Source organism: Sinohyriopsis cumingii, chromosome 16 (assembly GCF_028554795.1).
Source record: "Sinohyriopsis cumingii isolate HCF-2022 chromosome 16, ASM2855479v2, whole genome shotgun sequence".
NCBI lineage: Eukaryota > Metazoa > Mollusca > Bivalvia > Unionida > Unionidae > Sinohyriopsis > Sinohyriopsis cumingii.
The window spans coordinates 13,191,318-13,308,732 of record NC_142976.1 but is presented as its reverse complement, the minus strand read 5'-3'; the positions used below and the strand labels follow the sequence as shown (position 1 = coordinate 13,308,732).

The 117,415-nt window shown below is 35.0% G+C and overlaps 2 protein-coding genes across 3 annotated transcripts in view; both read left to right on the top strand.

Moving 5' to 3' along the window:
* Nucleotides 1-6,450: 6,450 nt before the first annotated feature.
* Nucleotides 6,451-96,600, top strand: LOC149779963 (lipid scramblase CLPTM1L-like). 2 transcript variants are annotated; one of them, XM_089936681.1, is made up of 19 exons: nucleotides 6,451-6,583; nucleotides 17,180-17,262; nucleotides 17,682-17,864; nucleotides 20,678-20,778; nucleotides 30,079-30,265; nucleotides 34,039-34,163; nucleotides 40,192-40,264; nucleotides 43,322-43,439; nucleotides 43,748-43,842; nucleotides 57,508-57,592; nucleotides 63,076-63,179; nucleotides 69,784-69,849; nucleotides 70,028-70,078; nucleotides 72,352-72,434; nucleotides 75,397-75,431; nucleotides 82,357-82,412; nucleotides 84,540-84,584; nucleotides 84,960-85,075; nucleotides 88,067-96,600. In XM_089936681.1, exons 3-19 carry the CDS (start codon nucleotides 17,709-17,711, stop codon nucleotides 88,143-88,145), a joined length of 1,575 nt encoding a protein of 524 aa, XP_089792807.1. In that variant the 5' UTR covers nucleotides 6,451-6,583; nucleotides 17,180-17,262; nucleotides 17,682-17,708; the 3' UTR covers nucleotides 88,146-96,600. The 2 variants fall into 2 exon arrangements, with proteins under 2 accessions (XP_089792807.1, XP_089792806.1); XM_089936680.1 differs by lacking the exon at nucleotides 17,180-17,262.
* A 10,446-nt stretch (nucleotides 96,601-107,046) lies between these two features.
* LOC149779962 (uncharacterized) overlaps nucleotides 107,047-117,415 on the top strand; it is a 170,316-nt gene continuing 159,947 nt past the window's right edge. Inside the window, exons 1-2 of the mRNA XM_089936673.1 lie at nucleotides 107,047-107,156; nucleotides 109,868-110,176. Coding sequence (XP_089792799.1) covers nucleotides 109,935-110,176 — 242 coding nt within the window. The 5' untranslated portion in view covers nucleotides 107,047-107,156; nucleotides 109,868-109,934. The remainder of the gene's footprint in view (nucleotides 107,157-109,867; nucleotides 110,177-117,415) is intronic.

Here is a 117,415-nt window from a genome sequence, read left to right as displayed (position 1 = left end):
AAGACTTATCATGTCTAGTTTGTACTAAATGAAATCGGTACTGTGTATACATCCAAAATGGCTGCCATAGTGGCCATTCTTGAAAATCTTGCTATTTCTGCTTTTCCTTATTGGCTGGTCATATAAACTTGTTTTTTTATGCTGAATGACTACTTGTTTGTCCTAAATGAAAACGGTCCTGCTCAGACATTTAATAGGGTCCCCATCATGGGGTTTTCATGGAAAAGCATCTTGTGACGTCAAATTGGTCAGAAAAGAAAATGTTGTTAATCTCACTTTCAATATGGCAATCACCAATATGGCAGCCATCTTGAAAATCTTGTTATCAGTACTTCTACTTGATGGCCGATCATATTGATATTGTTCTTACACCAAATGACTTCATGTGTTGTCTAGATATTCATAAATGGAAATGGAAATGATTACAATCTGATATTCAATATGGCCACCATGGCAGCCATTTGAAAAATCTTGTTATCATTACTTCTCCAAAACAAAAAGTTAGATTAACATGGGATTTCCATAAGAAGACTTTTTGTGATGTCTTGTTGGTCCTAAATGAAAATGATGTAAATCTGATCTCCCAAGTGTCCACCAAAACAGTTGATTTTAAAATATTGCTATTGCTAAAGAATATCAGAGAATGTTTCAAAACTCAGCACTTAAAAGGAAGAAATGGTCATATATTGAATTCCTAAAAAAAAAACATTTTAGCCAGTAGAAGGGGCACCTGTTAAATGTACTAGTGTTTGGACGTACACATTAAAACAACAATCCAGATTTTGTTGTCTGCCTGCAATGAATTGGACAATGACATGGACCCTAAACCAAAAGTCAGATGTAGAACACTTTCACAATTTATATTGAAGCTCTTTCTATGGCTTGGACATTGATATAACATGGTCTTTTCTTCTTGTTTGATGGAGGAAACTGGACAAAAAGGAAAAATTTGCTGATCTTGGATTGGCTGCAATATCCAAATGCAGGGAACAAACTCTATATATGTACATACTTGTGTGTGTGTGTTTGTGTGTACCTTAATGTGTCATAACCTATGGGTCTCCTTGTCAAAGAGAAAAAAACAAAAAGCACAAAAACTAGAAATGACTTTTAACATGGACACAAAAATTTAAAATGCCAAACATAATTCCCAACAATTTAGCCAATATAATTTAAGTGGTCATGACATCTGACCTGTGACTTTGAAATCTATGATGTTCCACATACCTGGATATACCATAATTCATAATTTGAAATTAAACAAGCTTGGGAAAAGTTGCAGGTTATGACAGGTTGTTTTAGTCTAATTTCAGTTTCTGTGATTAATTAATTAATTTGGATGAATTCAGGAGCCTTATTTATTTACTTATCCAGTTAATTTTAAAACTGAAAATAAACTAATGGAGTTGGATTTATGATTTACTTCAAATATCATTGAGTCAGTTTTGTACACTGATTGTACAGAATGAAATTATCAAGTGCCTATGAGAAATAAACAGTATCGATATGATTCAGGCTGGCTCAATAACAAACACCTTTATTTCCATTTTAAAAAATCAAGACCCTTCCTGCTGCCATATAAATGAGACAAAATTAATTTGCCAAAAGAAACACCAAACTTTCCACAATATTATTCTTTTTAGATAAAGGTACTATGAATCACAAAGTACCTTTAATTTTTCAAAAATAAACAACCCACCCCTGGCTCCAATGTCTTTCTCTCTAAAATTTAATCCCTTAAGCTTTCATGCATCACTAATCAAGTGAGCAAGTCAGTGTCAAGCCCAGAGTCCACTGCCTTTCTAGACACATTGTGTAAGGCCACTGAAAGATGACTGGATGAAAATGTGAAACAGACATATTAACAGAGACTTCAAATTCTGAAAGATGATCAGTTGAATTTGGGTACATCCCTGTCTTGTAATACTGCCAAATGATGATCGGTAGAATTTGGGTACATCCCTGTCTTGTAATAACACCAAATGATGATCAGTAGAATTTGGGTACATCCCTGTCTTGTAATAACGCCAAAAGATGATAAGTAGAATTTGGGTACATCCCTGTCTTGTAATAACGCCAAATGATGATCAGTATAATTTGGGTACATCCCTGTCTTGTAATAATGCCAAAAGATGATCAGTAGAATTTGGGTACATCCCTGTCTTGTAATAACGCCAAATGATGTACACTAAAATCTAAAAGATGACTCTAAGCCATAAATATTAAGCATTAAAAAGTAAGCCATAAATATTAAACATTAAAAAGTAAAACATATATATTAAACATTAAAAAGTAAAGCGTAAATATTAAACAATAAAACGTAAACCATAAATATTAAACATTTAAAGTAAACCATAAATATTAAACATTAAAAAGTAAACCATAAATATTCAACATTAAAAAGTGAAACATAAATATTAAACATTAAAAAGTAAACCATAAATATTAAACAATAAAACGTAAAACATAAATATTAAAAATTTAAAGTAAACCGTAAATATTAAACATTAAAAAGTAAAACATAAACATTAAAAAGTAAAACATAAACATTAAAAAGTAAAACATAAATATTAAACAATAAAACAAACCATAAATATTAAACATTAAAAGTAAAACATAAATATTAAACATTAAAAGTAAAACAAAAATATTAAACATTTAAAGTAAACCATAAATATTAAACATTAAAAGTAAACCATAAATATTAAACATTAAAAAGTAAAACAAATATTAAACATTAAAAAGTAAAACATAAATATTAAACATTAAAAAGTAAAACAAATATTAAACATTAAAAAGGAAACCATAAATATTAAACATTAAAAAGTAAAACATAAATATTAAACATTAAGAAGTAAAACATAAATGTTAAACATTAAAAAGTAAAACATAAATATTAAATATTAAAAGTAAAACATAAATATTAAATATTAAAAGTAAAACATAAATATTAAACATTAAGAAGTAAAACATAAATATTAAACATTAAAAAGTAAAACATAAACATTAAAAAGTAAAACATAAATATTAAACAATAAAACATAAACCATAAATATTAAACATTAAAAGTAAACCATAAATATTAAACATTAAAAAGTAAAACATAAATATTAAACATTAAAAAGTAAAACAAATATTAAACATTAAAAAGGAAACCATAAATATTAAACATTAAAAAGTAAAACATAAATATTAAACGTTAAAAAATACATCATAAATATTAATATTAAGAAGTAAACCATAAATATTCAACATTAAAAAGAGAAACGTAAATATTAAACATTAAAAAGTAAAACATAAATATTAAATATTAAAAGTAAAACATAAATATTAAACATTAAGAAGTAAAACATAAATATTAAACATTAAAAAGGAAAACATAAATATCAAACATTAAAAAGTAAACCATAAATAATAAACATTAAAAGTAAACCATAAATATTAAATATTAAAAAGTAAAACATAAATATTAAACATTAAAAAGTAAAACATAAATATTAAAAAGTAAATTATAAATATTAAACATTAAAAGTAAAACTTAAATATTAAACATTAAAAAGTAAAACATAAATATTAAACATTAAAAACTAAAACATAAATATTAAACATTAAACAGTAAAACATAAATATTAAACAGTAAAACATAAATATTAAACATTAAAAAGTAAAACATAAATATTAAACATTAGACAGTAAAACATAAATATTAAACATTAAAAAGTAAAACAAATATTAAACATCAATATTTTTCCTGACCAATGTGTGCTTTCCTTCAGACCCTCGTTAGGGTTTGACCCATATGCTGTAGCATTGACAAATTATATAGGTATTATTTTATATTTTTAAATTATAGGCACTGCACTTTACCCTTATCCATCAACTCAATTTAATGCCTAGTTAATAAAGAAATTGCAAATATGTATAAAGACATATATAAAAGTATAACACACAGAATACATTTATTTTATATATAAGCCACTGAGCATTTTAGACAAATACACATAAAAATTTGGCAAGGATGATGTGAACAGAAATAGAGGCCAGTGTGATATTAAACTCTGGCAAAATCAATTGAACTGTGCAATATAGACGACAAAATCAGGATGTAGTATATCTTTACTGGCATCTAGCTGATACTAGCATACCAGAATTAGACAATCAAAATATAGGTTATATCAACTTAGGATATAAAAACTTCTCCAAATGCAAAATACCATCACTTGGATAATTATTGTTGTAATCCAATTAACAATAATATAGGTCTAAAATAGCATAATCTGGAATAAGTTTTATATTCCTCTTCCTCATGATTGGAGATAAATTAATGGAAATTTTAAAATATGTTTGATGGTCCTCGAGGATATGATATTCTCCATGTATGTCAGGGTTTTGGAATACCATCACCATAACATAAAGGATACTTACAAATGTAAATGTAACTACAGAGCTGGAACCATGAAATACTGGAAATAATGTTTGCTGTAGAAATAAATTTGATGTTCACAAGTGATGAAAAAATGGAATGGACTTATTACGAGTTAGCAATCAACTATGTGAAGAAGGAATATCTCCTATCAAATATATCAAAGCAATAGGTCATCATAATTACTTAGATGTGCAGGTACATAATAAAACATATATTATGCTGTCAGTGTTGGTTGTGCAAGTCAATTAAATAAAGGATGAAAACATTGCAATAACATGTCAGCAATATGTTTCAGATTAAAAAATGAGACAAAACAAGGGGTCTTCCCAGGAATATTTTTATAGCTTTAGGATAAGCATGCAGAAAAATAACACTATTCATTATCATTATAAAAGTGAGCAAGTCAATAAAATATAAAGTACATCTAGTTTCATAGTGTACATCTTTTCTCTAATTTATTTAATGTTTTCATGCTATCCCATTAATATTTTGATTCAAATAATATCTTTCTTTTTTCACTACTCATAACTCAATACTGTCACATTAAAGTCAAAAGTCCGTGAGGAAATGTCTTAGTGGTTTTTTGGGCCTGTTTCTGGGCTGAAATTTAGTCCAATTCTCTATCAGAATACAAAAAAGAATAAATCAGCATCCTTTATTATACTGAATTTAGGAAGGAAACTTTTCTTATTTAGCCTCACCCCAGTTGTTGTATAACATCCAACAGCAACCTACAACACAGGTTAGGGGCTGACCAATCAATTTTCAGTGGCAGGTGATAAATTTTCCTTAGGGCTAGGATGTTTATATTTTTAACCTCTCATAATAATTATTTTCAAGTAATATAATGGATATAACAGGTTATATTTTAAAATTCAAAGCAAAAATGCTTGTTGATCAGACCTTTTTCATCAAAATAGCCCTGGAAACCTCTTTCCACTACTCCTCAACCCAATTCAGTCATCAATCAACAAATTTCCAAAGTATACTACCTTTTTTCAAGAATGCATGAAATATGCATACAATGAATATTTGTACTGTTACCTGATCTGGATACATCCACAGACTGATTGGGCTATATACATTTATTATTTCACTCATTTTCAAGTATCCTGGGTGAATTTTTATTGGATGGTAAGGTCATTTCTGGCAATTAGATCATGCCAGGTACAAAAGTAAATGGCTAAACGAGTCAGCAATTAATAAAACTACAGACCCAAGATGAGGTAAGCAAATGTATCATTCAGGTAATAGGACTTGAAATTAGGCAACACACTGTTCATTTAATATACTAATTTTAAGGATAGCTGGATACATACAATCATATCAGCACTGGTGCATGGCATATTGACGGGTTGCAGGATGAAATAATCGTGTATCAGAACTGTGACAGTAAATAACCATGAAGAGAACACAGAAATTTATGCTATAGTAATGGTCTATTTGTGTGAAAATATGTGGTATAATAGGTTGAAATTACAATTTACAAAGTCACTAGATTAATTTAATCATGCAATAAATACTGATATAAATACTGAATCGAATTCCAGCAGCTGATAAAGAAATTTTGATCCAAAAAAACAGATTATGAAGTGACCGATAGAAAACAAGACAAGGTAAGAATTATTTAGCCAAGAAGGATAATACTGATAATACATTTGGAAACTGCATGATTTAATAGAAATGAAACAAATAAGAAATATTTTATAATTGTGAAATGGTTGTAGGTGCTTGCTGTAAAAAAAAAAAATTAAGTAGACTACTTTTCTAACTTTTTTTATCAAATCTGAAAATAACAAACCTACAGTCTAATGCTACAATAAGCAAATTAATGTGGTAAGCCAATATGGAATACATTTGTTCAGCTAATTTTAAAAGTCAGCTTGTTGCACTGCTAAATATAGCAGGCAATGATGCTGCAGCACTTATTTAGCTAACTAAAACTACTATATGGCAATCTTGAAAACAGCGGAAAAGGAAAGGAAGAGACATGTGATACGAGCCGCTGACGTGGACATTCCGTGTATAATGTAAGGATTACAATTTAAGACCGCATTCGAATCGGTCTGATACACATTAATACACTTCTGACCGGAAGTTAGACTGACAACCCATTCCTGAGGACTACCTCCGTGTCAAGGCAGCATCATTGGCTTTGTAAATCATCTTCCTAATACGCCTCTTTGAAAAAAAAAATGTAGGGGAACGTTGTATAAACAATTCCCTTGATTCAAGTTGGACTGCAGAGATTTTGAGTACTTGGGCAAAATGTATAACGTGATTTCGAGGCCTCGTAAACAGCCAGTGTTTGAGTAGATGTATTCTTTAAATGCACTTAATAATAATAATAATAATAATAATGAGGAGAAGAATATTTTAGTGATATATAATTGCAACTATAATTATTAAGTAATATCATCTTGGTCATCATCATCATTATCATATCTCGGCAAATATTATGTAATATTCCGTGTATAATGTAAGGACGTGGAACATTTTATTTGAGAATTTGAATTTATTACAGAAAAGACATCAGGGTAAGTAAAGTCTGTCTGAAACATTATGACTTTACGTTGTAGAAAAGCGTTGTTATTGGTTGCCAGTTGTGTGAGATATTCCTGAAAATTCGACTTTAATAAAAACACGCCACACGGCGTCGTCAGTTACACAGTAAGACCCTGATGCCCAAAACGTAAATATCATTGTTGAGGTCTTACATGTAGGACTAGGGTATATAACTGCTATCACTTCAGTATGCTATGGCATGGGACTGCTGTGTAATAGATAAAATATAGCAGCAATTATTCTTGTGTCAAACGTAGGTATATGAGAAAACGTGTTATTAGCTTAAAATTCTATGGGTTGATGGTTCTTTCTAGGTTGTTCATACACCGATAAATAAGCTTATATATTTTGATTAAAATTTGATGCAGATTGTGCAAACATGGATTTCATTGATGATGCATTTGTTGTCACCCCAGTTTAATTTCCCAGCCCAAGCTCACTAATGTTTAGAAAATTACTTCCTGTTTTGAAACTTCAGCAATCCTTTAATTGAGATCTTGAATTGGTTGCAATATTATAAAGTTCTGGTAGTAGATAGAAAGTTGTATGATAACAGATGAAATCCTTGTAGAAATAATGGCTTCTTATTCTAACTATTTATATGTGATGAAATTATTTATCTAAGTATATGAACAACATAAAATCTGAATGAGAAAAATAGAGGATTTATTTTAGTCTTCAATAAAATAAATCAATATTACAGAATTTACGTATTCTCTTCCTAGTCAATAAATAAATTAATATAACAGAAAAATTATAACCAACAATCTCAACAATTTGTATTAAATAATAATATTGATCCAATAGAATTTACTATAATGATTTCAGAATGTTCATAGGGATAACATTAAAATCCCAATAACAAATGGATTCAAAAGAATAGAATTAAGAAGCAAAATGGATGACCATTTCAGTTATGATAAAAATACATAGTCATACAAATGGACTGAAATAGTGTTATGGACTCAGAGGCCTCGCTAGGAAGTAGGATTTTAAAACTAGGAGTCCTGGACTCCCATTTTGATAAAAATAGGAGTCCCACCAGCAAAATTTGCAGTTCCCTCCCCCCAAAATAACGTGAATTAGAAGAACTATTGGTTGCCATTGAGTTTAATTTCTGCATTCTTTATAAAATGACATAGCTCTTGTTTGTCCGTCAGAGTGAGAATGAATTTTTTCAATCCAAGGAAGGTCTTATTCCAAGCACTAAGCTAGGCATCACACACATTTTTACACTTACCTACTGTCCATTACGAACTGTCATTTCTAGCAACTTTAGCACTCATCTGAATGGCCAAGTGGTCTAAAACGCTCACTGTTATGGATCACTGCTATCTCGCCTCTGTCTGCCTGGGTTCGAGTCTTGGATTCGGCCAATGTGGGTATGTGAGAAAACTTGCCAGTAGCTTCTCCTGGGTCGGTGGTTCTTTCCACGGTTCCTGCTCCACCATTTATACTGGCCACCATGTATAACCTATCGTGTGCTGAAAAATGGCATTAAACCTTACAACAACAACAAAAAAATCATTACAGTCTTCATCAGTTTGCCATTTAACCCCAAAATACTTATCCAAATTTGTGAATGGCATTTTGTCTAAGTCTCAACATGTCTTGATTCCAAGGTCACGTGCACTGCTTATTCCGCTACACTTAGAAATGAACAGATTAATGAAAGTTAATGTTGTTTATTTGACGTACTCTGACTTATAAATGACCACATGTACATCCCTGGGTCTTTCTGCCTCTGAATTAAATCGCTGTAAATATCAGTACATTTTCCCACACAGCCGCCAGTCAAAGCCTTTGAACTTGCTGCCCAGCTATTGCATCATGTTCTTTTGACGTACTCTTATAATGGCAACATTTACATTAAAGGGTCTTTCAGCCACTGAGTTCTGTCATTGTAAATATCAGCACAGCTAATTGATCAACATATTTTCCCATTAAGCAGGTGACTGAAGCAGGTCTGGCAAGTCTTTGAATTTTGCCGTCCACTTATTACATGCGTACAGAGGAATCCTGCCTAAGTTATTTTCTGCATATGATATAAAAAACTGGTGTCCAAATATGCATGATTAAGCGTTTCCAAGACCTCTTGTACTTATCTTTATCTGTGGCTTTGATTTTCCTTAGTACTAAAATTTGCTAAATTTTCATATTGCCGAAATGAAAGTATATTTTCTAATATAATTATTTTCAGTTAATTTCAATTTAGAGACTGATAACATTCCCTATCACTTTTGGAAACCGATTATAAATTATGTATTGCATTTGCATATGAACCTGATGCCAGTTGAAGGACACCCATATTTATAACCTTTGGTTGCACTACACAGTGTAACACTCCACCAGAATAATATATATATCTAACAAGTATTTAAGACTCAATAAATATTAAATATCATTAAAATATTGAGATTCAAAACAAATTTTGAATGCTAATTATATTATTATGCTCTTAATTACAAACGTATGATCAGACGCTAAAATCATTGTGTCATACGTATAAACAGTAAACATTGACCTCCAAACAAGTTGGTGTTGCGGGAAAATTAGAACATGCACTAACTGGATACGTTATCACTGCAGGAGTGCATTATTTTATTGTTGAGCATAACTTATTCAACATAAAAACTAGTTATATCAATGGTTTGTTAATAATGCTTGTATACACCACATAGTTGAAATCTGAGGTGCCTCCAATACATAAATTGCCTCCAAAACAAAGATGGCAGACATCATAAAATACATTGAACGTTGTATATAATATCATTCATACAGAACATTTGAAATACATTGAACTTAACATAGTCTCAGAATATCCATCTGTACTATTATATGTGTGATTTACAGCATTGAAACAATGTAAACAAGTGATGTGACACACTGGAGGTGCCTCCAGTACATAAATTGTCTTCAAAACAAGGATGGTGGACATCATTAAACACATTGATCGTTGTACATAATATAAAATCATACAGAACATCTTTGGCAAAACATCTTATTTAACATAGTCTCAAAATACCAATCTGGACGTGAAACTAGTATATTTTTATTCATGTAAAATTTGTAACAATACTGCAGGACACATAATATCATTCTTTTTACCATTGCAGATGTTAAAATCAATTTTACACGTAGGGCAGAACGCTTCATCATTTATTTTGAATTTGATTCCAACCACTGAGATTACAATTTCTATGCCATTTCCATCCATTGAATTTCATGTGATATTTCATTTACTTGGATTTTAATGTTTTAGCATAGGAAGCTGCAGTGCTCAAAGAAATTTTTTTAGACACAGGGCCCCTGGCTGGTGACTTAAATAAACTCACAATGGCTGACTGAAATTCCATAAGCCTGGACTTCAATTTCCACATGCCCAAATTTTCTCTGTTTTTAATATTGTCACACAGTGTTGCAATAGCTACAATTCAAATATAAATTCAGTATGGTTAAAATGTGTTTGAAGCATCAGTAGAGTTCAATGCTACACTAAAATCAGACAATAAACCACAACAAACAATAAACCACAACAATAAAACTGTCAGCAATTAGTTTCAATCCCAAGAATGATCTTTGTGATAATGTAGCTTCTCTGTTCGCACTGAAGAAGCTTGCATGAGTGAACAACTGGTGTTGCTGTACCGTATATGCAAAAGTTAATTACCATCATTAAAGTAAAAGAGGGAATTGAGAAACATACCAAGCAGCTTATGTGCTGTCAAAAAATTATTCAGAATAAATATGTTATTTAGTAAACAGTGTTACATCCGTTTCAAGTTGAGAATAAAAAGAGGGATATAAAACGTGGGGAAGTAAGTTGCCACATGTATAGTACATGTAGCTAGAGACTGTATTTAAGTACTGCTGGTTACAACAAAATAGGGCATTATTTATTTGCCAATCAGTTACTGGTGCTTACATAACAGGCACTGTGGAACATGGTTTCTTCTAATTATGTCAGAAGGCCAGCCCTTTTCACAATATAATTACAGTTATAATGATTAACTGTTAATTATTAATGCTGGCTATCTTGTTTACCTAAGACTAACCTTTAACTATTGTCCGATTTGGCTACAGTTGACCAAAATATGAAAAAAGGGCATGTACTGGGAGAAAATAAGGCACATCCCAGGGTGAAACGGTGCATCCTTCGAGAATTTCACACATGTTGGACCCAGATGATGGGTCAATATTTAGTGAAAACGAGGCTTAAAAAACTGCTGTGAAAATCTCCTGATTTTAGGTCCCAATCTCTCTATATTTTTCATTTAGTCTCCCTGCTTGGCTTTTGAAAAGCTGACAGATATGCATGCTTTGCATTAAATACTTATAGTAAAATCTGACTTAAAGAAACATTGCCACTGTTCACAAACTTGTCAAAAATATAATACGTGTGGCTTTAACATTCTCATTCAAGGCAATAATATGTAATAACATCTCTATGATTTACTATAATGGATTATTCCACTTCCTGATCCTGCCTATGCAAATTAGCACAATGGGCTCACCCACTGCTGCCTTCAAATACATCTCACAAGCTATTGTCAGCCAATTAAGTAATATGTGAAATAGTGGTTTATACCTGTCCTCTTTGCCTTTAATTGGCGCTATATAAACTGCCCAAGGTATAGTTTTATATCAGGTCCATTCAAGACTTTAATGTTTATTCATGCACAAAGTCGTGTTTTTCTTTATCTTTTTTTCATTGAAGATTACTGAAAATTTTATTTTGTCAAAACACGACTGTGCCAGGGGGTTTTGGAGTACAAAATCATAATTTTAGCATGACATGCTATGCTTTAATATGATTAAAGTCAGATCTCATTTTCATGTAGACAGTGGTTATCTGATTTAGATTGCACCGTGTTATGGCAGGTATGTCAATATCTTGAAAATATATTTACACAATTCATCAGCGTGATCAAAGATTCCTCAGGCAAATTAATTTTTTTTTACAACAAGCCCGATGGACACCTCACATAGAATACAGGACAGGCCTTATCTAAAATTAGAGGTGCCCTGGGCATCAGGCTATCTGATTTTTTAGCACTGGAAAGACGATGCACACTTAGACTTTTTCCTTTGAATATGTTTTCTGATCTGATTAATATTAGGAATATAAGCCCCACTAACTTGCAAATCCTGCCATCCCAAAAGATGAAAGTTCTTCGTTTATATTCTTATTATTCTTGCCCATTACCTCTCCTTGCCCCAATGGCTAGTTTTAAACTTTCACAGCCATCTATTCTAACATCCATACACATTACACCCATTCTGACTGGTTTTAATTTCAACAAGCTGTCTGTACCAAATCAGGGGCCACATCCTATGGATATGGCTTACTATTTACTCATGGCTTGACCTCTTGGACTGTACTATGACAGTCTTAGAGATGATGATTTTGTCTGTATTGTTATATTTTATCGAGATATCAGTCTTAATCCTGACCAAGTGGACCCTCACACTGAGAGTGGGGATAAGCCTGATGATGCTTCATTCACAGATTCCACTATGGAGGGGACTGATGATCACTTTAAGGCTGCAATAGAGGTAATACATTTGGTGCTACCAAACTCAACATGTCCACCCCCTCTCTTCTCCATCAGCCTACAGGGTCAAAGCCCCAGTCAGTACTGATGATGAGGAAGTCAGTATTCTTCTCTTTCAGTCTGGGAAAATAGGGAAAATGAAGCAAGGCTATCTGCCAAAATCAGTTACCCAGGCATTTCAAAGTCTTTTTTTCTGAGAGTCAGCTACTAGCATCCTTTGCATCTTGGTGGTATAACACCCATTAGAACACCTTCTCAACAGATTTAGTCAAGAACTAAGTTGCAATCAATCTGTCATTCTGAATTTGTCTGTGTAATATTAAGTGGACAACGGCATTATGCTCACCACTTCAGAGCTCATTCACAATATAATAACCATGTCTTCATCGTTGAATATTGTATCTCAGTGTCAAGATACAGGACATGTGGAGGCACGCAGCCCAAAAACTGTTTTGGCACCTAGATATGTAGCCACTATCACTTTATAAAATCATCTTCAAATCATGACACGATTACCAGAGACAAAGGGATACAGGATCATTTACTACACAATTCCAAAACCAGCCTTGATCCTATCTCAGTATATGGAGACAATCTGCTAAACCGTGTCCGAGGTAGACATGTCAGGTGTTGTGAATGTTTAATTTGTCTTGTTTGTTGGCTTTTCTTAATGATTGTATGTTTTGTATATTAGTATTTTGTACTTCACTTAGACTCAAATTAAGTTAATGGTTTACCTGACCAGTAAACAACAGAATATGCAGCTACAATTTTCTCTATGATTGTAGGTTAAATATTCAGATCATTATTAGTGGTGAACATGTTTATAGTATTGATTCTGACATTATCTACTTATGGAATGGAAAATTCCATCAAGTTGTCAGAGTATTTCCATAAAATGGTAATTGGTAATTGTGACCTAGATCAAGTAGAGGGGTATATAATCTTGTTTTCCTATAAATTACTCATTCTTGCCTTAATATCTGAAGAAGAAAAATTCTTATTGTTGTATTTCATTTTTTTATTTGTGTGGATTATTTTATTCAAATTATTATTCACTGAAATTATGAAGTCTCAATAATATTTTTAGACTGGAACAATAATTTGGAATTATAGTGAATTCAGACAAGAACATTTTGGATTATGTAATTGTGATACATCAAAAGACAGTACATCATCACACTCCAGGCTTTTGGCACATTAGCACGTTTGAGGCTACAGTCACATCAGCATAATCAGTATTGGAATTTATTTGAAATACCACAATTGGAACCTTTGTACTTTTAAACTTTCGATAGAACATTTAGAACTACTTGGGATTTAAATCACAATACTATAAGTTATTTTTAAGTTTTCACTTTGTATTCTAGAAAAATAAATTATTTGTTGAATTTTACAAAACTTAGGGGTTTTTTTGTTCTTTTCTGTTACTAAGTTTACGACCATAGACTCATAATATAAGGGGTAACTAAACAAAGCTTCTCAACCCCCAAGCCTTCACCCTCTTACCATTAACTTGTATCCCAAACCACCTGCAGTAGCCATTAGACTCTTGTATTTGAAAAACTGTTGGAACAGTCTCTTTCCACAATGTGGGCTATCCAGATAGTCTTAGAGGGTCTTATTTCATAAACCCACTTCACTTTCTTCCTCTCAGGTCCTGATGGAATTATTGTCAGACTTGATAACAGCAGGAGATCAGTATGCTCGTCATCAAGTATTCAGTGGAGATTGTTTGGAATCCATTGTCTCCAAGGTTTTAATCTGGCTTTTTCTGGTCAGGAAGGCCAATGACAAACTCATGATGATCATTGACATGAATCATCTAAATCAATTCATGCTCCCACCAATATTCAGAATGGAAACGGCAAGATCTGTCTACCTCTCTGTCCATCTAAGTGAAATTTGCTATCAGTCTCAATCTGATACAGACATATTTTCCCATCCCTCCGTCCTCATTGAAATTCCTATGGTTTGCATACAGAGGAAATTTTTCTCAATTTGCACTTTTCTTTTTAGCTTGGGCCTAATCAGCTATGCCAGCTCTCTGTTTCATACAGATAATCTACTTGCATGGTGACATGCTTGGTTATCATCCTGCAGAAACAAGGCAAATTCAGTTTTGGTCAAAGGAAAGAATGATTTCATATCCCTTTTAAAATATTTCTTCCATCATTGTATGGAATTTCTCACCTTGAACATCTTTCACCTTCATGTAGTCTGAAAAGTTGAGCTTGTAGAGTCCATTTCTTGTCCATCACACCCAGGGAGTTTCTGTAACTCCCCTTATTGTTCAGTACTGCAGTAGGTTGCCTCCACCTTTTGCAGATAGCTTTGCTGTCTCAGTTTTGCCTCTTTTCAATGCCACTTGAATAAGGGGTCAGCTTACCAGTAAAAACAGTGTAATTCCTGAATCAGTGGCACAACTAAGGTTGGCTTATGGCATGAAATAATTCTTGGGCCATTGATGTCCGTTCTATAAGTTGGGAGGGTCTGTGGGCACTTACCTATTCCCCAACAGTTTTGGTCGTAAAAATTCTTCAGAAATTGAGGGGACCGAACTTCAAAGTGATCGTGGTTGCCCCTCTCTGCACCTGGATCAGCAATTTACTCGGTCTAGTGATATATCTAACCAGGAAGATTGCAGTCAGGCCAAACCTTCTCAGACAGCCTGAGACCCATCCTTGCCCAGATTACCTTAACCTTCATGCTTGTCAGGAGAACCATGCAGCAAAATCAATTTAACCCTTTGATGATGAAAAAAATTTCACAAGCAATGCACTCTAAAGGCTTATGACGAAAAGTGGAACATCCCCAGAGACTGGTGCAAAGTCAACATCATCCATTTGAGTGCCCTAGGCTCACAAGTAGCTGACTTTTTTTGGTGACTCTTCAAAGAGAACAAGTTGGCCCCAGTTACTTTGAAGGGCTACCACTGTATGGAATCGAACATTTTCCATCCTCATGGCAGAGGGATCTTGGTCATAACAAAGATGTTTCAGACTTGTTGACTAACTTTTACTTGTATAGGCCTAAATCGCACACACTTTTTCTCCAAGTGAAAGCTTTCCTGGGTTTTGACTTGGCTGAATGCAGACAAATTCAGGTCTTTAGCCAGGACCTTGCTGGACGGCTTTCATAAAAAACCTGTTTCCTTAAAGCATCAGCTTCATGTAGAGCCTTGAATTACATGCCCTCTCTGTTGACCCAGAATATCTTCCATTTTGATTAGATGGCTCCACAGTGGCACACTCTGGTTCTAGTAGGTCCATTCTCAGTCACACAGGCAGCTTCCACACCTAACTGACATCAGTACAACCACCAGACTGGCACCCTCCACAGCTTTGGTTTCAAATGGAAATTCTATTTTGGTAAAAAGATTTCATTTATATCTCTTTCCCAAATGTAAACCATGTCACCTTTGGTTGTTTTGCTCGTAAGGAGAGTGAGTTATCCTTCATAATGGGGAATCCAATCTTCTTCCCTTGTAGGTTACCCAACGTATAGGTAGTGTGCTCAACATTTCTTCCTAGTACCTATTTTCTTAATGTTAATGTGATTGGAGAATATATTCAAAGGAGAAAGCCAGTTTTCAGTAAATAATACCATCTTCAAACTATTGCTGCCTGTTGGTGGCAAGTGGAGATAATGGGTTAGACTTATTGCCCTTTGTCTACATAATATAGACAAAACAGACATTTGTTTGTGCTTTTGAAAGATAATGGGGCATATATTCCTAACGTCAATATGATAGGTCAGTATTCTAAGATAAACTTAATTTACTGAAAAATTTGACAAACTTTAAACACTGAAGCCAAAATGACCCCATTTTATGCTGATGAGCTGTTTAGTAATCCTCCCATAATCCGTTAATTTCTTTAATCCTTCTGAAATTACTTTGGTCATACATAGTATAATCCATGTTGATGAAACTTCAAACACTGAAGCCAACCAACCCTGCAGACAGAATCAGTGGGTGTACACATATACTAGACCTATATCAAATGGCATACAAACATCAAACACTGAAGCCTTCCAACATTGCCAACAGAATTAATAGGACATACACATACTACACCTATATCAAATGGCATACAAACTTGGACAGTAAGAGATAATTAGTTTGCTTTAATCAGAACATTTGATATTTATTGAAATTAATGTATATCCTTTGAAAAGAAATAATCATAACTTAATGGAACACGTGTTATTCTGTACTGTCTACATGAACATAAGTTATGTACTTATTTAAAAGAATGTACTGTCTTGAATTTTATTATATTTTATATAATACACGTTGCATATCTTTAATTACATGTGTCTTTGGATGATGCTTTTGAATATTTGATTTCCGACAAAGAATCTGAATTTTAAATAAAGGGATAGTATCAAGTTTTAAATTATAATTCTGTTGTTATAATGTTTGGGGTGTAACAATGATGTTATTGACTCATTAGCCCAACAAGAGTGACAATGGGAGAAGGATGTCATACATTTAAATATGTGGCACTTTTATCAGTATAAATATTGGGTTATTTTTGTTGTTGTTATCCATGTAACTGTAGCTGGGCATTGAATTGTGATTATCAGCCTGAAAGAGTAGTAGTACTGGAATAGTTTTTCTGATTTACAGATCACTGACATCTCAGCATGGGTTCGAGTTTTGAGCTTGGCCAGTGTAGGTATATAAGAAAGCTTGCCAGTAGCTTCTCATGGGTCAGTGGTTCTTCTTGGAGTTTTCTGTGTTTCTTCCTCCACCAAATATACTGGCCACCATGTATAGCCTATTAAGTGATCAAAAATGGCATCAAACCCATAACCAACCAACCAACCAACCAACCAACCTGATTATTTCCTATGTTAATGCTTTAAAAGCATGTTTAAACATATTCGGATTAGGTACAAAATTGTAATATTGTTTGCTATTACTAATAAACTAGAAAAAAAGGTATTCTCAAACTGCATATGGAAAATAGTATGAGAAAGAGCGAATAGAAACTTTATGTTTACGTGGACACTATCCATATTTGGCCTTAAAGTAAGTATGAATGAAAAGTGTACATGTTCATCAATAAAATTCTCACACTTTGCCTTTGCTTTGAATAACATAATGGATTGATTTATATTTTTTTCAGTGATTGTGTGATACGTAACACATCGGCATGAAGCCCTCATTGACAGCCATCGTATCGGCGCTGTTTCTGGCCTATATAGCCTATTCTATCTGGATCATCTATGGAGTTTTCTTTCCTAAGTCATGTAAAGGAAGTGGCAAGAGATGCATCAAGCCATACATAGCCAGAAACCCAAAGCTTGAGGTATTCATGATTATAAGGCCTGCACCAGTTGCCACATAGAACCAGTTACTGCACACTTATTGTTACTTATTTTTGACTCTGTACAATATTTGTCAGTGAGCACAATACAAAGTCTACACTAATGACAAGGAGCATTTTTTGTATCTGCAACCTACAGAAACTGCATGAAGCTAAGAATAACTTATGGTTGTGTGGTTGCTGGGTCCACGCAGCAACTGGTGCAGGCCCTCCATTTAAAAGACTTTGAGTCTAATCAGAGCTGTCTGTAGTGATATTTCATGCTTCCAGGATCTCAAGTTTCTGACTTTGGACTCTTAGATTTCCAAATTGGTTGGATGGTTTTCAGTATGCTGGACTCCTGGCTTTTGGAGAAATGTGGTCCTGGACATTCATTTTGAAAATCTTTCAAAGAGCTTTGGTTTCATTCTATAATAGAGATGGTATAATATCTTGTGCAAAAGTATAAAGACAATTTTACCTAGCTACCTAGCAAAAGTATAAAGACAATTTTACCTAGCTACCTAGCTTCCTAGAAAAAGTACAAAGACAATTTTACCTAGCTACCTAGCAAAAGTATAAAGACAATTTTACCTAGCTACCTAGCAAAAGTATAAAGACAATTTTACCTAGCTACCACCTGGTGTCAGTGAGGTATTGTTTATTCATCATTTCTATGGACTACTGCCTACTCTTAAGTCAGGCTGTCAATTTATTATGTAATAAAGTTGGGGGCTCTAAGCACCCTAAAGTTGCCTGCATAACTGATGGCATCCCCCCTCCCCGTCAATTTTCTATCAACCTACTATCATGTACAGATCTAAACTGTAACTAATTTTTGTACAGTTTTCAATACGAAACAGCTAGCTCTCTAATAAAGTGGTAAAAATATTCAAAAGATAATTTTTAATATAAGAGAAAATACTGTGCCTGCAAGGTATAGTCTCTGATTTGGAGATTCATCATTTGAAAAGGATTTTGTTCCTACTCATATCCTTTCACAGCTAAAGCTGTATTTTTCTAAATAAAATGCATTTTGCTGAGTGATTTTAAAATGTCAGGAAATAATTTAGTGTCTTTCTTACTGAAGATTTACTGACCACCATAAATCTATTTCTTGCATTTGTTTTGCAAAAGTAGCCTCTTCATATAACATTACTTGGAGAAGCATCCATTGCTCAAATAAAAGTCTATTGCAGCAGAACAGATACAACTGGTAAAATATTTTGTTAATAGGAAGCAATGGTCACTTTTCTGATAAGAGAGTCAGTGTTGACATTTAAGGTTTTGATGAAAGTTTTTGATTTATATACATTTCCTGAATGCCTTGATAGATTTTCATAACACTTGGCATTAATCGTTATAATGTTAAGACAAAACACTCACTGACCCCTATGTATTATGGGATAATGTCACTTTTAAATATGAGCAAAAATGAACTCAATGTTTATTTCATATTTTGTAAATTTAAAAATGAAATATCTTTCACTTTCACCATGTTTCAGTTGTCCATGACTGTTGTATAGCTGGTATTGTTCCAAAGATATATATTTCAGAGTGGTTGTATAGTCTACATTATTGGTTAATCAACCTGATACATTGTGTAACGCACAGTACATCTGCTTCTTGTCAGCTGTGGCTTTTTCCTAGTGATGCCACATTTCAGTTTGAAAATAATCAGTACTTAAAGAAAAGAATTAACAAGCAAAGAAAACACTAAAAGGCCATATTATAATTTAGATTTGGATAATTTGTTTTACATTTTTCACACCTTTTCACTGGCTAGAAAATTTTAAGATTGGAGAGCACTTATATAAAGTGAAATATTAAGTAGTTCAAACAGAAAGACCCAATTTTTGTAGCAAGGTCAAAATTAGGATTACTATGGACCATGAAAATTGTCTGGTCAGAATAGCTTTAGAGGAGCCGTAGATGCGGAAGGATCATAATCCCTTGTATCCTGGATACATGTATACAAAAGACTGTCGTTAATTACCAAGTATTACTGTGTTGAAACACTGAATATACTCACTTATAGATTGAGTCCAGCTGCAAAAAGCACAGACCCAAATCTGCCATTGCATAATTATCTGGCAGATCTGGATCTGTAGTTTTTGTGGAGTGATCAGTAGAACAAATAACACAGATCCTTGTTTGTTTGCCCATTTTGTGAGGGCAGATCAGGGTCTGTGTTGGCAGTTGTTCTCAACTTTATGCAAGTATATTTGGTGCAGTATATTGAAAATTGAAGGTGGTTTACTTTGAGACTTTACAATCCATGGCTATATTTATGCTCGAATTACCCAAGTAGTTGGCAAATTTAACCAATAAAACATACTTTTTCTGTTTGGTTTGCCTTTAAAGGGATGAACGATGGAATTTTCTTTTACAGAGTTTGCTCTGATTCACTTAGTCATCGTTATATGCCCGAGTTTAAATGACTATTCCTGTTTTTCTTTTTTCTTTTTCTTTTTGTGTTTATTGATTTAATGTAAAATAAGTATTTCTGCATGCTTCTTTCCTCAGAAGTGGAGTCTCTATTGTCATTAATTCAGCCTCAGAAGTACATTACAATAGTGCCCAGCAGTTACTTTGCACAGAACACGGCAGCCAGCTGAACAAAGCTCAGATAATTCAATACCAAATTTGTTGTCTTAATTGAAATTAAAGGCCATGTAAACATTTTTGACCTTTGTGGCAATAGCTTAGAGGACCATGTCCAAAACCCAACTGATGATGCTAGCCTTTGATTCTTTTTGCAAAACAAAGCCTTTCAGAATTTAGGATAACTTATTAAACTCTTCTTTCATTTACAGATGCAGATATTTACATCAACAAAAGAAGTAGGCGTGGGCCCCAAAGATTTGGATTTAGTTTGGAAATACAATAACTTTTCTCTCTCAGAAACAGCTGTAAGGTGAGTTCTTATAAAAATATCAGATGTGTATAGAGAAGCATTTTAGTCATTTTCAAACTTATTGCCCATCAAAGAGATGCAAAGAAAAATATTAATTTTTTTTAAAACATATTTACTCGCTTGTAAATCAGGTCAAATGCAAACAATAATGCACTGGTAGATCAGGATCATTGTTGTTTGTTCTATGGATTACTCCAAACAAATTGCACAGACCAGATCTGCTGGTACGTTATGATCTGGTTCTGTGCAGTTTGTAGTTGCACTCCTCTTATGAGTGAGTATATATATCATAAATTAGTATTCGGTTTAAATGCCAACTCCTGTATCTCATTCATTTTATATTTGTTATTCTTTTCCATGTATTGTCACCATCCTGTCCACAGTTGTTATTGTTGTCATTGGAAGTAATTCCCTTTTTAGAAGAACATTAGGTGAAGTAGTAAATTTTATATTTAAAATGTCCAGTGCCCACCAAAATTAGATGGCAAATACTTGTTTGGAATCTGACACTTGGGGAATTTCAAGTTTTTTATATTTTAAACTTGGGAACAGCACTGAGAAATTTGTGAAACTGTGTAACCTTACATGTATGTTTTGATTTAGTTGGGTTAATTTCTTAGTAATACACCACTCCCTCGATAACTCGCACACATCGGGGTCCAGAAACATCGACCGCACTATAAGTGAGGCGCGAGTTATCGAGGGACATATAAAATAAGCCCAAAACCAATAAAGTGATCGATGACATAAAGGAAAAATAAGGGGGGGAGGCAGATTATAGTGTTGAATACTCACTTTATAATTGTGCTGAGATTAACTGTGAATAAATATCTCTTGATAACGGTGTACTTTGTTTATTATTTCCTCATAGGGCAACATTAATTTCAGGATAAATTACAGTATATTGAGGCAATCATCGAAAACATTATTCCACATGGTTTCCGTTCGCTTAACATGTGTACCACTTCACACATTGTGTACTACGCCACTGATTTTTATGTTAAATTGGATACATTCTAGTTTTATTGTTTGATCCAAATTAGACGTTTTTTTATATACAAAAGATCGACTCTTTTCGAGAAACAGTGTTGATCGAACGATAGATAGATAGATTTGAATGCGATAGAAGTAAAATAGAAAACAAAAAAACAAGGGTTAATCAGTACTAACATATTTAATTGGTCTACAAATTTAAAACAACGTAAATTAGAACAAGTTTATACTTGCCATTTGTGCCACGCTTGACAAATATCAATTCACTTTTTGAAAACATCAGTTAATTTTTTTTGTGTGTGTTACTCCTTGGTTTCTCTGCCACCGAGCAAAATCCCTCAGATTTCTCAAGTGCATGAGCTTTACGTAGTCAACATTTTGGGTCTCCAGCCACCTTATGGCAATATCAAAATATTTGATTGCTTCCTGTGCAGAGGGGGGAGGTGGTGCAACATCTGCGTCTGCATCACTTTCAACACTTGTGGTACTCCAGTTAGAATCATCTTCTGCTGAAAATTTGTTCATAATAGAATTAATTATTGTTTCATCTGACATGTATTCAGCTGTGGGGCAATCATTGTCAGCACAAATCCACTCCTCCATATCATCAAGAGAAACGCCCATCTCAGGACCATGAGTCTGTACGAATTTCTCCCAAACAGCCTCGGCATTAATGACATCAGTTTCACTGAAACCTTTGAAGTCACTATCATTATCGCTGCCTCTGTTACTATTTTGCTTTACGTCAAAGGCAGCTCCAAGACCCTTAATCCAGCACCCCAGGTCTCTTGTAATCGATTTTTTAATGCAACAGACACTTCCCCAAGTTGTTGATCAAAAGAAAGCCTTCACGTAATTAGGTTCTCACAGAAGTACTCACGGGTTTCGATGTGATGGTCGATTGACTCTTTTCATGTTTTCAATGAACAGAATATGTTATGATTATAATGTTTACACTGAAACGGAATTAAAGGATTATAACGTGACTTTCACACAGGAAGACGTTTAACTGGTGTTTATTTCATTCTCTGTTGCCACCTGTTAGCATTTACCAGAAGTTTTCATTGATTGCTATTTCACCAGACTGTTTATTTACAGTATACTGACAACTATTTATCATAAAAACGTACATAATATATGATATCTTTAAACAGAGGTCTCACTAGGATTTTAAAACTGGGTCTTTCTGCCTCTGAATTCAATCACTAAATATCAGTACATTTTCTCACCCGGCCGCCAGTCAAAGCTTTTGAACTAGCCGCTTAGCTATTGCATCATGTTCTTTTTTATGTACTCTTATAAAATTACAACATATATGTACATCAAAGAGTCTTTCAGTCACTGAATTCTGTCGTTGTAAATATCAGCACAGTTAACTGATCAACGCATTTTCCCACAAAGCAGGTAGCTGAAACAGGACCGGCAAATCTTTGAATTTTCCAGCGCACCTATTATATGCATACGGAGGAATCCCGCCTCAGTGATTTTCTGCATCCCAGATCAAAAATTGGCATCCAAATACGCGTAATTAAGCATTTTCGAGATCTCTGAAATTAATTCTTATTTAGAACTTGCAAATTTCAAAATATGGATTATATTTTTACGGGCATTAATCACCATTTTCAATGATAAAACAAGCAATTTATCGAGGTTTAATTTATCAGTTCTTATCGTAATTTTTTCATGTTCAGCATATTTTTTAAATATTTTAGATACATTTTCTCTGGAAAAAAATAGGGAGCCAAGACGGCCCCCGCGTTATAAGCGGGATCGCGAGTTATCGAGGGAGTGGTGTACCTGTGGAATTTAGTAATGAGATTTTTCATTATGAACACACACACACACACACACAAACACACACACACACACACACACACACATACACACACACATAATATCCTTCTAAATGGGTGCTAGAATTGGATGGAATGTTTGAAGAAATTCTAGCTGTAAAATTTGCACAATTTTTATTCATGCTTATCAAGACAAGCAAATTACGCTATGAAGTTGTGCATTCATCTGTTAACAATTGCTTGTCTGATCCATAACTTTGTAACAGTTGTAGAATTTGTTTTAAAAACTTTGGCCAAGTATACATTTTGACTGGACAGCATGTTCCATACCATGTTCAGTAGTCAAGTCCTTGGCTCAAAGATTCCATACCATATTCAGTAGTCAAGTCTTTGGCTCAAAGATTCCATACCATATTCAGTAGTCAAGTCCTTGGCTCAAAAATTCCATACCATATTCAGTAGTCACGTCCTTGGCACAAAGATTCCATACCATATTCAGTAGTCAAGTCCTTGGCTCAAAGATTCCATACCATATTCACTAGTCAAGTCCTTGGCTCAAAGATTCCATACCATATTCAGTAGTCAAGTCCTTGGCTCAAAGATTCCATACCATATTCAGTAGTCAAGTCCTTGGCTCAAAGATTCCATACCATATTCAGTAGTCAAGTCCTTGGCTCAAAGATTCCATGCCATGTGCAGTAGTCCAGTCCTTGGCTCAAAGATTCCATACCATGTTCACTAGTCAAGTCCTTGGCTCAAAGATTCCATACCATGTTCACTAGTCAAGTCCTTGGCTCAAAGATTCCATACCATGTTCACTAGTCAAGTCCTTGGCTCAAAGATCAAGGTCATTATTAGGAAATGGTCATGAGATAGGTGTATTACTAAATATGCTCACTTATAAGTCAGGTTCAATTGCAAACTGCTCAGACCCAGATCTGCTGTCACATAATGTACCTGCAGATCTAGGTATGTGCAGTTTGTTAGGAGTAATCAGTAGAACAAACATCGTAGATCCTGATCTTCAGGTGCATTATGCTATAGCAGACCAGAATCTTTGTACTTTGCAGTTTAACTTATAAGCGAGTACATATGGTATGTACTGTACACTGTATACTTCCCAACGTTCCATGAGGTTTCAATCCTATTTCATTACTTACAGTGTTTTGCAAATTAATCTGACAAATTTACAGTGACCCTGCAAACATTAGTTTTGTGATTATTTCATGCAACTATGCCACACCTTTTATCGAATTGTATAATATGTAATAAAAATTAGAAATAACTCACAGCTTCATTGTTACATATGATACCTAATGTGATTCTTGTTACAACAATTGCACCTTAAGTTAGAAAAACTAAAAAAGTATGCAATGAAAGGAAATTTTCCCAAAAATCCAAGGAAAACTTGTTTCTTCTTCAACTTAATGAATAAACTTCAGTAATACAAATTGTTTACTGAAAATTTCAAAAAAATTGCAACTTGCCAACTTCATTATAGTGTGTGACATACTCTGAGTTGAAAATAATACTGAAACAAGCATTTCTGCTATACACCCTGAAATTCAGAATGATCGGTAAATTTTTACATCTAGTGGCCTGTGCTTTGTTTTGTTTTTTGTCATGGTTAAGAACTCTGTTTTTGAGATATTGTGAAAAATGTTTCATCACCCTGTATGAAGTCAGACATAACATGCTGCTTTGCTATTATCAAGATGTCTTCTTCATTGGCATTCTTGAAACATGTCTGGAATGTAACTTGTATTTTATTAAATATTTGACATAAATTTGCAAGGAAGCCATAATTATAAAAAAAATATCACAAAGATGATTTGAAACATATAATAAGGTCAATATAATGATTATACCCTTCATACTAAATTATGGAAAGTGTTTGAAGGTTAAGGTGGTTTGAATTTTTATCACGAAATATTAAATACTGCATAAAATACCATATCTTTTATCCAGCAGAATTTGAGAAATAGAGCAGAAATGTTTAGAAAAGCATAATGCTACCTGAAAGAGATCAACGTGCTCTTGAAATCTTGTTGTAAGAGTTTGAGTTCAGTGTGACCACGCTATAACATGGTATTTGGGAGCCATAGAACCTGACCATGTTATAGACCAAACCATGTTATAGGCAACCAGGTCAGTTAGCTGAAGAAAATAATGCATGTACCCCCAAAAAATTAGGAGGGTAGGTAATAAATGCATGTATTAAAACACTTGCTTCATTGGCACAGTTACCATCTTAAATCGATGCATATTAAATGGGAAATACACCTGTAGTGAAAACAGGGAAGGCATATATAATATTTTACTTTATTTAGAGAACCATGGATTGGTACATATACGTTTATACTGTTTATATATACATGTCTCATGCATAGCATGAATAGAGTATCAACACTGTGTACTGACCCGCGAATCTCATCATATACATTGAATCCACAATACAAGTGATTCCATCGAAAATATTCACACTCAATGGTTTAAAATATTCAATAATTTTGTCACAGGTCATATAGGTCTGAATTCAGTGGATAAACATAGCACAATAATGTAACGAATGATGAAGCACATTTACTTTTCAGTACGTCCCAAGTCAGTAAAAGTTAGTTTGTGTTTTTAGCCGTCTTTGGTAGCCTTTGTGAGCACACACTTTTTCCCTGCAAAAAGGAAACTTTCATGGCACAGTAAATGTTTTCCAGTCATATTGGAAAATGAAAAAATCCATCAGATTTGATTGCTGACATCTTAAAAGAAAAGTTCTTTGTTTTTTTTAAGATTGTAGTCGGCTTTCTTTGATGAAAAGTGCATGCGTTGTGGAAGTCACCACTAATGGCCAGCTTTGGAGAACCAAACAAATACTCATTTCTTATTGTGGCAGCAGCATTGAGTAATTGTATTGCATGATTGAGACTGATTTTTTTCTATCTGCTATGTACATTTTCATAACAGTCGGTGCTTCAAAGGGAATGTTTTCTTTGAAATTTCAGCAAATTATTTTATCAGGGTACATTTTTAAAAAAGGAATTGGTCGTTGTTTGGTTAATTGTAGTTACAGTTCCTCCCTGCCTATACAATAGACCAACAAGTAAGATGGTTGGGGGGTTTTGTGGGTTTTTTTGTGTTTTTTTTACATTTGTGGAAGTGGAGTGATGCTGCCTTACACTCATGCGCATGAAATTTAACAAAGGGTCAACGGGCGATAGAGATGCAGCTATTCTGGTATGATGACAAGGATTAGTACAGAAAATGTGGGTGTTCTGAAGGATTTAATTCTGAGTGGAAAGAAGAGGAATTCTACTTACCGTCCACATACAAATGTCAGTCTATGTAAATATATGAATTACTAGCGAGTGGCCAAAAATCCTATGAAGGGCAGATTACGAGATAATGCCTCAATAGGTTGATCTCCCCTACCAGAAATGTCAAAACAAAAGCAGATAACTCACAACATACAGTACTAATGCTCGATGTCATCATAAGTGGATTATGATATAACAATGCACTTTTAAGAGGGTTGTCAATATGGACAAAAATTGTTTATGTAACAATAGATAAATTTCAGTGCATTTTATATCAAGTTTGCAGCTTCCTTTCATGGGGCCCCTGAATTTCTCCACTCAAAACCATTGGTTGTATATACAAGTTTAAACAGCCAACAATGTCGCCAATTAAAAAATCGCCAGATGGTATATTTTGCCACCAATAAGGAAAAAAAACCCACAGTTTGTGATATTGCCAAAGCCCTACATGGTCCTAGAATGATCTTTTTACACTTTATTTTTTGTACTTGAGAAGAAAAAATATTTTTTCGTGTAAAATTGCAGGAGCCATGCCACGATCGTCTTGTACTATTCATGCGTGATCTCTTCCCCAAAATGATAATAAACTTTTTACGGTTTTTTTTCATACTTTTAAGAAAGATTTTTTTTTTTCGAGTGCGAGAAAAATACATGTATATAAAGTTTCGGGAGCCATGCCATAGCTGTTTTATATCAGAATTCTTGTGATAACGGAGCATGCTATAGCAGGGTCACACTGTACATTTATTCTATAATTCCTTTGTCTAAGTTCCCTAATTCTTTTTAGTTCATATCACTTTGTCCAGTTTGTCCATCTGTCTGCATGTCTGTCTGATAGTCACATCATTTTTTTTTATATTAGAATACAAAGCTGAAACTTCTCCCCCATGTTCATTGTGTAAACCCCATTATGTCACTGATATATTCTGATAATGTGTATAACTGATGGCCAAAAATGAGGGAAAATGTAAGGTCCATTAAAAAGATCACCCATCCACATAAAATTGCAAGCACAATGGTTTAAATACATGTAGATCATCAGAAATTGTCTGTCTCAGATGTTACAGTGTGCAGACAAGGTTAATGATTGTTATTCTAATTATTCTATGACCCAGGGCAGCAGAGTGATCTGAGTTGCTCACCTTTACAGATCTCTGACATCTCACCTCTGTTCACATGGGTTCTAGTCTCGGGCTCATCTAGCATGAATATGTGAGGAAGCTTGCCAACAGCTTCCTGTGGATCGCTTGTTCTTCCTCGGATTTTCTTGGGTTCTTTTTCCACAAGATATCCTGGTTGCTGTTCATAACCTATCATGTGCTGCAAAAATGTTGTTAAACGCACAAGAAGTTTGTATTCCTTACATGATATCATGTATCCATTATTCAGTAACTATCTCTCTCTCTTTAAAGTATTGTACATACTTGCTTATAAGATGGTACCAAATACAAACTGCATAGACCCAGATCTGCCATCACATAATCTACCAGCAGATGATGATCATTGGAGTTTGTTAAGTGTAATTGATAGGACAAAACAAAATAGATCTTGATCTGCCTGCACATTACACAATGGCAGATCAGGGTCTGTGTTGTTTACTGTTTAAGCTGACTTATAAATGAGTACACTGGTACTTAAAATTAAATGAATCATATTTTTTGTTATTTTTTGGAGTGGGTGAACTTTTTTGAGAAAAATTCAGAAACAGATCTCTTTCATATTTTTGTTACTTCTCAAATACGTATAATAACATTCTGATAAACACACACAAATGAAAATGGGGGAGTCATTAATGGTTCTCTGATTTACACAATATGTATGGCATAATATGAAATCTTGAATGAAAAAACTTTGTTTTGTATGACCTTATGAAAACAATTCATGTCCTTTCTGTTCTCACAGTTCTTGTTTACTATTTGTACATTAACTGAACATTAGCTGCTCCTAATTTAGATTTCAAGAGATTTTATTAAAAATTTACTCATCAGAAACTGACAATATAGTTTTTCAGATTTGATTAAAATATAAACATAAAATATCTTGATCAGTGTGTTTATAAATTTTCAGTTATTTTTCCCCAGTTGATACAGAGAAAGTACCATATAGTACTTGAAGTGATAGTGATTCTTGCTTCAGTTCATCTTGGATGACATCTGTTTCCCAGCATTCATTTAAGTCAATGTAGAGTGTCGACTGATACTTGCCATTTAATTTTCCAAAATAATTGTTTATTTTTATTGCAGAAATCAATATTACCTAAATGAAAAAATAAGTGAAAATTATTATATAGATAGATAACTTGTAGGCTAGAAAATGTAGAGTATACCTAGCCACAAAGAAAGTAAATTAAATGACGTAAATAAATTTAGGTAAATAGGTAAATTGAGGTAAATAAAGTTTTCTAAAATTAAGACATGAATTTTTAGACAGCAGTTGCAGATCAAATTTCATTTTGTTCAAAAGATTTAAGCTCAAAACTTTTTTATAATGATTTTTAAATTAGAATTTGAACTGAGATTGTTTGATTCAAGAGATAAACATATTAGCATTGTGAATTTAACTGGTATGAAAGTTTCAGTTCTTTTCTCATCTGGTCTGCATCTCAGGTAAGCTGTTGAGGAGTTTGCTATACTTTGTCAAAGCAAGCTACACAAGTTACATACTCTCCATTGTGTTGTTTTTTTTAATATTTAATGGGAGTTGCACTTTTTAAACATCAAGAGTACACTGTTGTTTAAAAGAATAAGACTGTAAGCAAGGAGGGTCTGTGCTTTTGAATAAAGGGGTAATTGTAGTTGTTGGGTGAATTACTGATATTCTGTGCTTTTGAATAAAGGGGTAATTGTAGTTGTAGGGTGAATTACTGATATATATATATATATATATATATATATATATATATATATATATATATATATATATATATATTTATATATATATAGATAGATAGATAGATAAATAAAATTAGGAACAACATTTGAATTGAACTGAATTGATAAAAAAATTAAATGTATTTTTGAGAAAATTATTAAATATTGCAAAAATTCAAAAGTTTTTATGTGCAGCAAGGTTTACATTGTAGCTGTGGAATGGCAAAGTATGCTCCATCTTTATAATTATATTATCACAGTACAAGATCATAGGACTAGTGATACATTTCTTATGGTATGTCTTAATTATAGGTATATGTATTTGTTTTTCAGGACCTTCAATGTGTCCATACCCATGAAGACTCGAAAAAATGGAACTCTTTTTCTCCATGTTTTTGTGCATCCAAGAGGGGAAGATCCATTTGTCACAAAATATTCATCATTTGAATCATCACCAATAACATCATACGCATTACCACAGTCAGAAACATTTAATCTGCTGGGAGAAAAGAAAGATTCTGTAAGTGTTATTTATATTTCACAGTTTGATAGCTGATGTGTAGCATGCAGTTTCTTTGAACAGAAAAGTACATTCTATAAACTTTTAGATGCTTAACTCGAGTTCAACTTAAAAAGCGCAGAATACAATATGATACTTAGAGTAAATCTGTCTCATTAAAAATTTGCATGCCATTGAGTTAAAGGTCCTGAATGTTGTGAGTCTGACTGGATATTTCCAGAATTTTGGAATAAGAAAGTCTGGTAAATGCTTTAAAATTGCCAATGGAAATACTGTATGAGTTACTTCCCTTTGGAATATATTCATGACATAACCCAAATCAGTGTTCTTAAATAAAGAAGTGTAAATCAGAGGTGGGATTTTTTCTTCCCTCCTATGATCAAATTCAAGTTATTGAATGTCCAAACAATGTGCTTGTAACCGAATTTCTTGCACAGAGAGAGGCAGATTTTTCATTGCCAACAGAAATCAAAAGACACTGATAATTTGACATATTTAATGGGGAAGGTCTTTTTCTTTATTGGAGATTATATTTTGTTTTCTTTCTCATTTTTTGATGAAAAAAAAGTTTGGTTCAGTTGCATTATGATATGGCAATGTGTGTTGTAAGTTATAGATATGTATAGAATTTGTTTTTTTAATGTCATGGTATGTTTTAGCTGTGGTATTATTTCTTTTCAGTTTTAAATTTCAAACCAAAATCATTAAAATATATCCAATGAAGATTAATTTTCTAATGTAACTGTAGCCAAAGTATTTTATTATTTTGTGAAACTTATGAAATCCACTGCTTTATTCTTGACCTGTAGCCTCAGCATACTAAATGTCATAGACAGCATATGAAGCCTGGAGTCTGGTTTTCATCCTTCCTGGGGGTACCCATACATGCCAACACTTCTGCTTTTGGCGTAATCATTACGCTTTTTCCACTGAATTATGCCTTACTTTTAAATGTGTTCAGATTATGTGTTTTCAATATGTCCCCCTCCCCAAAATATTTATAATTTGTTTTCTTATTTTTATTAACATACCATTGATCTTTCAGACTGTATTCTAGAAAAGATGGCTTCTACATAACTACGACATAAGAGTACACTTGTCTGTCCTTGCATGCACTTTCCTAACAGTATTATGTTCTATTTATAGCATCTGCCCTCTTTCCAAGAATCATGCTGGTTTTACTTTCAAACTTTTGACCTAGGTTTCTTTTTATAGCAGCTGTATGGCTTAGTTAGGAGAGAATAAACTGGTTTTCTAGTTTTCACTCTTTCCTTGAAGATGTTTAGTTCTAATTCATATCTGATACAGAACCAGTCTGTAGGTATTTGGCACTAAAAGTCAAATCAGATTTATTCTAGTAGATGCATGTGTTAGAGCAAAAATGTTTTTCAGATAATTTCACAAATGGATTAGAAAAAGATGAAAAGGCAATTCAAAGGTGAATACATGAATTACATAATACAGCGTTCCATTCTAGGGCATCTTCATGCCCACTGCAGGCTGTGTGGAAAGGATTTTAATATTGGTCATGACGGTAAAACAAAGAAACCTTGAATTAGCTCATTTTACAAACTCCAATACTAAGGTAACTTGTAACTTCTTTTTTAAAGCAGAACTAATAAATGTAGAGGCATTATTTACTGAGTTCTTAGTAGAACACGGACTACCCCAGCAGTAAACGACTATGTTGGTTCTTTGTTAAAATGGCTGTTTTCTGATTCCAAAATTGCAGAAAATATGTATCTGCAAGAACAAATTTATCTAATATTGTTACGTGTTTAGCAGAAGATAATTCGCTTAAAATTGCAAAGCTATGAAAATTGGGCCGTTTAGTATTGTAACAGACAGGATCATGATTATGATGACAAAAAGTTGTACCCAGTCTGTCTAAGAGACTTTGACAACAAAAAAAGACAAAGTCAGAGTGCTCTCCTTTCATCACCAGAATTAACAGAATATTCCACTGGAGAAAACATTTTTTATTTGCTTGATAATGCTTTGAATAAACATAAGTTGGCAGAACTGTATGGGGTTTTCAGTTGATAATGCATCAGTGATGACTGGAATTCATAATGGAGTTGCATACTATATTGTGAAAAATGTCTCCATCAGTGTACATATCAGGTTGTCACCATCATATTATGCACTTTGCAGTAGGAAAGGTTGCTGATAAATTAGGAGAACCCCCTGAAGTATCAAGTTGGCATTCTACCTGACAATGTACTTCATCCGGACAGAGTTGATGTGCAATGGCACTTTATTTCCCATCTAAACAATCCAATAACTGGAAGATATACATTTCCTCTTTTTTGTAAGGTTATGAAAGGAATATTGGTTCTTTACCATTCTAATGCTGACTGTGAGAGATTATTCAGTATTGTTAACAAAAATAAAACTGAATTCAGATCCAGACTTTGTAACTCAGAACTTGGTTTTCTACTGGTGTACAAAACATTAATAATCTCAGCTGTTACTAAGTGTTTTGAAATGCAATATGAGAGACTGTTGCTTTTTAAAGCTCAAAGTGCTATATATGAAAATTTGAAGCAGTAATTGATGTTAATAGACTAGAAAGGGTAAATAAATCATTTTGTAACATATGCTCATTGAAGTTTATTATGTTCTATGTGGATTACTCTTTTTTTTGCTTGGATTACTCTTTTTGTCGACCCGGATTGCACTTTTTCCTTGCCAGGGGTTGGCATGTTTGGATACCATGTGTTTTAAACTTGTACATAAATTAATGGCATCATGATAATTTAGTACATTTCATTATCCAGTTTCTTCATCAAATATGATACCCAATCATAATACCATATGAAACTGCTGCTGCCTTACAATCCAGCCCTCTCAGGCTAAAACCTTTTAACTTCAAAACTAAAAGTTATCTGCCTTCCTATGTGACATAGTGATCTCCCCTTCATACCAGGATTGACACCAAGTCCTGTGAATTCTTCAGTTCTTCTGCTTGTGCAGAGTAGCATGCTTTCTACAGACTTTCTGCAAAATCCCAACAAAATTTTGGAATTTTATTTTACCATAAAGGATGTTGGAGGAGTTGCATTTTCTTAGTGAAGTATACTCTCTGTATAAATTTCCAACTCTTCTGTTTTTCCTTTCATCAATGACAAAGTATCTGACTCTTCAGCATCATCACTTTGCCAGCTTCACATAATTAGGAGCCCTTGGTACATACCTTCATGTCACAATGGGATTTGGTGCCAATCCTGGTATCAAAGGGAGATCACTGTAACTGCCACCAGGAGGATCAGATGTCTTTTAGTTTTGAGGCTAAAATATTTTAGCCTTTGAGGGCTGGATTTGTGAGGTAGTACTAACAAGCCAATGCCTCATGACAAGTTTATCCATAATATATGCAAATTTATATCTAAGAAAGCCTTATTAAATGATAAATCCCTTCCGCCACCATACAATTCCTCTGGCTTATCTTTAGAGAGATACCATACTTGTTTTTAGTTGATACTGTAAATAAAGGGTATGAGGGTCTGTTGGAGAAAACAAAACATAAGAACTAATACTGAATGATGCAAGTTACTTCCTATCTGTTTTTTTGGTAGCAAATACAAATACAGTTTTGGGTGCTAATTATGCAGTTTTTGTGAGGGCTAGAAATCAGGACTGGTGTATTACTAAACTGAACTTTATTTCTGTAGTGGCACATAAAATGCAGTTGCTTTCTTGAGAGAAACTTTCTAACTTTATTTTATACTCAAAGCGCTAATCATAATGTTTTTTCTTTCATCTCCTTACAGGCAAATGTTGTAAGCAAAGGGGTGCCAATATCACACTGGAGATCCAAGGTAGTGGTCAATGTCCTTGAAGATAACATAGCATTTGATAGAAATGCCCTGATGGGAGAAATATACAAACTTCTAAGGTATAATCACCTGACAGTAATTGTATTTCTTTCTAGTAGTACCTTGCTATGATTACTCCCAGTATATACCATGTATACTAATATATAAGTCAAGTCCTGACAGTAACTTTATTTCTTTCTAGTAGTACCTTGCTATAATTAGTCCCAGTATATACCATATATACTAGTATATAAGTCAAATCATGACAGTAACTATATTTCTTTCAAGTAGTACCTTGCTAGAATTACTCCCAGTATATACCATATATACTTGTATATAAGTCAAATCCTGCCGCAAACAACATAGGCCCTTATCTGTTACTGCATTATGCACCAGTAGATTTAGTGTCATTCTACAAATTACTCCTTGCAAATTACAGAGACCCAGATATACTGGCACATTATGTGATGGCAGATTTGGGTCTCTGCAGTTTAAAGTTAAGCTCAACTTGTGAGTGAGCATATGGTACTTCTGTTATGTTGGCATGATCATGAATCCTGTGTAACTGGTGTAATTGTTTCCCGCCTCTTCCTGAAAAGTGGGACACAGTATCCTTCATCTCTGTGCATTAATCTGTGTCACTATTTCCATTCCACACTGTACTTTAAAGCTGTTTTTAGATAAACAGATGAAACTTGGTATCGTCACTTAACATGTGTACTGTACCACTAAGATGGTCCAGTCTTTAAGGTTAAGGGTCAGAGTTTCAAGTTTTTTATCATATTACCTTTATGGTCTATAACTTAAAAATCTTTTTGAAATGGATGAGTCTTGCTTTCCTTATATATCATCATTAAAAGGTTTATGATTTACCACATTGAGGATGTATGCTTCAGTAGCACATTGGGAATATATCCTCCTTGTCAATATCACAGTGGGATGTATGCTCCATGTCAAGACTGAATTGGGAATATATGCTCCAGGTCAGTAGCACATTGAGGATGTATGCTCCAGGTCAGTTGCGTGTTAGGATATATGTTCCATGTCAAGAGCACATTGGGAATATATGCTCCAGGTCAGTAGCACATTGGAAATGTATACTCCAGGTCAGTAGCACATTGGAAATGTATACTCCAGGTCAGTAGCACATTGGAAATGTATACTCCAAGTCAGTTGCGTGTTAGGATATATGTTCCATGTCAAGAGCACATTGGGAATATATGCTCCAGGTCAGTAGCACATTAGAAATGTATACTCCAGGTCAGTAGCACATTGGAAATGTATACTCCAGGTCAGTAGCACATTGGAAATGTATACTTCAGGTCAGTAGCACATTGGAAATGTATACTCCAGGTCAGTAGCACTTTGGAAATGTATACTCCAGGTCAGTTGCGTGTTAGGATATATGTTCCATGTCAAGAGCACATTGGGAATATATGCTTCGGGTCAGTAGCACATTGGAAATGTATACTCCAGGTCAGGAGCACATTGGAAATGTATACTCCAGGTCAGTAGCACATTGGAAATGTATACTCCAGGTCAGTAGCACATTGGAAATGTATACTCCAGGTCAGTAGCACATTGGAAATGTATACTCCAGGTCAGTTGCGTGTTAGGATATATGTTCCATGTCAAGAGCACATTGGGAATATATGCTCCAGGTCAGTAGCACATTGGAAATGTATACTCCAGGTCAGTAGCAGATTGGAAATGTATACTCCAGGTCATGAGCACGTTGGAAATGTATACTCCAGGTCATGAGCACATTCAGGATGTATACTCCAGATCGAGAGCAACATGCAATATTTTAAGTTTTCTGCTACACTTCTGTTTTACTCTGTAACTTTAGAACCAATGGAGAAAAAGTAAATGCATGAAACTTGGTGTACTTGTATATGATTGATAGAAGGTATATTACATACCATTTTTGTTATCCTGTCTTGAAGGTCCAGGTCACTGGTCAAGAGTTTAGGATGTCTGTCACACTTCTGCACTTGAACTTGAGAGTTGCTTGAGATAAAAGATAAAACTTGACATACTTGTACATTATTTGCAAGGTCAATGTCACAGGTCAATATTTAAAGTTTTGACACTCATGGTGATACAATGTTTCACACTTCACTTGTGAAGTCTTTCCTTTTTTATGGACAAAAGACATGTCATCCATATAATACCAGAATTTTGGACGAGTTCAATAGTAAGTGAGATCCATGCAAATTTTTAGTGTGTATATTCATTAATGCACTTGATCTATGTCTGTTACTTTTAATAAATCTTGCATGTCAGATCAGATGAGCATGTTACCACTCTTAAAACCATATTGGTGATCTGGTTTTGATCACACTTGGAATACATGCTTATAGCATAACGATCTTGGATAGTCTTAATAATGAGTGCGGTCCAGTCATTAATGGGGTGATATTGCATTGAACTGGCTGACCACTGACTATGTCATAATTTTGATCCAGTGGTGATCAAACTTGGATTATTGGCTTATAACTTATAAATCTTGAATGAGTTTGAAAATGGGCAGGAGTCCTACATATTAAGGTCATCTTGCATGTGGTTGGCTAAACCTGTTCAACTGTTTCTGATCCTGTTTTGGTCAAACTTGGTAAGTAGGCTTAAATCAGGAAGATCTTTGATGACTATGGTTATGAATAAGATCCATGCATAATAAAGGGGGTGATTTTGCATTTGAATGATTGAACTTATCAACACTTCTCTGTAACTAGTTAAATGGTTTTAATATCTTCGAGATATATAATATGCTTATTATGAGTAAGATTATGCTTATTTCGAAGGCGATCTTGCATTGATTGATCAAGGTTTTTTTTACCACTCTTGAGACTATTTTTCATTGGAGTTCAAAAAACTTGGTAAATAGGCTTATGTCAGACATGCAAACTACAGCCTGCAAGCAGATCATACCCACAGTAAGGCTTTTCTCTACTTATTTGCATCATAGGGTGTGGCTTTATCATACCCACAGTAAGGCTTTCTCTACTTATTTGCATCATAGAGTGTGGCTTTATCATACCCACAGTAAGGCTTTCTCTACTTATTTGCATCATAGAGTGTGGCTTTATCATACCCACAGTAAGGCTTTCTCTACTTATTTGCATCATAGAGTGTGGCTTTATCATACCCACAGTAAGGCTTTCTCTACTTATTTGCATCATAGGGTGTGGCTTTATCATACCCACAGTAAGGCTTTCTCTACTTATTTGAATCATAGGGTGTGGCTTTATCATACCCACAGTAAAGCCTTCTCTACTTATTTGCATCATAGGGTGTGGCTTTATCATACCCACAGTAAGGCTTTCTCTACTTATTTGCATCATAGGGTGTGGCTTTATCATATCCACAGTAAGGCTTTCTCTACTTATTTGCATCATAGGGCGTGGCTTTATCATACCCTCAGTAAGGCTTTCTCTACTTATTTGCATCATAGAGTGTGGCTTTATCATACCCACAGTAAGGCTTTCTCTATTTATTTGCATCATAGAGTGTGGCTTTATCATACCCACAGAAAGGCTTTCTCTACTTATTTGCATCATAGGGTGTGGCTTTATCATACCCTCAGTAAGGCTTTCTCTACTTACTTGCATCATAGGGTGTGGCTTTATCATACCCACAGTAAGGCTTTCTCTACTTATTTGCATCATAGGGTGTGGCTTTATCATACCCACAGTAAGGCTTTCTCTACTTATTTGCATCATAGGGTGTGGCTTTATCATACCCTCAGTAAGGCTTTCTCTACTTATTTGCATCATAGGGTGTGGCTTTATCATACCCACAGTAAGGCTTTCTCTACTTATTTGCATCATAGGGTGTGGCTTTATCATACCTAGAGTAAGGCTTTCTCTACTTTTTTGCATCATAGGGTGTGGCTTTAAAAGTCACCTATCTGGCCCATGCCCAGGAGGAAGTTGCACATGCCTGGCTTATGTCATCAAGATTTTAGTCTAGCATGATTTTGAGTGAAGCTCTAGCATATTAATGATGTGACCTTGCATCTACAGTACAGCTCACTTGAATTTTCAAAACCCCATGTGTCACAGTGGTTGACTGAATCTCCTCCACTTTTGCTCTGCTACAGAGCCATAAATACTTACAAGTCACCACTTTGCCTCTTTTGGCATGCTGATAGAAACTCCAACATGGAGGGGTTGGTCAGCATTACTGATTGACATTTGAACAGCCAAGAAATGAAGACCATCTATTGAAAGACTGAGACTTCATGAGGGATTTCCGCATACCATCATAAGACTCATGTGATCTTTATTTTGATCATATATTTGGACAATACAAAAATAATTTCAAAAGTCTTGCATAGTCTGTATATTAAGGTTGATCATCTTCTTTTACAGTATGTTTAATCTTTTACTTCATTCAAAAAAATCTGATCAGACTTAAAAAGTAATCATCTGGGATATGAACAATTAAATTCCAGAAAACAACTTCCTTTATTTCCAAAATACAAAATAAAACTGAACTGATGCTTAAATGCAAACCATGTTACAACCCAGCCATGAGGCTGAATATACTTGTACACAACTCTGAATGCATGTGTATTGTAAGGTACTGGCCAATTAATTTATGGGGCTAGATTGTTCTTTCTCACTGGGATATTTTTTTGTTGATTCATTTATCCCAAGAAAAATTTTGTTTAAGTAGGAAAATGAATGGTATAGTGTCCTTTTTTTATAACACACACACACACACACACACCAGCCTTAAGGAACAATAAAGCTCTATAAATTAACTGTACACATGGAGTCCGAATTGAACTAGTTCATAGCAGTGTACATGTATATTTAGCCTTGTGACTGGGTCATTACTGCTTAAGGACTAAACACATGGTTTGCATATAAATTCAGTGTTTTCTGTTTTTTATTATTTTAAATAGAAGCAACTGTGATCTGGAATTTAATTGTTCATATTTCAGAGGATTACTTTTCATGTTTAAACAGCAAGATAAATTTACCCTGTTCAAGATGCACCTCTCATCAAGTCAATGAAGAAGTTTGTTTAGATTTCTTTGAATAAAGTATAAGCATACACTTACTGCAAAAGAAGTAGATCAAACTTTTCTAAATGAAAAAATGTTTTTGAGGCATACCATTATTTAATATTATCTAAAATTTGATGTGGTACTATGTCTATTACATTATCTGTATTAGAACTTCAGTAGGAAATGTTTATCATCAGCTGATAATGATGTAGATAATTCTATGTCTCTGTCTGTCTGTCTTTCTCTCAACCTCTAACAAGCATACTTGCTTGGGTCATAGTAAACCACTCTCATTTGATAGAGACCATGTCCCCATGACCACTCTATGTAGGTCATCCATGATGATTCCAGTCAGGACCAATGGATAGATGGTGAAGGTTTTCTTTCTTAATCCTCTCCACTCTCTCCCACCCCCCATTGACACCTAATTCTGAAAAATCTCTTGAACTGTACTGTAACTGACTGAGCTAATCAATAATCTAGCAACTGTATATTTTAACATATTTTGATCTGACTTGTCAAATAGTCTTATACACATATTATTGATGTAATCTTGTATCTGATTGACCAAGCTAGCTGCCCTCAAGAGACCAAATTCCAGTCAGACTTTGCTCTACCTAAAGTTTACATTATCATTGTTGTAGATGGATCTTTAATAAGAGTGATCTGTGCATATTAATGAGATACGTTGCAATGATTGACCGAGTTGTTCCCCTTCTATGTCTAGAGACTTTCTTGTCCGTTATCTACCAAATTTGTTTTATGTGTTCAGTTTTAATTATCTTGGATGTCTTTAGTTATGAGCAAGAGACTGCATGATCATTAGGCTTTTTATCTTTAAAAAGAATATTTGTCAGGATAAAGCAGGTAAAATCAACATGATACAAAGTTTGGAAGATAGTTTTTCTAAACTTAGTTGCTAACAATACAGTTACAGTATGTAGGCCTGCTTAATGAAATGGTCCACTGTTAAGTTATTTTACTAGGTGAGCAATTTTAGGCCCACTTGGGTCACTTGTTTGAATTTACAAAAGAACAATCATTTTAAGTTCAACATTTCTTTTGATGACAGTTTTTTTTTTCTTTCCTAGGAATTCTCCAGATGGCGATTATCTGCCTATTGTGTACATTGATCAACTCAGCTTCAGAGTCAAGGATCTCCAAGTAAGCAAACATATAAGGTCATCAAACAATAATGCTGGAAAAAATTTCCAAGACAAAAATTTGGAGACACTCTCTATAACTGTTATAATTGCAATCTTTTTTTACTAACTTAGATGCAACAAGAACAAAAGAAGTTTTATCTTCTAATCTTAAATTTTGAATGTTTTTCATTTTAAATCTATCCATTTGTAAACTCCCATCCTGTATGTGGCAGGGGGCATATATTGTAACCCATATCTACCTGTTCTATATATTCATGTCACATCACATCACATCTCTCATGGACATCATTTCATTTTGACATTAAGAATATGTTGGTCAGTTTTGGTTGTTACCATTTTCTGACAAAAAAGTTATTGCCCCATGTTTCTAGTTATTCCAGAACTTAACAGGAATTATTGAGGCATATTAAATATTTTTGATAATTACATTTTTGCTACAGCTTGGTTGTATCTCATGCAGGTGGTCTCAAATGTGGATTAAAAAGATGCCAGCAAATTTTTATGATGAAGCTGTTCTTAGGGAAATGTGTGTGATTTGGATTTTTAACGTAGCTTTAACAATTTTTCAGTCATATCGCTATGATGTCTGCAATGTGGCAGTTTATAGTGATGTCTAGCACTGGGGCATCATGATGCAGACAGGTAGCATGATATCCCACCCAGTCACATTATTCTGACACCAGGCTGACCAGTCCTAACAGTAACCTTTTAGTGCAGCACACCTAGCAAGGCAGCTGCAAGTACCATTTTTATAAGTCTTTGGTATGACTTGGCCACAGTTCAAACCTGGGAACTCCCGCATCCAAGGCGGATGCTCTAACCACTGGGCCACTGGAGCAGTTCATAGGGAAATGAAAGTTTGAACAAATTAAAACATTTAACAAACATCTTTGCAAGATACCCCATCTTCAGTTAACCTGATTGCCAGATATCTGTTGTTTGAAAATATTGGAAATGTAATTTGCATTTATGCTACCATTGGTAACAGTCATAAGCTTAAACTTTTTTCATACAAAATGGAAACTTTTATGGCACAATAAACATGTTCCAGTCAGTTTGGAAAATGCAGCAAATAGATTTCCATTGCTTTTATTTAAGTTTGGTGCTGAATTCCTTTATTTAGTCATTTGCTCTCGCATTTAGGTTTTAAGAAGATGTCACCAGGACAGCAATCTCTGCATCAGTTAACCTTTTAGTCCCGAATTATGCCACCATTTTGGTTGAGCTTTTTAGTAGATGTTAGCCAGATCATTGATCACAGGCGTAAGTGGCCTTACAGTCCAAAGTCATATCCCCTTTTTGGTGTTAACCATATATACAGTATATGATAATTATTATATGCTCATTTATTTTCTCCATTAACTTTACATTGTCAGAATCATGCAGTATTTTTCTATATTGCATCTAAAAATAGTATTGTTTATTAGAAACTACTTTGATTGTAAATTAACAATGTACTCTCATGTAGCTGATGCTTTAGCTTTCAACTTATTTTATTTGTTTGAATAAACCAAATATACAGTTTTGAAATTAGAGATGATAAAGTTAAGGATGTAGATGAATTCACTGAGTCAAAAATGAAACATTCAAACAAACCAATGAATAAATGTGATATTCACAATGTCCACAACAAACGTGAGAGAAGGAATGTAAAAAATATCATTCTGATCATTTAAACAGTTATTTAGGAGAAATATTTGTAACTTTTCACAAATATAATGGTTCAGAATATAACCAGTGCTCTCTAGGGACTATACAAATAACATAGAAAAGCATACTGAGGCCAAGGGCTATTGCATATTTATCAGATAAGTACCATTTTACAAGTCAGTCAAACCACTAAATTCGAGAAAAAATGGAACTGATGGTTTTGGTAGAAATCTAAGAGTCTCAGAGCCAATAAGCCAAGACGATGAAGTCTTATTTCTGCTGGCTAAATGGACTGTCACACAGCAATTACATTGCAATTTTTTTCCTGTTTAACTTTTTTGATACAGTGTTTGGTTAGCAATAGAAGCTAGGTCATGTACATAGGTGGGGTGGCTGGGTCCTTCCAACAGTGAGCATGCAAGTGACAGGACAGAAACATCATGTCTTTAGCTAGTAATAAGAATGGCAATAAATAAACGTTCATGTTTGCATCTTGAATTTCCTCAAAATGTGCTAACTTCTGCAAATCCAAATTACATGACACATGTCACAGGTTCCAAAACTTGTGTCTGGTTGGTCCTAAATGAAAAGGACTAATCATCTGTATGGCACCATATTGGGTGTCATGAAAATATTATTGCTATTCCTCCCAAGTGGATGGCTATATCAACATGGGGTTTTCACCAATAGACTTCTTATGATATCTAATTGATTCTAAATGAAAATGATAAAAATCAGAGGTCAAATATGGCTGCCATAATGACTGTAATAAAAATATTTTCACTACTCATCATACATGCAATATGGCTTCTAGGAATCCTTTTTAAAAATCTTGATGTCACTTCTCCCTAAATGGATGATCATTATGAAATGGGGATTTCTCCAAAAGAATTATAATGATGTCTGCTTCTTCCTGAATGAAAATAGTGCAGATCTTGCATCCACTATGTCCACCAGTGCAGCTGATCTGAGAATTGTTATTGCTAAAGAATTTGAGATGGTTTCAGCACTCAACAGCTAAAAGGAAGAAATAGTCATATATTGAAGTTTTGGACATTCTTCTTGCCGGTAGAGTATGAATCCCTGCAAGACAACACTCTTGTTTGAATTAAACCTTGGATTTTGTGCATTTATTTTGAAGTTATCATGGTTAGTCTTTTGAATACATCTCCATGTAGTATTACCCTTCTCCTTGTAGAATTTTCTGATAAGCTGTTCTGTTCTTACAATTACATATCTAATTTGATTGTAGCTTTTAGTTTTTTTTAAAAAAATATGTAACTGTGAACACTGCCTTCTTCATATTTCTTTTGGAAATATTAATTTACTTTTTTCTTAATTTTATATGTAATGTGCACTTGCAGAAAAATCTGATTTTAAAAATAATTCATTGTCATGTTTTCAGCCAATTACAGAGAAAACCAAGGAACTTCCATTGACAATAACCTATTCACCTATCACCATAGGGAAACTAAGGATGTGGCTCAACACGATGGAGTCATTTGGAAAGCTTCATGACCTAGGTAAGATGTTTTTGTCCAAGATATTTGTCTGTCTGTGTGTAGTACTTTTTAGCAGTAATAATCATATAGCATTTTATGTGTTTTAGTAATCATGGTTCTTAAAAACAAAACCCAAAGGTACATTGATCTTAAGGACTGTTTTAGTAATCATGGTTCTTAAAAACAAAACCCAAGGGTACATTGATCTTAAGGACTGTTTTAGTAATCATGGTTCTTAAAAACAAAACCCAAGGGTACATTGATCTTAAGGACCTTAAACTGTTATTTAGTATTAAGGACTTATAACACTGTTCCAAAATCTTTTGTAGGTTTTACTGAAAAAGATACGGATGAAATCAAAGGAATATTTGCCGATACTAATTTTTACTTCTTGATGCTGACATTTATGGTTGCTGCTTTTCATGTAAGTAACATCATTATTGCATTATTGTTATTGCTGTGGCTTAGTGGTTAGCATGCTGGACTTATGACTGAAATAGTGGGGGTCCGAATCCTACCATCTGACCAGTTGCCTTGGCACAAAATAACTTTCTTGTGTTTCTGTGTGGTAAAGCACCGAACGTAAACACTAATGTTACGTGCCTAATTGTAATACATTATAGGGAATGTTACATTAATGTTACATGCCTAATTATAATACATTATAGGGAATGTTACACTAATGTTACATGCCCAATTTTAATACATTAAAGGGAATGTTACACTAATGTTATATGCCTAATTGTAATACATTAAAGGGAATGTAACACTAATGTTACATGCCTAATTGTAATACATTAAAGGGAATGTTACACTAATGTTACATGCCTGATTGTAATACATTATAGGGAATGTTACATACCTAATTGTAATGCATTATAGGGAATGTTACATGCCTAATTGTAATGCATTATAGGGAATGTTACATGCCTAATTGTAATGCATTATAGGGAATGTTACAAGCCTAATTGTAATGCATTATAGGGAATGTTACATGCCTAATTGTAATGCATTATAGGGAATGTTAGATTGTCAATTTCTTCATATTATTTCTTATTAGTAAGGGTTTGTCAGTATGTATCAATAGCATCACATAGTTCTAATTCAGTCTTGTCTTCCTATGTCTTGACCATGCATAATACTTAACACCTTTGTCTTTACATGTCAGTCCACTGTAACTGTCAGTGTTTGAAAACATCAGAGCTACTCAGACAGGAACAACAGCTGAGGTGTATAGCTGTTGCTTAAGAGTCTTTGGTACACTACATGTCTGTAAGTGTGTGCGTGATTTGGATTTTTGACTATGCTTTAACAATTTTTCAGTCGTATCACTATGATGTCTGCAGTGTAACAGTTTACAGTGATGTCTACCACCGGGCATCATTCTGCAGACATGTAGCATGATGTCCCACCCAGTCACATTATCCTGACACACTCAAACCAATAGACCACCAGAGCACTGGTACACTAAATCATTTTAGCAAATCGGTATTTATATAAAAATTATGAGCAAAAACTTCTTCAGATTGTATGCATTTATTCAAAAACAAGTCCAATATGAGATATATTTTTTTGTCAGAGTTTCTTGTGTGCAATGTTTTCAGAAAGTTATTGTAGTGCACTAACAAAACTTAAGTAATAGCTGTTTATTTGAACTGATTTTCTTGCCGAAGTGGCTTTGATTTTTTTCAGATACTTTGACCAGTTAGTTTATAATTGCTGTGTCCATTGATTGAAAAGGAGAAGTTTACAGTTGCCCTGTCCTTAAATTGGATAGAATAGTTTACATTTCCCCTTTCCTTAGAATGGACAGAAGAACAGTTTACAGTTGCATTGTCTTTTGATTGGACAGGAGAACAGTTAAGTTGCCTTGACTTTAGATTGCAGAATAACATTTTACAGTTGCCCAGGCCATTGGTTCAAGAATAGAACAGTTTGCAATTATTTTGTTTTTTGATTGGACAGGAGAACAGATAGAAGAATAGTTTCAAATCGCCCCATCTCTAGACTTGAGTGGAGAACACTTTACGTTTGCTCTGTTCTAAGAATAGGTAGAAAATCATTTTACAACTGCATTGTTCACTACCCCTAGATTGGACAGGATAACAGTTTACAGTCACCTTGTCTTTAGATTGAACAGAAGAACAGTTCACAATTTCACTATCCCTTGATCGGACATGATAACAGTGTCACAGAATAGAAACTGAGTGGGTTTTTGGACTAAATGAATAAGACAAACACAATGTGTGAAAGATGGAAATTTATGAAATGAATTAATAAAGAAAAATATATGGTGTAAAAATACAATGATTCTCTCACGCTCTCAACATACGATTGACCCACTCACTCTACACAAACATTCACACATTGAAAGTAAACCAAGAATATGAACTCAATATGAAATACAGATCCAAGAACCTCATGGACTGCAGATACGTTTCAAACAGTATTATACACTACAAGAGAGATTCACACAATCTCAAGTATGGACTCCGATTAAGATTCAAAATAATCTTATGATATTCAAATGTGTTTCAAAATAATGTCATAAACTGTAAGAGAGATTCGCATAATCTCTTGGAACACAACTGAGATTCAAAATAATCTTATGAACATAAAAATGCACCCAATTGGAACAATTGAACCAAACGTTTGCTTCTAGACCCATTGTACAGTCGCACGATTCCTTGGGTTGGCCCACACTCTTATCGGCCGCTCGCACCCTTCATGGATCCACCACATGTACAGTCATACGTATAAACACGTACAGACAGCGTACAGCCCCCTTTTGAATTAGCTACATCTACGTCCGTGGCTCAGACATACGTACATACGTATCGACAGCACGCAGCCTTAAATACTCTGGAAACTCCAGACAGCTCTAAACAGCTTCAGATAGCTCTAGACATCTCTAGTCAACTCTAGTCAGCTCTAGTCATATTCACAGTCAGCTACAATAAAACCAAACTGGTCATAATAATAGTTTCTGTAAAATTTCTAGATATATGCTAATACATTAACCTCTAATAGTGACTTGTAATTCAAAGTACAACCTTGTCATTAGGTTGAACAGATGAACAGTTTACAATTTCACTATCCCTAGATTAGACAGGATAACAGTTTACAGTCACCTTGTCTTTAGGTTGAACAGAAGAACAGTTTACAATTTCACTATCCCTAGATCAGACATGATAACAGTTCACAGTCACCTTGTCTTTAGATTGAACAGAAGAACAGTTTACAATTTCACTATCCCTAGATTGGACAGGATAACAGTTTACAATCACCTTGTCTTTAGATTGAACAGAAGAACAGTTTACAATTTCACTATCCCTAGATATAACAAGATAACAGTTTACAGTCACCTTGTCCTTAGGTTGAGCAGAAGAACAGTTTACAATTTCACTATCCCTAGATCGGACATGATAACAGTTTACAGTCACCTTGTCTTTAGATTGAACAGAAAAACAGTTTACAATTTTACTATCCCTAGATTGGACAGGATAACAGTTTACAATCACCTTGTCTTTAGATTGAATAGAAGAAGAGTTTACAATTTCACTATACCTAGATTGGACAGGATAAGTTTACAGTCACCTTGTCTTTAGATTGAATAGAAGAAGAGTTTACAATTGTATTGTCTTTAGAGTTAAATAAGGCACTTAAAAAGTTTTAAGTTATTCTGAAATGAAAAAGAAGAAATAACAATAAGACCAACATTTCCCAGCAGAGTAAACCCTCTCAGTTAAAGTCACCTGTGGACTGAGTCTGAGAGAAAGTACATGGTCTGAGTTGGGAGTTATTCAAATTTTAAGAATCAGAAGAATGTATCATATATATTGCTGTTATACCTGCTGGAACACGTGTCACTAAGATACACAATTTTTTTACTCCCAGCCCATCCACATGGTTGTATTTATAAAAACATGATTTTCAGTAATCTTCTGATGAGAGCAACTGTTACTGACACCATGATTTATGCCCGTAACCAGAAACTTGTATAAACAATAAACAGTTGCGCTTAATGGCAGTATACAGTTGATTGACATTGAGGTGATTAAAAGGTAATTTTTGAGTGGTCAGAGAAAAAACCACCATTATACAGATATCTTAATTGACTGACAACAGCAAGATTGTTTTCGTGCTGAAGAGTCCTTTGCAGATATACTAAGGTAGAAAATAATAGGCTAATTTGCATAGGTAAAATACCTTAAATGGAATCATTTTAAGTTTGGTAAATTAGAGAGATGTGTGTTGATGAAACAAAAGTTATTACACTTAATTACCATGATTGAGCATTTTAAAGCCATCATAATTAAAGATTATTGGCTAATTCATGATCAGCAGAAATATTTTTTTGAAGTTGGATTTTACTCCATAATAAAATACAAAACATGATTTCAGTATTTGAAATAGTGTATAAATGACATTCTCTTTTAAAGGGTTCTGTAAACGCAGTGTGATTCAGGGAAGAATAAACTGCCTTTAGAATGAGCAAAGCCCTTGGAAACTAAATTCAGAACTCCTGGTTGATGGAGTTTTGACTTTTTGGAGCACAGCAGAAAAGGGGGCATTCTGCAAACACCATATTATCATTTGTGATCCTGAAGTGTACAGCATCTGTTAAAATGTTCACACTACCCAGTCATCATGCATCAAAGCAATTGTATAATCAGCCTCTTATGAGTGCATCTATTTAGGGACTGACCATTTAGTTTTGTGGGAGGAAGAGGGCAACTGTTTTTCTTTATTCTGGCCTAATAGCTTTGAAAATACTTTTAATCTGATTTACAATAGAAAAATATAATTCTGTCTGTTACATTATTTGAATGTTGTTCTAGGGTTTAACGCCATTTTTTCAGCACAAGATAGGCTATACATGGCGGCCAGTATAACTGGTGGAGGAAGAACCCTGGAAAACCCAGGGAAGAACCACCGACCCACGAGAAGCTACTGGCCACATTATTTGAAAAGAATATCTTCAGATAAAAGGAACAAAATTTCCTGGCTGCCAAGAAATTCTTAACCCATTTCCCAAATTAAACAGTCAGCCCCCCAAAACTGTATTCCACTATCCCGTGGATTTTAAAGCCTGTGTCCTGTGATTATGTGTGTGCACATTTTTGTGTATGCCAAATTGACCAGCTAATTTTTATCTAGAGTATTCAGTGGATAAAATAAAGATGCCAATGGGTACTTGGGTAACGCCTGTTAATAATAACCTGGGTAATAAAATGAACAACCGGGTACCCATTAAAAAAAGTATTCCAAGTTCAGATTGAGACATAAAATAATGATTACAGTTCGAGGCTCGTGTTGTTTGTGCATTTATTCATCATCACAGGGGTTAGTATGGTTGCTTACAATTTACTTGTCGTACATGTACTATATAATAATACAAGGGAGACACTTCTCTCCTTTCTCATGCAACCTATTTAAGAATCAACTCTGATATTTAAAGCTAGACCATCCTAACTTCATGCCTGTCCATAGTTTGTGCACCATTTTTCTCACAACTTGAAGACTCTTGTCTTGATATCCTGATGACATTTCCTAGGTCAGTACCTTTCGTCAAAAGCAACAGTAAGTACTGATTAAGAAATATTTGACAAAATAACATTTAAATATGTACTACAATTCAAATAAAAGAAAGCACACTATAACTGTCCTGTTTAACTTATGCCACTTTTGCCTCAAGTTTGTGGCCCAGGATCTAGTATTGGCTGTTCAAGTCAGAGCTGCTGTTCACATGTTTGTTTACTGGACTCTTTTTTTTTTTTTATCGTCAGCGGAAACCCAAGACAGATATATTTGCCATGGCAAAGGCATCACAAAAACTTGGTTAGTTTAACATGCAAAAAATGAATGAACAAAATGTTTCACTGAAATCTTTAAATATAAAGGAAATCTTTGTTATTTAATAACACTGAAAACAAATCTAATAAAAATGGATTGTGTGTGTAAATATGGTAATTTTTGCACTAATTTTACCTGAAACAATTTCAAGAAAACAGATGGGATTCTTGAATGGGAAACCACTTTACTGTAGACATGTAGACCAGTTAAAGTGAGTGTTATGCATAAATAATGTATTCATTTCTTTTGTGTATATACTCTTGTATTAACTACTAATCCATAAGGATTTAGCCAGTTTGTGACTGCAGATCCAGGTAAGTTGCAATAATAAATGTACATTAAATAAAGTAAATAGGTATGTTTTTTCATACTGTTTTCTATTATTATGGCATGTAATATTTATATTGCTCTTTCAGGCTCAGATTATGCTTTTTGCCACTTATATTAGTTATAAATTATGCTTAAACCTCTCTTGGGGGTTGGCATGTGTGAATCTACAATTTCCCTTTGTTTGGGTACCTGAGTAATGGGTACCCAGTAGAAATTTCTGATTTTTACAATCATCAAAGAAAACATTTCAATTTTTCTTCAAATACATTACTCAGTCATAATACCTTAGGAGAACTACCACTATGTCGCAAATCCAGCCCTCCCTGATGCTACTTTTACCTAAAGGGAGCTAAAAGTTGTCTGCCTACCTATTTTGCAGTTGGGCAGAGTGATATCCCCTTACATATAAGACTTGGCGGCATAGTGTAAAAATATCCCAGTTATTACTTCCTCTTGTGACAAGAAGTACGCTCTCATCATAAGAAGGGCCCCAAGTGGCCGAGTGGTCTAAAGTGCTCTCCATTACGGATCACTGCCATCTCAACTCTGTCTGCGTGGGTTCGAGTCTAGGATTTGGCCAATGTGGGTATGTGAGAAAGCTTGCCAGTAGCTTCTCGTGGGTCAGTGGTTCTTCCCGGAGTTTTCCCGGGTTCTTCCTCCACCATTAATACTGGCCGCCATGCATAGCCTATAGTGCTGAAAAATGGCGTTCAACCCCACAACAACAACAACTCATCATAAGAGACCTCACAAAAGCCAGAATCTGCATGGAAGATATGCCACTTCAAGTTGGAGGACTTTTTCACTTCTAAGGAAAGTATACTTCATCTATTTAAAAAATGAATAGGGAGAATGATCAGGGCAAGAATATGCCACCTTGATTGAGTTGCCAAAATAAAGCACCACTCGGGTGGCCTAGTGGTTAGGGCATCTGCCTCAGATGCGGGATGTCTTGGGTTCAATCCCCGGCCAAGTCATACCAAAGACTCATAAAAATGGTGCTAATAGCTGCCTCGCTTGGCGCTTAGTATTAAGAGGTTAGTGTTAGGACTGGTTGGCCTGGTGTCAGAATAATGTGACTTGGTGGGACATCATGCTACACATTGGCAAGTTCCTATTCAAGGCTTTTGTAGCGTCCAGGTGTCAGCTATAATGTATTTACTTGTACGGGCAGTCTCTCTGCCTTTTTCCTTACAAGTATTGCCTCAATAGATTTTTGTTGCACATCCTGTTTACGTCTCTATAATGGTGTCTCACTTTCTTTTGCGTGAAGGTTTTTTGTGTGCATTGTAGACACTCTGGTACATTTCTGTATTTCTTCCATTCTGGACAGACAAGTACAGGTCAGTCAGACAAGTACAGGTCAGTCAGACAAGTACAGATAAGTACAGGTCAGTCAGACAAGTACGGGTCAGTCAGACAGGTACAGGTCAGTGTTCTGTACATGGTGGTTTATTCAATCACCTCCTGTGCATGCATGTTTCTATAGGCGACCCTTTAGACATGTTTATCTGCATAAATGTTAAATCATATTTAGTGAGCATGTGTATCCTATGCAACTTCATAAGTTAGGTTTGGGTTATATTATTTAAATGAGTGCATGTCTTTATGCTTAGAAGAACTCCTTATATATGTATAATCCTTTCTTGTGTATAAGGGTGAGTTCTTTTACCATAGTATTTTTAGACTTGGAATACCATACTTCAATGATTCTATCTGTACAGGCCTTTCTTGTGTGCAAGGGTGAGTTCTTTTACCATAGTATTTTTAGACTTGGAATACGATACTTCAATGATTCTATCTGTACAGGCCTTTCTTGTGTACAAGGGTGAGTTCTTTTACCATAGTATTTTTAGACTTGGAATACCATGCTTCAATGATTCTATCTGTACAGGCCTTTCTTGTGTACAAGGGTGAGTTCTTTTACCATAGTATTTTTAGACTTGGAATACCATGCTTCAATGATTCTATCTGTACAGGCCTTTCTTGTGTACAAGGGTGAGTTCTTTTACCATAGTATTTTTAGACTTGGAATACCATGCTTCAATGATTCTATTTGTACAGGCCTTTCTTGACCTTACCTACAGGTAAGCATTGTAATTGAAATCATCTGCTATCCATGATGGTATAGCATGCACCCACACAAATCACGTGTAGGTACACGGGTTTATAAACAGGTGGTATTGTCATTAGATTTTACGTGTATGCTTCCTTGCTTTATTAGACTTATCAAAATTTGGGTCACCCGTTTAATGATTTAGCTCTGCATGGACATTGTGTTTTAAGACACGTGCAGGTCTATAGCTTTATCCATATTGCTCTATTTTATCTTATAGATTAGAACTATGTGCAAAACACAAACAACATACAATTCAGACGGAAGATGTCGCCTGCTTTTATGCTGTGTTTTTTTCCTTCAGTGTGAATCTTTGTGGGAACAAGGGAGATAATTCATCTTACCCATTGACATGATTGGAAACGGCTCCGGCACAAAAGTCACCACCACAGGACTTGTCATTTTTGGAACTCCCCTACCATGCCAGTTCTTTGTCCAACTTGTCTCCTTCAACAGAATGGGACAGAGCTAACAAAGAGCCAAGTTCCCTCTCTTTCAGCAGACATACAGACATGGATCAAATATACCATAATCCATCCCAACTGATGACCATAATGATATGCTGCTCACACTGATGGCCTATTTCCATTGTGACCAGCCTAGGCCATATACTAGGGCTCATGAAGAGCCAAAATTCAATATTACGGGCTCTATCAATAACAGCCCAGGCTTCCAGTACGTTGAACCCGACTTTTGCAGACATGTGCAGGGATCAGTCTAACTCCTACCACCTCATTTTACTCATTTGGCATGATAGCATGAGTATTTCCTCATGCCTCAACAGATGTTGCTTCGCAGTTTCTCTAAACTCTGTCACAAGAAGAGCCTCTTTACTCAGCAACTGTCTTGAAGTCACGGTTGTTAATTCAGGGCGGTCTATGAGCTTAGTGAGCGACAGACCTTGTCCCTCTTTGCAAATCTCATGTGTTACAGGCAACCATAGTCTCACTCCACAAAACCAAGATGATGTTACTTGTTCTACCCTACACAAGGGAATGGGAAGATTCTGCCTTCCGAACCTCTATTAAGAACATTTTTCCACCCCAAGAGCTTTGTCCTCCGACTCCAACTACAGTATGCACCAGCGCTCCAGCATCTGTTGATCCTACGTTGAACAGAAGGTTCTGACAATAGTTACGTTTGCATTCTGTGAGAGTTATGTACTTTCTGGCCTACCTTCATCATAAATTTGTCAGTAGTCTTAACATTTGCACTCCCACCAGCTTTTCATTTCTTTGGATGACCATTGTTGACACTGCGCAGTTAGTGAGCAATATCATTACAGTGACTTCATTGTTGGACTTTTGTTCTCTTGGGTTATCTTTCAACTGACAGAATATAGCTCATCTTCTCTCATTCAGAATACCTCAGGGCATGCATGGGAGTCAGTTTCAAGCTAAGAGCACAGCCTTTATTCTCTACCTTATGTTTAACATCCTGATGGACGAAGTACACTAATAAGCCATCAAGGAGTCACATTTACCTCCCTTATGCAATCGCATCATTGATACAGGGATAGTACAAAGAATCAACAAAAGAACGAAAGGGCCACTCATAGGACATGAACCTCAGAAAGCTGTCCTATCAAAGCTCCAACAATTTCATACCTTATGGATATAGCACCGAGAGGGTTCTATCATTTGTTCCACATCTTTTTCTTGGTCCCAGGGGCGAAAAAATCTCTGTCTGGTCATCGGCCTAAGTACCCTCAATCCATTTACAAATGCTCCTTGGTTCCCACTGGATATACCACAGTGCATAAGGAATGATATCTATGAAGGAGACTTTACCATCCCTGTGGGTTTAGACAGCACATAAATTCATGTCTCTATTCATAAGGCTCCCAGGATGTTCCTGCAGTAAGCCTACAACATTGTTTTTCAATTCGGGGCACTCCAATTGAGGCTGAAAATCAGCCCTGGGGTCTTCCCTCATCTAAGGAATCAAGTAATGGCATATGTCTGAACCATTTCTATGGCAACAACATCAAGTTACCTGAACAACATCCTGTAGCAGCATCAGCGAGTTAGCTCTAACCAGTCATGATAGCATTTATTACCAATCTGGACTTCTCATCAATAAGGAAAAATCCAACCTAGTAGCATCTCAATGATTCATTCACCTAGGTATGGACTTCAATACAAAGGCACCATATTTTGTCTTCCTCAGGATTGGGCATTGAAACGACCCATGGTAGTACCTTATGTTCGAGGAATTCTATACACATATGATAGCTCCATGTGACAGCATACATTGTGGTCCAAGGTTGCCTTGTACTGCATTTCTACTGTTTTTTTCTGCATGAATGTTTGCCCTCTGGGCCATCCTGTCAAAATCTGCACCAAACTGAGACTCTGTCTGTGGAATTGGGAGCAATCTCACTTGAGTCATGGCGGCTATGCATCTACGCATCCATTCGCTTGAGATTAAAGTCTGTACTGATGCAAGTGCAAAAGGCTGGGGAGCCTGCCCACTACCATCATTTCGGGATGCTAGCGGTGCATGCTTTCCCCCAAAACATCATCTTCATTCCAATATTTCTGGAGAGGATGGCCACTGTGAAGTCTTTTAGTGGGGGCAAGAATATTTAGATGGCAAGGGAGTTTTCATTCTGCCTGACACATCTACAGTGGTGACTTATCTCAACGACAAGGAGGATCCCAGTCCCCAGACCTTTGCATCATGGTGTGGATCTTGTCTCAGACAGTAAGGAGGAACTCAGTCCTACAGTGGTGATTTATCTTCAACAAGGAGGACCCAGTACCCAGTCCTTTGTATCATGGTGTGGAACTTTTTGAAGTGCTGTTGTTATCAATAAACCATACAGGTTCACCTTACCCCAGGGCTCCTCAACACACTGACTGACCCATTGTCACAGAACATCGACTAGTACAGAAGGAATGGTCTCTCCATCCCTTGGCTCTCACTCAGATCTGTACCTGATGGGACTACCATTGGTGGGCCTGTTTGCAGCAGTTGGGAATACCAAAACCCCATCCTTTGTCTCTCCCATCTCAGACCCAACAGCTTGGGCAGTGGATGCCATGTCACTGAATTGGACCAACCTGAACTCATACACCAACCCCCCAACACCTCTGATTCCAAAGTGATACAAAAAGCAAGGTAATCAGCCTGTAGACTCATCTTCATTGTAGCACTCCATCAGGAGGAGTTGTGGATTAACTGCCACATCATTTTAGCATCAGAAACCCCTGCAGGATTCAGAATTTTTCCTTCATCCTTGTCTGGAGCCCCAAACCTGCACATTTGGATCATCTTAAACAGGACCTCAGAATTAAACATTTCACAACCACTGATGGAGAAAATCGCTCAGGCATGATGGCCCTCCACCTCAAGACAAGGGCACAGTTTCACCCAGTGGTGCACAAACGAACATATCTTACCTCACAAGGCATCAATACTACAAATAACTTCCTCCTTTAGCTCTTCAAAGAGAGCAAGTTAACACCAAGTATGGTCTAAGGTTAATAATCCATGGTCGCCAACACCTTTGGTCATCACTGGAGTGAGGATATCGGACAAACCAAGGACTTATCTGACCTTCTCACCAACTTTGTGTATACATGGCCGGAAATGGTAACCTTAGGCCCAAAGTGGAACCTGTCTTGACTATTGACCTGGCTGGATAAGAAACCTTCTGAACCATTTTCAATGGCATCTCTGGTGCTCCTTTTCATGCAAGACCTGCTTCCTCATGGCATTAGCAACTGCAGGCGAAATTCTCTAAATACATGCCTTCTCAGCAGACCCAATTTTCATGCAAGTTCCGATAAGACAGGTCAGTCTTATTCATGACGGCATCCTCTTTCATCGCCAAGAACAGTCTCTCTTCCACTGGTAGCTAAAGTTTTGTCATGACCACTCTCTCATCTGGACACTAAATGCCACCTTCTAAAACACAGTCTGGGCTTTCAGGTGATTGGCTAATACAAACAGAGCTGTTGTGCTGAGGGAGATCACGCTTCCTTTTACTTCTCATAAAAGGACAGGTGTATTGATTAGTCAGAATATCATGTCCTGGAGTAAGGGGGTTATTCATTCAGAACATGGGGAAATAACCCCAGCTCAATGAACTTGAATGCATTTCGGCTCAAGAGGTTCAAGCAGTTGCCATCAACCTAGCATCAGACCAGAACTGTTCGCTAACTGACACCAGTCGGGCTGTGGAATGGAGATTGGACTCCACATTCTCTAGCTTTTACCTCTGAGATCTGTCATCCCAGAGAGGCCAATTTGATCTAGTAGGACTTATATCTGCAGCTTAACTGGTCTCCCTTCTAGATTGACAGTTTCCAAAGACTCGGCTTCACAACTTCCACTGGATTTGCAGGGGGGGGGTCCCTTTTGAAGCCATGCCCCGACCTAGAAGCTGTGTCAATACCTTAGGGGACCGGAGATGGTATCTCTGTGGTAAGGAGATATACCACCCTCCACCTCTTACCTATTCTCCTAAGGTATTATGATTGGGTAATGTATTCAAAGAAGAAACCAATTTTTCCTAGTAAAATATGTTTCTTCGAAAATGCTTACCCAATCATAATACACATTCACCCTCCCAGCCTCCCTGCAGTTACATCCATATGGAGCATGCCCTCTGCTCCATCAATAACTGGAATATTCTTACACTCTGCTGCCAAGTCTTATATGTAAGGGAGATCACTCTGCCCAACTGCCAAATAGGTTGGCAGACACCTTTTAGCTCTCTTTAGCTAAAAGTAGCATCTGAGATGGCTGGATTTGCGACATAGTGGTAGTTCTTCTAAGGTGTTATTATTGGGTAAGTATTTTTGAAGAAACATTTTTTTACTAGGAAAATTTGGTTTCAAGTTAAAACTTCCAGTCATATTCTAATGGTTTACATGAATTGTGCAATGTTGTTTTTTGGAGTCACACCCACATTCTCCCACTTGGGAGTACAAAGCACACTTTTTGAGTCTCAAAAACCATATAACACAGTCTGAAAAGTTGGCAGATATATGATGTGGGATTGGGAAATCCCACACAAAGGGTCATAACTTGTGTGTGGGAATGAGGCTTTACCTAGTTCCTGCCTATAAATCCTGGGCCAAGTTTATGGTTTTTCTAATCCCACATTAATGAACCTTATCAAAAACTCACAAATCCTCACGGATAAAATAAATTGGGAGACAAATTGACATCAGCTTTGTTAGCATGTACTAGATGGGCAGGTGTGATCGGTGATATAAACTTGCAGCAGTTTGTTGGATATTTTTTAAAATTAAAAATGCATTATCAGATTAAAAAAAAAATGTACAAGAAACATATGACAATTTGTTTACCAATGAATCATAATACTCAAATTGCAAGTTTCTCAAACTTCACAAAATAAAAATGATAATGAATTCAGTTTAATCCAGAAGTTTTTAATGTTTCTGTAAGAGTTAGCAGTTGATTTAATTCCTCATGTGAGGTAGGATAAGAGTCACATGTGAGATAGGTGAAGAGTCACATGTGTGATAGAAGAGTCACATGTGAGATAGGACCAGAGTCACACATGATGTGGGGTAATGATTTCCACATGGAAAAGTCTGTATTAAGAGGGAATGTAAGGAAATTACAAACTAAACATGATCAAACACGGTTGTATTTGAGGAATGGCCTTACCTTAAGTTTATTCAGAGAGACGGGTTGTAATGTAATTTAATAATAAATTAGATGAAATCGTGAAATCATGTTGCACCTATGAAATGCATGTAATAGGAAAACAAACTAAGAATTACCAGAAAATAAATATGTCTTTTTCAGCTTCTTTTTGACTTTTTGGCCTTTAAAAATGACATCACATACTGGAAGAATCGTGATACCATGGTTGGACTTTCAACACGAGCAGGTGAGTATCAACTGACAATCTGCTGTATTTGCCTGCCTATAAGTCGATGCCAGAGTCTAAGTCGAATGAGCAAATTTGGCAAATTTTTCATCCTTTATCCATATATAATTTTATGCTGAGTATCAGATGAAGCCACTTCATTCCACACAGCATCACGAATTTTATCCTATCTGTAACTCAGTAACCTTTCAGTCAGGATCATTAAATATAGCGAAAAGGACCTAGTTTGTTTCACACAAAGTATTTTAAATGTATTATTTACTTTTAGCTACATATAATGACACAGATCTGAAAATGTATTGACTTACAGAGAGCATAATATTTGTGATACTTTGTGGAATTAAACTATGTAACTTCCCATTTCATAAATATTAAAAACATCACTGTATGCTATTTCAGATTACCAGCAATAGCAATAGCTATTTCAGATTACCAGCAAAATTGCTTTATTAATGCTACAATGTTTTTTCCAGGTTTTTTTTTAAAGAGAGATGCAGAAAGAGAGGGATATGTATTCAATCACATTTTTCTTCTTGCACATCGTTATCAAAATAAAATAGTATCACCCAATATGAGAGAGAATGAGTGAGAGAGATTTCAGCTCTTCATGTTTTTTGCACCGTACTGCACCTGTTTAGCTGAAGCTTTTGTCAAGGAGAGAAAACATTAATAAATTAAATAGTAGAAGTATGAAAATACATACCATACTCCCTCAAAGTATAAATGTTCACATTATTTATATCCATGTAGACTCCATTTAGTTTAAGTCCCAAGAACGACCATTTCACCTGCTGTCTAATTTTCTAGCAAGCACAACCTCTCCATTCCCAACAAATAAGATTTTTTTAAAGTGCAGCTACTCTTCCGTTACATAGGCAGCAATTGTTTTTTTTAGCTTTGCTCATGCTTTAAATTGCTGACAGTTCTATTGGCAAGTTCAAAAGATGTCACTGGTTGAGAAATTTACATGAGTAACCAGCATTTCCTCTCATTATGTGGTACCATATTCATAATACCCTGTGGGTAGCCTCATTTCCCTTTTGTATTTAATTTGCATGTAAATACCACTACAATTCCATATGCTTCTTGGACAGTGGAAGTGGTAACTAAAACTAAAAGGAATTTCTTAACCAGTGGTATTAACTGATATTGGAATATTATGCTGCATTAAGATCAGTCATCAGGTAAGTGAAAGACAAGACATGTCTCTCTCTCTCTCACATAATGGGGTATAAAGTTTATTTGATTATGAGGTGCAAGAAGAAAAATGTGATGCAATGTCTGTCTTTTTCATGGTTTTTCATCTTCTAGTTTGTCAATTCTAATGCACATATATGTAATCATATTTCAACATATATTACTAGTGCATGCTGCTTTAGCACAATTCATCTGATGTACCTTAATTTTTAATACTGACGATCATGAAATTGTTAAAAATCCTTCCTAATGTGGGGTCCGATATTTTTTCACATTCGAGCTCTTCCCCAAAATGTAATATTTTTTACACAATTTTTTTCGTACTTACTGGAGAATTTTTTCCATATACAAAAAATTACATGACGTACAATAAAACAATTTGGATGACATGATCAGTATATAAGCCGATTTGAAGTATAAGGCAAAGCTAAGATTTTCTGGTCAAAAGTATCATCTTATAGGCCAGCAAATACGGTAATATCCTAAAGATAGATATACAGTCTTGTGTCATGAATCACAACTTCTTCTACTAATACCTTATCTGATCATAATAACTTAGGAATATCTCCACTACCTCACAAATCTAGCCATTCCACGCTTTCGTTACAACAAAAGTGCAGGAGCCCTGAGTGGCCAAGTGGTCTAAAGCGCTCTCCGTCACAGATCATTGCCATCTTACCTCTGTCTGCGTGGGTTCGAGTCTCGGGCTCAGCCAGTGTGGATATGTGAGAAAGCTTGCCGGTATCTATCAAGCCCAGTACACTTGGATTAGTAGTCAAGTGCTCAGTAAAATGTGCTGCTGCAGCTCCCAAGATTTTATGAGAAGTGCTTTTTAGCTCTTCGTTTCTGAGCAGAAGAGCTTTTTGGATGGTCTGTTGTTTTGGTCTCACTGGACAGTTTATCTGTTGAATTTTCATCCAACAATGACCAATTACAGAAAAATGAGAATAATTTCACACTGAAGATACAAATAAAAACAAACTAATGATTTTTATAGAAAGCATACATGTGAGATTTGACTGCATTAATCAGGTTAATTCCTGATTCAACTGGTGGTTTTTATACTGAACCAACACTGCCACCAACCCCTAAATTTTACATTAATTTTTGACAAGAAATAGCTATTTTGAATATTTTCCTGTGATAAAGCAGCTAAAAGAATCAGTATGTGCCTTATGCATGAATAAAGTTCACTAGTACTATAACAAATTAGCATACTTTTCATCACCCCTCAACCATCTAGATTTTTCAATATTTACCTCTGTAGCAGACACACGTAAATACGTAAGCCAAGTCGGCTGCTCATTTGCAACCCAAGTTACGCATTTGATCTCCAATGCTCATAAAACTGTGACAGGCAGTCACCAACAAGCCAACCCATTTCCAAGCCTAACTCAAAGTAAATCTAAACAACGTTCTAGATTTAGCTTATGTGTGAATTTATAAATACTAGGCTTGTGATAATTAGGTTCATGCCTTCTACCTTAAAAATTGAGGGGGGTGTGTCAAAATACAAAACTATCCAGTGAGACCTTAAGTGTCCATTATATGTGCATCCATTGACACAAGCTTATTGGATGGTCTGTTGTTTGCTGTCCATTATCTGTCCATCCATTGACACAAGCTTATTGGATGGTCTGTTGTTTGCTGTCCATTATCTGTCCATCCATTGACACAAGCTTATTGGATGGTCTGTTGTTTACTGTCCATTATCTGTCCATCCATTGACACAAGCTTATTGGATGGTCTGTTGTTTACTGTCCATTATCTGTCCATCCATTGACACAAGCTTATTGGATGGTCTGTTGTTTACTGTCCATTATCTGTCCATCCATTGACACAAGCTTATTGGATGGTCTGTTGTTTACTGTCCATTATCTGTCCTTCCATTGACACAAGCTTATTGGATGGTCTGTTGTTTGCTCTCCATTACCTGTCCATCCATTGACACAAGCTTATTGGATGGTCTGTTGTTTACTGTCCGTTATCTGTTCATCCATTGACACAAGCTTATTGGATGGTCTGTTGTTTGCTGTCCATTACCTGTCCATCCATTGACACAAGTTTATTGAATGGTCTATTGTTTACTGTCCATTATCTGTCCATTGACACAAGCTTATTGGATGGTCCGTTGTTTTCTGTCCATTATCTGTCCATCCATTGATACAAGCTTATTGGATGTCTGTTGTTTACTGTCCATTATCTGTCCATTGACAAAGCTTATTGGATGGTCTGTTGTTTACTGTCCGTTATCTGTCCATCCATTGACACAAGCTTATTGGATGGTCTATTGTTTACTGTCCATTATCTGTCCATTGACACAAGCTTATTGGATGGTCTGTAGTTTACTGTCTGTTCCATCCATTGACACAAGCTTATTGGATGGTCCGTTGTTTTCTGTCCATTATCTGTCCATCCATTGATACAAGCTTATTGGATGTCTGTTGTTTACTGTCCATTATCTGTCCATTGACAAAGCTTATTGGATGGTCTGTTGTTTACTGTCTGTTATCTGTCCATCCATTGACACAAGCTTATTGGATGGTCTATTGTTTACTGTCCATTATCTGTCCATTGACACAAGCTTATTGGATGGTCTGTTGTTTACTGTCTATTATCTGTCTACCCATTAACACAAGTTTGTTATCACTAGTCCACCTAAATTACTTCTAGGATTGCCTTGAAATTTATATACACACATTCATTCCATGGTCTAATTGATCCTAAATGAAAATGGTGCTTCTTGGACATCCAGTTGGCCACTACTACACCCATCTTGATTATAATCTTGTTATTATTACTCCTGAAGAATGGATGGTCCTGTCAGCATGTTGTCTTATGATGACTGCTTGGTACAAAATGAAAATGGTGCTGATCTTATTATGGCTACTCTAGATGGACGGTCATATCAACAAAGGGTTTTCAGCAAAGACTTTTTGTGATGTCTAAGCAGTCCTAAATGAAAATGGTGTGAATCTGCTGTCCAGTATGGTCACCACTGGAGCTATCTTAAAAATCTTTTTATCGCAACTCTACTTGAACAGAAGGTCATATTAATATTAGGTTTTCACCAGAAGGCTTCTTATGATGTTCAGTTGGTCTTTATTAAAAATAGTGCTGATATGACATCCAATACGACCACTACAACAGCCATCTTAAAAATATTGTTATTGCTACTCCACTAGAAAGCGAAATCATGTCTTAAAGATATTGTTATATCTACTCCACTCCAAATGGACATCTATGTAAACATGGGATTTTCACCAGTAGACTTTTTATGACTTCTTATGGTACCTAGTTGGTCCTAAATGAAAATGTACCAATCATACATTCAGTATGTTTGCCACAATGACTGCCTTAAAAATCTTGTTGTCACTACTCCCCCAGCATGAATGATCATTATGACATTGGGTTTAATTAGAAGACTTTTGACAATGTCTACTTGACCCAAATTAAAATGGTGCCAGCTAACATCCAATATGCAAATCACAGCAAGTAATCTGAAAATCTTGTTATCCCTGAAGAATACCAGAGACGGTTTAAATGCTTCATAGTTGAAAGGAATGGGGTAGGTTGTTTGGATGGTTGGTTGGTTGGTTTAGCCCTATATGTAGATACATTGGGTATGTTGGTTGGTTGGTTTAGCCCTGTATGTAGATATATCAGGTAGGTTGGTTGGTTGGTTTAGCCAAGTAGAAATATTGGGTTGATTGGTTGGTTTAGCCCTATATGTAGATTTATAGGGTAGGTTGGTTGGTTGGTTTAGCCCTCTTAGTAGATATTTCAGGTTGGTTGGTTGGTTGGTTGGTTTAGCCCAATATGTATATATATTGGGATGGCTGGTTGGTTGGTTTAGCCCTCTAAGTACATATATTGGTTTGGTTGGTTGGTTTAGCAGTATACCAATACAGTGCTACTGGTAAGTAGTGACAATTAGAAGTTAACATTTGAATTTTTTTTCAAACTTCAGTTAGAAAAGCTTCCAAAGTTTTGTTGGTTTTTTTTGGTCAAAACTACTTTAGTTTAAACATTTTCTGCATAATAATTAATGTTTACAGTGGATACTAACATAGAGGTGAACTATTTAATCATCGATTAAATTATGATTTAATGTTGAGGTAGGCTATATTCTTTTATTGTCAAATATTGTTATTGTGATTGACATTTTTTAAATGTTTCGGAGGAAATATTTCATAGGAAGGACATAGAGTTTATAATATTTTGTTTTAAATAGTGTTTTATTTTAGGAAAGCAGCTCTAACATTTCTGTATTTTTCACTTTGTAGTGGTTTGGAGATGTATTTCCACCATTATCATATTCCTGTACCTTCTGGATGAGGAGACAAGTTTACTGGTGTTGATACCTGCTGGTATTGGGACTATCATAGAGGTAAGGTAATAGTTTGACATGACTGGATATTGACAGTTGTACTATTGTTAGTGCTATATATGTTTAATTTGTATTGTTTGTTAGTTTTTTCTCCGTGAATATGCCATATATATTTGTATTTTGCTTTTGACCTTGTCCAAAATTAAGTTCATTGAGTAGCTGACCAGTAAGTTTTATTTTGTAAACAAATAGTCAGTGTTTAATATTTCTCTTTGAGCATGGGTTAAATATTAAGATCATTATCATTGGAAGTTAACATGTTTATCCTAATCTAAGTCAAGGGCATTGGTATTTCCCATTTTTTTAAAAACCCTGGTCTACATGATGTTGACTGCTTTCTGTGTTATAATTTTAGCAACATTTTATGTTGTTGATAACTTAGAATTTTCTAGAAATGAACTTGTGACCCAGATTCTGATTTTACTTTTGTGTCTTAGTATTTTGTATATTGTATTCTTGGGGATTGCTCGTTCTTGGCATTTAACATCTGAGACAGGATCAGTCTTATTGTCATGTTCAGTTTTTCATTTGGGTGGAATTATTTATTCAAATTGTCATTCATTGGAAATACAAAGTGCTCATCTTTAATATTTTTGGACTGGCAATATTAACTTGGAATTATAATGAATTCAGATAATGACATCTTAGATTATATTGTTGTGCTTCATCAAAAGACTGCTGGTACATCTCCATATTACAGGCCACTAGAGACACATCTACACATTCAGAGTTGATTTTTTTTTAACACCACTGGAATTTAATTAGAACTTTATTCATTAGGATTGGAAATTGAACTTTTAGGACTATTTGTGATTTAATTCATAATACTGCAAGTGCTTTTAAATTTTAATTTTGTATTCCAGGAAAATAAATTATTTATTGAATTTTACAAAACTTGTTGATTTTTTCTCTTTTCTGTTATTTAGTTTTAGACCATTGAGTTGTAACACTAGGGATAACTTAAAATTGAATCCAGGCAAGTAATATTTGCATCATACTTGTACATTTGGGCATGTAATTTGAAGGACTTGGTTATCTAATCAATTATTCAGTTGTTAAACTCATTTAAGTAAAATAGTAAACTGTCATTAGAAATAGCACCAACTTCTGCAAAGTATTTCAGTGGCCATGTCATTTCAGATTGGATACAAGATTTTAGGAAAGTTTCATGAGAAAAGTAACCATTGCTTTAGGGCAAGTGAATTTCACCACCAACTTGCAACCCAAAACAAGAAGTGTTTTGTTTAACCCTCTAGTTCTCATTACCCTTTCTGATAATTCTAATCACCATCGTATTCATTCCTCGTAAATTTGTGTTTGCCTTATTTTGAATCAGCTCTATATTAATATGTTTGGAAAATATTGTAGAAAATATGTCTGAGATTGTGAAACATGCTGTTAAAAATGATGCCACGTTTTTAGGGTTGGACAAATACCCAACAAGACCACCAAGACCTGACTGGATTTTAATAAATGTTGTTTTATGGTTGACAAAAATGGGGTGAGAGAGGCAGTGAGCAAACCAAACAAAATGGGAGTGGAGAAACTCAACCCAGCTGGGTACCTGGCAAAATTTCCCTTCACATCCGTCTCTAAATGTTTTCAGGATACTGTAGCTTCAGGATAGTATCTGAGAACTAAAATGTTGTAAAAACATTCCATAATTGTTAATAGGTCATTTTAGCCTTTGAAGACTATTCAGTTCTACATGCAGTTAACTTTGAAGACTATTCAGTTCTACATAAAGCTGACTTTAAAGACTATTCAGTTCTGCATACAGTTGACTTTGAAGACTATTCAGTTCTGCATAAAGCTGACTTTGAAGACTATTCAGTTCTGCATACAGTTGACTTGGAAGACTATTCATTTCTGCATAAAGCTGACTTTGAAGACTATTCATTTCTGCATAAAGCTGACTTTAAAGACTATTCAGTTCTGCATACAGTTGACTTTAAAGACTATTCAGTTCTGCATACAGTTGACTTTGAAGACTATTCAGTTCTGCATACAGTTGCCTTTGAAGTCTATTCCATTCTGCATACAGCTGACTCTGAAGACTATTCAGTTCTGCATACAGTTGACTTCTGCTTTACATGTACATTTAAAATGGAGGAGTGAACCAAAACAGAGCTGACAACCATAATGTGGGAGATAAATGTGAAGTCTTATGACCTCACATAAAAACATTCAGACTTGGTAGTCTAGTTATGGTTATTTGTTGTAACTGAAGAATCAGACAGGGAGAAATCCTATACAAATATTTTATTACATGTGATAAAATTTGCAAAAAGACAAAATCCTATACAATTATTTTATTACATGTGATAAAATTTGCAAAAAGACAAAATCCTATACAAATATTTTATTACATGTGATAAAATTTGCAAAAAGACAAAATCCTATACAAATATTTTATTACATGTGATAAAATTTGCAAAAAGACAAAATCCTATACAAATATTTTATTACATGCGATAAAATTTGCAAAAAGACAAAATGTCCATATGTTCATCTGTTCAACCATCTTACATCAATTATGGCTGATTCAATACTTTTGTTTTCTTTTCTTTCTATTATTTTCTTTTCTTGCAAAGCTAGCTTTTATCCAGATTTGAACAGTGCCTTGTAATAAAACTTTATCAAGTGGCTGAAGAGATACTGGTTGATGGACAAAAGGTCAGCGGATAGGGTCACTAAATTTTCCTAGGAAAGGCATTAAATAGAAACATTTTTGTGACTATAAAATTCCCTTTTCATGAATCTGAAAAGCTTGGAAATATCTATGTTTGAAGTTTTAAGAAAATACAGGTCTTCCTTTCTTAATGAAACCAATTAAAGTAAACCTGTATTTTTGTTGGCAGAAGTGATGGTCTCTCACCAGCAGAGTGGTTTCTCTTTTGGTGTAAACACATTACATAAAACATTTATCTCTGCTTCACATAAGTGTTTATCATGATAGGTGGTCTTGAGAACTGTGGTCTTCTTAAACAGTGACCTTTCGTCATAGGGGTTCTTCCAAAACTTGGTTTTTAAGACAAGTTGTCTTCCAGACTGATATTTCAATACAGGTAGTCTTCCAAAATGGTGATCTTTCAACACAGTTGGTATTCCGAAAACTGTGGTCTTTGAAGAAAGTTTTGGCTACAATTTATGGATTGTCTCCACTACATGAAAATTATTGTGCAAAACATCACCAGTTATCACTTACTTTTCGAAGACTAGCCTGTACAAAACTGGTAGTTATAACTTACTTTTCAAAGACTAGCCTGTACAAAACTGGTAGTTATCACTTACTTTTCAAAGACTAGCCTGTACAAAACTGGTAGTTATCACTTACTTTTCAAAGACTAGCCTGTACAAAACTGGTAGTTATCACTTACTTTTCAAAGACTAGCCCGTACAAAACTGGTAGTTACAATTCTGAATAAATTAATGTTAATTAGCTACAATTATTGACTCTGACAGTCATTGTGCCCATCAGAAAATGCAAGTCTACGTATCATATGAAAATTCTTTAAGGAATTTTCATGAAATGGTTACCTTGACTACCACATCTTATATACATTATCTTCTGACAGATCAAGTAGTATTTAGGAATTTATTATAAGTAGTATTTAGGAATTTATTATAAGTAGTATTTAGGAATTAATTATAAGTAGTATTTAGGAATTTATTATAAGTAGTATTTAGGAATTTATTATAAGTAGTATTTAGGAATTAATTATAAGTAGTATTTAGGAATTTATTATAAGTAGTATTTAGGAATTTATTACAAGTAGTATTTAGGAATTTATTACAAGTAGTATTTAGGAATTTATTATAAGTAGTATTTAGGAATTTATTATAAGTAGTATTTAGGAATTAATTATAAGTAGTATTTAGGAATTTATTATAAGTAGTATTTAGGAATTTATTATAAGTAGTATTTAGGAATTAATTATAAGTAGTATTTAGGAATTTATTATAAGTAGTATTTAGGAATTAATTATAAGTAGTATTTAGGAATTTATTATAAGTAGTATTTAGGAATTTATTACAAGTAGTATTTAGGAATTTATTACAAGTAGTATTTAGGAATTTATTATAAGTAGTATTTAGGAATTTATTATAAGTAGTATTTAGGAATTAATTATAAGTAGTATTTAGGAATTTATTATAAGTAGTATTTAGGAATTTATTATAAGTAGTATTTAGGAATTAATTACAAGTAGTATTTAGGAATTTATTATAAGTAGTATTTAGGAATTTATTATAAGTAGTATTTAGGAATTTATTATAAGTAGTATTTAGGTGAACACTTAATGTATATTGTAAAGTCATTGAATTTTGCAGGCATCAGTTTTCTTGATTCAGCAGAAGTTTAAAATTTGATTGGTATTGAAATATATAGATATTTTTCTGATAGAGATGGTATTTATGGCATAGACATACTACTTTGGGTATTTAAATGGTTGGTTTGTATCATAGACATTTTACAGTGGGTTTTTAAATGGTTGGTTTGTTACATAGACATTTTACATTGAGTATTTAAGTGGTTGGTTTGTATCATAGTCATTTTACATTGGGTATTTAAATGGTTGGTTTGTATCATAGACATTTTACATTGGGTATTTAATTGGTTGGTTTGTATCATAGACATTTTACATTGGGTATTTAATTGGTTGGTTTGTATCATAGACATTTTACATTGGGTATTTAAATGGTTGTTTTGTATCATAGACACTTTACATTGGGTATTTAAATGGTTGGTTTGTATGATAGACATTTTACATTGGGTATTTAAGTGGTTGGTTTGTATCATAGACATTTTATATTGGGTATTTAAATGGTTGGTTTGTATCAAGCACAAAATCCATACAGATTGGTAGCCCACAAATAAAAGTGAATTCCTGTTATGTTCTTCCACTGCATTGAAAATGATAACTAGGTATAAATAAAATGTTCAGACATGAATCCCAATATATACTTCCACTGTTAGAAACTGATAAGGGCTGTTCCGGTAAAACATATATGGGACGCATCAGTTACATTGAAAGTCATAATAGCGCATAAATCAGCAGTGCAATACTTGAAACCCATCCACTGCATTGGAACTTGGGACCCATCCACTGCATTGAAACATGGGATCCATCCACTGCATTGGAACTTGGGACCCATCCACTGCACTGAAAGTTGGGACCCATCCACTGCACTGAAACTTGAGACTTATCCACTGCATTGAAACTTGGGACCCATCCACTGCACTGAAACTTGGGACCCATCCACTGCACTGAAACTTGGGACCCATCCAGTGCATTGAAACTTGGGACCCATCCACTGCATTGAAACATTGGACCCATCCTCTGTATTGAAACTTAGGACCTGTCCTCTGCATTGAAACCTGGGACCCATCCACTGCATTGAAACTTGGGACCCATCCACTGCATTGAAACTTGGGACCCATCCACTTTATTGAAACTTAGGACCCATCTTCTGCATTGAAACCTGGGACCCATCCACTGTATTGAAACTTGGGACCCATCCACTGCATTGAAATTAATAGAAGACATGAATTCCCAGTACTATATACTTCACTACATGGAAAATATAACTAGGTATAAATCAGCAGTACAGACATGAATTACCAGTACTATATACTTCCACTGCATTGAAAATGATAACTAGGTATAAATAAAATGTTCAGACATGAATCCCAATATATACTTCCACTGTTAGAAACTGATAAGGGCTGTTCTGGTAAAACGTATATGGGACGCATCAGTTACATTGAAAGTCGTAATAGCGCATAAATCAGCAGTGCAATACTTGGGACCCATCCACTGCATTGAAACCTTGGACCCATCCACTGCATTGAAACATGTGACCCATCCACTGCATTGGAACTTGGGACCCATCCACTGCGTTGAAACATGGGACCCATCCACTGCATTGGAACTTGGGACCCATCCACTGCACTGAAAGTTGGGACCCATCCACTGCACTGAAACTTGAGACCTATCCACTGCATTGAAACTTGGGACCCATCCACTGCACTGAAACTTGGGACCCATCCACTGCACTGAAACTTGGGACCCATCCAGTGCATTGAAACTTGGGACCCATCCACTGCATTGAAACGTTGGACCCATCCTCTGTATTGAAACTTAGGACCTGTCCTCTGCATTGAAACTTGGGACCCATCCACTGCATTGAAACTTGGGACCCATCCACTGCATTGAAACTTGGGACCCTACACTGCATTGAAACTTGGGATTTATCCACTGTATTGAAAATTATAACTTCACATAAATCAGAAGTGCAAACTGAGCTTTTTTCCATGATTATTTGGTGAGTCTTGACAGTATTTTTCAAGGGGGGGGATACAATAAGGGCCTGTTGTGACCTGCAATAAACTTGTAAACTATCCTTAATCTTAGAGGCAAGAAAATACATTAATACATACATGCAAAAACAATGGTGAAAGGTATTGACTAATTTTACAGAAAGCTTGGTATGTACCTAATTTATTATTTTAATGTAACTGCCATGTCTTTAAAACATCTAACAAATGATAAATTTCATTATTAATATTTGAAATAAAGAATAATTCATTTTTGTCTTGCAGGTATGGAAAGTGAAGAAAGCATTCAAATTGAAAATAAGATGGGAAGGACTCAAACCAAGTTTTGAGGTAGGTTTAAGAAGACATCAAGCCTTAGGTTTATAAGGACAGATCAGAATTACAATATTTAACATATCCTGATTGTCATCATATTTTGTGAGTAATCAGACACTCGTTGGTCATTATATTCCTTGAACACATTTTTACACAAATTTACTAATGGCTGTCATTTTTTCTCCTCCTATAGTTTGGAGTAACTTCCGAGAAAGAAAAGGAAACGGAAAATTTTGATTATCAGGTAAGATAATTCAAGATGTAATTCTGTACAATTGATGATACGATAATTTCAGTATGCCCACCATAGTGCATAACATATATTTTCATGTTCTTTTAGTCCATTCTTTCATCTGAATGTTAACAATTTAATTTCTGCACAATATTTGGACATTTTCACAGTCAACAGTTACCAAACTTTATAGCGAGTCTGCATTTGGGGTAAGGAATAATCCTATTGATTTCAGGATCTAAAGGTCAAAGTCACTGTGATTGAAGATAATTGTGTATGCTCTTCAACTATATGGTTATAAACAAAATAACAGAAAAGAGCAAACACAAACAGGTTTAGTAAAATTCAACAATTAATTTATTTCCCTAGAATATACAATGAAAATTTAAAAACAACTTATAGTATTGTGAATTAAATCCCAGATAATCCTAAAAGTTCTATCACAAGTCCAAAAAGTATGAAGTAGTCTGGATGAATTTTGTCATGTTCTGAATTAATTCCAGTATACAGTATGCTGATGTACCAGTGGCCTTCAACATTTTCATGTTCTAACAGTCGTGATGTATCGCAATGATATAATCCGGAATATCTTTGAATGAATTCAAAATAGTCCCAAATTAGTAATTTATTCCAAAGAATTAATGAGCACTTTGAAATTCCCATAAATAATTTAAATAAATCCCCCTCAAATTATAACTGATAAATGACTAAAAGACTGATTCCTCTACAGTTGTTAAGATGGCGACAAATAATTCTGATGTAAACAACCTTGACATAAAAACTGAAGTTACAGTAAGAGGACCAGGATGAGGGTCAAAAGTTCATTTCCAGAACATTCTGAGTTGTATACAAGGTTAGGTCTTTTACTACACTGTTAGTAAAGAATGTGGCAAACATCAGGTAGACCAGGAATTTCTGAGGGAATAAACCAATGTCGTTGTTGTTGTTGTTGTTGTTTTTATAGGGTTTAACGCCATTTTTCAGCACAAGAGAGGCTATACATGGCAACCAGTATTAATGGTGGAAGAAGAACCTGGGGAAACCCTGGAAAGAACCACCAACCCACAAGAAGCTACTGGCAAGCTTTCTCACATAGCCACATTGGCCGAGCCTGAGACTCAAACCCATGCAGACAGAGTTGAGATGGCAGTGATCCGTGACAGAGACCGCTTTAGACCACTTGGCCACTCAATACCCCTAAACCAATGTCCTAAACTCAGATCCAAGTAAACATGTTTACCTACAGGTTATAATTATCCTAAAACATAATTGTAGATTATGTTTTAGGATAATTATAGAGATAAATTACTCATGTCATCTATTGTTTATAAAATGACCCATTCAATGTATAATAATAGACAAAAGTAAACACATGGTACAAATGAAAAATACATAACACTAAACAATAACTCATTCTCCACCATCTACAGTTATCTGAATTCATAGTTGGTCTGTTTTGGAGTGATGAAGAAACTTATAAATATTTAGGTCAAAGTCAAGGTTATTGGGCTCAAAGAAAAATGATTTTTGCCAAGTGTTTGTTTTGGAATAAGCTCCCGGACTAAACTTTGAGGATGGCATGCACTTTGGGTAATCAAAAAACCTTTAGATTCTGGGATTATATGTCAGATGCCATGGTCATGGTAAGTCTGTTAAGAAAATAATGGTTTCTAATAACAACAAAAATCTTGGAGTACTTTTATTTTTGTTGTAATTAGATTCTTGAGTTGAGAGCAGAATAAGACAGAAAATGTACGTTTACTTTGTACATTTAGATTGTCAGTTAGTTTGTGTTCCATAGAACTTGTTCAGGTACGATAACTTTATTTTTTATTCACGGTCAGTACCCACAAATGATAATTATTTATTTTACATATAATTTTTTGTACACTGAAATTAATAATTATTTTTTCATGTACGAAAAATAACATGAAATACGGTAGTGCAGGTGTAGTGTGCCAGTCATGGTAATCTTGCTTTTATTTTATTGATGTTCAAAAAAATGAGACATATTTCAGACAATTCTGGAAAATCCTTGAATTTCAGGGATTACCTTGGAAAAAAATTGAATTTTGAAAAGGTTTTAAAGTTCAGAAGTCCTTCAGTTTGTTGAATTTCAAGGAGTTTTAGGAAAATAATGGCACCATCAGGTACTGAAAATAAATTATGAAAGAACTTTAGATGGTCAACAGTTAATGGAAAATGAAATTAATAATTACAATGATTGTTGCAAGAACAATGCAATGTATAATGTAATTAATATATCATAATATTTTCTTTTGCAGGCTATGAAATACTTATCATATTTACTATATCCACTGTGTCTTGGAGGTGCTGTGTACTCCCTCCTCTATGTTGAACATAAAAGGTATGAATCAATGGTTTAATAAATTATTGTAACTTTCCACTAATAAGATATATTTCAAACATTACTGATAGCGTGATTCTGTGGGGTCTTTAAAGATATGAAAATTAACTTGTATTGCCTTCCACAGAGGAATTAAGAGTTTTCACTTGTATGTATCCCCAATATTAATTAACAGACCAGAACAGAACAGACAGTAACTTGAACTATTCACTTTATTGTAAAAGGTCAGTGACATGAAAGTATTTGGTATGGTTGGACAAACAAGCTTAATCACCTACAGAATGATTTAAAGAATGTACTGTTCAAAAAGTTTACCAAAGTTTAATGAAGGAAGGGTCACCTTGCTGTCTTCCCATCTATCACCGTCTTTATCTGTCCATCCATTTTAGTTCATCTTGGTAAAGCATGAGTGAAGTTAAAGTTAAGTCCTGTTTCTATCATAGGTCATCCATCCATCAACAAGTCCTGTTTCTATCATAGGTCATCCATCCATCAACAAGTCATGTTTTTATCATAGGTCATCCATCCATCAACAAGTCCTGTTTCTATCATAGGTCATCCATCCATCAACAAGTCCTGTTTCTATCATAGGTCATCCATCCATCAACAAGTCGTGTTTTTATCATAGGTCATCCATCCGTCAACAAGTCCTGTTTCTATCATAGGTCATCCATCCATCAACAAGTCCTGTTTCTATCATAGGTCATCCATCCATCAACAAGTCATGTTTTTATCATAGGTCATCCATCTGTCAACAAGTCCTGTTTCTATCATAGGTCATCCATCTGTCAACAAGTCCTGTTTCTATCATAGGTCATCCATCCGTCAACAAGTCATATTTCTATCATAGGTCATCCGTCCGTCAGCAATTGGTTGTGGACACTCTAGGGGATTCATTCCTGATGAAATTTAGATCAGAATTTATATTTTATTTTAGTTATGAGCAAAATTCACACATTTTAATGAGGTGATCTTGCATTCTATTGGGTCATATTTGTGAACACCATAGAGGTCATATTTCTGATCAGATTTTATTCAGATTTAGCTTGTAAGGTTGTATCATTAAGGTCTCAGGAGTTGATTATGAATGACATCGACACATATTAATGATGTGATAATGCATCTGATTAGCTGAGTTGTGAACACTAGATGTCATATTTCTAATCCAATTTCATTCGGATTTGACTTGTAAGTTGATATAATCAAGACTTTTAATGAGTTCAGCATAAGTGATATCCATGCATATTAATGAGGTGATTTTGCATCTGATTGGCTGAACCTGTGAACACTCTAGAAACTATATTTCTTAACAGAGTTTGATCATATTTGCTATTTAAGCCGATATCAAGATTTCGAATGAGTTCAGTTATGTCAGAGTGAGACCCATCCATATTAGTGAGGGTGTATGCTGATCAGATGATTGGAATTGAAAACTCAACCGTCTGGTAATGAGACCATCATAATAACCACTAATTTAGATGGGATTCTCAACGGTTTCAAAAGTTAATTATTCCAGGGCCAGGGCCTCATATGGTATTAATAAACACTGAAATGCATGCTGACTGTGGAGATTAACTCCCCTTATAATGCCAGTGAAGTGTATGTACTTTAAGGGTGGGGATTTTAAGAGTTTCTAAGGTATGAATCAGGGCCTTGGAAGAAATTCAGTGGACACTGCTGATTGTATTTGGAGGAAGTCTTTCATATCCAGCATGCAAATAACATACACACTGTCATTATTATTGAAAATCCTTTACCAGTATGATGACAGTATTCCAATAACTTCAGACTGGTATTATGTCCTTGTTTATCATATACAAAAGCATAGATTATTCATTATCAATTCATTTTTATAGTACTGTCATTATCAGCATGAATATGGCAGTTATGCTACTATTTTGCCTAGATTGCATGGTTTCCATGTGTTTTAATTGGAATGCTGTCTAACAAAACAAGCAATATTAGACAAAGGATATCTATCAGATCTGAAAATGCTTTTTAACTTTGCAATGTAGTCAACATTTGTGGAAAATATTACATACTACCATATTTAAAATAATATTTTCTCGAGTGAATATTGGTTTCCATGTATTAAAATTGGAAAAAAGCTGTGAAACAAAACAAAGATATTTTGTAGTCTGCAAATCTAAAAAAGTGTTGGAATGAAGAAACATTCTTGATTAGTACTTCCATAAATACTGACTAGAATGAAGATAACATAGACCCTGTGCTCCCATCACATAATGCACCAACAGATCAGGGTGTCATTTGTTTATTGTTTTACTGATTACTCATAACAAACTGCATAGACCCAGGTCTGTTAGTGTGATACTCGATAGCAGATCTGGTTCAGTGCAGTTTGCAGTTGGACTTGTCTTATAAGCAAGTATATACAGTATCTGAAGTTAAAGCAAAGAAAAATATGAAACTACCACATTTACTCATTTATAAGTTGAGTCAAACTACAAACAACAAAGATCCTAACCACCACATATACTCATTTATAAGTTGAGTCAAACTGCAAACAACAAAAGATCCTAACAACCACATATACTCATTTATAAGTTGAGTCAAACTGCAAACAACAAAGATCCTAACTACCATATATACTCATTTATAAGTTGAGTCAAACTGCAAACAACAAAGATCCTAACCAACACATATACTCATTTATAAGTTGAGTCAAACTGCAAACAACAAAGATCCTAATTTGCTGTTGCATAATGCTACTGTAGATCATGGTCTGTGTTGTTTGCTATGTTGTTAAGTCCTAACAAAACTGCACAGACCCAGTTCTCCTGATACATAATGTGCTGGCAGATCTGGGTCTATGCAGTTTTGCAGTTAGACTTGTCTTATAAGTGAATATATACTGTATACACAAGAGTAGATTATATAATTAGAGTATCATGTTGCAATAAAAAAAATCATTCAGTTATCATTCCCACTTCTTTCTTTTCAGCTGGTATTCTTGGTGTATACACAGTCTAGTAAATGGTAAGAAAAGCACATGACTGACTATTATCAATGAAAAAAAATGACAGATGTTGCAATTATTAAAGAGGCATTTATCAACCTAATTCTCTTCTGAGTCATTATCAGAGAGTGGTTTTTAAGAGTTAAAAGGAATTCAGTTCATTTCAAAATATTTTTGTTGTTGACCTGAACAATTGTAGAATGTCATGTTTCAGGTCACTTGCATCCCCACCCCCATTAGGACTAAAGTACACTTTTTAGTTCCCAAAACCTTGCAGCACTGACTGGGAATGTAGCAGATATGCTCCTGGGTGGGTATCAAACTGGCAACCATTGGATTACAAGTGATGCAGAGAGGTTGGTCAGTCCCCTCTACCACCCTGCAGCCATTGGTCACAGTGGGTTGTTACAAGGTTCACTGACCCACTTGGCCACTTAAGCCTCCTGGCCAGGATTCAGGAGCTTCTCTAAGTAGGAATTTCCATGGAGACTTTTTGTCCTGAATCCCAGTCAGTCCACACAAAATTATGGAACTTAAGGTGCTTACCTTAGTTACCTTAGCTTCGCATGCCAACCTTTTCAACCTTTTCACATGCCAACCTTTTCAGCCTTTTCACATGCCAACCTATTCACATGTCAACCTTTTCACATGACAACCTTTTCTCAGCAACCACCTTTAACCTTTTAAGTGAGGAATCTTTTTCACTGGCTGCTTTGCGGAGACTCTTTGAGGTCATAGTTAAAAAATTGAGACGCTTGTTGTCAGTGTCAAAGCACTGTTGGCTGAACTGTTACATTTGTGCAGGGATGCCACTTTGGATTTTTCTAAGGCTTTGCCAACAAAGGTGTATTTTGAGGGTAGCCCAGCTGGACTTGGAATGCTTACTTGGCAGGTTAGTTTCTATGGTGGCCTCTGAAGATATGAGAGCTGAGCAACACAAGTTGTAGGCTATAGTTGCAGATCCAGTTGATTTTGTGAATAAGAACCCCTGTCCTGTGAAGTCTGTGTGTTCCCTCCCTGAACACTTCAGGTTGGAGGCCCAGTACAAGGGTCAGGACTGGAAGTATATGACTTCATCCTTCCCACAATTAGCAAGACAGTTGGCTTCAGGGAGTCAATCTAATCTAATAAGTTTCATCACTGGTGAATATAAAAATAAAAAATGCTCAAAAAAAAAAAAAAAAAAAATATTTTGGGCTTACATTTTGTTGCGTGGTAAATTCATTATGGAAGTGTTATGTTGACTATCTGTGTAGTTTACCTTTGTCTGTTGCTATGTATACAAAAATGGTCATATATACAAATGGTCATGTTTACACGGAAAATGAAGTCTAGATGATATTGTTTTCTTTCTACCTTTGTTACTATATATCATGTTCTTTACGCATGTAATGATCGAGGCTTTTTATCCTTTCGTATTTTCTTATACTGTATCTTCTCACCATTTTCATTTATTTGCTTCCTTTGTATTAATTTCATATTGTTATGTTCTACTGCTTACTGAACCATACTGTTCAGAACACATGCACTGAGATACATGGAAGGAAACTGATTGATTGTTTGAAATTTCATGTTTAAAAGGTCATAAATAAGATACTATCTTCTGCAAGAATCATTATTCAGTATTTTTTTAAATAATAATATCAAATATTAAATGAGATCATTTGCACTATGGGATTTCACCTTTTGTTGCTAATGAAAGATCATCATTTTTATGTCCAGTTTGTATAATACAGGAGAGTATAGGTGTGAATACAGGAGAGTATAGGTGTTAATACAGCAGAGCATAGGTGTAAAAATACAGGAGTATAGGTGTTAATACAGGAGAATATGGGTGTTAATACAGGAGAGTATAAGTGTTAATAAAGGAGAGTATAGGTCTTAATACATGAGAGTATATGTGTTAATACAGGAGAGTATAGGTGTAAATACAGGAGAGTATAGGTGTTAATATAGGAGAGTATAGGTTTTAACACAGGAGAGTATAGGTGTAAATACAGGAGAGTATAGTTCTTAATACAGGAGAGTATAGGTCTTGATACAGGAGAGTATAGGTGTGAATACAGGAGAGTATAGGTCTTAATACAGGAGAGTATAGGTGTAAATACAGGATAGTATAGGTGTGAATACAGGAGAGTATAGGTCTTTACACAGGAGAGTATATGTCTTAATACAGAAGAGTATAGGTCTTAATACAGGAGAGTATAGGTCTTAATACAGGAGAGTATAGGTGTGAATACAGGAGAGTATAGGTCTTTACACAGAAGAGTATAGGTCTTAATACAGAAGAGTATATGTCTTAATACAGGAGAGTATAGGTCTTAATACAGGAGAGTATAGGTGTAAATACAGGAGAGTATAGGTCTTTATACAGGAGAGTATAGGTCTTAATACAGGAGAGTATAGGTCTTTATACAGGAGAGTATAGGTCTTAATACAGGTGAGTATAGGTCTTAATACAGGAGGGTATGGGTGTTAATACAGGAGAGTATAGGTGTTAATACAGGAGAGTATAGGTGTCAATACAGGAGAGTATGGGTGTTAATACAGGAGGTGTAAATACAAGAGAATATAGGTTTTAATACTGGAGAGTATAGGTCTTAATACAGGAGAGTATAGGTCTTAATACAGGAGAGTATGGGTGTTAATACAGGAGGTGTAAATACAATAGAGTATAGGTTTTAATACAGGAGAGTATAGGTCTTAATACAGGAGAGTATAGGTCTTAATACAGGAGAGTATAGGTCTTAATACAGGAGAGTATAGGTGTTAATACTGGAGAGTATATGTGTTAATACAGAAGAGCATAGGTCTTAATACTGGAGAGTATGGGTCTTAATACAGGAGAGTATAGGTCTTTATACAGGAGAGTATAGGTCTTAATACAGGAGAGTATGGGTGTTAATACAGGAGGTGTAAATACAAGAGAGTATAGGTCTTAATACAGGAGAGTATATGTGTTAATACAGGAGAGTATAGGTGTTAATATAGGAGAGTATAGGTCTTAATACAGGAGAGGATTGGTGTCAATACAGGAGAGTATAGGTGTAAATACAGGAGAGTATAGGTGTTAATACAGGAGAGTATAGGTGTGAATACAGGAGAGTATAGGTCTTTACACAGAAGAGTATAGGTCTTAATACAGAAGAGTATATGTCTTAATACAGGAGGGTATGGGTGTTAATACAGGAGAGTATAGGTGTTAATACAGGAGAGTATAGGTGTCAATACAGGAGAGTATGGGTGTTAATACAGGAGGTGTAAATACAAGAGAATATAGGTTTTAATACTGGAGAGTATAGGTCTTAATACAGGAGAGTATAGGTCTTAATACAGGAGAGTATGGGTGTTAATACAGGAGGTGTAAATACAATAGAGTATAGGTTTTAATACAGGAGAGTATAGGTCTTAATACAGGAGAGTATAGGTCTTAATACAGGAGAGTATAGGTGTTAATACTGGAGAGTATATGTGTTAATACAGAAGAGCATAGGTCTTAATACTGGAGAGTATGGGTCTTAATACAGGAGAGTATAGGTCTTTATACAGGAGAGTATAGGTCTTAATACAGGAGAGTATGGGTGTTAATACAGGAGGTGTAAATACAAGAGAGTATAGGTCTTAATACAGGAGAGTATATGTGTTAATACAGGAGAGTATAGGTGTTAATATAGGAGAGTATAGGTCTTAATACAGGAGAGGATTGGTGTCAATACAGGAGAGTATAGGTGTAAATACAGGAGAGTATAGGTGTTAATACAGGAGAGTATAGGTGTGAATACAGGAGAGTATAGGTCTTTACACAGAAGAGTATAGGTCTTAATACAGAAGAGTATATGTCTTAATACAGGAGAGTATAGGTCTTAATACAGGAGAGTATAGGTGTAAATACAGGAGAGTATAGGTCTTAATACAGGAGAGTATAGGCGTTAATACTGGAGAGTATAGGTGTTAATACAGGAGAGTATAGGTGTTAATACAGGAGAGTATAGGTCTTTATACAGGAGAGTATAGGTCTTAATACAGGAGAGTATAGGTCTTAATACAGGAGAGTATAGGTCTTTATACAGGAGAGTATAGGTCTTAATACAGGAGAGTATAGGTCTTAATACAGGTGAGTATAGGTCTTAATACAGGAGGGTATGGGTGTTAATACAGGAGAGTATAGGTGTTAATACAGGAGAGTATAGGTGTCAATACAGGAGAGTATGGGTGTTAATACAGGAGGTGTAAATACAAGAGAATATAGGTTTTAATACTGGAGAGTATAGGTCTTAATACAGGAGAGTATAGGTCTTAATACAGGAGGGTATGGGTGTTAATACAGGAGGTGTAAATACAATAGAGTATAGGTTTTAATACAGGAGAGTATAGGTCTTAATACAGGAGAGTATAGGTCTTAATACAGGAGAGTATAGGTGTTAATACTGGAGAGTATATGTGTTAATACAGAAGAGCATAGGTCTTAATACTGGAGAGTATGGGTCTTAATACAGGAGAGTATAGGTCTTTATACAGGAGAGTATAGGTCTTAATACAGGAGAGTATGGGTGTTAATACAGGAGGTGTAAATACAAGAGAGTATAGGTCTTAATACAGGAGAGTATATGTGTTAATACAGGAGAGTATAGGTGTTAATATAGGAGAGTATAGGTCTTAATACAGGAGAGGATTGGTGTCAATACAGGAGAGTATAGGTGTAAATACAGGAGAGTATAGGTGTTAATACAGGAGAGTATAGGTGTAAATACAGGAGAGTATAGGTGTTAATACAGGAGAGTATAGGTGTTAATACAGGAGAGTATAGATGTTATGGTTATCATTGTCCATCTGTCTGTGAATATTTTCATTTATTTAACACAACTTTCAAACTGTTCAGGCTATATCAACCCAACTTAGTACACATGTCCAGGATGTTGTGGAGAGGCACTTTTTGATACTCAGGAGACTTCCACAAATATGTTATCCAATCATAATACCTTAGCATAACTAATACTAAATCACACATCCAGCCCTCCCAGGCTTAAATGTTTTAGCTAAAAAGTTAAAGTTATCTGCCTCCTCGGTGGCAATCAGATTGATCTTCCTGTACACATTGATTGACAACAAATCCAATGAGTACTTCAGTTATTGTTGGAGCAGTTATTGAAACCAAAAAATAAAAAAATTAAATGTATAAAGGTCAGTAGAACAGTTAGCACAAAAATGCACCTTTGAGATGAAGACGAATAATTTGTAATTTAAAGTTGAAGATAAAGTATACAATAGAAATATTGTTAAATAAAATGGTCATTTGCAGGTTAGCATAAACCGTTTTCAGTGTTGTCATTAGCTTCTGTACACAATTTATATACACAGAACTTTCAAAACTTTTTCCGTACACAAAAATTAAATGTATAAAGGTCAGTAGAACAGTTAGCACAAAAATACATCTTTGAGATGAAGACGAAAAATTTGTAATTTAAATTTGAAGATAAAGTATACAATAGAAATATTGTTAAATAAAATGGTCATTTGCAGGTTAGCATAAACTGTTTTCAGTGTATGTACACAATTTATAGATATTTGTTTGCAAGTAAAAATATTTCATTCTAATATTGTTTTTAATCCAATAAGAACATTTCATTCTAAAACCATGTCAGATATTTATGTTTATAAATTGATTTGCAGAAGATTACTATTATTTTTGACACATTTAAAATTCTTAAATATTTGGAAGCAAGTTTGACATGCTAGGTAAAATAGTGTTTGTTGCTAGTATTGCCATGTTAAAGTGCAAGAAATATTTTGTCATTTTTTTTATCATGTATTGTGCATTAATATTATTGTATTGCCTTTAGTCATATTTATTATATTTTGCTTTTTAGTTTTTAACAAAAAATGAATACCCCATTATGATTGAAACATAAAATACTTCCAAAATTTTAATTACTTCAAGTAAAGAAATTCATGACCTTAAAAACAAAAATTGCCCAGTGAATTATAACTGTGTGAAAGCTATGTGATTGTAGATTATAAATGAAATCTTTGACTTCAAATGAGTTTGGATGACTTTGGTATTGAGCAAGTGAATCTGCATATTCATAGTACTGGTATTGAGCAAGCGAATTTGCATATTTATAGTACTGGTATTGAGCAAGTGAATCTGCATATTCATAGTTCTGGTATTGAGCAAGTGAATTTGCATATTCATAGTACTGGTATTGAGCAAGTGAATCTGCATATTCATAGTTCTGGTATTGAGCAAGTGAATTTGCATATTCATAGTACTGGTATTGAGCAAGTGAATCTGCATATTCATAGTACTGGTATATTTGAAAAGAATCACTATCAGGATATAGTAAAATTAACATGATACAAAGTTTAGGAGATACTTTATTTTTGTAAATACTACATAAGCTTACTTAGTAGAATGGTCAACTGTAAGGTTACATAAACTAGGCTACTTAGGTCTCATATATCAGTGTGAGTGACCACAGTATCGGGTTATTTAAATAATAATGACCCTGGCAGTGGCTACGTATGTTGCATTTTACTCTAGTAAACAATCTAGCCATTAGTTCTTATTCAATAAGATGAAGCCATGATATTATTCCTAATTTAACAACATTGCAGTGTCTAGCCATGATTAACTTATCAGATTCAGAGGAATGTTTAGGAAAATTGTGCATGAAGAAATCAATTTAATTGGTCTATTTATTGCATTTGGGCAGAGTTGTTAATAGGTCACTTTATGATTACTTTGCTGGTTAAGAGATTGGAGCCAAATCCCAGTGCCTTAGTCTTGTATTTAAAATATAATTTATCTTATGCTGTCCATCTGTGTGTGTGCATGTGTGTGTGTGTGTGTGTGTTTGTGTGTGAAGATATAAATTAATGAGTTTAAATTTTAATTGACTTTTAGTCAAATGTAGTTCTAACTATTCAGTACTTTATATTTTTCAGGTGTATATGCATTTGGATTCCTTTTTATGCTACCCCAGTTGTTTGTAAACTACAAGGTAAGAAGGTTGTTCTGCCTACATTTTATTGCTTGCAGGCACAAATTGTCTACCTATATATTATCATGTTTTCAGGCACTAATTGTCTGCCTATATTTTATTGTTTTCAGGCACTAATTGCTTAGCCTGTATTTTAGTGCTTCCAGGCACTAATTGCTCAGCCTGTATTTTAGTGCTTCCAGGCACTAATTGTCTGCCTGTATTTTACAGTCTTTTTAGGCACTAATTTCTCTGCCTACATATTGGGCTGGAGTTCCCCAAGTTTTAAAATTACTGAAACATATATTATTGGATTGCTGCTCAACTCACATTTTTGAGGAAGCCTAGAAGCCAGTCTCATCATGTGTAGTTGTTGTCAATGCAATGCCTGAAGTCATCAAAGACATAAGCTGACTCTCCTTTTGGTACTATAGTGTATGACTAATTGCTGATGCATGAAGCATTAGAAATTAAAACACCTCTCTTTCTGTTTCATAGATGTTAATCCAAGCTTTCATTTTTTTTTTAAAAAAGAAATTAATAACCAGGTGTTGTTTGCAGAGAGATTAGTTTGGTTTGAATTTTGCTGCAATCTATTTATAGATGACCAAGTCTTGTGATTTATAAGCCATCCTGAAGTTGAAGCTCTTTATTTGAACCAAACCACTAACATTGAATATTTTATGTGGTGCATGTTAACACCATAAGCTATCCTGAAGTTGAAGCTCTTTACTTGAACCAAACCACTAACATTGAATATTTTATGTGGTGCATGTTAACACCGTAAGCCATCCTGAAGTTGAAGCTCTTTACTTGAACCAAACCACTAACACTGAATATTTTATGTGGTGCATGTTAACACCATAACTATTTACTCTGTAAATGAACTGTGAATCATAGTTGTTAATTGTGTGTTGATTAAGTTGGCAAGTGGAATCATATTACTTAGCCCAAGTTTCGACTGACATTTATGTTGTGATGTGGGGTCCAGACCAATTGGCTGTTGAAAAGTTGGAATTCATTGCCACTATGAGGAAGTCAAGCCAGATTCATGAAGCATAGAACGTGCAAGTGATGTGTTTGTCGGTTTCACATGACTTCAGTGTTAGCATGTGCACTGTACTCAGTGAATTGGGTTTTCTCCAGGTTGCTGCAACAGGTGTTTTATCATTGTTCTTGGAATAAATATGTTGAGAATTAGTTATGCTTTAGTTCTGTTTACAAACAATATGCAATTTTCATTCAATATTTTCGAATGTTTTTGTGCAACAAGATTGGAAATTGGTTTATTGGTAACATCACATGACTATTGGACCTCTGATATCATGGACAAGTAAGTTGTAATATTTATTTAGTCATGTGGTTAGCCATGCAAATAACAAGTACAAATTCAAATTTCATAAATGTTATATTTTCCTCTGTTCTATCAGTGGATTAAAGACATATTGAATGTTATACTCACAATTTCTGAGAAAATAAATCATCTTCCTATAAATTTTTATGTGAGGTTGTTTAAGTTTGCTGGCCTGCTAGTAAGCATCTACCTATGCTGCCACCAAGGTTGTGCAAATCATAGCGTGAAGACATTATAATGTTTTTGTCGTGGTTCACTTTTGTAATGGATACTTTAGCATGTTTGGGTAATTTCCTACTTTAATGCTTTTTCACTCCATCAAAGTATTTCCAAGATGGAATGTTGAGGAAAAGTCACAAAATATCCTGATTGGTATGTTAGATTGCATCCAATTTTTGGTTGAAGGAATATCATCCATTGAAGATGTTTAATTCATTTTTCACTGTTAAACTGACTTGTTTTGGAAACCTGCCTATTGCCCATGTCTATTGCCCATGTAACACAAGTAATGATTAGTATTTTTTCTGGATTGTTGACATGGATAAAAGAGTTGAAACCTGCAATTACAATATATATCATCCAGTAATAAAAATACGTAAATCTTCAGTTTTCCATACAATATTCACTATCTTTTTCCTTTTATGTTCTCATTTACAGTTCTGTAATTGTTGTTAGAAGCATGTTTTTCTTTGAATTATATATTCTTAGTCAAGAAATTAAATAAAATAAAAAGTAACTTTTATGAATTTAATTTCTAAATAAAAGATAAAGTTTATAAATTTACTTTCTTTCAGATGAAGTCAGTTGCTCATCTACCATGGAGGGCCTTTATGTACAAGGTAATAAATGTATAGGATTACCCATGTAGTAGTATTCAGGTTGTTATGATCAGACATGGGAGTAAAGGATGTAACTTTGTTCTAAAAAGAAAAATTCTCAAACCATCAATGGGTAAGTGACTGTTAAAGAATCACTTGCCCCATGCAAAATTCTACTTGCTCAGAAAAACATCTATGTACCACAACAAAAAAATCAACGGTAGTTCCTAGTGAAAGAAAAGGCCATGCAAGAATGGTCATCGTCTAACAAGTCACGGAATGGAAATCTTTATACTGCTGTAATTTTGTAAGAGTTATTGCCCTTATTTACTTGCACCCTAATGTACTAGGTGTGCTTGCAGTATTTGTTCTGATAACATTTCCCTCTGATTTCAGGCCTTCAACACTTTCATAGATGATGTATTTGCCTTCATCATCACGATGCCAACAGCCCATAGACTGGCTTGCTTCAGAGATGATGTGGTGTTTGTCATCTATCTGTACCAAAGATGGTATGATTTACAACATTCTAGCTTTATACATAGCTCAAAGTAGCAAAACCCCATTTCACTTTATTGCTTATTATGGCTTCAGCACGTAAAAACTAGATACATCAGTTTGCATTGTTATTAGTTAGGGCCCCACAAAACAAATTTATTCATTTTCATTGTCATTAATTAGGGCAAGTCTCAACAAATTCAGCAGTTTGAATTATCATTATTTAGGGTCCCACTCAACAAATTCAGCAGTTTGCATTATCATTATTTAGGGTCTCACTCAGCAAATTCAGCAGTTTACATTATCATTATTTAGGGTCTCACTCAGCGAATTCAGCAGTTTACATTATCATTATTTAGGGTCTCACTCAACAAATTCAGCAGTTTGCATTATCATTATTTAGGGTCTCACTCAGTGAATTCAGCAGTCTGCATTATCATTATTTAGGGTCCCACTCAACAAATTCAGCAGTTTACATTATCATTATTTAGGGTCCCACTCAAACAAATTCAGCAGTTTGCATTATCATTATTTAGGGTCTCACTCAGCGAATTCAGCAGTTTGCATTATCATTATTTAGGGTCTCACTCAGCGAATTCAGCAATTTGCATTATCATTATTTAGTGTCCCACTCAACATATTCAGCAGTTTGCATTATCATTATTTAGGGTCTCACTCAGCAAATTTGTCCATTTTCATTGTCATTAATTAGGGCAAGTCTCAGCAAATTCAGCAGTTTGCATTATCATTATTTACGGTCCCACTCAACAAATTCAGCAGTTTATATTATCATTATTTAGGGTCTCACTCATCCATTTTCATTGTCATTAATTAGGGCAAGTCTCAACGAATTCAGTAGTTTGCATTATCATTATATAGGGACCCACTCAATAAATTCAGCAGTTTGCATTATCATTATTTAGGGTCCCACTCAATGAATTCAGCAGTTTACATTATCATTATTTAGGATCCCACTGAGCGAATTCAGCAATTTACATTGTCATTAATTAGGGTCCCACTCAGCAAATTCAGCAGTTTGCATTATCATTATTTAGGGTCCCACTCAACGAATTCAGCAGTTTGCATTATCATTATTTAGGGTCTCACTCAACGAATTCAGCAGTTTGCATTATCATTATTTAGGGTCCCACTCAACAAATTCAGCAGTTTACATTATCATTATTTAGAGTCCCACTCAACAAATTCAGCAGTTTGCATTATCATTATTTAGGGTCTCACTCAGCGAATTCAGCAGTTTGCATTATCATTATTTAGGGTCTCACTCAGCGAATTCAGCTGTTTGCATTATCATTATTTAGGGTCTCACTCAGCGAATTCAGCAGTTTGCATTATCATTATTTAGGGTCCCACTCAAACAAATTCAGCAGTTTGCATTATCATTATATAGGATCTCACTCAGCAAATTTGTCCATTTTCATTGTCATTAATTAGGGCAAGTCTCAGCAAATTCAGCAGTTTGCATTATCATTATTTACAGTCCCACTCAACAAATTCAGCAGTTTATATTATCATTATTTAGGGTCTCACTCAGCAAATTTATCCATTTTCATTGTCATTAATTAGGGCAAGTCTCAACGAATTCAGTAGTTTGCATTATCATTATTTAGGGACCCACTCAACAAATTCAGCAGTTTGCATTATCATTATTTAGGGTCCCACTCAAACAAATTCAGCAGTTTGCATTATTATTATTTAGGGTCCCACTGAATGAATTCAGCAGTTTGCAATTATCATTTTTTAGGGTCCCATTCAATGAATTCAGCAGTTTCCATTATCATTATTTAGGGTCTCACTCAGCGAATTTAGCAGTTTGTATTATCATTATTTAGGGTCTCACTCAGCGAATTTAGCAGTTTGCATTATCATTATTTTGGGTCTCACTCAGCGAATTCAGCAGTTTACATTATCATTATTTAGGGTCTCACTCAGCGAATTCAGCAGTTTGCATTATCATTATTTAGGGTCTCACTCAGCGAATTTAGCAGTTTGCATTATCATTATTTAGGGTCTCACTCAGCGAATTTAGCAGTTTGCATTATCATTATTTAGGGTCTCACTCAGCAAATTTAGCGGTTTGCATTATCATTATTTAGGGTCCCACTCAATGAATTTATCCATTTTCATTGTCATTAATTAGGGCAAGTCTCTAGGAATTCAGCAGTTTGCATTATTGATATTTAGGGTCCCACTCAACAAATTCAGCAGTTTATATTATCATTATTTAGGGTCCCACTCAACGAATTCAGCAGTTTGCATTATCTTTTTTTAGGGTCCCACTCAACAAATTCAGCAGTTTGCATTATCATTTTTTAGGGCCCCACTCAACAAATTCAGCAGTTTGCGTTACCATTATTTAGGGACCCACTCAATGAATTCAGCAGTTTACATTATCATTATTTAGGGTCCTACTCAATGAATTCAGCAGTTTCCATTATCATTATTTAGGGTTCCACTCAACGAATTCATCAGTTTGCATTATCATTATTTAGGGTCCCACTCAACGAATCCAGCAGAGCCCTATAGTAATTGTATCCATCCATCCACTGAACCATCATTGTGTCCATCTATCAACAATTTTGTTGCCACAAAATAACTAGGAATTGTTGGATTTTAACCAATTCGATATGCTGAGTTATATACTTCACAGATCCATACTGGTCTGTGCATAAAGTGCTGGCAGATCTGGGTCTATGCAGCTTGATAGGAGTGATCAGGAGAACAAACAACATAGATCTTGATCTGTCAACGCATTATGCAACAGCAGACCATTTGAATTTGCCTCATATATGAATATATACAGTAATTGTCTTTGATGTGTGAACTGTGCTGTTCTTTTGTTGTGAGATTTTGTTATTAACTCTAAAGAGTAAAAAGAAAAATTGCCCAATTAACTTCTACTAAATTGTCATAAAGCAGTGAAATTGATTGTTGTTTCTGTAGCTATAGTTTATTATTATTGTTAATAATTATTATTATCTTTTCAGGCTTTATCCTGTGGACAAGGCAAGGGTAAATGAATTTGGGATGTCCTTCAAAGAGGAGGCAAAGAAAAAGAAAGAATAAGAATTAACTGTTTCCTCAAATGATACTTAGAACTTATTTATCATTGTGTCATCAGTTCTTTTTTAGCCTGTTTTTGTAAGGACTTTATTGTCTGCATGAAGTATTTGATCTATATCTTACCATTTACACTCATTTTGGCTGTTAGTTCTTGGTCTTTAAAGTTTGTTAAGATTAGTTAGCAGGACAAACATAGACCCTGATCTGTCAGTGCATTCTGTGATGACAGGTCAGGGTCTGTGTTGTTTGCAGCTGAAGTTGATTTTTTTATAAGTGAGCATACATGGTAAATTGGCATTGAATCTTCAGCAGATACCAAGAATTATGATAGTCATATTACAGATTAATTTTTTTCAAAAACTGAGCAAAAGTTTAGATTTTCTTCACGTTTGGCAAAAATAATTCAGCTCTTTAGCAGAGAATAAAGATGCAGAGATAGAAGCTTGAAATTCTGTAGGTTTTAAAACATTTTTAATAGCCCTATGTAGATTTTATTGCATTTTCAATAGCCCCATTCCAGTATTGTCAAAATTAGCACACATAGAATTCAGAAGGAAAAGAAACACAGCAAGTACCAACATGGATACAAGGAACTGATGTTAAATTAAGAAAGAAGCATAAAAGTAACAAGGACATAGCAGATTGTAAATACAATGGTCCTGACAGGTTACTATAAATGAATTGCTATTTTGTTATACGATGTTGTTTTGAGCAAAGAATGTAAGCATTTGGTAAAACCAGTACCTGGTTTTGCTCACTGTTATATTGAAAAATATATTAATTGTTGTACCATGAAAATGTATGTTTGCCAAAGATTTGTTTCTGTTTGTATTTTTAGAGGTTTGTCAGCTCCGGCTGCTACCTTGAGGGTATAGTTTTAATTACATGGTATATTTGCAGGGTGGATTGGAATTTCAAACCTATTGGATTAATTCCATTTTGTCTTGTGAAAGGCAGAATGAAATAGAGTCTAGCAAGTTGCAATATTCCAATACATGCTGCTAAACACCATGCCATCATTTTATCCCCATTTTCAGAAATGAGCTGTGTTTAAGGTCATTTTGATGTAAGTGATGTAAGCCTTTGCATTGAATTGATCTGATTCTAAAAATAGTCATACACTCGAACACTAACATCCTAGAGAGTAAACACAGAAACCCAGTTTTGTTGATGAGACACAGATTTTGTTTTTCTTTATTAAAAAACATAAAATGTTTGGTTCAGATGTTATTTCACATTTATTGTGAATTACTGTGTGCCACTGAAACCACAATTTGATCTCAACATCTTATTTCTGATAATAGTGACTATTGCCAAGAGAAACTGTACCCTACAGCTGCAAAATGAGATTAGACAGTCCAACACATAAACATGTATTGTTTTGGGAGGCTTGAAGTTTCCAAATTCATTTGTATGGAATAATGTTTTTATCAATACAGAGAATCCATCATTTAGCAGTCCATTGCATTGAACACTCCTGGTTAAAAACCGTTGTACATATCTTACAACCAGTGACCTTTCAGTTAGCAGCTGCTAGTCTAAACATGTTAAGCTCAGAATGCAGCTATATATTTATTTTTTGCCTTATCCAGTTTATCCACCAAAAAAATGTTGCAAATTTCTTGCAACCATCTAAATCCGTATCCTATCAATAATTTCTAATAAAAAATATCGGGCAAAATATTTTCCCTATTACTGCTAGGTTTCATATTTCACATTGGAGAACTGTAGTATGGAATGATTTGTCTGAGTAATTAACCAATCAAACAGAATTTTCTAAAAATGGGGATAATGACTTTGACATTTATGCTGATATATTTGTCCACATAATATTGTAAATTTTAATTGAGTACATGAACTGCCATTGAAATAGGATAACAGAAATTTCACTGATACATCAGTATACTTTCATCTTTTTAGGGTACTTATGTCACAGAGTAATTAATCCTTTCCATATAGTCTATAGGTGTGATATTAAAATGCTTATTGTTTGTCATGATAAGAAAGCTGTTCTTACAGCCCATATTGTGGCCTTGGTGGCTGTGTCAAAAAACGTGTTGCTATTTCTTCAATACCTTTGGGTGAACAGTCATAGAGCTTTAAACTTGTCCTGTTTTGTTGTGTTAGAGAGCTGAGTGTACTCAATGTTTAGTGTGCCAGACTCATGACAGATGCTCCAGTTGCCATGACAGGATAAAACCTTTCATGTGTTGATCTTCTGTTTGTCACCAGTCAATCAGTCATTCTAGTTCTAGTTGTGCCGTGATGACCCTCTATCATTCAGTATGACCACCAGGTTGATCATATTGTAAATCTTGTTATTGCTATTACTCGTATACATCTCTTACTCGTATATGTTTTGTTATTCATATACATTTGTTATGATAGTTTCACCATTCAGAATCTTGGAGTAGAGAACCTAACATTCAGTTATTTCAGTGATAAACATGACATACACAACAAATACACAGTAACGGTACAACAAATACACAGTAACAGTACAACAAATACACAGTAACGGTACAACAAATACACGACATACACAAGAAATACACAGTAACGGTTGGCATTCAGTTCAGCCAGTAGATTACACTAGTTTTTCCACAGAATCTCTGATGATTTTGGTATGAAAACAAAGATTTTAGCTTACCTGGTCATATATCTGATTAATCTGGTATGGTCCTCTGTCCTTCATCCATTCACAATTATTTAAAACCCATTATCTCAGACTGCTGAATGGAATGAAACCAAATGTGAAATAAAACATCCTGGTATGAAATTCTTTCAAGTTTGTTCAGATGATACCAATCCACCATTAAATGTTTTCTCTGCTACTAAAAATCTACAAACCTTTAAATAACTTCTCAAAAACTGCTAAACCTAATTTGATTTTACAAAAATCATCATGGAAAAAAGACCTTTTAAATTAGTTTTACAAATGATTCTGAACTGCCATCAAATATAAGTACCATTGTTAAACACAGAAAACATTTAATGCCTAATTCTCTTTAAGCATTGAATAGAATTTGACCAAATTTGGTAGAAGCAGCCTGTATATGCTAGTTTGCCTCTTAAAGCAATGGAAGTAACCTTTGATGAAGACTATTGAGGTTTGGAGTTGTGCAGAGTTCTCCCCCTTGCAGATTAATATTAAACATACATTTCAATAAAATAAGTTACAATTAGAAAAATAATTCACCTTAAGGATTAAATTGAACAGTCTGCAATATTTAAATATGAAGAAAATATAAAATAGAAGTAAAACAGGGAACATCCAGTTGGTCCAAAATGAAAATGGTGTCCCTCAGACATTCACTATTGCTGCCACAGTGGTGGTCATTAAAGTCATATTTGTAATGCTAATCATTGTAAACAGATGGTCACATCAACAATAAAAGACGTATGATCTCTTATTTATCCTAAATGAAAATGGTGCCAGTCTGACATCCAATATGGTAGTCATCTTTCAAACGGATGGCCTTATCAACACCAAAAGACTTACGATCTCACTTTTATCTGAAATGAAAATGGTGCCAGTCTGACATCCAATATGGTGGTCATCTTTCAAATCTTGTTATTGCTACATACTTTGATTTTATCATTTAACCCAGTCTGCAGATATATCTGAAGAATACCTTGAATTATATCACTTCAGCTACTTTGGTTGTTTTTTGTTCCAAAAAGTATTGCTTGCAGATTTAACCAAAGATGTCATGTGGTTATATCTTGACATTGTCTGAGACAAGTTAGTAATCCCCATGGTTTTTATAAGAGATGTTGCCCCTGTTTGACATGCCTGTGAATGCATTGTGACAAAATCATGTGAATGCAACCAGGATTAGTTTTCAATGAATTGCAATGAAAGGGGGGTAGATGCTATCTAAAGATTTACATATCAACAGATCCTTTGCTTCTGTAACATTTGATTATAGTTATTGCCCTTTTTATCTTGCAGCTGAATACAGTGTATCATGAATCTTGTGAATGCAGCCAGATTTGTAGTTCGGGATGGATTGCTTTGAAGCTTAGTATATATTATAGTCATCATTTAAAGATTTACATTTTAACATTCTGCGATTTTTTTTGAGTTACTGTCCTTTTTTTAGCTGACCTGGCTAAGGGTCAGGTGCACTTGTTGTGTAACCAAAAACAATTTCTTGTGAACAATTCAAAAGGCTTCATTTCTAATTCTAATCAGATTTTTTATATAAGTTTATATTGGTGCCAGGGTTGGCTGAGTGATCTAAAGCACTTATTTTATCGATCTTTGTGGTCACCTATATCTGTGTTGAGCTCAACCATTGTGGGTATGTAATAATGTTTGCCAGTAGCTTCCCACTGGCCAGTGGTTCTTACTAGGGTTTCTCCAGGCTTTCCCCACTACCAGTTATGCTGGCTGCCATGTATAGCCTATCATGTGCAGAAAAATGGCAATGAACCAACAACAATAATAATTTTATATCACCAAGACCTTGAATAAGTTCAGATAATAGCAATATTCACACTTATTAATGAGGTGATTTTGCATTGATCGGCTGAGCTTGTGAGCAGTTTATATTTATCATCAGAGTTTTATCAGATTTAGTATGTAAGATTATATCATCAAAATCTTAGATGAGCTCAATTTGACATAATTATGAAGATCAATGTTGGTTGGATGGTGTTAATTAAAGCTGCAAGCTTTTGGTCAAGAATCCAATCTCTTAATGACTGAGTCATGCCAGCACCTTTGGATTGGAAGGGTGGGGTATCTTGTGTGTGTAAATTTGCATCCATAAGCTGACATGTCAACTACCAGGTAAGCAATTTGAGGTCTTCTTAGGCCTTTTCATACTTGGAGCTGGATATAGTATGTCAGAATCTTGTAACTTGACTCACCGATTTCAGTGAACTGTCATTAGCTGAAGATTCACGTAGTGAGAAATCACTCTGTTCCTATGATTTTCTCGTGAGTTATTGCAATTATTTTTCTTGCAGCTGAATGCCATGTATTACAGAATCATGTGAATGCGACTTTTCCTGTAATTTTTGATGGAGTATATATGGTTTTCATGTTAAGATGCTGTTAGGAACAGTCACTGTGCTTCTGTCAGTTTTATTGGAGTTATTGCCCTTTTGACTTGCAGCTTGTACTATCGTATGAACACAATTAGACTAAGTTTATAGTCAATCACTGTGTCATTGTCATCATCTGATGATGCCCTTATCGCTGAATTGCTGTCCTCCCATGATTTCGTTTGATTTATTGTCCTTTATGATGGATCACCATGAAACTTCGCAGATGGTATGGAGAGGGACATATTAACAAATCCTTTGGTACAACAATTTTTGTAAGAATTATTGCCCATTTTTACACAGCTGTATACAGTATATGACCAAATTTTGTGAACACAAATTTCATTGGATTTCTGTGAAACTTCATATTTATTATTGTCATCATCTTCAGATGTTTGTGTTAATAAGAAATTGTTCTTGCACTGTTTTGGGAAGAGTTGCTGAACTTCTTTGACTTTAGACTTGTCAACATCATATGAATAGTGGTGGGATGTGGGTATATTTAGATGGGCATCACTGGGTGCACCTCTACCTAAACAACAGGAAATCCTGCTAGATCAAGTTTTGTTTATATTTCAATAGTTAACAATTATGCTCTGGAAATGCTTAATATGTATGAGCTTCCTGAGGCGGTGTCCCCCTGACCCCTAACAGTGGTTCTATCCAGTAGGTCTTCATGTCTACTTGTTTACACCTTTCCTAAATGATATTCCTGGATATGCCCAAGATTTTTGTGAGCACATTGCTGACCATTCCTCTTTGTGATTTTGTTAATTGTAAAAAAAATCAGTTTATAACAACTATTTTTGATTCATGTAAATGTTTGTCACCAGTTTTGCATGTATTTCTTTCTCTAAGCTGTAGCACCACTGTAGATCTATCTCCTATTCACTTTGTACCATTAGTTTTCTTAACCTCACATGGAATTAATGTCTTCAGCCCCATGGTTTACATCTACAAAAGTACTTGCACAGTGACAATCTAGGGACAAATGAAATATTAAATACATCACTCACTCATAACACTGTCCATATAGGATACATATACACTACTCCCTCAATAACTTGATAACTCGCGACCCTGCTTATAACATAGAGTCAGGCATGGATCCCATTTTTTTAAAACCAGAAAATACAAACTGCAAAAAAATTTATCCCTATTCCTCGAACTTGAAAAAAATTGCGATCAGAATTAGAAACTGAAACATTGATATATCACTTGTTTTATGGTCAAAAATGGTAGATATGACCTGGAAATTTTAATCAACATTTTGAAATTATCAACTTTTAATAAGAAGTCATATAATTGGTTACATTTTCTTTACAAATGACATTCTTAGTACACCATAATTAAAACTTTTCAAGGAAATTTTGGTCAATGAAAAGGTCATTCACGCCTTGTGTAGGCAGTACATTAATATTTAAATGCCAATTTTAAAAAATTTTAAGTGAAATTTGTGCTTTAATTCTGTATTTTAATTCCATTTAATTGTAATCATCATTAATGCAATGTGTATATAAACTTAAAATATGTCAATCTATCGTAACAGCTATGTCTGCAATCATTTCTCTAATTAAGTGCCAACCGTGTTTTGATAACTGACTGTGGAAGTATTTGTTGTATTGTTGCACTGAATTAAAAGCTGGCCTTCTTTGTATTATCACGTTAAGTGTGTCTTTTGAATCAAATAAAGAATATGGAATATAAAAAAAGTTAAAAGGCACGCAAATCCTACATACTGAAAATCTTGCGGCCCCAGTCGTATGTCAAGTGAACTCACTTCAGTTGATCCATGGAACACTGTTTTAAATTGTATTGTGTATGTAACATAAACTACCTTAAATTGACCGACTTTTTCATAACTGTGATTAAAGGTAGCAAGGCAACCAAGCGAAACGAATACTTAGCAAAAATAAAGAGCTTGGTTTCACAGATATAGACCATTGTGGGCAAGCGATTTTCAGAGAATTTCTGAACTGGCACTTAGAGATATCCTCAAGGATGATAAGAAGTTTCAGTATTACTCTTAGTGAAATGATGACATCAATATTGTACTAATTGAACAATACAAAAATTTAGTTTTGCCGTAGGCAATTGTCTCATGAAATAAATGTCACTAGTTTTTTTTTTTTAAAAAGAATCGTTTGGTGGTGTATAGATAGTCTAGTTCCTGGCTACTTTGACTCCCAACTTAGTAGAATACTAGTTCACACTAATCTGGGAATCAGGCTAATCAATAAAACAAAAAGCAGTGGGGGCCCCGAGTGGCCGAGTGGTCTAAAGCGCTGTTCATCACGGATCACTGTCATCTCACTTCTGTCTGCGTAGGTTCGAGTCTCGGATTCGGCTAATGTGGGTATGTGAGAAAGCTTGCCAGTAGCTTCTTGTGGGTCGGTGGTTCTTTCCGGGGTTTTCTCCGAGTTCTTCCTCCACCATTAATGCGGCCGCCATGTATAGCCTATTGTGTGCTGAAAAATGGCGTTAAACCCTACAACAACAACAACAACAAAAAGCAGTGATGTAATACACGTTTTTGTGTACACGTGATGGTTGTTGAAACCAGTTCAAACAATCTTTTACATGTTGGACATTTTGAAAGTAAATGTTATTTATACAGAATAACCAACAACTTCATTAGAAAAAGCGTGTTATTAACAATTATTATTGACGTGATTGTAAAAGGAAGATTCAGTTATTAAACAGCCCAGTTCCCTACACCCCCTCCCCCGCAGTTTTCTTGATGTATAAGCAGGTTTTTTCAATTTTTGGAGGTCCCTCAATTATTCGCGACCTCACTTATAGTTCTGGCTATGTTTGTGGACCCTGTTGTGCATGATTTATTGAGGGAGAGGTGTAGTATACTGCCTTAAGTGAGATCAGGTTATTATGAAGTAAGTTATACAGTATTCCCTCATTATATGACTGTTCATGGCAGCCATATAGTATACTGCTTTAATGTGGAATTACATTATTACACAATACACGAGACATTGCTCCCTCATTAGAACTGTCCATAATAGCCATATGGTATACTGTCTGAAAATGGGATTATATTATAGTGAAGTACCTGATGCAATACTCCCTCATTATAACACTGTCCATGGGAGCTGTATAATATATATATAGTATGGTGACATGACCTTACAATGAAGTACATTACACATATAATTCTACTCCCTCTTAGCAAAATAGCATCCGTGACCATAATCGTCATATAACAGGAACCGTATGATAATCAAAAGCCTAATATAGCTGCATTTAGTAGACTATGATATAGATTTCCAAATGCTGTTTTATTTGAACGAAATCCATGTTTAAGCATTATTGGAGATGAATATTAATTTGCATTTGGTGTAATAAGTTGTAGTAAAGTAACAGGTGGATAGTCCATCTCAGTGATCCATTTTGTCTTTCAGTCTTGTTTTTTTAGTTATGCCCTCCCGATATTTTATGGATGGGACTTGTAGTCATACTCATTACTATCTGTTCCATGTGTCCATCCATATATTATTGTCTCTCATTAACTTTATAAGGGTCGTGGGTTCGATCCCCAGTCGAGTCATACCAAAGACTTACAAAAATGGTACTAACAGCTGCCTTGCTAGGCGCTCAGCATTATGAGGTTAGTGTTAGGACTGGTCCGCCTGGTGTCAGGATAATGTGACTGGGTGGGACATCATGCTACATGTCTGCGGCATGTTGCCCCAGTGGTAGACATCACTATAAAGTGCCACACTGCAGACATCGTAGCGATATGACTGAAAAATAGTTAAAGCTACGTTACAAATCCTAATCACACACGCACACACACACAACTTTATAAGGATTTCATGGACTGAAGCAAAAATTGGTACAAAGTTAAATATCAGGATAACTTTGGGTAAATTGGAGTTTCAACATTATTCCCATTGTTTCTTCTTTGCCTTTGCATGTTGATCAAAGTTTGGGGGACGGAAGTTATGTGCCATATTTTCAGGGGCATCTGTGTGAGATGGTTGCATTTCCAGTTGTCTCTTACGTATCTGTTTTTACGATATTATGCAAGGTCTTTGAGACAACAAAAAATATTTCTATTATACATTCATGTATAAGAACATCTGATAATCACAGAAATTGGAAAATGAGGAAGGAAATAAATGTAGCAGTAGTATAGCACAATATTCTTTGGTGTGACCTTGTAATCCATATCATTATCAGGAAATCAGATTAGATAGGTTGTCATCTTTAGTGATGCGTCATTTTTCACTTTTAACTCGACATCCTAGATATAATTTCCACACTGAGAAACAAGGCTATGAATGTGTCATTATCAGTAATACAATATAGGTCATGGTTGCCTTGCTTTCCTTTTGGGGCCACTAAGCCCCATATTTGAGTTCACAAGTCGCCTCAAGGGTCATATATACTAATTCTGAGATGTCGGTTGTTAAGGCTTTACGTATTGTTATTTCTCTTCAACTTAAAACTTATTAAATCTATAAAACTTTGCACATTTTCCATTTGATCAACTCCGATTTTGTACTTAACCAAAAATAAGTGTTATATGTCGCTTATGCTCTGCTCTTCAAATCATTAGATGGAGTTTATTTGGAAAAATAGAGCAGGTGTAAGCATGATGTGACATCTGCAGTTTTATATATGAAAGGGTTCCAACCTAATAACCAAAGTCATCCTGAGATGACTTTATGACATGGACCTCTATAACCCGAAATCGACTGAATTGGTGCTGATCGTCAATAAGCCAAAGGGTTATAGTATCATATCTCGAACTGATTTTTCATTGAGATTTGATAACCACTGACGAATGATACTTGAACTCGACAAAAAAGCATCATTGATGCATATTCAGGAAATGCGGTCGCTACTGAGTTCAACATCATGGATAATGCGCAGAATTCGGACGGTTCCTAAAAACTCACATGTACTACACCCATCCTTTAGTTTATTTCTTCTTTTTTGTCAGTGTTCGTAGTTTTGTTATTTCTCAATAAAACAAACTATTTAAAGTTGAACGAGAAGTTTAAAAATATTTTACTACTAAATTGCCGATGCAAAATAAACAGGATTACGTAATTTTATTATATATAACAACACCATGATCACGCGTACTAACGGGATTTTGTTACCTTAAATGCATATTTGAACTGCTCGACGTATTTGGGACATAATGAGAAGATCATCTTTACAAACAAATTTAAATGTCACGTTTAAGTCCTGGACTAAACTGAATAATATTTCACATGATCCGAATCAGCTTGGAAGTTTGGAGAATCAGCCGCAAATCTGGGCCGAATCAGTCAGTAATTGGTACCATATCGGCCAAGTCCTAGTTTGAGAGTAATTACCACATTAATGAATAATGAATGTATAATAGCTGTATCAATCAGAAAGTTAACAGTAACATTTGTTTAAAAAAAATTTCGTGGTGTTCAGGTGTGTGTTGTTAAAAGAAATCTAACGAGGTTATATGAATACACAGACTTTCAATTGTAAGTGATTTATTTTTCTATTATCGACATTACACAAACAAGATGAATTCAGAATGGAAAGAAGGGGTTTATTATACAACGAGTGGAAAACAGTCTTGAAAGTAAGTGTCCAAGAAAAATGCATATTCATCCGATGCAGTTACATACAAAATCAAAGGTGCATAATAAACTGATGTTGGAAACATTGAATGAAAAAGCGTAAACATCTCTTTGATGTTATTTCATTTGGTAGATAATTTCTTACTTTTCAAAGATGGAGAAAAAAGAGTAAAAAATGCAGGATTGCTCCAGTACACATGTTAATATAATTTTACAATATAAATATCAGAGTTCAGCAACGATATAAAGTAAGGATTTCAAAACGAATATTGTTTGCTACCACTGTTCAAACAGATTTGCTGTATAACTGTCAGAGATGAGCACTGATGGAAAACAACGTCAGTATTTCCCATATTATTCAGTACCAAGCGTAGGATCGTCTAAGAGAATGAGAGAAAAAAGTATTTGGATACGCGCTGAACATATTCAATCAAGGACAAGGTATTCAGCGATCTATTTGACAATCTGAACCCTCTGCAAAAATGAATGTGACTACTTAATAGTACGTTTGATAAAATAATTACATTTATTTTAACATCAATGAATTTAAATAAGTTGCGCACGGCACTTACAAAGATTTTGTCAAAATGGATTAGGAACAAAAATATTTATATCCGAGTTAAAAGCAACGACTCATACTTTTTGTATTTTTAAACAAGTGTTCCAGTTGTTTTAGTAGATGTCCGATGAAAAGTAGGATCTCAGAAAATTTGACAATGATTTTGATATCACTGTATATATCTATGAACTTACCGAAATTTACCAAATGACCAAAAAGGAATATACACTTTGCCATGATGACATTTACACCATTACGTTGGAATGACAAACATAATAAAATAGAATTAGGATACAGGTGCAGCATATAATCTAGAACATTTATTCAACAGTGCACTGACAGTTTTTGAACATATCCCACAAGTGAAATATTCTTCCTTGTTTTTCTTTTGTTATCCGGGTCTGATTCGTTTCAGTTTCCGTTCCGAACCATCTTGAATTGCATAGGTATGGAGTTTGCTTCCTTGTATAGGAGAGACAATACCAGATAATAAGATACATCATTCGTATATTCAAATAATGCGGTAACCACCATGTGTCGACATCTTTGTTGCAGTACTGTTCTAAGGTACACATTTCTATCTTTTAAATGATTTATTTATTTCAAAGATAAATATTAAATGGGTTTTCTGTATGAAAGTAAAGTTTGGGGTTGATTTCTCCAACCATTTGGGGTGACTTTTCCAACCATTTGGGATGACTTCTCCAACCATTCTGGGGCGACTTCTCCAGATACGTTGGAGCGAGTTATCTCAGGACGAATTCTCAGTGGAACGAGTTCTCCATGGGGCGAGTTCTTAATATACCAGCCGACCCCACCATGTTGCTATTTTATGGGCAAAGCCAAATTAAGGTAGTAGGAGGCCTGGAATGATTTAAAAAAGCTGCCTACCCCCACTGCACACCACCCTACGCCCGGCTGGACGGGCTCCTGAAGCTACGGATCTTTGTGTTCGTCCTGTAATCCGGTCTTGCTTTATAATTGGCGGAGTTTCAGGCTAGCTTTACTTTATCATATAAAAACTATAGGGCCATGCATCATATAACATACAAATTGGCTATGGTGGTTACCTATATTTTCAAAGTACAATTTTTGTTAGCTTTTTGTATGTGCGCAATCACACCATGCGCAAACTTAATCTTCGTTATAAAGTAATGCATTTTATATATTAAGGTGAAATGAATTGACTTATTAAAACTTTTTGAGTAATTAAGAATTACAGGAAAAATCATTTAATATATGTTCAGTAAAACAGCTTAATCACACGTAATTCCGAAAAGAATTCATACTTAGTAAACGTACATAGCAGGCTGTCTATCTGTATTCCGATACATGAACGTTAGCAATCAATTTCTTGATCCTAGAAAGCTATAATCACTTATTGAGTTGGTGTCAAATATTATATCTGCATTTTGAAACAATCCTTCCGTATTATATTGATCAGAACAGTCCTAGTGTCACACACAACTTGCGTTTTAATCGCAACTTTGCTGGCATTCGGGTGACCCCCAAAAACGAACCTTTGAATTAAGTGACCATTGGAGGAATGTAATGGCGGCAGTCTGGGACGGAGGACAATTTCAACATTTTGTTTGCACTTAGAATTCCTCGTTTATTCGGATCAGCTTGGCATGAAAACATAGTGTATTCGAGCTGTTCAGACACGCAGTGAAGCACTATTATGGCAAAGACAATATTTGAAAGTCGCACATATCACTACGCCTAACAAAGACAGTTTATTCACGGGATGAAATGAAAGAATTAAAGATTTATAAACATTTTCCGCAACATATGATGTTCATACTTTTGTGCTATTATTCCAGAAAATATTTGTTTTACATAGGATGTTGTTTGTGTATGACGTTTGCTCTTCATGAAAAAATTGATTTATTGTGGTATGAAATCTATCCGCCGATTTAGAGAAAGTGATCATGCTAGACATGATGTTTGAAGAGGATAACAAGATGACAAGGGGGAGGGTTGGAATCCCGGACGCACCGCGGCGACAGAAGTCACATTTTCAAACCTAATATGGACTGTTGTTTGTAACCTGATCTCCTTCCACGCCCTACGAGATAGAGGATCATATCTGATGTAATGTTTTCTTAGGATGATTCAATGAGATGAAACGTTTCGGAATCTAACTGCAGCCTAGAAGAAGAGTGTTGTGGAGTTGATGGGTCAAGAGGCACATCATTTTGCTATCTTGGAAGTCATTTTAATATCGGGCTATTGCTATTGCTGTCGTATTCCGAATCAGAGTGGGGTGCAAACAACTGATGTGCGGAATAGTTCGATATACGATGCCAGCCATACATGATACCAGACTTTTTCGAAAGGCTTACCTCCACACATGTTGCAAACTATGAGAGATGTAGTCAGCATTAACTTCCACCTTTTCTTCTTGACAGCTACCTATCTAATCCAGCGTGAGGGAAGGTGGATGTTAAGGCTGATCACGTATGTCCCACTTTGCACCTTCAGAGTAGGTGGTCACAAGCAAAGTAACAGAAAGAAGTAAAACCAACAAGTTTTGTAAAACATAACAAACAATTAATTATCAATGTTGGAAATGAAAATGTGAGAGGAACTTACAGTATAATGAAGTGAATCCAAAATAATCCTGAAAAGTTATATTAAAGTCCAAAGGAATGAAAAGTTCTGTATAAATTCACAACCGGAAATGTACTGCTCCACCAAGAATCGTGACGTTGTCAAAATCGCTTTGTCCATAACTCATTTGAATAATTCACAGTAGTTCTATAATAAAGTTATAGTCCAATGAGCACTTTCTATTTCCATTGAACAATCAAAGCAAATAATTTTCCTCTCAATTAACATAGCACAGTCAGCAGACTTGGTGTTAGCACAAGAAATAGGAATGTCTCCAATATGAATTAATCTGATTGCTCACTTCTCTCCTTATATACACCTTCAAGTGTCTATTACGACTATACGTATCGATATACCCCACGTGACAGATCTCGCTACTCAATCTAATATTTCAAAAGACCTACTCATGTGACCTAACCCATCCAATGGAAATTAACTTAATTCTTCTAAGATACCACCTGTCTAATGGGAAAAAGGCCGAATCTTGTCAACATATTTACTAATAATTTTATTATTAGTAACTATAAACACATATGTAAGTATCTATATATCCTTCGCAATTTTACTTTTGTAACATCTTAAAAGAGACCCTGTGCATTTACGTCAAATCCAGTTATATATAATCACTATAATTTACAGTAATGTATAAAAATCACAAGAATTATAAGTATAATCGTGTAACAAGAGTTATAAAAATATAGATATACATAACAAGGTACACACTCTAAAACCGTCTACCACCGCCTGTGCTGATAATTGTTGTACTTTCCGCAAATTAGTTGTGTGCACGAGACTCTGTCTCAGAATGATAAAGTAATAATCAATATTTGTTATAAGTATTCTAATTCTGTAACAGAGCTTGGTGTAGTAGTATGACTCGTGTCGAGAGAGTTCGGTCTAGTAGGACTCGTGTCGTAAGAACTCGGTCTTGTATGCCTCTTGTCGTAAGAACTCGGTCTTGTAGGACTCGTGTCGTAAGAACTCGGTCTATTAAGACTCGTGTCGTAAGAACTCGGTCTTGTATGACTCGTGTCGCGAGAGCTCAGACAAATATATCGTAAGAGTTCTGTATAGTATAATTCGTGTCCTAAGAGCTCGGTCTAGTATGACTCTTGTCGAGAGAGCTATGGGTACTAGCATGTGGAGTCATTAACAAACCACATAGCCAGCAAGCTCAGACGAACGTGATGCTTCGAGCCGTAGGTTAATAACCTAATCTCGTCTTAAGATTATGCTAGAAAGATAAGTTCAAATTGGAAGACTTATAAAGTTATTTATAAATACGTATCCAGGTAATTATGGAAGCTACGCGTAGACTCGTGTTATGTTCGTGATATAGTTCTATAATTTCAGTTAATAAAATACTCCTAAATTCATGCCGATAAAGTACAGCTTTTACTTTTGTGCAACCATTAACGTCTGAGATTTGAATCATCCAGTGAAACATTTCAAAATCAGAGTCTTAAATATGTCTGGCAAAGTCTGACTGAAATTTAAATAGCAGTGATGGCATTTGGTAATTCAAGCATGGGTGACATACATGAAAATTATATGAGTCGGCTGAAAAAGTTTTATTTACAGTTAGATTGTGAAAAGTAACCATGACAACGATTAAAAAGCCTGAGCTTCCGGGGGCTTCCATCCCCACCCCGGGAACCCACTAAGGGTTCAGTCCCAAAGACCCCTCCTCGCCTTCTTGTTTACGCTTCCACAAACCTATTACACCCTTTGATCAGCCTGTTGTAGGAATGCTATTTTTTTTTTGTTATCGTATATCATGAAAGACCCCAGGAATACGAGAACCCTGTCTTAGGGAAACAATTTTCACGATAATTATAAATAAATAAAGTGTGTGTGTGTGTGTGTGTGTGTGTGTGTGTGAGAGAGAGAGAGAGAGAGGCTATTCATTTCGTGCTACATTAGTCGAGGGCCTTGGGGAAGAAAAGCGTATAGTTTAAATACTTAAGGGCTTCGGAGAAGAATAATGTTCGCTACCTGGGTTAATTATTATTATTATTATTATTATTATTATTATTATTATTATTATTCCTTTATGACTAACAGCTCTCTGATAGTGATCCGAAGTTCATTATTGACAGATACTTCCATTTCAGATAAATAAGTCCTTTTCATGTATGACCCAGTTGCAAAAGTCACAACTTTTTATATACTTTTTAAAGTAATCATAGCTAAAGGTACGGACAAATGATGTTGATTTGTAGATTCTGACAAAACATTACGAGTTGATATCGTAAATGTAAGCCTCATATATGTGGTACTATGCTTTTGCAGTGTATTCGAAGGAAGTTTTTTCTTTGCCTTATCCTGATAGGTATTTTGACCACGATTCAGATATGCTGTAAATATGGCGAAGAGTAATTACCAATAATTAGAGAAGGATAAGCTCATCTTTTTGTATTAGGATACCTTTATTCGTCATCATCGTAGTCATCGTCATTATTATCATTCAGCTACGGCCTTAGCAAACGCGGGGCCCAATTTGGATCATTTGGCGGTGCCCCATGTGAGCACGGCATTTGGAAATAAACTTTTAAACAAGATTTTTATGATATTGAACTTAAAATTTTCTTCCACCGATTTAAATTATTTTCTCTTTATAGATATATATTTTTATTTCAAATTACTAACTCGCTGGGCCCCAGTGAGCGTGGGCCCGACTGTGCCAAATCGGCCCAGTTGGCCTAAGGCCGGCCCTGTTATTATTATTATTATTATTATTATTATTATTGATGGGCGGGCAAGTAAGAGCAGATTTGTGAAAAAACCAATACAGAAGGTTTATATGTTCTCATTTAGAAATAATTTCTTTATTCATACTCAATTCATGTTACCCTGACCTTTAACCCTCTTGCCTAAGCTGTACCGGGAATGTTATATTCCAATTAACAGCGGAGGAACTCAAGATCTACTGACAATCCATGAATGTGTATCAAAAGGTTCTAATTGACATGTCTTTATGAAAAAGTTGATGCCTGATGCCTAATGCATACCACAGATAGATTGATATCCATCAATCCCTCCACAACCACCACCCTCTCTCTCCGCTTCTGTGGTCAAAGTGGTTAGAGCGTCCGCCTCCGATGCTGGAGGTCGCAGGTTCGAACCTCATCCGAGTCATACCAAAGACTTATAAAACATTAAACAGGTTAGTGTTAGGACTAGTCGTCAGGATAATGTGACTGGTAAGCAGGGCCGATGAGAGCGATCACGAACCCTGGGGGTAAGAAACACCGAGCCTCTCCTAGTTCTTGTTCAAACACCGGAACACCACGAGAAATTTTTCTTTTATAAGATTAAAAAGCGTTGTTCGGCCCGGGCCCCCTTACGGGATATATCCTCGGTTGTTACCCCCGCCCCCCCTTGTCGGCCTTGATAGTGAGACATCATGCTATATGTTTGCGGCATGATGCCTCAAAACTAGACATCACTATAAACTTCCACACTGCAGACATCGCAGCGATATGACTGAAAACTTGTTACAGCTACGTTAAAAATACAAATCGCACACACACACACACACACATGTATATATATCCTTACATAGCAAGAAGAAAATACTATTTCACTTTTCAATGTTATTCGTACGTGCATGGAATGAAAATGTTGACAATATATGTTTATTTTTAAATTTGCATGAAATGTATATATTTGTACATTTTAGGGGCGTAGTCCCATATCACATTTTGAGCAATAACGTCAATAATGTCAGTCACCTCTGTGCTTCATGGAAAATCCTTTTTACTCGGTGATCCTTATAAATAAAGTATTGAGAGAGTATGCCTGATTTTTTGTGTTATTTATTTATTTATCTTTTTATTTATTTATTTATTTATTTATTTGGTTTGCAAAGCTTGACAGATAAATATCATCTCCGCAGACTTGCGGGAATTAAATTATAAACGGGTGTGAACCCCTGTTGAGTTATCGCACTGTGGCTTGCCTATGCTCGATCGGAAAATATCTATTGGGTTAGATTTAAACTGAACATCGTATCTCATTCTTTTTTAATTCTAAGTAAATATACGACCTTTTTCCAAGTGAATAACTAAAGGCAGAAAGAAATGGATTTGTACAGACATATTGGCTGCAACTCGGGCTGTTTATACCACAGCCACAACTCCTGTCCGTGCAATATCTAACATTGAAATATTAATTTTAGATTATTCATGATTCTAAAATATCACAATTTAAAAATGTTTGGAACGTTTTAATTTGTACAATTTAACCAAATATACAAAAATTATAAAAGTTTTATACGCTTTTATTTATATATTTTAGAATTCTGAATTTCACCCACCCATCTATCTCATGAAATTCATTTTGAGAGGAATGAATGTCTTTAACTATTCCAGCGCTCGTAATGTTCGAAGATATTTGTAATCAGCACAGAGTAATCAAAATTCCTACAAGTGTAATTAATGCTAATGTATCATTAGACTGAAAAATAGGAATATATTGTGAGAAAGACATACAGACATACGTACAAATATTTAAATTAAATATATACACTTTAATCTTGCTGTTTTAAATGTACCCCAATTGGAATGGTACACAAAGTTTTACTGAGTAACTAACTGGTATTTCAAATGAGGGTTTGAACTGATTTTAGTATTGTAATAAAGTTATAATAATAAAATGCCCTGGCACCCATCCCTGCTGTATGGGATTTTACTCCCGAGTCCTTTACGTAACACAAATAGAACAGGCTTCATTTCTCCATTTTTACGCAATACACTCTGTAAATCTCCACGATTTATTGCCTGCTGCTTCGAATTGTATTTATCCCTTATTTCGAGATTTAATTTCGTCAGAAATTATACAGTCATGGATTCACTGTGGCATGAAATTTCAGCAAGGATTTAAGTTTTCATACCATTTTTTTCTTGTTTGTCAAAGATAAGCATATTTACAAAATGTCTTGAGTTTGCGTCCGTGTGCAGGTTTACCCCTGTAATTGACAATCAAGTCAGCTCTCTTATCATATGGAATGTGGGCCCTTACAATTCTCCGTTAATATATAATCATATCACGCGTCTAACCCGACAGTTGATGATAATCCTGGCTTCGCCTTTTGATCCCCTATGATATCGAACTTTTTAATTTTAATATCATATACGAAACTGGAGGCCTTTTCTCTCCATATTTCATCTTGGAATTTAAAAGGGGGAGCATACAGAGGTAAGTTTTTTGCGACAGTAAAATATAATTGGATACAGCAACCCATTATTTTGAACGTTGCATATGCAGAGCTTGATAAGTAAGCAAAATTTCTTGTAATCAAATTAAACTTCTTTCCATAACTTCTTCGACTTCACTAAGTAAACAAACGTCGTCGATAGTACATTAGATAGTAAGTTAGTTCACTTTTGTGTTTGCAAAATATGACTGAAACAAAATGGGATTAATATTGTTTTTGGCTCTACCAGTCTCAATGCCATTTCCGTAGATAATCTTCAGTCCATCAGTATATTGTCTGTCGTACATTTGATTATTTATAAAGAGTAGCAGTCGAGCAAATGCATTTTTAAAGTTGAACTTCACTTCACTTATTTACGTACTTTGTACAGCTGGTGTTCTCCTTAAAGGGGAAGAGGATGTCTTTCAGATCTAGGAAGCAAGAAAACCCCGATGAAACCCGTGACTGAAATTGGGGACATCTTGCACATCATTGAACGTGCTGGAACCAGGGATGAAACATATAGTTGCTGAAACGTGACGCCATTTCATTTCTGCTTTCAGAACCCAGACCCCCCCCCCCCCCGACTCACGAAATTTCTCATCTTGAGCGCACATTAAAAGTTCGAAAAATGATTATGCACAGACTCCCAAGCTAATAAAACATAATTAAAGACTCATAACCGTCCGATCAAAGACATTCGGTAGTCCAAGCCTTCGTAATTAACTACAGATCTATGATGAATAGTGACTTAACGGCTGATGAAGGTTAATAACCTACCGGCAAAAGTGCGAATAGAATCATGGACTTAAAATAATCACACTTTGGTCATGAGTATTTCTTTAAAGTATCTAAATAAATTTTATTGTTTCTGATATTTCTGCTCTTAAACATGTAAATAAAAAGTCTTAAAAAAAAGGTCGCATTTACTTAATCACTGATAACCAGTCAAGTTTACTTTAATCGGACCGATTTAATCCAGGTATTTCCATTCTAAGTTCTTCTGTTTGACCAAACTTCGATATTACGGACAACGAATTATCTGGATGAAATATATAACGCCCATTGGAACGTTGTCTTAATTCATGTGTGTGTGTGTGTGTATATATATATATATATATATATATATATATATATATATATATATATATATATATATACCCTAATAAAACTCCAAGAAGTTCTCCACACCTCCACCCACGTTCTTCCTCGTTCTCAGCGCTTTCGAATGAAATGTCAAAGGCTGCTAGATGCTTTCAAATGTAAAATGGTAACTAAAGAAAATGATATCTTGGTATGGTATTACATATTGTCAATGTCTTAGGTGAGGTCATTAATCACTCTTTAGGTCCAGGACTAAGTTTAAGCTAGCAATATAGTGAACTGTGAACGAGACAACTTACTGAAATGAAAACGCACTTTCCTCATGAATTCTACTCAAGGTAAAGGTCAGGATTCAGGTCTTTGCTCTGCAATTATTTCGGAACATGTGACTTATTTTAATTCCGCCAGCTCTATTCAAGCGTAGCATACGACTTCACTGACGATGGTGGTGTGAAGAGAGCTCTGCACATGACAAACTACCAGATATGTTCGTTTGTTTGTTGGTTGCTTTGTTGGGGATTTCTTGGTGTTGATATATAAAAATGAAAGAAACCCGAAACATTTCAAATTTGATCTATCCAAATAACTATATCTAGGTGCAGATATGACTTTTCAAAGATAGTTTTAATCAAATGGAAAGAAAAGAGACTGTTTTATTTATGCACATTATATAGTAAGCAATTTTTATAACTAACTTTTTTTGACCAAATTATCTTGTTAGACATTTTTTTAAAAAGACACAGAAGTAATTTTACTTTACCAAGTAGGATATTTAAAAGCGTAATCTTTAGTTGTGACAGAACATAGCAAACCCAGACACAAAAAAGTGTATATATATATATATATATATATATATATATATATATATATATATATATATATATATATATATATATATATAAATGCAATCTAAGAAAAGTTTATTTTCTATCGGTGGTTAAACTTTCTGCGAGAACTAGATCCTTACATAATCATCTTGGTAGTTTGTCCTAAAAAAAGACTTGTTTATCATCGTGTGAGTTTATACTAACTGTTCAAGTGTCTGTAAAGTTTTCAGGTTGTCACTTTTGACCTTCGTTGCTAGTTGCTAACTCTAAAAGATATGGGCCTAATCTTTAATTATTGAAGTAATGTGATTTCGATAATTAAAGACGCAATATGCAGTTATGCATTTCAATTCCTAAAACTTCCATCGTCAGGAAAGATAAACTTTTTTTTAATTAATGTTATGTTATTAATGATACGATATATTTACTTATTGTAATTCGTCAAATATATAATAACACACCATTTACTGTCAGCTGCCCGGTGTCAAACTAAACAAAATGTAAAGCATCCAGCTTGTAAGAGTACATAAATAAAGGTCCTGCCCAGCCTGTTCTACAGAATACAGTAGGTAATATTTAAGAAGTTTTCGTTGGAATCTGTTTTTCTCTATAGGACACAAGTTTGAAGTTGTGTTACCTTAGCGTGGCTAGACATCAACGATGACGGTGTTACATTTTGGCACCAACGTAACTTTGAACTTGTAATGTTTAAACTGTTTAAAATATACAATTTTGATTTCAGTTTTATTTCATGGAAATTTTAATGTTTACTTTTGTTCCAGAAAGAGTATCGCATGTCACAGATCATCAAGAAACAACGCCATTAGTGGATACCTGTAGGTAAAGCTGATGTCTCGTTTGACTGCACGGCGGGCAACTATCGCCGGACCCGACATCGGACTTCTGTCATCGAGTGATTTGAAATCTAATAGTGTCAGGCTAACAAGCCCCACCTTGCGAAATCCTATACCTCCCAATTCAAAGTCAAAGCGACAAAGGTTACATCGGAGGCAGTCATTATCTTCTGAATGGAGCAACCAAGACATGGAGAATCAGCCCTTGAGGGGTGTGCCCTCCTTGAAAGATGAAAGGTATGTTTATTATATCATTAACGACAAACACGCTCTGATAAATATAGGTAAACATTTGTCGAAGTTATGATAATGTACTCATTTTAATAATTTTGGTCTATATTTAGCTAACAGCATCGTCCTTAGCAAACGCGGGGCCCGATTTGGATCATTTTGGCGGGGTCTCCTGTATATACGCGCGGGGCCTCCTGTGAGCACGTCATTTGGAATAAACTTTTAATCAAGTTTTATATGATAATGAACTTAACGTTTTATTCCATCGCTTTAAAATTACTTTCTACAGATATATTTTTACAAATTGCTAACGCGAGGGTCCCCTGTGATAGCGGGGTCCGATTGGGCTAAATCGGTCCAATCGGCTTACAGGGCTGTAAGCAAAAATAGAAATGCATAAAAAGTTAAGATAAAGATAGCGTATTGCAAACCCACCCCCCACCCCACAAAAAATAGAACTAGACAAATCTATATCATCACTTTAAATCGATACTTGTCATATATCTTTAATCTTCAGGTTTATATTTCTAACCTTATTTTGCCCCGTGGTCTAAAACGCTATCCGTTACGGATCACGGTCATCTCACCTCTGTCTGCGTGGGTTCGAGTCTCGGATTTGGCCAATGTGGGTATTTGAGAAAGTTTGCCAGTAACTTCTCGTGGGTCGGTGGTTCTTTCGGGGGGTTTTCCCGGGTTCTTCCTCCACCATTAATACTGGCCGCCACGTCTAGCCTATCGTGTGCTGAAAATTGGCGTTAAACCCCACAACAACAACAACTAACCCTATGTCCTTATTTCTTTATGAATTCAGTTGGATCTGCCTCATAGGTCAATATCATGCATTATGTCTATAAAAACTGATATACCTACTAGATGTCTATAAAAACTGATATGCCTACTAGATGTCTATAAAAACTGATATACCTACTAGATGTTTATTTACATTTTTATATGCAAAACAAAGAAAGAAAGCAAAACATTATATCGCTTCTACAGCCTATTCTTCTATTCACCATGAGTTACAATTTAATACTCAAAGTACTGGTTACATATTGTCCGTGAAACTCACCGTTTTAAGCAAGGGACTGAACTCTTGTAGCAAAGAGCAACCCCTATCTTATGCCTCAGATTTAAAATCTTTAGTTTTGAAAGGAAGTATACGAACTGCTTTTTGTGTTTACCTTACCATAGCTTAAATTAAGCTATAAAATGGCATATTTAACAAAATTGATTGCTGTTTCCATGGTAATGTTTGTCTAAAATATTAATTTTTTTATCAGAATAGTTTTATTTATATTCCATTGTAGTGTAAAAATATTAATGCTTTAAATATGTATCGATTTGTTATATTGTTTTATCTCAAAATCAACGTCTAATACAGTCATATTTACGTGAATACACGGGAGAATTTTCGATAAAATACTTTACATGTCGTTTCCTTTGACATTTTAGTATTTCGTTACCTTCGCCAAATGCACACTTTTATATTATTATTATTATTATTATTATTATTATTATTATTTAATGTTGTATCCCTTTCAGTATTTAATTTGTTCATTTGGTACATAATACTGTACCTGTCATACAGAGACTTAGTATAATCAGGTCCAACACTTTTGGTGGTGAAGCGATTGTCTCCTCATCTGCCCTTCCTTTACTCTGCAATTTTACTCTCCCCTTTCACACGCGTCATTCAATGTGTTTTCATTGACATTCCATGTTTTACGTGTAAATATTTTCATATTGTTTTAGATTTTCATCCAGCTTAACGGAGATAAAATGTTGTATTCTCTGTAGATTTTATTTATTCTTACCTTTTGATTCTATTTCTTCATTTGATATGAAGAATAAATATATTCCATCTCATCATGTTGATATTTTGAAATTTTTCTGTATTTTGTATTAAATGTCTGCTTTGCCCCTGTAATTGCCCTACTTCTTACCCCCACCCCCACTTCCGGCGAAGGACTTCCCTAACCCAAAACCTTGATAAAAACCGAAAGTTAATGTGCCGCACTACGTGAGTTAGGTGAGCTTTTGTTGGTGTTACGAATTACTAGCAGCAACCCAAAACCTTCATAAACCCTCAAAGTTAATGTACTGCATTACGTGAGGTAAGTGAGCTTTTGTTGGTATTACGAATTACTAGCAGCAACCCAAAAACTTGATAAACCCTGAAAGTTAATGTACTGCATTACGTGAGTTAGGTGAGCTTTTGTTGGTGATACGAATTACTAGCAGCAACCCAAAATTTTCATAAACCCTGAAAGTTAATGTACTGCATTACGTGAGGTAGGCGAGCTTTTGTTGGTGTTACGAATTACTAGCAGCAACCCAAAACCTTCATAAACCCTGAAAGATAATGTACCGCATTACGTGAGGTAGGTGAGCTTTTGTTGGTATTACGAATTACTAGCAGCAACCCAAAGCCTTGATAAACCCTGAAAGTTAATGTACCGCATTACGTGAGGTAGGTGAGCTTTTGTTCGTATTACGAATTACTAGCAGCAACCCAAAATCTTGATAAACCCTGAAAGTTAATGTACCGCATCACGTGAGTTAGGTGAGCTTTTGTTGGTATTACGAATTACAAGCAGCAACCCAAAACCTTCATAAACCCTGAAAGTTAATGTAAAGCATTACGTGAGGTAAGTGAGCTTTTGTTGGTGTTACGAATTACTAGCAGCAACCCAAAATCTTGATAAACTCTTAAATGTACCGCATTACGTGAGTTAGGTGAGCTTTTGTTGGTGTTACGAATTGCTATCAATAACCTAAAACCTTGATAAACCACAAGTTAATGTACCGCATCACGTGAGTTAGGTGACGAATTACTAGCAGCAACCCAAAAACTTGATAAACCATGAAAGTTAATGTACTGCATTACGTGAGTTAGGTGAGCTTTTGTTGGTGTTACGAATTACTAGCAGCAACCCAAAATCTTGATAAACCCTGAAAGTTAATGTACTGCATTACGTGAGTTAGGTGAGCTTTTGTTGGTGATACGAATTACTAGCAGCAACCCAAAACCTTCATAAACCCTGAAAGTTAATGTACCGCATTACGTGAGTTAGGTGAGCTTTTGTTGGTGTTACGAATTACTAGCAGCAACCCGAAAACTTGATAAACCCTGAAAGTTAATGTACTGCATTACGTGAGTTAGGTGAGCTTTTGTTGGTGTTACGAATTACTATCAGCAACCCAAAATCTTGATAAACCCTGAAAGTTAATGTACCGCATTACGTGAGTTAGGTGAGCTTTTGTTGGTGTTAAGAATTACTAGCAGCAACCCAAAACTTTCATAAACCCTGAAAGTTAATGTACTGCATTACGTGAGGTAGGCGAGCTTTTGTTGGTGTTACGAATTACTAGCAGCAACCCAAAACCTTCATAAACCCTGAAAGTTAATGTACCGCATTACGTGAGGTAGGTGAGCTTTTGTTGGTATTACGAATTACTAGCAGCAACCCAAAATCTTGATAAACCCTGAAAGTTAATGTACTGCATTACGTGAGTTAGGTGAGCTTTTGTTGGTGTTACGAATTACTAGCAGCAACCCAAAACCTTCATAAACCCTGAAAGTTAATGTACTGCATTACGTGAGGTAAGTGAGCTTTTGTTGGTGTTACGAATTACTAGCAGCAACCCAAAATCTTGATAAACTCTTAAATGTAGCGCATTACGTGAGTTAGGTGAGCTTTTGTTGGTGTTACGAATTACTATCAATAACCCAAAACCTTGATAAACCACAAGTTAATGTACCGCATCATGTGAGTTAGGTGAGCTTTTGTTGGTATTACGAATTACTAGCAGCAACCCAAAACCTCGATAAACCCTGAAAGTTAATGTACTGCATTACGTGGGGTAAGTGAGCTTTTGTTGGTGTTACGAATTACTAGCAGCAACCCAAAACCTTCATAAACCCTGAAAGTTAATGTACCGCATTACGTGAGATAGGTGAGCTTTTGTTGGTGTTACGAATTACTAGCAGCAACCCAAAATCTTGATAAACCCTGAAAGTTAATGTACCGCATCACGTGAGTTAGGTGAGCTTTTGTTGGTGTTACGAATTACTAGCAGCAACCCAAAACCTTGATAAACCCTGAAAGTTAATGTACTGCATTACGTGAGTTAGGTGAGTTTTTGTTGGTGATACGAATTACTAGCAGCAACCCAAAACCTTGATAAAAGCCAAAGTTAATGTACCGCATTACGTGAGGTAGGTGAGCTTTTGTTGGTGTTACGAATTACTATCAGCAACCCAAAACCTTCATAAACCCTGAAAGTTAATGTACCGCATCAAGTGAGTTAGGTGAGCTTTTGTTGGTATTACGAATTACTAGCAGCAACCCAAAGCCTTGATAAACCTTGAAAGTTAATGTACTGCATTACGTGGGGTAAGTGAGCTATGTTGGTGTTACGAATTACTAGCAGCAACCCAAAACCTTCATAAACCCTGAAAGTTAATGTACCGCATCACGTGAGGTAAGTGAGCTTTTGTTGGTATTACGAATTACTAGCAGCAACCCAAAAACTTGATAAACCCTGAAAGTTAATGTACTGCATTACGTGAGTTACGTGAGCTTTTGTTGGTGATACGAATTACTAGCAGCAACCCAAAACCTTCATAAACCCTGAAAGTTAATGTACCGCATTACGTGAGTTAGGTGAGCTTTTGTTGGTGTTACGAATTACTAGCAGCAACCCAAAAACTTGATAAACCCTGAAAGTTAATGTACTGCATTACGTGAGTTAGGTGAGCTTTTGTTGGTGTTACGAATTACTATCAGCAACCCAAAATCTTGATAAACCCTGAAAGTTAATGTACCGCATTACGTGAGTTAGGTGAGCTTTTGTTGGTGTTAAGAATTACTAGCAGCAACCCAAAATCTTGATAACCCCTGAAAGTTAATGTACTGCATTACGTGAGTTAGGTGAGCTTTTGTTGGTGATACGAATTACTAGCAGCAACCCAAAACCTTCATAAACCCTGAAAGTTAATGTACCGCATTACGTGAGTTAGGTGAGCTTTTGTTGGTGTTACGAATTACTAGCAGCAACCCAAAATCTTGATAAACCCTGAAAGTTAATGTACCGCATTACGTGAGGTAGGTGAGCTTTTGTTGGTATTACGAATTACTAGCAGCAACCCAAAATCTTGATAAACCCTGAAAGTTAATGTACTGCATTACGTGAGTTAGGTGAGCTTTTGTTGGTGTTACGAATTACTAGCAGCAACCCAAAACCTTCATAAACCCTGAAAGTTAATGTACTGCATTACGTGAGGTAAGTGAGCTTTTGTTGGTGTTACCAATTACTAGCAGCAACCCAAAATCTTGATAAACTCTTAAATGTAGCGCATTACGTGAGTTAGGTGAGCTTTTGTTGGTGTTACGAATTACTATCAATAACCCAAAACCTTGATAAACCACAAGTTAATGTACCGCATCACGTGAGTTAGGTGAGCTTTTGTTGGTATTACGAATTACTAGCAGCAACCCAAAACCTCGATAAACCCTGAAAGTTAATGTACTGCATTACGTGGGGTAAGTGAGCTTTTGTTGGTGTTACGAAATACTAGCAACAACCCAAAACCTTCATAAACCCTGAAAGTTAATGTACCGCATCACGTGAGTTAGGTGAGCTTTTGTTGGTGTTACGTATTACTAGCAGCAACCCAAAATTTTGATAAACCCTGAAAGTTAATGTACCGCATCACGTGAGTTAGGTGAGCTTTTGTTGGTGTTACGAATTACTAGCAGCAACCCAAAACCTTGATAAACCCTGAAAGTTAATGTACTGCATTACGTGAGTTAGGTGAGTTTTTGTTGGTGATACGAATTACTAGCAGCAACCCAAAACCTTGATAAAAGCCAAAGTTAATGTACCGCATTACGTGAGGTAGGTGAGCTTTTGTTGGTGTTACGAATTACTATCAGCAACCCAAAACCTTCATCAACCCTGAAAGTTAATGTACCGCATCACGTGAGTTAGGTGAGCTTTTGTTGGTATTACGAATTACTAGCAGCAACCCAAAGCCTTGATAAACCTTGAAAGTTAATGTACTGCATTACGTGGGGTAAGTGAGCTATGTTGGTGTTACGAATTACTAGCAGCAACCCAAAACCTTCATAAACCCTGAAAGTTAATGTACCGCATCACGTGAGGTAAGTGAGCTTTTGTTGGTATTACGAATTACTAGCAGCAACCCAAAAACTTGATAAACCCTGAAAGTTAATGTACTGCATTACGTGAGTTAGGTGAGCTTTTGTTGGTGATACGAATTACTAGCAGCAACCCAAAACTTTCATAAACCCTGAAAGTTAATGTACTGCATTACGTGAGGTAGGCGAGCTTTTGTTGGTGTTACGAATTACTAGCAGCAACCCAAAACCTTCATAAACCCTGAAAGTTAATGTACCGCATTACGTGAGGTAAGTGAACTTTTGTTGGTATTACGAATTACTAGCAGCAACCCAAAGCCTTGATAAACCCTGAAAGTTAATGTACCGCATTACGTGAGGTAGGTGAGCTTTTGTTCGTATTACGAATTACTAGCAGCAACCCAAAATCTTAATAAACCCTGAAAGTTAATGTACCGCATCACGTGAGTTAGGTGAGCTTTTGTTGGTATTACGAATTACTAGCAGCAACCCAAAACCTTCATAAACCCTGAAAGTTAATGTAAAGCATTACGTGAGGTAAGTGAGCTTTTGTTGGTGTTACGAATTACTAGCAGCAACCCAAAATCTTGATAAACTCTTAAATGTACCGCATTACGTGAGTTAGGTGAGCTTTTGTTGGTGTTACGAATTGCTATCAATAACCTAAAACCTTGATAAACCACAAGTTAATGTACCGCATCACGTGAGTTAGGTGAGCTTTTGTTGGTGTTACGAATTGCTATCAATAACCTAAAACCTTGATAAACCACAAGTTAATGTACCGCATCACGTGAGTTAGGTGAGCTTTTGTTGGTGTTAAGAATTACTAGCAGCAACCCAAAATCTTGATAAACCCTGAAAGTTAATGTACTGCATTACGTGAGTTAGGTGAGCTTTTGTTGGTGATACGAATTACTAGCAGCAACCCAAAACCTTCATAAACCCTGAAAGTTAATGTACCGCATTACGTGAGTTAGGTGAGCTTTTGTTGGTGTTACGAATTACTAGCAGCAACCCAAAATCTTGATAAACCCTGAAAGTTAATGTACCGCATTACGTGAGGTAGGTGAGCTTTTGTTGG

Excerpts from the sequence above, each read along its gene's own strand:
- LOC149779963 (XM_089936680.1), top strand. The coding sequence starts at position 17,709 with ATGAAGCCCTCATTGACAGCCATCGTATCGGCGCTGTTTCTGGCCTAT. Across the intron at positions 70,079-72,351 it reads CGGAAAATTTTGATTATCAG|GCTATGAAATACTTATCATA; the intron begins GTAAGATAATTC and ends TTTCTTTTGCAG. Across the intron at positions 82,413-84,539 it reads AGTTGTTTGTAAACTACAAG|ATGAAGTCAGTTGCTCATCT; the intron begins GTAAGAAGGTTG and ends ACTTTCTTTCAG.